Source organism: Aythya marila, assembly GCF_965140915.1.
Source record: "Aythya marila genome assembly, chromosome: 6".
Lineage (NCBI taxonomy): Eukaryota > Metazoa > Chordata > Aves > Anseriformes > Anatidae > Aythya > Aythya marila.
Window position 1 is genome coordinate 3,601,332 of NC_139047.1, and position 107,837 is coordinate 3,709,168.

At 43.1% G+C, this 107,837-nt stretch overlaps 2 protein-coding genes across 5 annotated transcripts; one reads left to right on the forward strand and one right to left on the reverse strand.

Moving 5' to 3' along the window:
• Positions 1-1,521: 1,521 nt before the first annotated feature.
• On the forward strand, positions 1,522-2,355 carry TSSK6 (testis specific serine kinase 6; the record flags this gene model as incomplete). Its single annotated transcript, XM_082763918.1, has 1 exon — positions 1,522-2,355. The coding sequence occupies one exon, from the start codon at positions 1,522-1,524 to the stop codon at positions 2,353-2,355; it is 834 nt and encodes a 277-aa protein (XP_082620044.1).
• A 12,667-nt stretch (positions 2,356-15,022) lies between these two features.
• On the reverse strand, positions 15,023-107,157 carry MYO1B (myosin IB). 4 transcript variants are annotated; one of them, XM_082763404.1, is made up of 31 exons: positions 107,082-107,157; positions 98,233-98,373; positions 86,970-87,085; positions 74,301-74,395; positions 70,982-71,086; positions 68,375-68,421; positions 66,107-66,170; positions 58,086-58,184; positions 57,627-57,730; positions 56,899-57,046; positions 56,076-56,194; positions 55,222-55,308; positions 54,832-54,897; positions 44,269-44,373; positions 43,329-43,391; positions 42,365-42,565; positions 40,211-40,437; positions 39,856-40,056; positions 38,491-38,584; positions 37,861-38,010; positions 35,944-36,012; positions 34,792-34,878; positions 34,419-34,505; positions 31,899-31,985; positions 28,639-28,713; positions 28,086-28,220; positions 27,126-27,232; positions 24,000-24,132; positions 22,160-22,312; positions 21,170-21,297; positions 15,023-18,021 (listed from the first exon to the last, which is right to left on the reverse strand). In XM_082763404.1, exons 2-31 carry the CDS (start codon positions 98,365-98,367, stop codon positions 17,898-17,900), a joined length of 3,411 nt encoding a protein of 1,136 aa, XP_082619530.1. In that variant the 5' UTR covers positions 98,368-98,373; positions 107,082-107,157; the 3' UTR covers positions 15,023-17,897. The 4 variants fall into 4 exon arrangements, with proteins under 4 accessions (XP_082619530.1, XP_082619531.1, XP_082619528.1 ...); XM_082763405.1 differs by lacking the exon at positions 107,082-107,157 and adding an exon at positions 102,010-102,028; XM_082763402.1 differs by lacking the exons at positions 34,419-34,505; positions 107,082-107,157.
• Between the last annotated feature and the right edge of the window lie 680 nt (positions 107,158-107,837).

A 107,837-nucleotide genomic window follows, 5' to 3' on the forward strand; every position in this document is an offset into this window, starting at 1 on the left:
TTCCTTCTCAGGCACCCGTCTGAAACACACCAGTGTGACCCGGGTACCACGGGCAGCAGGACCTGCTGTGGAGGGATTGGAAGGAAAAGAGATTTTTATATTTTTCTACCAATAAACGTTGAGCCAACAGCTAACAAGGCAAAAATCCACTTCCCAGCAACCTACGCACAGCACAGCACAAGGAGCCCAGGTGTCTTTCCTCCTCCTCTGCCCGGCAGCATCCTGCAGACACGAAACCCCTCCTGCGGCTGCCTTTCCCTGGAGCTCCTTCCCAAAAGTCCCCTGCCGTGCTGCGAGCTGCGGAGCCGGCTGAGCAGAGGGACGGGCAGCAACGCCTGCATGGCTGCAAACCAGCCCAGCTCCTCTCGGCTTAGCCCGCAGCGTACAGGAGGGGGAGCGTTTGCTGCAGTATTTGCTGCAGTACTTGCTGCTTCCCCGTGCCCACCTGGGCTCGCTCTCCCGTCCCCCTGTTAGGGGAGGACTCCTTGAATCATTTCTGAGCCTATATGTGTCTCCCTCAGCCAAGCTCGGCCACAAAATTACCCCTTCCCCTTTCAGCATCACTCGTTGCTCTTCAGTTTTCCCACCCCGCTTTAGACAACGTCTCCTGTTATTACAGGGGGCTTCAAAGAGGTTTCCTGTAAACAAGGATTTGATCTACAAGCTTTGGGGACACGCACATGGTTTGAACTCCATCTCCTGTTTCAGGAGCCACACCAAGCATCAGCCAAACCCCTGTAGCTACACACACGTCCTCCTGGCCAGCAGATCACGGGCAGCTGAATTTTCCTGAGATGTTCTGGTAGTAAGAAGGGAAGGAAGGCCCAGTGTAAGCATTTTCCCTTATAAAAATATCCAGTTTCATTCATTCAGTTATATATTCAGCAGATAACACTCAGCATCGTGATCGCTGCCCCCGGGAGCCAGGGCAAAGCAGCCCCACAGCACGTGTGGAGCTGTGTGTGCGCGGCTCCACTGCTTTCATTTCAAGTGACCTCGCAAGGCTGACAAGCTGGGCTCACGAGAGGCCTTTTCTCAGCCTTTGGTTGAGTCTCACCCCTCGTTAGAACCCATTTAAGCAAAATATATATTCAAAACTTAAAAACAGCATCCGGGACCGCGGATGTTTTGTGGTCCTGGGCTCCTTTTTCTAGCCAGAAAGGCAACGTTGCAGCTCATCGTCGGCTAATTCTCTTGAAAACGCAAATGAAGAGGAGAAAAATGGTTTAAAAAACGCCTATGTAAATAAATATATAAAATAATACGTATTTGGCAGCGAGAGTTCTCCCCGTGTGTGTACGGACGTGCCCAGGACAGCCGTGGTGGGCAGCAGCGGACACCCCCCGTCTCACAAAGGCTCTGCCCCATCACAATGCCCGGGTGAGCCCTGAGGCCCGCGGTGGCAGCTGTGGGGCCATGGGGGGAGAGTGAAGGCCGCCGAGTGCCACGCACCATGCGTTGAAGTTCCCGAGCCCTGGAGCAGAAGGCCCGCTGTGGTGAGGCCCGCCGGGATCGCTCGACATGCCGAAAACCGACGCGGGCGAGAGGCTGCTCTGCGCGCTGGGCTACAAGCTGGGCCAGACCCTGGGCGAGGGCAGCTTCTCCAAGGTGAAAGAGGCCACCTCCAGCAAGTACAAGGTCCCCTTGGCCGTCAAGGTGGTGGACCGGCGCCGAGCCCCCCCGGCCTTCGTCTACAAGTTTCTGCCGCGGGAGCTCTCCATCCTGCGCCGGATCCGGCACCCCAACATCGTGCGCATCTTCGAGCTGATCGAGGTGTGCAACGGCAAGCTCTACATCGTGATGGAGGCGGCGGCCACCGACCTGCTGGAGCTGGTGCAGCGGCGGGGGAAGCTGCCCTGCGTCCCCGAGGCCCGCGACATCTTCGCCCAGGTGGTGGGGGCCGTGCGCTACCTGCACGACCGCAACCTGGTGCACCGGGACCTCAAGTGCGAGAACGTGCTGCTGGCCGCCGACGGCCGCCGGGCCAAGCTGACCGATTTCGGATTCAGCAAGGAGGCCGGCACCTTCCCGGACCTGAGCACCACCTTCTGCGGGTCGGCAGCCTACGCGTCCCCCGAGGTGCTGCTGGGCATCCCCTATGACGCCAAGAAGTACGACGTGTGGAGCCTGGGGGTGATGCTCTTCGTGATGGTGACCGGCTACATGCCCTTCAACGACACGCGCATCCGCAGCATGCCCCAGCAGCAGAAGAAGGGGGTGCTGTACCCGGAGGGGCTGCCCCCGCTGCCGGAGCCCTGCCGAGCCCTCATCGCCCAGCTGCTGCGCTTCAGCCCGGCCGCGCGGCCCGGCGTGGGGCAGGTGGCCAAGAACAGCTGGCTGAAGGGGGACATCTGAGGGAGGAGAGCCGGGGAGGGCGCTCACACCTTGGCGCAATCAATGCTGTAGAGGAAAAAAATAGGTGTTAATTGATCGTTTCCAGCTGCGGGCTGTGGGCGGGAGTGAGCTCCACGCGTTGGTGAGGCCATGTGGTGGTTCAGGTGGTGGTGGTGGTGTCAAGAAGGCGGCCGTGCCCCTTCACAAGGGGGACAAATGAGCCCACTGCACATTAGGCTTCAAGCCACGCTGACCGTGGTGAGCAAGGGCTAAGAGCAAACCCTCAGAGAACCCTTTTAAAGAAGTAGCGAGGCTGTGCAGGGACAAAATTAGGAAGGCCAAAGCTCATCTGGAGCTCAATCTGGCTACTGCCGTTAAAGATAACAAAAAACGTTTCTATAAATACATCAACACAAAAAGGAGGACTAAGGAGAATCTCCATCCTTTACTGGATGCGGGGGGAAACTTAGTTACAAGAGATGAGGAAAAGGCGGAGGTGCTCAATGCCTTCTTTGCCTCAGTCTTTAGCGGCAATACCGGTTGTTCTCTGGATACTCAGTACCCTGAGCTGGTGGAAGGGGATGAGGAGCAGGAAGTGGCCCTCATTATCCATGAAGAACTGGTTGGTGACCTGCTACGGCACTTAGATGTGCACAAGTCGATGGGGCCGGATGGGATCCACCCAAGGGTACTGAGGGAACTCGCAGAGGAGCTGGCCAAGCCACTGTCCATCATTTATCAACAGTCCTGGCTATCGGGGGAGGTCCCAATCGACTGGCGGCTAGCAAACGTGACGCCCATCTACAAGAAGGGCCGGAGGGCAGACCCGGGAAACTACAGGCCTGTCAGTTTGACCTCAGTGCCAGGGAAGCTCATGGAGCAGATCCTCCTGAGAGTCATCATGCAGCACTTGCAGGGCAAGCAGGCGATCAGGCCCAGTCAGCATGGCTTTATGAAAGGCAGGTCATGCCTGACGAACCTGATCTCCTTCTATGACAGAGTGACGCGCTGGGTGGATGAGGGAAAGGCTGTGGATGTGGTCTACCTTGACTTCAGCAAGGCTTTTGACACCGTCTCCCACAGCATTCTCCTCAAGAAACTGGCTGCTCTTGGCTTGGACTGGCGCACGCTTCGTTGGGTTAGAAACTGGCTGGATAGCCGGGCCCAAAGAGTCGTGGTGAATGGAGCCAAGTCCAGTTGGAGGCCAGTCACTAGTGGCGTCCCCCAGGGCTCGGTGCTGGGGCCGGTCCTCTTTAATATCTTCATCGATGATCTGGACGAGGGCATCGAGTGCACCCTCAGTAAGTTTGCAGATGACACCAAGTTAGGTGCGTGTGTCGATCTGCTTGAGGGTAGGAAAGCTCTGCAGGAGGATCTGGATAGGCTGCACCGATGGGCTGAGGTCAACTGCATGAAGTTCAACAAGGCCAAGTGCCGGGTCCTGCACCTGGGGCGCAATAACCCCAAGCAGAGCTACAGGCTGGGAGAGGAATGGTTGGAAAGCTGCCAGGCAGAGAAGGACCTGGGAGTGATGGTGGACAGTCGGCTGAATATGAGCCAGCAGTGTGCTCAGGTGGCCAAGAAGGCCAACGGCATCCTGGCTTGTATCAGGAACAGCGTGACCAGCAGGGCTAGGGAGGTGATCGTCCCCCTGTACTCAGCTCTGGTGAGGCCGCACCTCGAGTACTGTGTTCAGTTTTGGGCCCCTCGCTACAAGAAGGACATCGAGGTGCTTGAGCGGGTGCAGAGAAGGGCGACGAAGCTGGTGAGGGGCCTGGAGAACAAGTCCTACGAGGAGCGGCTGAGGGAGCTGGGCTTGTTCAGCCTGGAGAAGAGGAGGCTCAGGGGTGACCTTATCGCTCTTTTTAGGTACCTCAAGGGAGGCTGTAGCGAGGTGGGGGTTGGCCTGTTCTCCCACGTGCCTGGTGACAGGACGAGGGGGAATGGGTTTAAGTTGAGCCAGGGGAGTTTTAGGCTAGATGTTAGGAAGAACTTCTTCACTGAAAGGGTTGTGAGGCACTGGAACAGGCTGCCCAGGGAAGTGGTGGAGTCACCATCCCTGGAAGTCTTCAAAAGACGTTTAGATGTAGAGCTTAGGGATATGGTTTAGTGGAGGGCTGTTAGCGTTAGGTTGAAGGTTGGACTCGATGACCTTGAGGTCTCTTCCAACCTAGAAATTCTGTGATTCTGTGATTCTGTGATTCTCAGGATGCTCACCCCAGAGCACCTTTAGGGGCCAGGTCTGAGCTCTCCCAGCGAGCCAGCCTTGTTTGCCACCAAAATGGGTTGAGATGAGGTGGGGGAGAAGTGGTGGTCCCGTAAATCACTACTGCAGAGACAACGTCCTTTCTATTCTTTATATACTGCCCTTTAGATCTCACGGGGATATTACAAAACACAGATCCACAGCAGAATCCCTGCAGGCAACCCAACAGCATCACAGAGCCACAACTTTTACTGCGGCTTCGAGATCCGTGCCTTAACTTCAACCAGATCTTGCAGATGCTGGTTCTTGCCAGCATCTGGCATCTCTGCCAAGAGATACCGGGTGAGAAAGAAATGCCACTGGCCGTGGAGAAGGCTGAAATGGGACAGAAGGAAAGATGTAAGGTAAAGGAGCACTGCCCTGCTCACACCAGCTTCCCCGCTCCCACACAAAGGTACCAGTTACTCTGCAACCCCCCGAATCCTTGATGTACGCCAGCTGCCAAGCCCCACGTTCAGCCAGGTATTTAAAGGCAGGAGCTGGCATCTGAGATGTGCTTTCATGAGGAGTTTCAAATCCCCTTTAAATGAGTTCCAGCCGAGCTTCCACAGAAATGAAAGTCCAAGAGAAAATGTCCAGCTGGGTGGTCTGCTCGTCCCGGTGTCGCTGGTGCCCCGTGAGCTCACACAACGCAGCCTTGGCAGCGGCTCCCCCAGCGAGGGTACGTCTGAAACGAGCAGACGAGCCCACACGGTCCTGCTGGAGGAGAAGGAAACGTCTTTCGTAACACAAACATTTTGGGTCTATTAAAAGCGGCAGCTTAAGTAGAACAAGATGTGGCAGCAGAGCCAGCCCAAGGCTTTTCAGCACATGGGCTACGGCAAATTTTTGCCACCCCCGGAATGAAGATTTACTTTGCTCTCAAGCCTTGCAGCTGCAAAATAAATCTTCACAGCAGCAGAGTCCAAAGCGGACAGAGAAAGGGATGGGAAGGGTGTCCTGGGGCCATCCGTGGCTGGGGAAACAGGCTTAGGAAGGATCAGGGGGCCGCTAGGGATGGAAAAGACCAGAGAAGCTGAAAGGGTGTGGGAAGAAAATGCAGGGTGGCCAGAGTTGCAGCAAGGCTCTTCTACGGACTGCAGTGTCTGGGGGAAGGTGGCTGGTGGGCTGGGGGCAGGCAGTTCCAGTTCAGTCACCAGCTGCAGGAATCGGTGATCCTCTAAAAGGGAAATGCTCCCATCCGAAAAAACCCCGCACGTCCGTAGAGGACATGGATCAGTTCAACGGGCTCCTGTTTGTGGTGTTTGAGCTTGGAATCCACGGTTGTCATTAAAAAACAAAATAATCGCTTGCTCTCTAGACCGAGCAGTAATTTCCATCCTGTCAGGCTACTGCCAAATGGTTAAGAGTCAGCCTGACTTTGCTTGCACAGCCTTCGAGACCGTGAGCCTTTTATTAGGGGAAGTCACAGGACTTGGGAAAACGTGGCCATGCAGCACATACTCACATTGGGATTAGACCCAATGGATGCCCTGTGTTTGTCCTTCCAGCTGGTCAGGAACAAATATTTTCCGTCCGTGTGAGAGCACTGCCAAGAATCAGTTCTGTGTGTAGTGCTGGTGAATCCCAGGCGCGAGTACGGCGGGTACAGGTAGGTAACCCCTGAGCGTAAAGCCTGTACAGCAACACAGAATCATAAACAGGAGCTTTTGCTGATTTGCTTTAGGCTATAAAGCTTGCATTTATAAACAACAAATAATGTCTCTAGGCATGAGACATCCTCAAGGGCTTTCACGTGTTTCCACAAGGTGGGCTCAGAGCTCTTCGGCCACACACCTCGAAACGTTCAAGATCCAGACTTCACCCAGGAGCCTTCCTCGCTCCAAAGCGCTCTCAGGTCGTGCTCCGGGGCTCTCCTCTGAGCTCTGCCAGCCCTGGTGGGATTGTGCGGCCTCTTCTTTTGCTTTCTGCTAATTCTCCTTCGCCAAAGACAAAGCGAAGACAAAACGAGTTGTTCTAAATCCCAGGACCTGATCTCCCCCCACACACCACATTCTCCCACACTACTGCATCGGCTGAGACGGGACGGTCCCGTGCCATCGCCCCGTCACTACTGTCACCTCTCAGTCCTTCAGGCTGTTATATCCGTGCCTTGGAACCATTTGGAGTGCCTCTCACACATCCTGAAGCAATCTTAGCCCCCGGGGCCATACTCCCAGCCGCAGCAGCGCCGTGCTGCCTGGCCTGCAGCCCGTGACCCGCTTCAGCCGTCCTCGGCCCGGCCAGCGCGGGCAGGTGTGGTGCGAGGCGTGCCGGGGTGACCCTGCCGTGTTCAACAGGCAATTTAGCAAATAAATGTACCTCGCTCTGCTCGCATGCATTCACCTTCCCATAATTGCAGCCTTCAGTCCTTGCAGCCTTTTATCCAGCTCCCTTGTGCCCTCGTCTTCCTCTCCGAGCCCCATGCTGCCCGAAGCGATGGGTCCCCGTGCGTCGTCAGTCGTCTTCACTTTACGGACTCATTTATTTGCTTTTCCTACCCCGTGTGGGTCTCCACGCTTGCTTGCCTGTTGGAAGAGCGGAAAGGAGGCCACCGCTTTCATATCTTGATCCACTCAGTTATATTAAGCGTAACAATAAAAAACAACAAGGCTCGCACCAAAGGACAGGAGCCAGAGGCTCCCCAAGCGCACAACTTTCCTTGCAGACGAGAGGTTTTCCATGAATCATATTTTCATTTTCACAGCACCTACCAAACATTAATCCTCACGCTAGCACCAGGTGGCAAATATTATTCTCCCTGTGTTACGGTGAGCAGGCTAAGTGGCTTACCTCAAGCCAAGGGGATTGCATTTTACATTACGGTGTAAAACGTCCCCGGCCTCCAGACTTCAGAGCCATGAGCTGAGCAGTCTTGAAACACTTAACAAATTCAGCGCTATCTGATGGCCTGGAAAGACAACTGAATTCCCTCTGCAACTGCTCCCAAATCAATCTCATTTTATCTCATGAGTGAGTAAGAGAGAATGTGCTACAAAAGCAGGTCCCGGCTCTGAATAAAGGATCCAAGTTTCTCCTGGAGTGCCAAGGGCTGTGTAAGGGGGGGATTCTGTGCCACTCCTTCCTGCCCACCTTATCACCAGCCACAGGAGCAACCAGCAGGTTCCCCAGAAGACACACACTGCATCCTTCCTTTCCCCAGCTGCTGACCATCCCTGCCCCAGAAGGTGGCCCGTGTTCAGTGAGCGAGGCCTGGGGCACAGCAGAGGACCTTCAGCTCAGGGTGCTGGCCCTGCTGAGCTGTTGCTGTCCTCGCAGACAACCTTGCTCGGGGGCCGCCAGACAGCGCTCTCATTAGCTACAAGCAGAAAACAAAGCGTGCGTTACTGCCTCAGATATAATGATAACCCTTGGCTCCGTGTTGGCATGTTCAGCAGCTCGTTAATGGGCTGCCTTGGAACACGTACAACGCCCCGCCACGCACACACGCGCCTGCTCATTTATTGTATCAGGAGCTGCCCCTCTTTCTGTCTGACGTACTTCTCCCGCGTCCAGAAAATGGTGCAAACCGCCCCACGCAGAGCAAACCATGATTGATGAATGAATCCTGGGGAAAGCAGTTTTGCTCTCTGTGCGCTCTACAGCCAATTAACTTTTTTGACACCGAGAGCCACGTTCAGGTACTACCAACAGGTCCAGAGAAGTGCTGGAGGAAGGACCCATGGAGGGTTGGACCTACCAGAAGCCCACAAAAAAACACATTTATTTACATCATTCCTACTGCGAGTGAGGGACAGTACTTTGCCTTCCTCCTGTTCCAGAACCTGGAAGGAAGCTGAGGCCATGAACACAAAAAGAGAGGCAGGGTTTGCTGCTGCTCTGCTTCTTGTCCTTTCCCTTGAGAAAATCCAGCAGAGGCGACCATAGCCATTCCCACCACGTACTTCATTTCATCTTCACAGAAGAAGAAGAAACTTCTGCTCGCTATCGTTTATTAGCTGCTATTTCAGGCAGTGCTTGGCAGGAGCCTGGAGACAACTGTGCTGGTGGTTTTGGGATGGAGAGTCCGCCTGTCAGCAGATTGAATCTATTACAAATGCTATTCTCAAGACGTCATGCGGGATCTAAACTTCAAACCTGCAACTCAGCACAAACTTCATTTCATTGTGAAACCAGAGACTTTTCAATTGCATCTGCAACACTTACAGAATATCCACGTTCTCCATTGTACCCTGCTCCATCTCTCTGGTTTTACTCTACCCCTAAATTTGCTGTGTGCCTCAGCTTTTTACAGGGGCAAGCAACAGCTGCACGTCAGATGCTTAGCAAGCAAAGCTCCAGCAGTGGGTGAAAACACAGAAATGCACATCAGCTGATGACCTGCCTGGCCGCAGAGGAGCAACAGTGGTTTCGGTGCGTGCTTCAGTGTGTATGTGGGGTTTTGCATCCAGCAGAAAGAATCGGGTGAGACTTTGGTGTGCAGGACCAGGACCAGTGTGCAACCGAAGGCATGCGTTAAAATGCTGGCTGCTTCAATCATCAACTCTGCTGAAGGTTTCAGTATCCCCAGTCTCCAAAAAGAATTCACTATATTGACAATTCACTATATTGAGTTGGGGTTGAAATCATCACCCGCAAGAAGATTATCCCAACGCACTACTTCAGCTGAGCTCCTGTCTCCAGGGTTTTCTCCTAAATTTACCAGCAAGAACATTTTAAATCAGTATACAGAGCTGCGAAGCTGCAATTTCATGCCAGAATCAGACAGGACCTGTAGCTAACTCCAACACGAGAGAAATACAAAATAAAAGCACACAGGAGGGCAGTTTTTGTAAAGGGGACATTTTCTCCAGTAGTAGACAGACTGAATCCGTCTTGATTTTATTGCTATGTATCTTGAGAGCTTGCTTTCCTCACAGTTAAAAGAAAATCTCTTCTACCAAGACAAACTCACAACAGTCAGCAGCACCAGGAACAAACTGTTGGGCCCAAGAAGTGGAGGAGAGTGTTTTTCACACCGATGACTAGGGCGTTCATCTACAGTTTGAGGCCGGAAATGTGGTTCTTGGAGCTGGTATAAGAAGTATAGACCATCAGAAAAGAAAAAAAAAAAAAAGAGAGAGAGAGCCATGGAAGGTTGAAGAACAAAAAATGAGCACATTGTGTCCAAAGAAAGTTCAACAATTTTCCCAGCTCATTGAATTGTGGGAACTTTGCTTTTCCAGGGAATAACTATGCTATTTTTAGCGTTTTTATTATACAATTTGTCACAAGCTGTCTCAGGAGACTATCAACAATCAGTTTCAAACAGCATTTGACCACAAACACTTCTCCACATGTGATTTAGAACATCTGGACCCAAGGAGTCAGCTTTCAAAGCATGCCAGCACCGTGCTGGCTCCCCGCATTTCTTCTTGCTTCCATCTTCACGTCCATTGTCAGAACACGTGTAGAAACCAGGCTCCCAAACTCCAAAGCTCCAACAATGCATCCACGCTCCATACTTACACCGAAGTGCTGGGAGAGGAGGCACCGTGCTCTCGGGAGAGGAGGGCAGCCGGGGATTGCTGGTAGCACATTCCAGGCATTGCCGAGCTGCCGTGATTTATACGTCATGCTCCCTAAAGATAGGGGATGAGATGCTTGGCCTGGAGCCTCGCCAGCCTGTTCGCACTGTCACATCTGCAGATCTGGAAAGGAGGTGCCCGCTCCTCTGCTGCGTTCCAGCTGTAGGCACTGCCTCTGTATGTGGCCCGCGGAAGGCTCTGGCCACCAAGGGAAACCTTCTCACCAGAAAGTTTGGGTAGGTAGAGTGCAAATCCACAAAGCAGCTCTTCAGTGAATCTGAGACGGGGATGGGAAGATATGAAAAAGGAATGCAAGCAAATAGCAGAGGAAATGACATTATGATCCCAGCTGGAAACGCTGTAATGATCTGCTTGGTGTCTGTGTAGAAACCTGCATGAGAATGGAGAGATTCAGGCCCCTGCAGAGCCAATGAGTATTTTATCATCAGCTGGAGGGGGATGAAGGTTTCACGCAGCCATTAATTTTGTGTTCGCCTGTATTTTCTCTCATAATCCACACATATGTGGTGCGATCGTACAGCAATCTACATTTCCACTACCTTCTGTCATGCAAGCCTGGCCTCCCCACAGTCTACCAAAGCCATATTCATTAGGACATATGCTGTGGTGCTAACAAAGCTCCCAGACCAAACCCCACACAAATACTGCTTCGTAACAGTTCAGTCAGCACAGGGGAGAGGGAAATACTGAGCTGCGCTTTGGGAAGACTTGGGAGCGACATTATGGGGGTTTCTACTTCTTGTTCAACCCTGTGTGCTCTCAAAGAACAGCCGGTTAAATTCCGGCACGTTTCTCTTTCTGAACTTAAAACAACTGGGATTTTGGTACACGGTGTCTGTTGGGAGAGCTCACCAAGCCTTGGAGGCCTGTCAGGAGCAGAGCACGCAGGCCGGGCGGCCCAGCGCGCGGTTCGAGCAGGCCCGGCAGAGTAGCACAGCCGCCATTTTGACCAAAGCTTGGGGCTTGGAGCTCAGGTTTTCAGGAGCAGAGTTAGGGGACTTTGGTCCAGCAGTTGCTGACAAATCCCTCATCCCCTGCAAATCACACACACAAGCCGCTGTCCAGTATCACCCGCTCGTGGGGCGCACGCCTGCCACCACTCAGGGACAGCATTCAGAGGTCACACACGGGGGACACCACCCTGGCTCTCTGGTTTACAGCCAGGCATCTGAGTGCCAGTAAAACAGAAGAAAGAAAACTGTGGTTTCTATAAAACCTGAGTTTCTGCTAGATTCTTTTCTGCTCCTGAAGCAGACGGCAAGCACTGAGCACTGGGTACAAGATGCCTGTATTTCCTCCTGTACCTCACGCCTCCTTTCTAGTCTCACCTGCGTTCCCCCTTTCGTCCATCCCTCTTCAGCAGGAGGTGGTTCTCAGCACCTGGTGGCTCCTTTGCTGCCACTGCTCCTCGTTTCTCACCTGACTGCTCCAGCGTGGGCTCCTCCACAGGCTGCAGCCCTGTCAGGGTTGTACCCGCTCCTCTGGCCACTCCTGGTCCCTGCCCAGGCGGCTCCTGGCCTCCAGCCCTCCTCAGGCTGTGCTTTTGCTTTGGCATTTCTCCCCTCCTGTTTTGCTCAGGCTGCCTCATTTTTCTCAGCATTTGCTACCATTTCTTAAGCACGCCTTTGCAGAGACACCGCACGGCTCTGCTCCGACTACCAAGGGGCAGCCTCTGGCCACCTCACACCGCTCCCCGTGCTGCCCCCCGCGACAAGCCCTGCAGCTGGGACACGGGGAGAGCAGCTCACGGCCCTCGTTTTTGTTCCTGGTTAGCTCCATTCCCTTTTCAAACCCATTTTTTTGTTTATTGATGCCCTACTTCAAAACAAATTCACTGAGCCTTAGCAGAGAGATCGCACACACTGGGGTGACGTGGGAGAAGGGAACATCTGGCAGTGCAAAACCAAGCGACGGGAGAAAGCCACACCAAGGGAAGCCTCCAACTAATGCTACAGGCCAGGATTAGCACAGTGCGAGTCATCTAGAGCACAGAAACAAAAATAGAGCAAATCTACAAAGGCTTTGCTCTTCCACCCTGACTAAAGAAAGCCATAGGTCCCCACCCATGGCAGCCGGGGGTCTGGCAGCTGAATAAGACACGCTGCTGTCTTTGGAAAGGGTTTCCTTGCCCTGATTCTACAGAAAAGCCTGGAGATGTGGCTGAAGCTGAACCCTGCAGAGCAATTTTAGCTCTCCTCTTGAATTGAGGTTTTCTTTGGTGCTTTGGGCAGGGGATTGGACCCCCCAGCTACGTGCCCTGTAGCCTGTCAGCTGGTCCCGCACAGCATCCTTTGGGCAGGTGCTGGCAGTGAGAGGAGGCATCACTCCTGCCCCATCCCACCCAGATGGATGGACGTGGTCCTCTTCATTCACAGACTGACATTTAACAGCTCACAGTCCTCCTTTCCTTTCTATTTTTAGTCTACCCTGAGAAATCCTACCTCTGCCTCAAGAGGAGGGAGAAAACCACCCAGGTAGGATCCAGAACCACATCCCAGAACCACACACACAGTGCTTGGGAGCCCAGCATGTGATAGATACCACACGATGCCAACACAGCACCGCTTCCTAAATGCAAAAGCTTTCAAACAGGGGAAATGGGGAGAATGTGTTCATGCCAGTAATGGGCTGACTGTGAGCTTCGAAGTTATATATTTATGTCACAGTGAGTTTCTGGTGTTGGTTTAAAGCCAATTTTTCCTATACCAGAAATAGCTGATTTTTTATTTTTTGCATTATTCCCATAACAGTTAATGAAAACTCAGGGAACTGCCATCAATATCTCACAATCTTTGTATAATATTAAGTTTGGGATGCAATCAACAATTAGGATCTTCCATTGCACTTAAAAGCTCATCCACAGCTTTTGGACTTCATGAATAAAAATGAAATTTTAATTAATAGGTTATGGTTATTTTGGATCAGGCAGCATTGCTTTGAACGCCTGCAGTTGGATCCTTCATGGTTAAACGTATGCCAAGGTCTCTTTCCATAGCTATGGCAGCAGGAAGGCAAGCAAAGCCAAGGTATTTGCAGCTATTTAATGCTCCTCTGCGTCTGAATATAAATGAGTTCCCTCCTTTTGGCACCTGGGCTTGAAATTACCATTTTGTATTCTGACGGATTCCTTTTTTAAGGCTACAAGAAGCAACCTTGAAAACTGCGTGCAGTGAATCAAGGCAGCAGGGACTTCATCACAGCATAGCTTCAAGTGGATTTCTCTTCTAACAGGAGGAGACAGAGCAGTGAGAGTGAGCACACAGCAACAGAAGCTTTTCATGTTTCAGGCTTCGCTTTTGCTTTTTGTCAGAGTTTTGGGAAGCACTGGTGATACTGATACAGCTAGCAAATGAGCTTGAAAGGGAACAAAGCATCTCTTAACAAAAACAGCTCTTAGTTAGAAGGGGAATAAAATATTTCCTATACACTCAGCTGAAACCAAGGTGCCAGGATGCAGAGGTAGATAATGGAAGAAAATAATCTGAAAGGAAAAAAAAACGGTGTTTTACTCTTGAGACATTCCTTCCTCCCTTTGTCACTGCAGAGTCCATCAAAGCAGGAGGGAATGAGGACTGGAGGAAACCAGAACTTGATGAGAGACAGAGTGGGAAACAGCACCTGATACCTCTGAGACCATCCAGCATCAAGATACTGGTAGGCCTGTAAAAATCACTATTTAACGTGGCAAAAAGCATAATCTCCCACTTTCCCTCGGGGGCCAGGGATGAACAGCCTAAAAGGCACAAGCTCCTGGCCACACTTACACTCCACCGCTCAGTCGCAAAGCCCAGAGACTCAGATGCCACGCATGTGGGAGGAAGCCAAAAACACCCTTAATGCTAAAAAGCCTGTGGTCAGTACCAAAGATCAGAGTGATTGCAAACACAAAGGCGGCTCACCAGCCTCTACTGACACGAGGCTGCTGTTAAACACCGTGCTCAGCAGAGAAGAAACAAGTTTCTGAGGTGATGGGCAAGGGAGCTGGGGCACAGGCAGCGTGCTCATTGGCACACCACCCATGGGCAAGGGCTCTGGCAGAAGCAGGAATGACGTTTAACTCATAGTTTGGCCACTCATCCTGAACACTATACAGCAGAGCCTTACCTTAGGGTAAGTGCAGTTAAGTAAGAAATGAGTTGAATTAAGAAGAGAGATTCAGATTCTTCAGATTTTCTTTACTCTAAGAGGCTTTTGTGTTTCATACTTGTAAATTTTGCTTAGCCAGTGGAAGTCAGATGCCAATGTCTTAAAAGCTTAGGCTAAAAGAGAATCTGTTTCTAAAAATCTTTAAAAAATCTAATTAATTTTAAGTTAAAGCTTGAATACTCAACTCTTCTCTGCGTGCAAGGGAACAGGAGTAGAGTTGGTGCTAGCTGATAGCAAGTTGGGACTAAGTTTGATATTCTTCTCCCAACCCCAAGTCTTCGATAGCCCTAGCTTACCTTAGACAGGTGCAGCATGAAAGAGTGATCTGTTTCCTAAAAAAACAAATAAAAATAAATTTAAAAAAATCATAGTAGCACACTTATTTCTCTTTGCCTTCTAGCTAACATTTTGAGATTGGCCAATTAAAATCTGCCCCAATCTACATAAATACATTTTTACAAGAATTATTAACGGCAACTGTAGATTCACCATAATCCTTTATACTCTGTATGCTCCACTCAAAAAGTACAGAACTGATGGAATCAGTGCTGCTGAATGAGCAAGTACTTCAGTCAATGCTATCCTGCTAGGAAAAACAGGACCTTTCCATACAGTGAATGCATTAGCAAGGAATCACACACATTTCTTGTCTCTCCAAGTCACACTGTTGTGTGTATGCAACCTAAAATCCCACCTGCCTGTGCTTTTTAGATTTGAAAGCAGTAAGGAAGGTACAGATAGAGAGAAAGCATAGGTCTAGGAACAGAATTTTTATTTGATTCTGGAAAATTGCAAGAAACAATTTTTTTTTAAATGATCCTTGCCCCGCTTTCAGACGACAAATGAAAATTTACAAGTAAAAGGATGCATAAGGTTAGCACCATAGGAGTAGTTGTTTTCTCTTTACAATTTTGTTTGATAGAAGGTTATAAAAGAATACAGAGGAAAAGAAAAAACTAGCTGACCACGCATTTTTATTTGCAACATCCTAGATACTTAGATCTAAACATCAAAACACCATGACTCAACTAGCATATCTAAATAATTCATGTTCAGCAAAACTCACTCTGTACATTACGAACTGCGTAGGTGTCAGCCGGTAGCTATCACAACGTATGAACTAATATGCAAGGCAAAAATGGTAATGTTCCAGAAAAAGAAGTGAAACAACAGACATCAAAGTGAGGAATTTGCCATTCTTCCAGTGTTATGCTAGTATGGCTACCGCCGCTTGCTGCAAAGACCAACAAAATAAAAGGGATGTGTACTGGGTCTGGCTGTGACGGGGTTAATTTCATGGGTCAAATATCCTAATATTACCCTGAAATATCCTAAAGTTCATTGGACAAACATTCAAATGTACTTAATCTCTCATTTCCTACCTGCAAACAACTACAGGATTACATCAGCCATCATTCAAATGTTTACTTTCCTCTACTTGCATTCATTTTTAAAACGTGCTCCACGTGGTTCTTATTGTAAGGTTTTCAAGATACCAAACAAACCCTCCAGTCCTTACCAGGAAGGAATGCTAACACACAGGTTTTAGGGAGTTTTAAATTTAAGATTTATGTGTTGTCTTCTTAAGGCAATGGAATAATTACTTTGAGGTATCCTAATTTTGCATTATACATTGATACTAAGATTTCCTTTGTAAGCATTACAAAACATCTAAAATGCTTTATATTTTACTAAACTATTAATCTGACTTAGTTATTAATAAAAAAGGGGGGGGGGGGTTAAACTTGGATCATAATGAAGTAACTTTTTGTCATAGTTTGGTTACTCCCACCTTTCAAGGTCATGTGCATGGACTTCTAACAGCAGCATTAAGCAACCAGTTAAAGCAATTGTTTTGTATCCAAATCATAGCAAAACCATCTACTTTAATCCCAAAGTAAGACCCAATATTACCCAAAACAGCTCCTTTTTTTCTTTTTCTTTTTCCAGATTGATAAGGAGGCTACCACTAGCATTAGAACATCAGCTTCTGTACACACAGTTTTAACCTGGAGAGCCAACATTAACGGTGAACTACCCAGAGGAGCCTTCACAGGCATCAGTACTACATAACTTCACCACCGGAAGAGTAACGAGACTCTGAACTTTTCTTTATCTTTTCTTTATTTATGCTTGGACTTCCAGCACTGCACATCAAGTACCCAGGGTCTTCATCTGTCCTATATCAGACTGCAAAAACACAACGGTTTCTCAGCTGTCCTTGCATCAACAAAGCAAACACATTCAGCAACCCCTTCACATGAGTAGTTACTTCTATCTTAAAAATGCAGCTCCTCTTAAGGATTTCAACTAATGCTTCTGGTTTATAAAAGCTTAAGTGCAATCAGTTACGCTGAAAGTTTATAATGCAGCTCTTGGATTGTATTTTCTGTGCACACATTTACATCAGGCACACGAGTTATATAAAATAGTTTGGAGTACAAAAATATGGTTATAACATAGGAGTACCAAACAGCACAGAATTAAAACAGTTTTATTACCATAATACCAATTTATATACAGACCCTCAAATTCAGGAATTTTTAATTTGAAGTATTCTTCCCAAATTGACAACTGTAGTGTACACTCTAAAAAACTGCAAATTAACAACACAAATCTATTTCGACCCCTACGCTGTCTATGCAGGCTGCACCAATCCTCTCTCTTGCACACAAAAATGTATTATAAATAATTTTTCACAAAATGTCATGTATGTCTTATTGCACATTGTACATGCCAATATCTAAAAGAAAGGCTCAAACCCTTCGCTTGATAACTAATGGTTTAAATAACTAGCAGTTACTTGTGCTATGAATACTACTGCGTTTTTCAGGCTCTAATCATAACTGATAATTTAAAAGAAAAAGCAGAACAGAAAATATGCTTTAAACTGTATATCTTTTGTGAATGAAATAAGCTTCTTTAAATTTATTCTTATTTCTACTTTATAAAGTTATTAAAAATATCTGACCCAATTAAAAATCATGTTTCAAAATTTCCACTTTTTTTTTTTTCCATTAAAAATTTATCCATACAACTGCTTGTATAATCATACGTTCCTTCTGTTTTGCAGAATTCGGTGTTCCCCTGCTGTATTTACTAAAGGATCAAGTTATGTATGTCCTAGAGTTAACTACAATGATTAGTGTCTCAGTCTCAGCTCTGCCAGGCTCTCCAGAAAGGGAGGAGCGCGTCAGAGCACCAGAGCAGGTAGGTTGGCATAAAAAGCCACAGGGCACAAGTTGCCACTAAGCATCAAGGTCACGTATAGTTTCTGTTAAGTGGATCTCTAGACTAAGGAATATGAGTAATTTACCGTTAATATGTGGGTTTATGGTATGCTGCAGTAAAATATGGCCACTAAACAAAGAGAATGATTCATGTATGACAGAAAACTTGCCAACTGGTAAAAATGCCCCACTGGGTAAAAATCTGCGTGTTGAAGGTTAAAACTATGGCACAAAGGAAAAAGTTAAAAAGTTAACTGATCAAATGTTTTGCCATGGGTTTCCAAAGCTATTAGCCGTCAACAGCTCTAGAAAGGGGTAAAACCAGCAAAACCAAACTAAAATTGCACTATTACAAAGAAACAAGTCCATGAAAGGGAGAGGCACCAGCTGCAGTTATGGGACAGCCACTTCAAGAAGCCGATTGTTTTTTCGTTTGCAAGTTGGGATGTTGCCATTTTTCTGGCTGCCTTGTATGAACTTCACACACACTTTGTCTTGTCTGAACTGGACCAGAAACCTAGGGGAGGGAATAAGAGCGGTGTTAGTTGAAGGTGGAAAATGCATGATCAAATTTTTTTGAAGTCTTCTTGAAGTCTTTCTGAAGGCCTTTCTTCCATTCACGGCTATAGCTACAAAAAGACACCTGATCCTGCTTCTCCAGGAATAGTTTATAAACAGGGTAATAAAATTAGAGAGAAAGCTGAAAGCATCATTAACAGTATTTTTGGTCATTTATTTGTACTCTGTTTTCAACCATCTACAATGCATCAGTGAGCTAAGTACCTTTTAAAACCAGATTCTGCAGACTAGTCGTCAAAGAAAAACATTTAACATGGTTGTTGGGTTTTCTTTTCATAAAATAATATATATAAAGCCAGCAAAGCAACAATACTGATACTACTTTTTGTCCATAGAGAATTTTACTTTCTTACCATACCATACAGAAATTAGTCATACCAACAGATTCTTTGTCAGGGAAATAAGCTTTTCTCCCACTTAAAAGTGGATAAACGAATATATATACATATTAGTACTCCAGCCACCTTGAGTAAATGCCAGACATCTATCAATTCCCTCCAACACCATTACCCCTGTGACTTAGAAAAAGTTCAGCAGAGGGCAGCTGAAGCCACAACTCATAAAGCGAGGGCTTAGGTTGGTACAAAACCCACGAACGCTCAGTCGAGGAGGACGACTGCTCTGTCTGAGCAGCATTTCAAAAGCTCAGCAGAAATCGGGGTGAATGTTGAATCCTTAGGCCAGGAGTGAACTTGTAGTGTGTAAGTGTTTCTGAATATCTCAGTAGACAGGGAAAATACTGGTAAATCTATTTTATAGCTGAGACTTCCAGGTCCACAGAGTGCCTTCCTGCTGGCACATCAGAAATGTGCTGCAAAATAAACTCATTGTCTTCTGGATTACACTTACTTAGCATATCTAGCATTTTAACAACTCTCTTATTTCTAATACTTAGTTAGCCTTTACAGCTCCCTGCTCAGCAATTAGGAAACTTCATTTCCTCCTCAGCAATCTCCAGATTTAGATACTTCCTACAGTTCAAGGTAAATTCATCTGGATTTGACCCTTCATTTTATACTGGGTGAGAAATTTCAATGACTTTGAAGAGTTGCTTTAAAAAAAAAGAAATAAAAAAAAAACCACATGCTCATTCAGAGCATCAAACTTCTCACCAATCTGGACAGCAAGATTAAAAGCAATAAGCAGGGCAGTGCTGCTTTTTGGCTCAAATGCAGCTGACCTAAAAAGTCCTTTGTAACCCAGCAGATTTTCCCTTTTAGCATCCTTAAAAAGTCTTCCAGCAGAGGCCAAAAACTTCAAAGAATTCATCCTCCAGCCGGAAACCACAAATCAAGCTGACGGCATGGCTCAGGGGAGGAAGTGGCTGTGCCGTGCCGCGCAGCCCCGCTTTCCTGCTGAACAGCACAGGCGCTCCCAGATTAACTTGTTCAGCGCTCCCCGCCAGGCGGGCATCTGGAAAACGTGAGTTAGTCACAGAGCCATCATCTCCTGTCACCAACACAGCATTTTCCTAGACCTTTCCTAAGTCTTCAAGCCTTGCCTACGAGTGTGCTGGCAACCTAGGCAGGCAACGTGCGTCTTTGGAGTAGAGCTGGTCCTGCTCCTGGGCCATTGCTCCAACATAACATATATCCTATAGCATTTCTCTGACTAGACATAGTCCTGGACCACAAGCGTTTTTGCTTTTAGAACTTCTCTTCCCCAAAAGTAGTGTACAGTAGTCAAAACGAGGTCAAATTTTCTCCTCAATTCCTGGTCATGCCTGTATCTAAACTCTGGCATGGAGACGAGAGTAAAGCTTCACCGTGAACAGAGATGGGGCTGCTCAAAAAGAAGCAAACAAAACTTAAAATTATTTAGTCTGGATAAACTCAAGAGCAATACACGCTTGAATGGTTTTAGTCTCCAAAGCAAGAAACAAAAACACATCCCAAAATGCAAGGCTCCCAGAAAGCAGGCTGTTGGCCAGACATAAGGCAGGCTGGCAGGCCAGACAAGTGCAACGTATGCTTAAATTTTGTTTCAGTGCTTTATTCCTCTGTAGCAATCACTAAACAAGAAACTTACTGGGTACAGCCACAACTCTCCTAGAGGCTAAAAAACACACGCTTCAGCAAAAGCGAACTAAATCACATCTGGCAATGGATGGAACAAAGGAAAATGGCAGATGTAATTTTCAAGGAAATAGCAAAATCAGCCTTTATATAAACCCTCAAATCTGAACAGATACAAACTGTAATCACCATCAGGACTCTAGAATACAATCAGTGCCGTGCAGCCAGATAAAAGGTTCAATTTTTGCCTGCAAAAACTTTGCTTCACTAACATTAAAGGCTTCCAAATGTTGTTCTTTATTCAAAGTGAATAAATCCACCAAATCAACACTACTGAAATCAAGGGGTACTTTGCACAACAAACTGAATGCATAAAAACAGTGGACTAAGTGATGGAGCCCTATTCAACAGACTTCATGAATTCACACAAAAATATTTTTATTCCATGACTGCAAACACTGCAAATTCAGTCCTTACTTAAGGAAACATGAAACTGAACCAAACTATGAAGCAAACAAACAAAAACCACAGTAACAAAACACCAACAACTGGTGGCTGAAGCACCATAAGCAGGAACTTTACGAATATATTTTTCACCATCACAAAAAAAAAAAAAAGGTAGAGCTTTAAGAGCTTTATAGACATGCATTTAGTGAGGTGCTTTTCACTCTGCTTTTGTTGTTTTCACTGGAACTTGACACCTGGTGTCCACTCTGCCTAACTGATACACATCTCAGAGGAACACGTGAAGTTTTCAGTTCACACGTGAAAGGATTTCTTCCTATGCATTGTCTCTTAACTGTATCTCATGCAGTATTTCTGCTTCACAGCTCTATTTGGAACTACGTTAAGAAAAGGACATTTTCTCTTACGATTTTTGAGGGAATAAAAGCCAAAAGGAATACTAGAAATGAGTTCTCATTGAATACTGGAAACTTATATACAAGTACTCTGTCAAGAGAAAAGAAGCATTAGTTACACAGTAATGTTTTGTTTCTCTAGCATTAGATACTCGATTTTTTAGCACATTGCATTGAAGGAAATGCACTTTTAAGCAAACAAAAGACATACTCATCAGAAATCTCAATGTTGAGCTTCTGCTTGGTTTGGCTGAGAGTAGTGCGGTAAAGTTTAGTGGCCATTTCGATAAGGTGATCGCTGCTCAACAGAAAATCCCCTTTAACAGCTGCTCCTGAACCCTGCAACAGGAAGAAAAGTAGTTAAGCTATTAGTCCTCTGTCTTGTAAAATAAATAGGGATGCAGTGCAGTGATCAGGCTCAAAATACAGTTGACTCTTAAATAAACTGCAAAGCTGTTGAGAATTAATAACCCCCCTTTCTGAGCCGAAAGGAAGGTCACCACCTGTCCTACATTGTGGTGTTTCTGTCTCCCTCTCTTGGCCATGCCCCAAGGAACTTTTATTTCTTTTTCAGAAGGGAACAGAAACCAATTAACACCACAACATTTGGACGAAGGGGGTCAGTGTGAAAAGCCACTATATATAGCATTCTTCAAATCCAGTTAAGCCAGAAGACAAATGCCAGCATAATGATTTTAACAGAGCAATGCTGACAGTGCAGCAAAGTAAATATAGCACCAAACCAAGTTCTTTGGAGCTGAGTAACCAAATGAGCTGTGCCATAACATGGATTTATTGGAATCACAAAAAGGGGAGAGAAATATTCTACTGGAGTGGCAGAAAGAATTATACAGGGAGCTAGAAAGGAAAACACAGTCACAAGGTATACGAAGCAGATTAAAGGCTCATTTTACTAATGGAAAACGCTAATCCTGAAGAGGCTACAGTGAAAAATGAACTCTGATGTTCACAAGTAAATTATCATTCAGGATGTTATAACCGTTTATCATTCTGAATGCAGCAACTGTTCTCATTTGGCTCCAACACTTTTAAATCAAAGTTTTTTGCAGATGTGGTAACTTTTAAAACCAATGCTCTAAACCTACAAGTTTACCACTTTGAATGCTACAAAACAATAAAGCATTTGGATATTGTGGCATGCCAAACAGTCACATTACTGGAATATAAAGTTGTAACCAACCTCCTTGAGGTGAACTGCAAAGAAGCCATCATTTTGGGAGCTCATGGACACTTTGGTAACATCTCCCAGTGGAACCTCTGACTTGATATTCCCAGACTTCTGATCCGCAAGGAGAACGTTATTTTTGGTTAATAAGAAAATCCTGGATGTAGCCTGTGAAAATACAAAATTGCAAACTATTATCTACACAAAGAGAGAATTGGGCTTTACTGAGCACCTTCTAGGAGTACAAATAGTTCATAGCGTTAATAAGCTTGGCCCACATAAGTAAATACAAACATTTGATGTTCAGTAAAAGCTTCAGATCAGTTAAAATTAGGTCAAATTTATTTGTGTCTAATTATAGATTGAGCTCTGTATGAGCTTAGCTCATTTTGGCACATACGCTTAGATATAAACAGTTTCTTTAATTACTAGCTTACAGTTATAAAATCCAGAAACTGGAAGTCAGAACTATGCAAATCGGGATAACCTCATTTCTCATGCTCTACCAATCCCCAGGAAAACCAGCATTCCTTTTCAGTGACAGCCATTTCAGGACTAAGCCTCGCTTAATTTACCGTTATTGACCTAAACTGTGTCACAACAAATTACATAGGTATTTTTTCCATGCTATGTTATCCTCCCTAGATCTATCAGAATTTTTCTTTAGGAGGATGTACGTTCATGCTTTCAAGCTACAAATATTTCTAAAGCATGAACATATGTTCTTAAGTTAATATTGGAAAATAGTAAGAAACCTATATTTGAAATGAGAGCTTTATCTACATAAACAACCTTCTGAACATGTAAGAAATGAATCCTTATTAAATGATCATTAAGGTCCCTTTCAACCCAAAACATTCTACGATTCTATGAAAAGTGTATTTAAAATTGAAATTCCAAATAGCACAACTTATGTTTGGTGTAAATCTATTCTGAAATGTAATGATAATGAATTATATAGCTTCTTCTCCCATCAAATTTTAAAGAAAAAAATCTTAGCCATTACAGTTAAGATGTGGCTGTCTAAAGCACATAGAACCATAACTCATTATTATTATTATTATTGTATTTTTTCTTTTGTTTTGTTTTTTAAACTTTGAGACTCCTATCCCGTGCGAGTATAAGAAAGATATTGTCTTCATTTAATTAGTTCCTTCCAAACTGAAAAATTCATTTGGCATCAATAGCACACAACCTGATTTCACTCCTACAAATGCATAAATGACATATACATCTAAGAAGTTGAGATCTACCAGTAGCAATATTTAGACAGATACGGTGACAACAATTACATTTAGTAAGGGAGGATAATGCTTTCTGTTTTAATAAGTATAATTTAAATGCAAACTAAGTTCTGTGTTGGCAGGAAAAAAAAAAAGTACCCCGCATATTTAACTGCTTTAGTTAAATGATACAAGAAACTTGCCTCTTAATTCCAAAAAGCTTTTAATATCAATCAGAAGGCAGGCACAGCTAGCAAAGTATGCCACTCACAATTTAAAAATGTAATTACATGTGATAATCAGGAACTTGAATGACATAAGTTAAGGTTTCCAAATATTTGAACAAGAACAATATTTTCTAAGTATTTATTTTCTTCAATTGGCAAACAAATGATCTACGTTTAGTACAAAGACTGCATTTAGTTGTGAATCAATACAGCCTGTTACCAGTTGATGAGATGCCACTTTTACTTGCAAAAGTCACTGAAAAATTCAAACCCAAACAAGATTTTAGAAATCTTTATGTAAATTTACAATGGGTGTTTAGAACCACAAATTTACATAAATCTAACATTTCCAGTCTTGCTGTTAAGAAATCTACCCTTCTGGATAAAGCAATGCCATTTTGTTACCTTCCCGTTAGCTCTATTGATCTTGTTCACAACTTCAGCAATAATGATCTTCTCATCCACAGCATCCTTAAGTTTTTTGTACTTGGGGTTCTTGCTGATCTCCAGGTAAGCCCCTTGAAATGGTTGCCCAACACTACCGAGCAAAAAACACAGGAGAAACAGAGTTAAACAATGAATCTCACAAAAAAAAAACGGGCACTGCTCCAGGCTTTGTGGAGTCAGGAGGTGCACCAAATTTCACCACTTTCAACAGCTCTACGCTGACGGAAGCTTCCTTAATCTTGGATACACCTCCTGCCAAGGAAAGTCATTTGCTGCTTCATTTTTAGCAAAAGACCCAGACCCAAACAACCCAGAAACCTCTGCTCACAATTTGTGTCTATTTTCAACAGCAGCAAGGCGAAATGATATCCTCTTGTGTAACAGAATAATTAGAGCCACTGAACGCAAACAAGACTCGTATCGTGGTGTTTGCTTATGCAATGTAATTTGTCCTTGCTCCTGCTGTAGAGCTGGAAACTGCAGCTCTGCCCAAGACACCTGGGGTTGGTACCAGGCTGGTACACTTGGGGCATTCAGTGCAGCGCTGTTAGCGTTAAATCTGGGCCATGCGGGCATGACACATCTGTTGGGATCCACTTGGGAAGTTGTACAGAGTAGCGTGGATGTATCTATCCCCCAGCACGTTATCCCCATGAAAGGAGAGAAGGGTACAAAACGGAATGCATTTTAGACACGGTCACCTTTACATATTAGCAGCACAGTACTGCTGAAGGAAGAGAAACTCAGCACTGAAGGCAGTAATAGGATATTTCTTTTCCTGCTCTGGAAACATTTTCCAATTAAATGGCTCAAATTGTTATGGATATCAGGCACATGTACATCCCTGTACAAGCAATCAATTTTGATGCAAAATCACCCGGTTTGTGAAAACGGAGGAAATCCACCTTCAGAAAGAAAAGCGCCTCTGTTTCTGTGCGGTATTTCAGAGAGACAAGAACTTGCCTTGAAGATTTGCTTGTTGTTAAATGCGCAGCAGGTCTTTGCCCAGACTCCCTGTACTTGCAACCCACCCCATCCTTACCTTAGGGCTGTGTAACAACAGCTCCCCTATCAGTAACTGCTTGTTTTGTTTAGAAGTCACTTTAACTAATCACTTTGATTAAGTTACACTCCAATTACAAAGTACTTTGCCAAGACAAGAGCCCAAAAGGAACCACTATGTTATGTGCAAGACCACTACCTTTCTAATTGTGTCTCCAGCACACAGGAAGAGAAAAGGAAGGGCACTGGTATTTTAGTAATCACCCGAAGTCCCTCTCTGCTCTTAAATAAGGATATTACACGCAGAAAATTAGCCACATCCTTCAAATCATTATCAAACTAACTAATCAGAAACTTTATACAATAATTTCCTCCACCCATTAAAAGAAGAAGAAGAAAAAAAACACAACAGGAGCTAATCAGCTCTGAATACAGTTTACAAGGGAAAAAGAGATGAAAATGTTTCTAAATTAGCGAGGGGTGGGGAGCGCATTCTAACTTTCCACTAAGTTGCAGCTCTTTTGCTTTTGTTTTTATTAATTAGCATTATGAAACCATAGTCACCACAACCATAGGTTCCCTCTGGATTTTGTCCCTGATCAAATGACAGGGATTTACGAACTAAAAGTGGGACAAATTAACAGTTGCTTTCTACCACATTTACCACTTAAGGATGTTTTGGATAGAAATCGCTCATCTCTACACTGCGTGATATTGCATCGTTCAGCCTTGGTCTTTTCCCTGTGTCCAAGTTACCTAACCAGGGAGACAAAATTCCTTCCTGCCCTCAGAGCTCTGCACTGATCAGATGTATACCGACTCAAATAAAACTGCTTGCTCCTGGAGAAATTCAGGGGCGCCATCTTTCTCTTTTCCCAACAGCATAAAAAGAGACCACAAAGCAAGTACGGAGCAAATCACAAGCTGACATACACAGCCATTAAGTTAGTGATCTGCTGAAGGGAAGAAACAGAAACACGGACAGAGCGCATTACAGGAAAAAGGGAAATGTCTCAGTAAAAAATGAAACCAAACCAAACCAATAAAATGCACAAACACCCAAGCAGTGCTTTTCCACGCATGGAAATGGCCCCATCAACTGTTGCCAGATCCTGGTCCTGTCTTGTTTAACAATGCCTTGTTCCTGCTCAGCGTTCAAACTCTGGTGTATAAAATAAATCTCTCCTGAGATGGATGAAGCCTTTGTTTCCAAGAAAAATACTATTTCTCAGTTCATATTCACTTAGAAAGCACAATTTAACTTCTTTCAAAGACACCAGATCTCTATTTTGCCAGTTTTATTGAATACAAAAAATGCATGCATTGCTTAAATAAAATCAGCTACTACTGCACTTCTGTAAGCAATATTAGCTCCACAGATAGCAATGAACAGAATTTGTCAGGTTTTAGTAACTCATAATCTGAGAACTCATGTAGAGATGTTGCACATTTTTGAAAGTCTCTAATTAAAAAATGAATTTTTGAAATGGAAATAAATGAGCACTTTTTTTTAAAAAAAATCTTCCTTTCAAAAAAGTATTAAATTTGCCAATGCATGTAACTTAAATTACCCAGACTTCACCTTAGAGCATTACACTCAATGTACTAATTTTGAAGATAAGAGCAATCCCTGGCATGCCTGATCTGGGAGTGTCATTGTCACTTACAGCCGTTCAGAGCAAACTCTGAGTTTGGGGTTGCAGGAACCAGCGTGATGGAAACTAGGGAAAAGGACAAGAGTTATTCCCTTCTACAAGTTCTCCACATTTTCACTACGCAAACAGGTCACAAGAGGTTAGAACAACAAAACGTCATGGTTTGGGGACAGAAGTGCTCAGTAACACAGGATAAGAAGCCTACAGCAACATCTCATTTAGAGGCAAACTGAGGTCAGTAAAGCAAATGATGGGCCCACAAGTGCTCAGCAATGCCTACAGTAAAGTATTCCCAGGTGTTACGAATTGTTAAACTAGGAAATGCACTTTCCTGCCTAAGATAAAAAGCAAAATCTTGCATAGTTTCCTAATCTCTGAAAGGATATTGAATTTATCATACACTAAAAGCAGCAGAGTAGGCAATTACCTGGCTGGATATAAAGCCTTCTTGTCCTTGAAAAGTTCACTTGCTTCCAGTTTTTCTTCATATATCAGCTTCTGTTGATCGGTGAACTGGTCTCTGTACTTCTTACACTACAAAATATGGTATGTTAAAACACAACAAAAATTATCCTCCCAGTCCTGATCTGAAGCAGCAGCACCACAGCCTGATGTTTGTTTATTGCTCAAGATACACATTCTTTGTATGCTTCTGAGATGACTCAGCTCGACCCTACGTGCCACTCTAGGGAGTAACAAGCCATGGAGGTGTTTTCCTCCTCACCCATTCTATGTACTTCTGAATTACACCAAAAACAACATCTAAAAGATCTCATTTAAGCAAAACTGGTCTGAATACAGTGCTAAAAAAGGTTCAGCAAAACATACAAGTTCCACGCTTGGGTAAGTTTACATAAGCAGCCATAAAGGACAAAACATAGCTGAGAGGACGAATTTGCAGCTCAGAAATGAAAACTGTTCTTGACAATTCACAGAAAACATTGCCCACAAGCTCAGTAAAATGTCTCATCAGCACTTAAACTGATTCTCACCATTCCCTCCATACGAAGCTCCAAAACAAATTACAGCTGACCACAGCTCCTAAGTAAAAAATTCCACCGAGTACTTCCAACACTGGGCCGAGAGCTGCTCCCAGCCCTGGCCGTGGACACAAGTACTATAAGCTACCAATTAACACGCAGCAGGCATGTGGCTTTAATATCAAGTTAAAAGCTGATGGCAGGAAGCGATCCTGTCTCTAGCCCCAAAAAGAAACAGACAGGATAGTTATACCCCTTGCAGGCCAAAGGCAATGATCTTCCAAAGAAATACAGTCATCCTGTCTGGAATGGGAAGAAATGCTTCCTAAAAATAGGCTCTTCAGGAAGGAAACAATCTACTGAAAATCATGTGATAACTTTCTGTATAGGACCAGAATGTGCCCTACCCTCCACAAATGGAAAATCCTCTTTAGTTCCTTGTGAGTTGAATCCAAGAAAAGGTAAGGTCTCGCTGGCCAGTTTTTATCTATTGGTGATAAAGAAGGCATCTTATTCTTCATTTCCAAGAAGTATTTCTGCATCTGTGATAAAATTGAAGCAAGATGTTTTATTCATGTTCAAATACCAGAGGTACTGAAATAAGCACAGCAAAGCAGATGCTGTGTGATTAAAAGCACAGTTACCAAACTGCTGCTCTCAGCTTTATTAAACCTGACCGTAGATTTAAAAGAGCTGGGCACACTGAAAAATGCACATTTAGATATCCTCAGTGTGTGAGCTTAGTTAGTGCTACTCCCACACCTTCAAAACACTATTATATTTTCTTTACCACATCAGAACACCGTTATCAATTTTCCATTTGGAAAATGGACGTTTCCTTACAAAGACTATCAAGGCCACAAAACAGCTGTTATCTTTACAAGAAAACGAAACAAAACAAAAAAGCCAACAAATTAAGCACAGATAATGTAAATACACTTCGTACGGATATATACATACAAGTCTCTGAAGGGTGAATTCATAAATTTTTCTTCCAGCATTGGCTCTGAAGAATTTCCTGTACTCTCTACGGACCTGAAAAGTTAAACAAACCCCTCAAAGTGAATACGAAGAATGAATGTGTTTCCTCTGGTACTCTTATAAATCTTTATGGCAGAAAATACTAAGAAAGAGTAAGAACATGCAAAGTGTCCCCATAAATATGAGCAGTAAATGGGTACACTTCAAATATATGAACCAGACCGTGGACCAAGAGTTCAGAAAATTACCTCAGATGACCTCAGTACCGTCAACTGCACACTGACAGAGAACTTTATACATTTTCCTTTGAAAAGGCAAGATATTCCAATACTGTTGAATTCGTAGCATTCTGAATCTGTTTTCATGGGCTTTTGCTAAAAAGTAAGGTACCACTGGTGGTACATATCGCATCGTGCCTGAAGTGATACTGAACTCACATTAATTACGTAGTTAACTGATGAACTGTTTCTTTATGATTTCTCTCCTTCAAAATTCTTAAAACATAAAGTTTACTATAATAAAAGCAAGACTTTTTTTTTTTTAGAGGAGACATATATGACAAAGTCTTCTCACACAAATAGTCTTCATTCCAAAAATAAAATATGATTTTGGAATCATATATCAAATAAAATATAATTTTGGTGATTTTGGTGTTAAGAGCTTAATGAACAGGTTGCTTAATGAAAGCAAGCTTGATATTTGCTACTAAAATGTATTCAAAAATCAAAAAAAGTAATCATTGAGGAGCTCTTTTACAGGTGATACTACGGTTTTATATATCCTTCTAAATGTAATCTTTCAGAGTATTGCTTTTGCCCTTTGTATTTCTCTTAGCATTAATTAGCACAGTATCTAAATTCCTCTCTTAAGAAAACCCCAAACCCCATCTGAAAGAGAGCACAACTGCTCTGGAATTCTGTGGGAAGCCCAGGCTCATGTCAAGTTAGCTGAAGCATCCACCAACTTTCCCAAACTTTGGCACAGCCTGGAACACACCTGCTACAAATTTTGAGCAAAAACCAGGGAAAACATCGTGGCTTCGCATAATTCACCCCAGAGCAAATTTAGTGGTTTTTAGCTAACTTGCTACGTGCTGCTGAATTCACTGTAACCAAAAAACAAAGCAAAATCCATAAAGGAAAAAAAACATATCAGCTTGTAAGAAAAGGAAAAGCTCATTTGGCTTATTCTAGCATATCTTCTACTGCATACTTTGTGTGATGCATTTTAAGATAAGCCAGCATTCTGAAAGCAAGAATCTGTCACCAGTCTGGTGTTAAAAACAAAATAAAAAAGCACAGATAAATGGGCTTTTGCTTAATTGCACAATAAGATTCATCAACAAAACTGAGTGTTCAGCTGTCTTCACTCTGTGCAAATAATGCACATAATTTTGCCCTTCTTGTTTCATAAGAAAAAAATATTAGAGTTCTTATTCAATGATTTTCTGTAAGGTTTAATGATCTATAATTGTTATATACCCCATATTTATTATCCAGTGCCAGAAATTAGCACACCCAAAGCTACTCGAGCTGCAGCAATCCCAAATCTCAACATGTTCTCACAGACTTTCCTTAATGACAGCGCTTTATGTTCTCCTTCCTGAGCTGCACAGTGTGCAAATTAATTTGGATCAAGGGGGTTAAAGCACACCCACAGAGTCCATTTGTGCCGCAGGGAGGCTGTGGAGAAAGCACTGAGAAATGCAAGCACTTCCAGCAAAGCCTACCTCTGGACAGCAGCATGAATGCTATTAAAATCTACTTATCATATAACCCAAAAAAGGGACAAGAATTACTGGCTTAATCTCAACCACTTGCATTGACTTTAAATCTTCACCTCCGTATGTTTTGGGTGAAAATTCGTCGCCGTCAGACAGATGAGAACTGCCTGTGGTAACAGTGGTGGACTGGAACTGCAGACTGGGACCCTGATCAGAAAAATCTGCATGTTTCAGGTGAGGCAGAAGTGCCACTTACACTCCTTTAAAAATATTTTGGAAAACCACACCACAGACGGGCAGAAACATGTTCCAGCTGTAATGTGCCTTAAAGGTTTTGGATTCACCAGTTTTCATTTAAATGCTGCTGTTTGATATACAACAGCCTCCGAGTTCTCAGGAGGGACATATTCTTGTTTGAAAATCATAAAAACAGACCCACTTTGGCAGTAGTACCTAAAGCATGATTCTGATCTGCAGAATGACTTCTTAAAATGGCTCCTTTGTATTTCCAGCTCTGCTTTCCATGTATACATTGTAATGTAATTTTTATATGCATAGCATGCCTATGTTATATATGATTATATACATTTCATACGTATTAACCCCCTTTCATCCTTGCGAGAATAAGTATCAGAATATGGGAGCTGGACTTTTCATTATCAAGTTGTTCCCCTTCATCCTTTTGTAGTGTCCAGCATCCCCGTTAGCCAAAGTGGCACCCAAGCCAGACAAAACTGATTTGGATTTCTGCAGTTCTTCTGGACCATAACCATAAAACCACATTTGAAGAACCATGAGCACAACTCTATCACTTAAATCACATGGGTACAGACCTAAAAACACCCCAAGTTGCCATTTTCATAGTCTATTCACAGAGCAGAACTACACTTTTTCCAGATTACAAATGCGTTTTCTTTTGCCAACCAGTCCCTGAAAGCAATGGCCAAAAAAACAGAGCCCGTTGAGCATCGTAGCTCTTCTGGGCACTGGCAGCTGCCACCAGCCGTGGACACCTGCTTGCAGTGCCATGCCCTCCCAAGGCTCGATGGAAGCGCCAGCACGTTGCCATCAGCTGGGCACCGTGCCCTGATGCTGGGCACGGGGCTCTGACATGAGTCAGGCGGCTCTGCCCTGCCTCCCATTCAAACAAGCAGAGGTCACAGTAAGAAAATACATACTTGTAATCTTTCCAGATAGGACCTTTGCCAACGTAGGTCAGGTTTTTAAGTCAGCAGCCAGAATAGAGTCCCTTTAATCTATCATTTGTCTTGCACATGAAAACTGAAATTCCTGATATGACAAAAAAAAAAAAACCCTAGCACCTAAATATTGCATTAAACGAGGCACATTCAGCTTTCATATTCTGCTGGAAAGTCCGTGACAAAAGCAAGCAACAGAATTTTGTGTAAAATCATCCTTACTAGCGATTCCCCACACCTGCTCATTTATGAAGTGTTAGTAAGGTGCCACGCTGTATTGAGTTCACGTAGACAGAAGGGAGTGTTTAAGAAAGTACCTTCAGTCCAAGCCAGTAAGCCCAAATGACTGCAACAGCATGCTTACGCCTAGCCTCTTCCTTCAAGCGTTTCAATTCCCTTCGAGCCTAAAAGGTTTAGATAGTGAACAAAAGAGACAGCCCGATGCAGACAGCACAATGACCAGGAAAAGGCTTCTCCCAAACAGAACAGCCAACTTAAAATCAAGGTACAGAGAGACAGAAGAACGGTGTTTAACCTTCAAAACCCGACGTGTCAGTGTGAATTGGTGTTAAGCCACATATGAGGTCAAACAAGCCTCAATTTGCAATTTTTATTTATTTATTTAACGTAAGAGAATTTTGTCTACCTTCTCATTTGCTGCTAGTGTTTCCGTCTCATCAGGCGTGCACACCTTGCCATCAGCAGTAAGTACCACATGATCCAAATGATGTGCATGAATCAAGACTCACTAAAATCTCACTGTCTTGTCAATCCTTCCACGGGCAAGAGCTGGTGCATAACAGAATCAACTCTAAAACTGTGTGTGCAAGGATAATTACTGGCCCTGCACCGAGGGCTTTTATGCTCGAGGTGATTTTGATATTTATGTGTGTTTTGATTTTTTTTTTAAAGTACAATCTCTGGACTGGTAAATTATCCCTTTCTCTATGGAATGAAGAGGCAAGGCCCCCAGACACAGTGCCTTCCGTGGCTGCACCAACTTCCATGTCATCAATAATTCCCACTTTAGGAAAGCAATTTGTAAAGCAAAATCTAAATATAAAGGCACTATATGGGTATCTGAACCGAATCTCACAACTTAGAAGATACCTGGACAGTTGTTACTCTGTTATTTGATTATAAAAGTCAAGTGGAATTAAAAGCATGTTTTTCGCTCATTTAAATGGAACTAAAGCTCCTCCCATACTGCATTGGACAGACAAGCATTCTGCAAAGTTAAGTATTTGTCTGCCTTGTGACAAGGAAGGAAAATGAATACTTGAGGTCTCTGGCTTTTCTTTAAAAGCGACTGATCTCTAGGGTAACTTAGAGAAACTTTTGTTTTAAATGTTCCCTTGGGAAAATATAAAATATCAAACCGATAGCAGGGTTATCTTTTATTAGATACTGTATGTCTTCTAATCTTAATTCAATTTAGATTACAATTACATGTATGTTTACATTTAAGGAGTAAGGAGTCCATTTTTCATGAAATTCCAGTGAGCCAACAGATAAAGCTAACAACTAAAATATGTTAAAAATTATCCAAATCTTCTAAATATTGAACTCATGAGCTCTAACGCAATTAATACTATTGCATTAATTTCTGGTCTTGACCTTTTTAATTCTAAAGAACATCTTAAACTCAGGAAAGTACATATCTGTTCTGCAGCACTGGCCAGTTTTATTGGTGAAAGGTGTCAAATTGATGCATTGCATTTAAACAAATGTAGAGGAAACGGTGTCTCTGTCAACTTTCACAGCTACCTAAATAACCAAGCTAAATGAACAGGTTCTCTAGGGTGAGGGAAATTCTGTACATGTTTGTTTGATTCCCAGGGCTGCCATTTCATTCCATATCTAATAGCCTTATATAAAAATAGCAAAGTTCAAACTCAGCATTATACTTCAGATGTTATCTGAGCACATTTCTTCATCTTGTTTGCAAGGTGTTCGGACAAGACTCCCCGACCTAAATAATAACTGGAAGATGGTTTAAACTTAATGAACTTACAGAATGATATTTTCAACTAAGGTAAGAATTTATTAATTGAAACCAATAACATGTTGACCTCCAGTGAACAGCATTTCAAATGTTCACAAAACCCACAAATGCAGGCCGGGGATTAGCAAGAATCTTTCAGTGGGACTTTGCTTCTGAAAACAAACAGCTGATGCTGAAATTCCTGGGATTTTTCTAGGGCTGTAAGTTTAGAATTGCAAACTAACATCATTTTCTCCTCAGGTCATAAAGCCATGCTTTCATTGTAGTTACTCAAATTTTCTTACTGGTTTAAATCGCAACCAGAGAATCAATTAAACCAATTAAAACTACAATGTAGTAAAATGAATAGCATTGGTTTGGACTTGTAAATGAAGACGGCTCAGGGTACAGAATATACAGCCTGATGAAAATCTCAATTAGATCTCTAGGACAGTGTCACTGAAAGCACTTGGGGGAGGGGGAGGGAAGCACCAACAAACCACAACCTTCTCTCCCCACCACAAACCATGCTTTGCATATTTACATGTAGTTAAATGCATTTCCTCATTTGAGAATACTGGAGTCTAGTCATTTTTAATCTAGTCTAATGGCTTGTTAGTGCAAACCACTACTTGGCTGCCATGCAAGGGATTTCCTACTCTACAAAAAACTGACATACAGAATGCTGGCAGATTTATTACATGTGGCATGAATGGAGATGGAGGCAATCAATGATCATGCTCTATTATTTTTAAGTCAATCGTATTAGTCATTAATTCTCGCTATTTACTACTGATTAATTGTTGATATTGTTGGGTAATGAAGGGAGGCATGTGACATGTGCATGAAGTACCTTATATCCAAGCCAGTAAGCCCAAATAACAGCAATAGAATGTTTATTTCTAGCCTCCTCCTTCAGTCGTCTCAGTTCCCTTCGTGCCTGCGATGTGTTTGAAAATGGGATATAGAAAAGCTTAGGGAAGAAAAGGTTACTGCAAGTTCCCAACGGTGGAAGAAAGAAAAAGAAACCAGTCACTACAAACAGCAAATACTAAAGCGTGTCCCAGCTTCCCAGATTGCACCAGCTAAAACATGTTAGCAGCAAAGAGAAACAAAAAATCAGCAGTTTAAGCCATTGAAGATATTCCCAGGTAGCTTTATGCGCAAGGGCATTCTTCATTCTATGCAGAGACAAACAAGTGCAGGATCTGTTGCCACTTTCTTACCTGGGTCCCATGCCAGTAAGCGGCAATTATTGTGGCAGCCTCATTACAACGCTTCTGATGCTTAAGCTCCCGAAGAAGTTTCCGAGCCTGTAAACAATTAAAAATAACATATTCGACATAATCCAAGATCTCTAACTATCTGTATTATGGCAGTGAGACTTTTCTTCTACACAGTGTATGCCTTATCCCTTTAGTCTGCAATAAGCAATAAAACACAAGAAAATTGCAAGGTTGTAGGTCACGCTTAACGCTGCTGTCAGACCAGGCTCTTATCCACAGCACCGGTACCACAAAAAATATGTTCTCCCTTGAGAGAACATAAAAAAAAAATAATAGCTTGAGATGATGCTTTTACCCAGTTTTCTTTGAATAACACCCACGGGAAAGGACAGAACATCAACAGTTAGACTGCCAGAATATTTTTAATTCATTAAAAAAAAAAAAAAAGACAACAAAGTTAAAACTCAAGACAAATAATAAAACCAAATGATGCTAGTTTATTGCTGACAGAGCTTAAAGTCTGCTGGGCAGAAGAGGGCTGTTGACACCCAGGTAGTAACTGCAGTCCTTTCCCTGACCGATAGGAAGGGAACTGACTCCAGAGTTAAACACAGTTTTCTCTTCCCTAAATAGAAGAGGAAGTCACAGCTAGTGGGGTGGAGAAAGGTTAACAAGAAAACAGAGGAGCCCAGGGGCATTTTTGTACTGAGGCTGCACAACAGTTCTTGCTTTAAGCATTGCGGCTGTTTCATGTGGCTGTTACCCTCGCTTTTACCTCTTATTACAGCATCACTCCTTAAGTCTCTCCTATGGCCACAGGATTCTCTGTTCATGAAGAACAAACCTCTCGGAGAAGAAGCAAAGTTGTTGCAAATTGAGGCAGAGGACAAGCAAGCAATGTCGAGGCATTTGCTCACAGTGAGTATAGCACACTTCTGCCCCTCTACTTAGCACACAGAAGAGAACTAAAGACTTACCCCAAGTAACATACTGCCTGGGTGACCTAAACTGTTTATTTTAGGCCTGCTTTCACTGACCCAAACTCATGCCAGGAAGACATGAAAGGTAGGAGTCTTGGTGCACTTGGAATGTGTTTCCTTACCTACTCCTTAACTCACCATGCAGGCAGAGCTGTAGCAAGAGGGAACTCACCTTCCACCCCCGGATGTAAGATTGTACTATAATAGCTGAACTCTTTATCTTCTGATACTTCTTTTGTTGCTGCATTGGAAATAAATATATGATGCTTACAATATGGCGACTGTGGGATATTGTATAACAAAACATTCTTTACTAACACCTGAAAATATAATTACGGGTAGAAGCCATAAATGTAAAACACAAACAGTTTCTAACAAGCAGATCAGAGCACAGACTGCGTGTTCAACTTAAGAGGAAACAAAGCCCATCCAACAATGCCACGGGGACAATGCCACTCGCTGTTTACAGAAACAGTTCATGGTTAGCAGCACAAGCGTTACACGGATTAAATGCTAACAGTAACAGCTTTATCTGTCTTTCCCAACAGGGTAGCATGCAAACTGTCACAAATGCTCTAGTTTGTTGGCTATGCTTTTCATCGCCTTTTCACGAGATTTGTGCTGGTCCTATTACCTGCAGCCACTTTATAACACCAAATACTGATGATAACATAGGAATAGGAAAAAAAAAAAACAAAAACAAAAACAAATACACCATGAATTTCTGAATAACATGTTGGAATATTATCCCAGTACACTGGTTTGAACAATAAATTTTCAGCACAGGCAAGCATTTTCTATCTAAAAAGCGCAGTTCTCCAGTAGGCTAGTGGTTAGTATCATACTAAAAATGTAACAGTTGGCAAACTTTGCAATAATGCTTCTGGGCTTCACACTCAGCCTGCTCAATCACAGTGAACATCTCTGTGAGTGAGCCAGAAGGACTGAAGACTCAGTAAGGGTCTACAGCTAAGAAATCAACAGTGATGTGAACTCGGTCATGTATTTGTTTTCATTTCGTTATATTAAAAGATGTGTCAACAGAGTTGTGGCAACCCCGTTTTCAATTCATTAAGATCATGAGATCATAAAGTAGATGTAGAGGCACTGTGTGATCCAGCTCTGATACTGCTGAGCATTCAATCACAGCAGTTCAGAGAGAGGAGTTCTACAGTGTAAAAGCATTTCTTCTCAGATATAAATAACCACGCTTTATCCTAATCAGCCATACTTTGCTCTCATTATCCAAGATAACTGAACCACATGCTAAAGGCCTTCAAGATGACAAATGGAAGTGCTCATCAACTGAAAATGAGTGATTGTGCGCTCTGCAACTTCCAATTTAAGAAGATGCTTTCTCTCCATTTCACACGCTATTTTATCAGGCTTTCTGGTATGTACACAAGGTTGTCTCAGGAAATGCACCTGAGACACTTGAGAATTTAAAACCTGAAAACAGTAAATCTTGAGTGTCATGTAAGCCCACATTATTCAGTAACTAAAGAAAAAAGTCATCTAACAGCACTGCTCAGCTCATAATAGAACAGAAGATCCAACCTACAAAGAGGTCTGAAACTTTGAGAACTGCATCAGTAAAAACTACTGAACTATGATTCTTAAGAGCTATAATTAAAATGAATCCTTGGGCTCCTCCCAGGCAGCATTCTTGAGCCTCAAATGCAAAGGTTCCAAATAAGGCAAAAATACAAAAAGCTTTAGGAATGACTGAATTCCACAGAACTGCACACGTAATATTACCAAACATTTTTACGCATTAACCATGTTTTGAGAGCACTGTAAGTACACAGCATTTGGTCCAGCTTAATGGAAAAGGCTCTCCCCAGCTGGGCCACAAAATCCTGCTCTCCCAGAGCTAAAGGACTCTAGGGAGCTTTTTAATTATTTAAGCAAAGGCACAAAGTAAACACTTAGCAATTTTCTTCTATGGACATTTTTTAGTGTTTAAATACTAATATAAAATTGAATTCTTTCAACCCTTCTCCATATAAATTGAGGAAGAATGTGAAAACCCATATTAAATAATAAAATTCTTCTCCCCACCACTGAGCTAGAAAGGACAGTATCTTACTGCGTATCGCCTGTACCAGGCAGCAATCACAATCTGGCTTTTTTTCATTAACAAGAAGCGTGTGCGACACTTCCAACCTCTGTAAATCTTCTCGATGAGAGTAGCCAGGTCCTCCAGTCGCTGCTTTCTCAAATCTTCTAGTTTGAAGAGCTGTGTGTATTTTTTTTAAGGTTTTTGTTTGATGTTGGAAGAAAAACAGCAGGGAAGAAAAGAAAAAAAAAACCCTAAGTATAGTTATAAGAGAAATCTCTCCTTCATTCAAGTCCCCATCCCCTCAGACACCTTTTGGTTTATTTACCTCGAGAGCAATGGACAGATACATCAACAAGGTTTATGGAAGATATACTGCCACAAGTCAGTGCATGAAAGTTACATTAAACTCAGGCTCACAGTTATTGTAGCGTTGTATTGATTTTTCCTCAGTCTTCATAAATGTTCAATGTTCATTCATACCAATTTTAATGGGTCTAACATTAAACAGCATTTTTTAATGGTATATTCCCTACCACTATCTCAAAGCCTGGTATCTAGAAAAAGCTGTAATAACAAGCTAGCAAATTATGCAGTTCATAGCAGGCTATCCTCATGAAAGATGGCTCGATTTTGCAGGGAAAGACATTTTTCACTTACCGTTCTTGGGTTGCGGATGAATATCTTTGATCTACCAAATGAAAATTCTTCTTCAGGGATTTCCAATTCGTTAAACAATACCTCTACACCAGCCCTAATAACAAGTAAATGAGCTTAGCAAACATGACCTCCAGCTCTCAAACTTCTCGGTTTACATATTCATAGATTAATTTATGGAAAGTATACGAAAGCGCATTTTCAATTCTTAAATAGTGCTTGACATAAGCAGATTGAAAACCTAACTCATTTACTCACTGTTTGTTTAGCTGAAGGCAAGAATAATCACTGTAAAGATTCAGAATAATTTGATGAAAAAGGAGCAATTTTCATTTAACAGCATCAGCACTGGCCTATTTTTTCCTCTTACTTCTATGATTTTATTTGGGAAAAAAAAAAAAAAGAAAAAAGAAAGGGCTCTCACACTATCATAAAAATGTAAAACAAACACTGACAAGCTAATGTTCCACACTACCAACAGCTCTTCATAAATGCCAACAAAAAGAAGGGACAAATCTTTGTAAGAACTTTAACACAGTATAATACTGTAATTAAAACTGTATTATTATCAATACAGTGCTCCTAGCGCTATCCTGATAACTTAAAAATTTGAATTGTAGCTAAAGATAGTCATCTGCTATGAAAGAAATCATAAATCTGATTTAAATCATGTTATTGATGGCCACATGCAAAAAGAATTAAAAGAAGTACATTTGCCTACCCAGGAAGTTATTTGTCAAGGCATATGTGAATATTATGCAATTTAAAATTATATAGTCCATCCAATTGATTTGCAAGAGGTATTATCTCATTGTTTAGCAATCATTATGTAAAATTATTCTTGAAAGGACGGGAAAATTGCATGACTGCCTTCATAGAAATGGATGTTCCAATACTTTGAAAGTTGGTTATTAAAGATAAGTGTCCTTCTGATCATTCCAGTCATTTTCATTCCACTCCCATCTCTCTCTGAGACCCAAATCAGTAAAAGCTGTCATATACTTAAAAAAACGAGGTGATGTCCTTGCTCACATGCAAAAATCTTTTCCATCAGTAGATTAGTTCATCACTAAAACCAACTCCTTTGCCACGGAACTGTATTTTTTAGACAATTGAAAAGAGTAGGTTTTGTAGAACCAACCCTTTTCCCAATGAAAAAACTCATCCAAAGTCCAGAACAATGGTAAGAGAATGAAATGCAAGTAAAACACTTGAGCTACATTGGCCTACTTGTCAAATTATCTTTAAATTACCTTATTTAAATTTTCATTAAATAAGAAAAAAAAGGAAAAAAAAAAATCAGAATGTATGGAAGATAATCATGTTAGTCATTGAAACGGGAGAGGTGAGAATAAGAGGGTTTCCTACCTGGCTGGCCCTCTCCAGTGGGGCCAAGTCTGCTTGCAGAGCATTTTGTACCTTTCCAGGCACGGCTCATATGCCTGCCTGAATGCATAACCTGCCCTCCTGACCCGGACGTTCTCCAGAAGACCGAGGTAGCGGATCTGGTGGCACACCAGGGCATCATTGAAAATGTGGGCAGCCTTCTTGTCATTGGGTTTGATGCACCTGCAAAGGGAAACGAACAAGGACGCTTGGTTGCAGCACTGCAAGTCAACAGCTATTATCGTAAATTAAAACCTTAGATTTCTCTTGACCTGTCCTCGGATATCAAGATATTATTTCACTTAGCCTAATATAAATTTACCATGGAGTAATTTACCTAATGTAGTTTGGATTTTTTGTCTGAAGATTCTTCATCAAGGTAGCTACTGACGCCTTGAACTGTGACCCTGCCGTCGGTGGTCTCTTTAGATTGATCTTGGCGGGGTTACCTTCGGGGAACAACGCTTTGATAAGAGAGTGACTGGCCTTCCACATGGCCTGGGAGAGGTCACGGTACAGAAGATCATTATTTTTGTCAACAAATCCTTCCACCTGGTACATAACCTGAACAATACAGAAAAGTCTCATCAGAGCATGTTTTGGACTACATAACACAGGTTAGTTCTAGGCTGCACCAAGACATTGATTTCCTTTTCCTCCTCAGCATTCAAAACAAATGAAAGATGGTCTTCCATAATAACTGATATACCACTGCTTGCAAATACCCCCCAAAGATCTTTTTTTTTTGGTTGATAAAACATTTTCTCCCTCTGTTTTAAATCACAAGAGTAAAAATGTCCTTCTTCAAAGTGCTAAGGTTTACTTTGTTTGCCTAACTAAACAAGATATGAAACATTACCTGTGACACTGTTGAGAGCTCAGTAGCAAGTTGTTATCCATGCAGTCCTTAGGGGACTGTTACTTACAAGGACTCTTACCAGGAAAACAGTCCAATGACAACATCCATAATCGCAGCTGGAGACCCAGGAGGCATCCAGAGGCACGTCATGTAGATCTCAGAGCACTGCTGGCTTTTTTAATTTAGTTTGATTAATGATGACAAGTTACCAGGCTGATAATACGGACTCTTCAGTTTCATGATTTCACAGATAGTTCTGTGTAGATGTGTACTGTGTATGCAAAAATACCAAACTAATACTGACGTGGCCATATTCCACACAGCAGTAAGTGACTATGAACTTCAGTGATGTTTTTCTTTAGTGTACACCTTTCTGGTTTCTGATAGGTGTGACAAATGCCACGAGTGACAATACTGTTGACATGTGCTTGCTTAGATTTCACAACAGAAGAGTCAAACCTTTGTTGTCCAGTGACCAGATCAAAATGTTCTCAGATGAGGATGGAAAAACAATCCCAAAATAGTTGGAATTTACTGACCGCTCTGTTGTGCAAGTGAATGTCAGTAACAACTGAAGACCCTCACTGGCTGCAAAGCCACAGTCTGCTTGCTTTTTTTTTTGCAAAGCATCAGGGTATTTACAATTTACCTTGAATTATGACAACCAAAAAATATCTAAGCGTTAATCCTTGACAGGCAATTACAAGATCTCCTTAGCAAATACGCAATGTGTAACAGCTGCCTCAGAGGCTGGAAGTATTGTGTTTCCAGCGCTACTTTGAAAGGACAGGTTATCAAGTTACACAAAAATTTAAGATTGAGAAAACATTAAAATCTAGTAAAGAATTAAACACAACTAGGCAAATTAAATGCTTTCCAAATACTCTTTACTCTGTGAAAATAATAGTTCCGCAGACTGAAACACATGGTGTAGTTTCAACCCCAACTTTGCTTCAAGAACATAAGTAATCTGTCTCCATTTTTACAATGGTTTTGCTTTTCATTAAGTTATGCTGAACTATACATCGAAACCTATCAGTCTTGTATTTATTCATAGTGCTCATGTTGTAAAAAGCAAAATACATTTGCAAGCCCTCTGTGTAATTTTCTCTTCCATGTTTCAACACACAGACTTTCAAAACAAGCTCAGTTCCTTCAAACATACAAAAATTCCACTTTCTTATCACCCTAACTATTTCTCATCACCATAACCAAGGACTTCACCTAGTTCAATGACAAAGAACGTGCTTCCCAAAATATCTTGCCTTCAGCTGCGTGTGAGTTTTTGTCTTTCTAAGCAGTATTTTTGTTTTCAGAGATCCAGCAGCACAAACATTCTACCACTGAAGCACCTGGGACACCAAGCCCCTGTGCTGAAGGGTTTGTGCCTTTGGTTTTGGCTACAGCAGCACGATCTCTGAAAATCTTCCAGCCAAAAATCACTATCTTAGGTTTAAGTGTGAAAAGACTAAGGCAGGTTTGGATTTTCACATCGACCACTTACTCGGGCAGTCCTCCACCATTACTGTAACATCATTTGATGGATGAGGAGCCTCCCCGTTGCCCCAAACCCACACTCCACACAGAAGCACCACTCTCCAAACACCGCATGCTCCCAGCATCAGTAGGTACCTTGCCAGCATAATGCTGAATCCTGAAGCAGCTGTGAGGCAACGAGGTGTCATTGAGGAACCGGGAGCACTTGCTCATCCTGCTCTCAAAATGCTGGTGAGTGGCACAGACTTGGTTCAGCTTTTCTAAGAAGGTGTCATCGGTAACAGTCCCCGGTCTCAGGCACTCCTCGTCTAGCATGGCCAGGATTCCAGTTTGGTTCTGCAGTTTCAAGACAGGAGTTTTAGTGTCTGCTTTCATCATGTGTACATACGCATACAAGGGAGACTGCTCTTTTCTGTGGGACTTCCACAACCCAAAAAAATGTCCCCCAAAGGATCTCAAGGTATGGCCAGTTCTCCTTTACTCATCCCCAATCCCAACAGATTTTTATATCTCCATTTTTAAAAGGCTTTTCAGAGACTGGAATCTTCTAACTTCCTTTTACTTGGGAATTTCACGTCATTTACTTAGACCACAGAAACGCCAACTTAAATGAAAGTAGCCAGTTTATGAGTAAAACCAGCAGACATTTTATATTAATTGTTAAAAACCTTTATTTTCTGATTGTTAAGGAATTTGCCTTGCTAAGTCCATAGGAACTGCTCTTATTAGATACAAGTATTTGTTGTAGTTAAAGCACTCAGTAACGAATCACTGAATTTTCTGGTTTCCATAGAGAAAAAAAAACACATTATTTATAATATCACATGTGATATCTTTTAATGAAAACACCACTAAATGTAAACATTTCAGTTTCCTTTTTTCTTGCGTAGGCGCTGCTGACCATTTCTAATGCAGAAAAACATAATATTATGAAAAAACTGTTAATAAAACAAATGCTTGCCATTCAAAAATAGATGATTAATACGAACAGGGGGTTGGTTCTATAAAAGCGAAGTATACGGAGGATGTGTAGAGATTTTATAGTTAAATTCAATACATGCATTATCAATTATTCATGGTGATTGTTAATATAACTTACGTTTTCTATTAGGTCACAAATTATAGCGTTGTTGAAATACTCAATATGAGTCCACTCAATTCCCTACAGGAAAAAAAAAAAAAAAAGTTTGAACAGGAAAACAACTGATGGAGCTTTTCCCCCCAGGCAATTTAAATTATATTCCGGTTAACTATTTTTGCATTTAGTTCTATATGCTTACCAACATCTTATTTATTAAAAAAAAAAAAAACACCATGGAATCATCTCCTGCTAACATTATCTGCGCAAAACGACTGCCCTTGAGCAGCTGCCAAACCCACTCTCCATTCCTTTCCCCCATCAGTGTCAGCTTCCCATGCACTCCTCTGGAGCTGGGCCAGCTGCCTCCTGCCCAGCCCGGGTCAGCACAGCTCTCTGCACGCTCACACTGATTAGAAGGGAAAAAGCCCATTTCAGTGCAAGCATCTGAGATCAAAATTTCTAAGCTCTAAGGGTCCTTTTTTTTTTTTTTTTTGGTTTTGTTTTGTTTCCTTTTTTTTTAATGGGTGGAAGAAAAAAGGCTAAATTTAGATGACATCTGAAAAATCCAGTCTGTCATTCAGATATTCTGATTTTTTTCAACTATCAGCAATAACGTTTCCAGGATGAGATGCTAATGCATATGGAGGTACAAGCAGGGTAAAGGATTGGAAAAAAAAATCATTCAGAATTTGCATTCTGAAGTGACATCGTAGACTGGAAAACAGTTTATGTTTTCCAGAGTGTTCAAAATACCACTCGAGAAGCAAATTGCAGTAATTACGTTTCATGAGTTTCCCCATTATACACAAAAAAAAAGAAAAAAAAAGGCATGTCAAAGCTTCATATTATATCCTCGGGATTATACAGCAGGAACTTGACTCAATTTTCAAAAATGTTTGCACAGCAGAATGGTTTCACCCAATGTGAGCATGGACAGCACATGCCAGTATCTACATACCTCTCGGATGTACTCCTCCTGCTCTTCTTTGAGGGTAAGTTCAATGAAGATCTGCTGCAGCTTCTCATTACAGTAGTTGATAATGAATTGCTCAAAGCTGTTGTCCTGTCAGATAAAACATTTGCATTTGGCTGTTGTGGAAACACACTGGAGCTGAGCTGGAGTAGGTTACTGCAGCAGTTGCAAGCCCGTGAGCTGCTTTATTAACTACTCCTCCTAGTTTTGTGATGTGATGGTTTGAGCCATATTTTATGGAGAGTGAGATTAGTTTGGGAAATTTAGCCCTAACCCTTCCCTGAGGCTTCCTCCACTGCAGAGAGCAGAAACTGTTGGTTTATATTCGTGATGCCTCTGTACCAACAACTTGGGACGAGTCATACGGACACCTGCGGTGTCAGGGAATGCACAGCTCAGAGAATTAGGAGAGGAGCCCCCAGGGACCCCTCTCGCACACCGGTGCAGCTGAGGCTCTACTCCTGACATCGCCAGGGCCGGGACTGCAGGATAAAAGCAGCGCTTCCTCTTCATCTCCAGGATGTTAAATGAGTGCAGTTTGGAGGCCAGACGCCCATTCTGAGGGCCACTTTCAAAGAAAAAGGGAACATCAGCAGCTTCTTTTTTTTTTTTTTCCTAACCAGTGCTTTTAAGAGCCATTAATACTGTAAGAATTGTATACATATGTCTGCAGCAATAACTGCAATCAGGAGTAATTTGGGATATCTACCGCTGGTCTTCTCGTCTGGGCTCTGTGGTTCCTCCACCCACCCCAACTTCTTTTTTTTTTTCTCTATTCTATTCCTCAAGAGCACATTGCTAAATAGGGAAGGCTGCATATTTGCATAATAAACCACTTTACCTTCTTCCACTAAGAAATAAGTGTGCTCTACAATACCTGTGAATCTCAAGTTATGATAATAGATTTTTTATTTTTTTTTATTATTACTATAGGCAACTGCAATCATTTAAATGCTTAAATTAAGGATCTGGTCACTATGATTAAGAACACACAAGCAGATTAGAAAATATTGAGGCAGCACAGATTACTTTGATCAATTTAGTTTTAGGGAGAGCAAAATCACAGCTGATCAGCAAACTTTCTCAGCCGCATCAAATTCTGCCCCTCACACCAATTGCAATTATCAATCAGAGACTGCAAAACTCGCACAGCTCTAGATGAGAAAGTTAAAATTTGGCATGCATCAAAACCGGCACTGCAAACAAGTCATACTTACTGCATTCTGTTGCAAAAAGAAATTACATAAACTGCAGTCAGTATTTATACCACTTCCACAGAAACACAGAACAAAAACATCGATTAGCATTTATTTGGTGTACCAAGAAGAACAGTCTTCTTTATCATGTTTATATTCCACTGAAAATGTCAACTAGTGCACAGATGATATATATTGCACATGTGGAGATGAGTGTGTGTTTAGGTACGGCCCGAAGATGACTGAACAAGCTGAGGGATTGAATCACATCGCAGTGTAGCACAGAACAGCACTCCTGTACAGTCGCACCTCTAAATCAGCACATATCTTTCGTCTCTAAAAGCCACACGTATAACCTTTGGGAGATAAATCTCAGTAAAGTGAAGGAGGGGGAGGTAGGAGAGAGCACGTGAGGAATGAGTAAAAGCTGATTTGACACATGCAGATAAAGCCTTCACTTCAGATATATTTAGTGGGAAGTGAAAGGATCCCAACTGACATCACCTTGGCAAGAGGTAGGGTCAAACACGCTTCCCATCCTCCTGCCAGGTACACGCCACCAACGCAGCAAGGCTGCTCCTCCAAAAGCCCATGTTATTCGGGCTGCAAGGACGGCAGGGCTCATATCTTCCACATTACACACAGCCCTCAAAAGGGGAGAGAAAACCAACTGCAAATCCAGATCTAAAGGGTCATTAACAGTACATTAAAGTAACTGCTAGATGCCTTCCTGATTTGCTACGTACCTGTGATATTTACGTTTTGACAAAGAAAATAAAAGCAAAATCCACAGCGCTCTTTGGAAATCACTTATTTTAACCGAGAAAATTGTACTTGACATTGCCAAGCCATTGAAAATTGCCATTCCGGGAAAGAGGCATTGAAGTTCAGCAGTGATTTTGGCATTTATGTGCAATACAGAGCAAAAAGCTAGCAGTTGATTACAGCACAAAGTGAGGGAATATGTTTGGGATTAATGAAATTCTCAAAACACTTAACTCTGAACAAATCAGTAGGCATTCAGTACGTCAAATGTTCTTCGGAAAGAGGCATTTCCTTTCACAGGTTGTAAGAAACACTATGTGAAAAACTGATTGCAGTGCTTGTTTCTGGGTAAAACTGAATAAAGTAACAAAGATCCTGCGAATTTATTCACTCTTACTGGAAAGCTGTAACTTTTAATTATGCCAGGGCTTCACAAACCAGAGACCCATGCACACAATATTTTAATGATGTCTCCTTGAAATTAATGCGACAGAGATAGGATGGGATCTAAAGGATGTCTGGCATTAGTTTTTTAGAAGACAATGGGGAGTGATTAGTGCCACTGACAGCACACCACAAACCCATGCAGGAGAAATGGGCTGGGAGGACCCAGCAGCCGGAGACCGTGTGTGCTCCTTGTGCTGAGCGTCCTCACTAAGTGACAGAAGGGGCTTTGCTAAGCACAGAAACAGCACAGACACCAAAATTGGAAGCGTTAGTAAATTTAAATATTCTTAGAAAAATTTAGGAAAGAAAAAAAATTAGGCTAGCACTTCTCAAACACCAAAGAGCGCCTGTTTCTCTTCCAGGCCATAAATCTGCTACTTGAATGTTGTAAGCATCACTTCAATCAGTGCATCTTTATAGCAGCATTTCAACTATCCCTTTGAAGCCACTACGGAATACAAAATATAACCTTTGGGGAAGAAAAAAAAAAAAAAAAAGCTCAGTCTCTCAAATTAAATTAAAGGTGCTGGGAAACAGAATGTCACCTGAAGTAGACTTGAAGTCACATTAAATTTATAGATCCAGATCAAGCAACCACCCTTAGCTTATCCTATCCATCTATTATTGGGTGCAACAATAAATTTAGACAATTAGAAAAATGCACTGACAAAAATCAAAGCCTGCTTCACCATGCTTTTCACTTCACAAATTATGGTGTCTTGGACATACAGTTTTATTCTTTATCAGCCTTCAGACTACTGGGCATCAGGTTGACTGCTTGGCAAGTAGCAAGTTTTTGATCTCCAAAAAAAAAAATCTGCTCCATGCAGAAATATAATGCTTATATAAGCAAGCAGATCATAATGTTGTACTCACTGAGGTGTACAAGTCACCCATGGAAAGACAGAAGTTCAAGTTTGGAACCACTGATATTACATGAATTACAGACAGGTGGCTTTAAAGCCTACAGAAAATATTTTTTGTTCCTTAATATTTTACCTCATTTCTTCTTTGGAAGATTCCAGTCATGCAAATCATGGAAGTATATGAAAAAACACGTATGGATGTTCCTGACCTTATGCATTGTTGTACCAGCAAAACATCAATAACAAATTAAAAATAAAAAAATATTTTTTGTCAATAATAATAGGGCTAAATGTCTCTTACTAGCCTCAGGCATAAATGTCTCAATATGCTGGTGCTAAGAGTCACCTCTTGCATTAGATTTAAGTGTTCCATTTTCTTGTGTCCTTTCCACTTCAGTGTCTTCCACAAACAAAGCGTATTCAGTTCACCCAAACCTACAGCCTCAGCTATGTCATCAGTATCACACATATTCATGATGTTTCTCAGGATTTCCTCTTCCTTCTTAATCTTTCACCCTACCAGTTCTTGCTGAGAGCCAATTCAAAAATCTATGCACTGCTGAGTCTATGCCCACACTGACAAAGAGGTGTCCAGCACGCACCTCTTCGAATGTCTTATCTGAACACATACAACAGAAAAATACACGAGAAGCATTTAAATGAAAAGCACCATTTAAAACAAAACTCAGATATCTCAAGTTATGAGATGGAATCAACAGACCTAATGCCATTACAAAGAACTTTTTGATCAATACTGGGGAGAAAAACACATACAGAGACTGACATTTTTGGTCTAACACATGAAGCCACAGAAACTAACTTTCAGCGAACGTAGCCACTGGCATCAAAGTCCCTGACCTCCTTCTACCCTGGGCAGGTGAGCCCAAGGGGTTCTGTCAGGCCTCTACACAACTGCTGAGGCCCCCTATAAAAAAGCCAGATGGCACAGGTAATGATGAAAATAGACCAACAAGCTTGCTTTGCTGAGTGGTGGAATGAATGGTGAACTGAGCCAGCAAGTTTCATTTACACCCTACTGTGATGTCTGGGGATAGCGATCTTTATGTATGACCACAGAAGGATGTACAACAGTACATATAAAGAAAATGAAAAAAGGAAAAAACCACCACGCTTTTTTTTTATCTTAGAAAGCAATAGGATACATGGGACCCACTGGACTTTTTTTTTTTTTTTTTTCCCCGTAAACTTTCACAAAGTTCATGAAGATCTGTTATGAATATTTATCCCTTACTGAGGAGTTACTGTGACTGCCTGGATAGTTCTGAAACAACAGGACTCACAAAGCAGCAAGAACCTGCTACATCACCTTACCCATTCCTCTGCTAAGCCATGACAGCTGCTCTAGGACCAAGAGTTATTTCCACAGCCTCTAGGAGAGCATTTGTGTGCATTTGCTCCAGCATTTCTATTTCCTCTGCTGAAAGCAGACAGCCAATGGGATTTACTTCATAAACTTGCCTTTTGCAAAATAAGCCTCTCTAAATACTTAAATTATAATGTGATTAATCAAATGGTGATTAACTTCCTGAGATGAACCTCTGCTTCTGAATGCTAGCACATAAGGGGAAACAATTGCTGCAGATCCATTCAGAAGTCTCCCTAGCACCTAGGAATCCAACCAAGGGTCACTCCGCAGAGCTGCCTGCTCTCACAACACTTGCCAGCAGACGTGGTTGATCAATTCCAGATTAAAAACTCAGTTCTCCTCTTGCACACTAGCCGGGGCTTTATCCTATGCGATCAGATTGAGCAGAGGGCTGGGTACGTGCATCTTGGCACCACTGCTTGCCAGCATACAATGAGCTGCTTGGCATCAGAAGAGGGTCGAACAATTTCTAAAAGGAAATCTGCTGCAAGGTATAGTGACTAGAACAAATTACATTAAGGACAACAGATAACCACAGCTGAGTTAGAGCTGAAGTCGAGACATGGAGAAAGGGGCCCCAGAGCCTAAAAAGATGAAGATAACAGAAGAACCTGATAAGCCCATTTGCTCCATATGCTTTTTTCTCTATTAAGTCTTCTTTCTAGGTATTTGACGTTTCTCCAGCAAAATCATCCTTAGGGAAAAGAAGTCTTGGGGCCAGCAGCAATCTCTCAGAGCTCAGCATGGTCTGCGACTGCCATTTCCTTCATTTAATGAACAGGCGAGAAGCAGGGAAAGCAACTGGGCCAAGCCGCTACGCAGGTTTATGGTAAAAGGGGAAACACCTCCTCAGTTTCATCATGCCTCAGACATCTCAGAAATGTCTTTTCAGTGTTTACGCTCTCCTTACTCGGTTGCCTTTCTCTAAACAAGAGATAATTATCAGAACTGTGAATATGTTAACATAATGAAATGGCATTCTTCATATTTCCAATGGCATTTCCTCAATGAAGACACTGCACTTTATCAATGTCCAGCCGACAGCTCAGACACAGCTGTACATGCAACATGACCAAGCTTCTTTCAAGGGGCTTCTGTACAAAAGCAAGAAGCTAACTGTGCCTGCAATAAGCAGAAGTGCTAGCACAGAGCAACACTGACTGAGAAAAGGACCTGGTTTTACCGCTGGGCAGCTTGTTTGGTTCTTTTTTCTTGGAGGCGTTTTTATTTACTGCTGATTTTTACGCAGAACACGGCTGATGCTCTTGTGAGCTTGGATCAAAACGAGCTGAACAGATGCTGTCCCAGGAACTTCTCCTGAAACTATCGATTCAGCCGGGGAATTTGGGGAGATGTTTAAAGCCCTTCCACACAGCGGATGGCACTTCTCCCAGCCAGAGGCAGGGCTGCCCACGCCAGCCCTGACGCTGCACAGGGGAGGCAGAGCCTGAATATCTGACAGCCTGGAGCACACCACATGGGGATCCATCAGTACCCCTCAACCACGTTATCCAAGACGTTCACCACCCAAGAAGCGAGATGAGGCGCACCTAACACCTCGGAGCAACCCTCAGCACATGTCCGAGGGCCGGCAGAAGGCCTCGGGCCTTCTTTGGCCTCCGCTTTGGCAGCTCCATCCCTGGCAAGGCCCCACTTCTCGCTCAGCTCAAAACCAGGCACAAGGTGCTGTGCCAGGGGACCCAGCAGAGTTTTTGTGCTCTCAAGCTGTCTCCTCTGGCAAGAATAAACCTTGTTTGGCAGCCCCAGCTTTTTGCTGTGGGCTGCCAGGCCCCAGCCACCTGCAGCCCTCGCCCTGCTCTTCCTCCTCACAACCCCACCATTTTGCAGGGATGTGGAAACCACGTCTACCCCCAAACACCACATGGAGCACGGCGGCCAGCAGCCCAGCCGCCTCTGGATTTCCACTAACCGTAATCCCTGCCCCAGCCCAAATCACAGCCCGGACTGCAGCCCAGCAGCACGTTTGGCTGCTCCAACATTCAGATAAATTTGGGTAGGGTCAGGCTTCAACTCACTGCCCGAGCTCCGGCAACATTACACGACCGGCCTGGTTCTGCAGCCTGCCTTTTTGCATTTAATCCTAGTCCCTAATCCTTGCCCACAGACAATTTGCACAGAGATGCCCAAAATTTCAGCATTCAGCTCGCAAAACTCTCGGTCCCAAAATACATCTTACCACAAAGGGCATGGCAGAAATCGAAACCAAACACAGCTTTACAGCACCTGTTTTGGGGCTGGTTAGCTCAGCTTTCTGTCGAGATCTGCCAAACCCACAGAGACTGAGGATTATCAATAGATTTAAATTGCCTAATCTGAGTTTTTGGACAGCCCAGTCCTTAAATCTGCGTTCTTGGATAGCTTTGGGGTTTGTCTGAAAAACGCTTTTTGTGCTTGATAAAAACACCAATAGAAACCGAATACAAAGCATGTAAGGCAGTATTGCCATCACACCATTCATTATCTTCCCTTTGCTAAGCTTCAAGAACTTTCCAGTTACTTTGTAAGCAAACTTCACCTTAAATTGCAGAAAATCTCAGAAAAAAAAAAAAAACACAAAAACAAAACAGCAGCCAGTAAGCAGTCATCTTTCAAAACCAGCTGAAAGAAATCTCATTTACATAAACTTTAATTTGTTTATAATAAATCATCATCAAAAGGTCAAATGTAGGATTTTTCAGAATGGTAGATCCTGTGGTTTTTTTGTTTGTTTGTTTGTTTGTTTTATATATATATATTATTATTTATTTATTTTTATTCTTCTTATAGGAGGAATTGTAAGATGATTTAAGGAATCATTCTCAACAGGAATAAGGCCTGGCTGGAACTTATTAAAAAAAAATCCAGTTTTTGCAGTGGAAGCAGATTACTCTTTAATGTATTCCAATAACTTTTAAGTGAGAACCTCAGAGCAAAACAGCTAACTAGAATATCATTAGTTTACTCTTATAGTGAACCTGATGGGCAAGTGTAACATTAAAGGCAAAAAAATAAACGTTAAAAAAATCAGTAAGCAGGTATCCTGCCACTTATTGCAACAGTGTTAATCTTCCCATGTAAATATTTAGCATATATATGAAAAACTCCTGCTAGCCCTGCTATGATTTTTTTTTGCGTATTCTGTCTCCATTCATGATCATAACTAGACAGAAACAGATGGGGAATTAGATGATCTTTAAGGTCATTTAATGATAGATCTAGATGCTTCCTGAGTAGAAACATGTTTAAAGCAGGTCTTTTTATCTTCAGCATATCAAACAGTTTACAAACTTAAAACTCAGACCTTTTTTTAACAAGTGATGAAGTCTTTCAAATTTATTTTAGCAAAAAAAAATTCTTTGTGATCACGTTAATTCTAACCTTTAAGAACAAACATAATGAAAATATGACTTAAGAATTAGATTCAAAAGGGAACTGCACATTTTTAGTTAGTGGTTGTAAGTGATTTTTCATTAGATGGATAATAGTCACTGCCATCAGCTACACTTCAGCTAATATTTGAATGTTTAGTAATCATATTTCCAAAGGCACTACACAGCAAAGCACTTCAAATTTTACTACATTTTTAATGCTAAAAATCTTAAGACATTATTGACTTTTCATCAAGTTTCCTTTATTGACCGTCATTGAAATTTCATTCACTTATTGCTTGGTTTAATATAATTAATATTAACACTACATATTTTCTGCGAAGCAGTTACTTGAGTTCTCAACAATAACTGTTGAGACACTGTGTTTTCTCAAAATCTTTAATAATTTTTGTGAGGCTTGATCATTTGTTTTAAGACTCAACATAAAAGTATTTGTCTGGCATCCTCTCAGTTGATGTTACTATATATACATTCATTCAACTGACCACAAGAACAACCACGCTTTGTCTCTGCAGACTTATTTTACTCCATTTAAGGATTATGACATTACATCATCTTTTATTCCAACAAGAGCTGCATAGAAAATGAATTTTCTTTTGCTTTGAAAAGAGTGTCTTTGATTCATCAAGAGATTCTTTGCCTTTGAGAATAAATCAGCAGTTTCTGATGATAAAATTAGCCCGTCTGGAAACACAGGGATGGCTAAATGGGAAATACACCTGATGCAGGATTTTCTGAGGGATTCTTTTGCTATCAACACCCTTTAAATTACAGTACTGCCATGCAGTCCCAATACTGACAGCTGTACTCTGTAGCAAATCCAGAAAGCTAATTTAATCGAGTTGCTTATTCAAACATCTTCAAATAAAAATTTGGTATAATACCAGCCACATGTGTTTCTCGCATGCTGTCTGAATCCCATTTTGGATGTTCAGAAAAAATTCCACTTATTTCAGTGATGCTGAACCAGGATGCTTGGGTGGAGCCCTCACCAGACCTTAGCGCGTGAGAGAAACAATCCCATCTTGCATGAATGTATTTCTGAATTGCCTTTCCCACCTCTTCCAGTAGAAGCAGTGCTCATCATTTAAAGAACTGAAAAACAACTGCCCATATTATTCTAAAGTTTTTTGTCTGAATTGGAAAGTTGCCTTGTAATTCAGTTTGCAAGATAAGGGAGAAAAGCCTTGTTTTTCTCTTTTCCTTTTGCAAACCTGCATCACCTGTACTCGGCTACTTACTTATAACCTTCTCAAATGTTGAACTCCTACAAAAAAACAAAATGACATGGGAGAAACAAGCTTTATTTAGCCTGTTTCTACAACACCATCCCACAAACACCATTACACAGTTGGCTTACGCGCTTCTGCAAGCTTCCAGTTTCCACCTCCCCCTAGAGACTTACCATTAAATCAAACAGAACAGAAAGGTAATGAAAACAAGGGTCCTGCCCCGAGATGTCAGTACTACCTTTGCACTGCCCAGCTTGCTAAGGGTACACACCAAGGACCAGCACCAGAGATCTTGTGCTGAAACCTGAATTCAGCCACATGACTGCTTGCAATGTATTTTCATAAATACTCTCTTATGTTTAATACAAACAATATAAACCTAGCTGAGTAAACCCTTGAAGCAAGTATCAGCTTTGTTTTTCCTCTTCGCAGAGGTATTTTGATTTGCACATACTTTGATGTTATGCTTCTGAAATAAAGCTTACACCACCCTCCCACATGTAATTACTCTTCTCTAGATTGTTCCCATCTTCTACAGTCTAAACATCCCCGGATTTTCAAGAATGATGTAGGGAAGTGGGTAAGGTTTGAATGTTTTCTACTCGTGTTTCTCCCCAGTTGAGTTTCTAGTTCAAATAGTATTCTAATATTTCCAACCAAGACCTATAAATCTCTTAAAATAAACTGTCAGACTAAGATTTATGAAGACGCTCTCCCCCTGATGTTCTTTAACCCAATTAAAAATTCCTCATTTATTGTTTTTGTTTTAGAATATCTCCAGTCTAAAAATACTACCGTAAACAAACAGCAGTGAGCCACAGATCATCAGCTGGAATCAGTACAGAGTATTTATCTAAGTGAACCAAAATTAAATTGAATATAATTCCTTGTCTGATTTTGACAGGAAAAAATGTATAGTTTCTGGTTCGATTTTTAAAGGAAGCAAACCTTGTTCAAAGACACCCACAAAACGCTTGGGTTTCTCTTATGTTCAGAATGTATGTCACAACAAAAAGCCTTGAAGTTTATTGTCATAAATATTTATTTACCTATGGCGTAAAAACACAAGTTTGTCTTCCAAGAATTTTTGTTTCAGTTGCCATACACACCAAGACATTCTTTCTCTGGCTTACTTTTCTACATTTTTTTTTTTTGTCAGTATGACACACTTAATCAAATTACATGTATTGTGCTTACATATTCATAAACTACTCTATTAGGTTTAATATCTCTCACATTAAATGTTTACTATTATAAAGGTCTTACCTCAAAAATTTCAAAGCCATAGATGTCCAGCACGCCCATTACCTTCTTTCTCACTTTAGTTTGTGCCTTTAAAAAATATTAATAATAATAATGAGTTATTCGTCTGTACTTTTCAGACTGGACAGTCAAGAAAACTAATGTGTTTCTTAATTAGGCTGTCAGGTCGTGTAAACTAAGAGGTTAAGTGTGGCTTCTCAAAGTAAGTTAATGTGAACGTTTTCATGAGCTTACAACAGAGCAGACAGCAATTTTTTGAGCTGTGATACAGTTATTCACCTGTACCTTAACAGCATACAACCAGGAAAAATGAAATTGGCAAACGCAGTTTTACCATCCAGTTTAATTTAATTCACTTCTATCGATTTTCTTACAGGCACAAAACAGCAATACCTTAATGCTCTCATTGATTCTGGTAACAAGCCAAGAAAAGAGCCGACTGTATAAATTCTTAGCCAGAGCATCACGGGCGTAATAAGCCTAAACAGAAGAAAGAAGAAAAACATTATAAATGCTGGGCTAAACCCAAGTTTTTTTTATATTACCACAATATTTTAAAGGTTCTGTGGACTGAGTGTGCATGCCTCAGGTGGCAGTGCCTCTGCCTAAGCAGACTCCTGAGGCAAAGCAGAGTGCCAGGGCATCTCAGCAGTGCAGGCAGCTTGCTGGTGCATCCCTCCATCCAGCAGCTGCAGCCAGGGCACTTGTTCTGCCTTCCTGCTTGTCTGGAAATCCTCTCAAGACTCACATCCCCCATCCTGATCCTAAGCAAAGGATATGGTCAACTGCAGTTAGAGAAACTGCCTTCCTGCTAGCCCGAGCTGATGAGACATGGGTAGCAATCAACTTTGCAGCATGGCAGAAAGATAAGTTCATACTGGCAGCAGTTTTTCAGCTGCCCAGGGCATACAACTCACATGAAATTACTCCAGCTGCTCTAAACAAAACCAGGCTGCTACACCACAATACTTTCAACATGCGTTCTGTGCAGAACTCCCTTAGCTTTTCATCCGCTGCAACATTTTCCTATCCCTTGTTTGCTTGACATAATTAACGCATGAAAACAAAACACTCAGCATATTTGAACACTTCGAAACTGTTGAATAAAAACACACTTATGATAGTGATATGTTTTACTCAGTTCAGCCTCTTAGTTGTGGTCTTACTGTGGGAGTTGTGGATTAGTTATGTAGAATAAGATGCCGTTTAAAACAATTCTTTCTGTTACAATCAGGACGTCGTTTTACCTGAGCCACATTCAGTGTTGTTGAAACTTTTTCTTGCTTGGCCTCAACTGTCCGGAAGCTGAAAGCTCTCTCCAGTACCGACTGGTCTATACCTGTCAACTCGCAGATTTCCTTGAGCTCTAACATGAAAAAGGAGGGTGGAAATATAATGAGCCCTTTCATCCCACTGTTCTTATTCCCCAAAACTATTAGCTTTAAAATAGGTCAGTGTTTTCCCAAAACAGGTTTTCTTCAACAGAAATGTCTCTCAACCATGCTCCCTCCCCCTCCACTGCCAAGCAAAGCTTTATTTTATTTTTTTTTAAAGGCACAGCATGAGGAAGCAGGATCCAGTGAGTTATTAGCCTGAAAGCACTTTCTATTTGGATATTTCTGCAAAGAAATTTTTCTTCCATTTGTCACAGACTACTTTTCTTGATGAAAGGCTTTCAAATGAAAATAATTCAACTTTCAGAATGTATCAACTGCAAAAACATGCCATCAAATCGCCAAATAAATCTGAAACTACAGACAGAAATAGGCTACTACTACTACAAAAAAAATCAAAACGCCTTCACTGCAGAATAATCAAGCAGTTACAGAAATGCAAAGTACCAATCAACATTTCAGAAGAAAGCGTTAATGAAGTGAAAAAAAAAAATCAGTTTTAGAATTTCAAACACAGAGCGATTGAAATTGCACAAAATTCAACCCCTATTTGCCTGTGGGTGAGTTTTGGAAACCATCTAATTTAATTAATCTAGGTATGTGTACAGAAATGACAAAATCCATAGTGACTTCAGACAAATTAATGCTTTCCCTCCCATCACTAATCTCATCTTACCGTTTTTATCTTTGATTTTACTTTCATCTAAGCCATTGACGCGGGATTCAGGCTTAAATTCAATATTTCCCAATTTTAAAACTGCTGCCACCACTTCAAAAACAGACTGAGTTTCATGATCCATAAAACCAACAATCTGCATGGCATTCTGGAAAGGAGAGAGACAAAATCATAAGATAAAAGAATCTAAATTCAAACAACCCTACCTGCAAAATTCACCATTTATACATATTAGCATGCATTAGAAATGTTTCATAAACACTTATGTTACAAAAACAAAACAAAACCAATATAATTGCTAGGCTTAGATAACAGATAAGTACATTTTTGAACGTAAAAGGTGACAGAGGATCTGTTAATCGAGCTAGCATATCAGTCCAATCCACTTTCAAGATTCACATCAGACTTCTGACAAGAGCTGAAGGGCTTTTTAAAAAGCATATTTTTTTTAGCCACTTAAGTTTATAACCCAGCCACATTAACCATAGTCAAATGAAGGTCTGCTGTCTTCTCAGTCCACTCTGTTGCTCTAAAAGCAGTAACTTTTAGAATCTAGATTTGTACACACTGGATAACAGGGTCCCATTCTTCTCGACCCTGAGTACAGTTTAAGCAAAAGCATCACGGAAAATCAGCTTAAGAACCATCTCCCAACCTTGCTTTTCTTTCACCTCCATCAGCAAAGCCCAGCTACTGCCACCACCTACCCAGTCCCTGATATTTCTTACCCTCACTGTTCTGAAGTTTGCAGCATCGTCCACCCCATTCACTCTGGCAGAGTCAAGGCCCAGGTAGTTGTATCTGCTGAAGTCCCGCTCCAGCTTGAGTTTGCCTAATAAATCAAATAAAAATACCATTGTAACAGCATGCTTATTAGCAGCTCTTTTACCCCCAGAACCAGTATTGTCAATAGCTATTTTTATTAATAGGATTAAATTGTCTTTAAGGACCTTTCAAATTCAAGCATTTTGGATAAGAACAAGCTTTCTTCTTTGTCTGTAACACTTTGCAAAGCCATTTCTGACCCAGGTATCTGGTAATATCAAGCCATACATTTACTCCAGGTACCACCACCACCAATTTGAAAAATGAAACAGCATTGCATTTCCCTCAAAAGAAGGTGGTCCACAGGTGGAAGAGTCCATAAAAGAAGGTCTGTTTCCAAAAACAGCACATCTCATACTTACAGAGGAAGTCTTCTGATGCACCAGACAGGATCTGATAGAAAATATGAAAGTTTCTTTCACCTCTTGGCTGCTTAACAACCCGGGACTTCTCTAGCAGATCTAAACAAAAGAAACCCCACAGGTCAGGGAAAGACTAAGCAAAGCACTTTAATGTGAATGTACTGCCCCATCTTTTCACACCTTATTGCTTTATCACCAGCAAGCCAGAAGACAATAAATGGTAGGCATGAACAGTATCACAAATTATCACGTTAGGATGTATTTCTCAACTAAGTTCTCTGAGCAAGGCCCAATGCACCTCTAAATGCTGCAGCCTACGAGCAGAACTCAGGTCACAGGAGGAGATGTGCTCAAAAGACATCAACCCATGTAAGTAAAGCCACAAAACCGAGATTTGGTAAGAATTCTTATATTAAAATAAATAAATAAATAAATAAAATATTATAAAATAAATATTATGAGATAAATATTATAAAATAAATGAATGAATGAATGAATGAATGAATACCGAAAGGCTATGCACGTGAAAGGAAGACTTGTGGGCTTGCTCAGTACTTCCCCTGCATGGCTTCCACAATATCCCACGCGTATTATAGCATCCCTTTCCTCACATTCCCATTTGTGCTGAAACTGCTCCTGTTCAGTGCTCCTGCTCCCTGCTGCAGCCCCCAGGGAAGAGCAGCTGGGGAGCTGCTGCATGTGGGAGCCCAGCTCTGGGAGGGGACACCTGCCCCGAGGAGCAGCAAGGAGAGCAAAGCAGCATCTGTTTGTCCCCGCTGCAAGCACCTTCTGATGGAATAGGCACCAACGACAGGGCTTCACCCCACAAAACTCACAAAACTACGCAAGCCTTAGGAGGCTTTGCAAATAAACTACAGCAAGACAGGTTCAAAAATGAATTCCTGCTCTAATAATTAACCAGTGACAGCAGGAACAAAAGTAGGGCAGGATTATTAAACTTCTAGTTGGCTCATATTAAGGCAGCCCCCAATATCAGCTCGGCTGCTTCATTCCATAAAGCCACAATTGCCTGAGAGAAGCGTTTCAGGTGCCACGGCAGGTGGCGGTGAAGGCAGCTCCCACCCCACAGCACATCTGACAGGGTGAAGGCTGTACAAAGATGAACCTCCCGGCACCACCAACTGCGCCGGGTGACCAAGAACTTTAGACTTTTTTGAATAAACATTTGTGGTTTTGTAACTCAGTAATCCTACAGTTACTTTCCATGGCCAATGATAAAGGTACACCCGAAGTGGCTGCCCCACACTGCCAGCAGGTCATCTTTACAGCAGGATGGGGCAGGCTACAGGTTTGCACTTTTGCTTTTCCATTTGATTTTTCTCTTTATTTAACAGATAACCAACACTGCAGCCTGGAGTACCAGTTCGCCTCCGACTTCTCCTGAGGTTGGAGCTCTCTTCTCCTGGATCTGCGGTTGAAACTCATAGCCATCCACGAATAACCCGACCCTCTCTCATTTTTCAGCTCTGTCTCATGAATTAAAAGCCTCTCAAAGGGAGAAGCTAGCTCACCACCCAAGTGTTAGCACGGGGCCGAGAGAGGAAAGGCGAAGGTGAGGCAGCTCGGAGTCACGCTGGCTGTACAAGATCTTGAGCTAAGTGTCGGAGCGGATGGCTGCCAACTGTAATCTCAGAGAAATAAACAACTTCAGCTCCCGCGGTGGCTACACACACTTCAGGAAACGGCTGTATTTTCAGAGGATATTGAAGAAAGGCAGTTTGCAAAGTGGTTTGGCTTAGCTGGCTTGGAAAACATTCTATATATAAATTGACTCAAACGCTGTCATAAAAGCCTAGCTACACATCCTGGCAAAATATTACATGTAAGTCTTCTAATTACATGCATGCCTTCAGCAGATTTAACAAACAGTTTTCTTGAGCGTATGCCTAATTTAACATCTTATGTTATAGGAATAGCTGTCTCGGATTTTTCGCCACAGTTTATTTTATATCTATGATATATTTTTAGAAGGTTAGGTAATTAACAGCCAGCCTTCCAAAGTCCCGATATGTCACATTCTGTCTGCCTTCGTAATTGAGGTTAAAAGCTCCAGAAAGCAGAAAGTTGGGTATTTTACCTTACCAAAGCAACTGCTAGCCAGCTCTTTTTGAGGCTGTATTCTTTCTCTCCTTTTTTTTCTCTTCTCTTCACACGAAGACTGAAATCAGACTGGAAGCAAGGATGCAAACCATCTGAACTACTCTTAGGAAACTTTTTCCCTTTGTTTGCTCTATTAGCATTTTAATAAATCAAACACATTTTCTTTAAAGCTAGGATTGCACAACCCGTGAGTTTGGTATTAACTCTCGTGTGACTACAAATTGCTTGCATTAAACAACCAAAAGAGAAGGTGCAAAGAGGCACGTCAGATTTCTGCACGCCGACACTCGGTGATTCCAGCAGTTCGCAGGGGCACGTGTAGACAGATGGTGCTTATCTATACGAAAACACACACTAACAAAACAAAATCTCTACACACATTGCATTTGTATATGAATTATGAAAAGGGACATGGTATAAATATGGTATATTTATGGGTTAGGTATTCCCTCTGCGTTATACAGCAATGCTTCTGCTTGAACAGAAACATCTAGCCTGTTTTGTGTATCAAAGCTACGGTGAAAATTAAATTGTCTGGGAAAGATCCACCTTGGAAACACAATTTATGTTCAAATTGCTGATCCTCCTCAAATAATGCTGTTTGGATAGCCATTTACTTGGATACCTCAAAATCCAGCTACAGCCCTCCAGTCATGAAGATCATTTGTTACTCCTAGATAACACTGGTGTAAAAGCAAGATATCTGTGCAAGCATCCTGCCAAACTGAACTCAACATAAAAAGAACAGGGACTGATGCCAAATACTTCTGCAAACTATAACGTACAAATTTATGTTATTTCTTTTTGGTCACTTGCCCAATGCAGAAATATTTAGGATATGTAATATTTCCTCTGAATATACCAGAAATCAAATCAACATTCACGAAAGGAAGGAGTAAACACCACAAGCAAAAAAAAAAAAAAAAAAAAAAAATTTTTTTAAATACACCACCTTGGCACATTCTGAATAATCTAGAAAAAGTTTCTTTTGGTCATCTCCTCTTCAGCTGGCCATTACCAAGACCCCTGCTAGCTATGGAACCAAAGTTACAGAACATTTTCTAGGCGTGGAAGCTCATCTCTACAACCACATTACGTTAACTCATGTTCTGTTCTCCCACCTAGATTCTTCAGCTGTTGACAAAAAAAAGTTACCGATGAAAAATAAAATACAATAGTGGCTTCTCGGGAACTTTTTCATATTATTCCTACCAAGTTTGTAATCACATTCTCTTGGAAGAAGTGACCAATATTGGATCAGACAAAAACTACTGCACAGATAGTATATGCAGTGAAAGAAATTAAAATAATAATAATTAACTAATCCAAACATTTAGGGTTTTCTTCCAAGTGCTTCTTAATTTAAGCAAGACAGTTCACAGAATCACAGAATTTCTAGGTTGGAAGAGACCTCAAGATCATCGAGTCCAACCTCTGACCTAACGCTAGCAGTCCCCACTAAACCATATCCCTAAGCTATCCCAGTTACCTAAAAGGTGACAACTGTGCTCACTGAGATGCCAAGGGAGACATTGGGACAAGCTAAGATTATTTAAAATGCAAAAATAATAATAATAATTAAAAAACAACAACAACAAACACCAGAATAAATCTCTCTCTCCAAAACGTCTACTTGTAAAATGCCTGTGTAATATTTCCCTGAGCAAAGGAACTAAGAGCAATCACATAACAAGAATCAGCAGCCCAAGCTGTTGATTTCTCAGCAAAAGGGTAATTACTTTCATCTTTTATACTGAACAAACAAGTTGGAAAGAAGAACAAGTTGTAACATTATCACTCTCACTTGGCTAATTTGAAAAGTTGTTCGTTTAGCAACACATCCTAGGCTTCTTTCACACTGCTTTTGGAACAGATGGGCAAACAGGGTCCTTTTTTCATCCCCTATTGTTTGGGCTTTAAGTACACTGTGCTGGTTAAAAATGGCTTTTCAAAAGCAGGCATCACCTATACTGTACTTCATATGCACCACTGTTATCTGCTGGTTAATCATTAAATCACAGAAGGGCTTAGGTGGATTAGGAAAGATGACCTCATGCTAAAAAGCTAGGTATCTTTCAGCAGGAAATCCCAGGTGAAATGAGAAAACCTAAGGCTTGCTTAATTATTCTGGGGAAGATATTGGAAGATCCCTGCCTTTGAAAAGGTCTGAGCAACTGCCGGCGCGAAACATTTCGGACTGCACCGTGAAAAATTATTTCAACCATGAAATTTGATGTACCCAAAAATGCACAAAACAAACCAAGTGCACCCTGTGCTAGGCACTGTGCAGATGTGGCACTAAGGCGAAGCCATGGGACTCGGTAAGGCTGGGTGATGGTTGGACTTGTTGATCTTCAAGGGTTTTTCCAACCTTGATTATCCTATGAGCGTACACACACAAACATCATCTTGAGTACAAGACAGGCAGCATTTCTGGAGAAAGTCGTGTTTCACAGCTAGATAAACTATTGCAATTAACACCTCGTATTTTGCAAACAAACACGCCCATCTTCAGTTGCGAGAGGAGTTATTCTGTTATTACACGAGAAAAAAAAGCTATTGTTCTCCTGCTCCCACCCCCACTAACACAGCAGTTTTAATAAAAGGAAAACCAGGAGGAGTACTGAGGGTTTCTGTAATTTATTGCCACAATATCATACCCAGGTGAAAGCAAGTTAATTACGAAACCCTCCAACTGCCTTTCCCTATAAGAGCTTTAGAAAAAGGCTTTGAGCACAGGAGTGAGCTCATGTGCTCAGAGCAGGAAGGGAAGTCCCGTTTGCTTCATGGAGACCAAATGTAAATGCTGTTTGCCTTGTTGCAAATGCTGGGGCCTTCACAGAAAACTAACAAAAAGGGAAGACTCGGGCTTAAATACTACAGCTTACTTCACCCTCATGCTTCAATTATGGCATTTGTAGGGTCAAACAAGTGCAACATGCTACCTGAAGTTGTTTTTCCTTTGTAGTCTAAGGGGAAAAAAGTCTTGGCTGAAGTAATAAAAGATTGCATAAATCACATTCATCTCAGGTTTTCCACTGTTGGCTTCTTTTTTTCGGATTGTACATCATTCAAATGCCTTACAAGTCAGAGCACTCAGAAGCTGCGAGCGGCTGTGTAATGCTCATGTAGTGAGTCCATGTGTATTTTATGCTGTTCAAACACTAAATTATTGTTAGTTTGGGGACATACCGGTCCTAACTTCATAGGCATTACAAAACTCGTCCATTACAGCCCCCTCCATTTTGTTATTTGCATTCTCACTTTACCAAAAAGGTTCACCCCTCCATTTAGGGCACATCAATGTTTCAGGTCTACCAGCTCCTATTAAAGCTGGTGGACATTTCCATTCACATCTCCAGACAGGACCCACATGCAGAGAGCATTGTCGTGGTAATTTTGCCCTCTAGCTCCTTCCCCCGAGAGGATCACTTGTAGGTGAACCCTTGTCATTAAGGAGCAAGAGCTCATTGAGGGACACCACAAGAATCGCTCACGGGAAGGTCACGATAGCATCAGTTATGGTGTGAAGAGCAGATTGCCTGGTCTCTCACAGAGGCTCAGAGCATTTCAGGCTAGGACAGACCTTTCAGACAAGCCCTGATGGGTCTCTGTTGATCTCTAACAGCCTGATAAAATTTGTGGTGTGTTTTCATTAGCCTTCTTGCCACCGAAACACACCAGCTGTTCAACACGTCTGCTTCCAGTCCCTCACCACACGAAACGCGGCTCAGTGACAAGCTCCGTGACCCAGAAAGCCCACTGACTTCACTGGTGTTTGGAAACCACGTTCATCAGATTCAACTAATAAAGTTTAATCAAAATATTATGGTATCATCTTCCCATGATGTTAACACCGAACCAACAGATGGTCCGAAAGCGAAGAATATTTATTAACAAACTAATCACGCTTTCCCTTTTAAGGGTAGGAAACTTCAGCACTGCTAAACTCCCTACTTTATGAAGTAAGATGGCAAATCCTAAATTTGAGCACAGCCAGAGTAAATTCTAAATGTTGTAGAAGAATTTAAGCTCCCACTAACCCCAGAATGGCGATTCACTAGAAACATTTCTCATCCACATCAACGCAACGCTGCAGGCTCCACAAGCATGGAAAAAGCTAAGGTGAGACAAGACACTTGCTTTAAATTGTACAGAATCCAAACCAAGTCTTTAGAGATGGATGGACTATCAAGTTCTGTGAACATTAAATCAAAGATTGTATATATTAACACCCAGCTACAGGAGCTCAGCATTTACCTGAGACTTGCCCTATTAGTATAGAGTATTTCATGGTTCAGATAGTATCATTTTTCCACAACAGGGTTTACACATAAGGTCTCTTTAAATTTAATATTCATCTTCTTGCTCTTAGATGCTTATTAAACATGAGAAGACAGGGGGAATGCTTAAAATAAACATCTTTTAGGAAGATTGAAAAATATGCCTGCCTTTGATTACCATCACGTCATTATAATTACATGCGATGTTATAATTACAATATGCTAGGATTTATAAGGCAGATAAACTACAGAGTAACGCTTTGGATTGCCTTTTGATATGACAGTATGTTAATTACATGACTCAGCACATTATATTCAAAGACAAACTGCTGAATGTCCATTCTGCAAAGCAGAGTTCACTTTTATGTCTCTCTTCTGAATGAGTACAAAAAAAAACAAACAACAACCAAACAAAAACAAGACAGCCTGCTGAAACCTTTCTGTCCAAAATTAATTATTGATGAATACACTTTGTCCCGATTTAATTATTGATGAATACACTGAGTGTATTTAGCTTCTAATTTTATTGACTGCTGAATGTCAAAGTTAATGGATAGCCATAAACACTTAAAGAATGACTGCTCTGGGTATCAAGATCTACTCCATCACAAAAACAAGGCTCTTTCAGGCCTGTCTGCAAAAGGCAATCTGGGGAAAAAAAAGAAAAAAAAAAAAAGAAAAAAAAAAAAGAAAACCTTCACCTGGAAAGATTAATTATTTCACAACCAGTAAAATGGCAAAAGAAGCCAATCTTTAAGAACAGTGCTGAATTTGGCTGAGTAGGAAGAGGTCGAAGGCAGGTCACTGACACCTAGTATAGTCACTCACTGCCCTCCTCCACCCCTCCCCTTTTTAAAAATAAGGAAAAACAAACAAGCATGGCTTTATATAGCACAAAAGAACAATTTCTTTAAAAAGCTGCACTTAAGCTGTAGAAAGAAAAGCAAATCCAGGCATCCTGAACTGGCACTCGCTCCTTAGTATTGTTCTTTCCAACTGGTTGGAGAGCTGGCTGAAGTGTCTGCATTGCTATGGACTTCCCAGCAGCAGCCTTACTTCCAGCAAGATATTCTGAGGCCACCTTCCCCGCCCTAAACTCAGCAGTTTTTTATGCTCTCATGCTGAGCCTTTTCCTGTACTGCGAGGTGCCTTAAAATGAGCACAGAACGCTTTGATTCCCAGTAAGCACAGCTACTCCGTGCTGATCTCCGGCATGCTTGGTGTGACTTACTAATTACAAAGCAGCACATCTCCAACATCATCTGCCATCCCTACACAGCCCATCAAACCAAGTAACATGCCTGAGCCCGGGGATTCAAGTATAAAAAAGCCTTGTATACCCTTAATCCTTCTGCTACCAGCTTCAGAGGCAACACACAGACCCGTGCATCTTACTCATTCCCTGTTAAAACAATACATTGATCGTTCATACTTCAAGGTGCTTTTCACTTACTCTCCTATACTCTACTCAGAACCAAAACAAAATTCAAAAGCAGAATTTATCACGTAATGGGGACTGATTCAATTAGACAAATGCAGCTATTTTCTTCAATAGTTGAAGCAACTTCTTTTTAGGACAAAACATGTTAATATGCTGACAGCAGGAACAATACTCACAGTTACTTATAACTCCTCCGAGTGGATCACCCTTGAAATCAAACTCAATATCCATGTATTTGCCCTGTGAAAGCAGCACAGTTTAACACTGTAAGTTCTGTTTAAGAAAAGCTCTCTGAGACATTTTTAACAGTTATTTGGTAATTTTTCCCGGCTAAAAGAGCAATGTGGCAACCTCTTGTGCACGCTATCAGATTTTGAAAAACAGAAAATGATTTGAGGCTTCTAATTTCACTATCACAGATGGAGATTTTCATGACAACTGCTTTGTTCAGGTCTACAACGCAACCCAGTAATTTGCTCACTTGCTAAGCAAGACACTTTTGTTGGTTGTATCAAGAAAACATAAATTACACAGCCTTTCACCCGAACACTAACACCACCAAACAGTGTTTGTGGCCGCGTAGGCATTGCCACGCTTATTAACGGAGGAATGCAGGAAGAAATTATGTCCTAGCAGACTTATTTTCTCAATGCAAAATCTTCCTGGAGCGTGAATCAGAGCACTTAGAGGCTCGCCACTCGGTCTGCCTCGCAGGACCGGCTGGCAGCGATTACAGCTGGTAATTGTGGGGTGTCTGTCCATCGGTGCGTGCCTGCCCTCTGAAAGCCATAGATTTTTCCCACTGAACTCTCCGCCTCGTAACTCAGGAGACCGGAGGCAACAATTAGCAGGCTGTCACCACAAGAGCCACTCCGCTGTAGGGCCGCCGTGCATTTCCTTGTGCGACTTTTTCCGCATCACGCTGCTCTTTGCATCGTTTTAATCGACAGAGCGGACAGATCCACGCTGGGAGCGCAGCTCACACTGGCAAGGAAGTTTAGAAAGATAAAAAGTGCTGGTAGGAATTCAAACCAATTCCCCTAGCCACGCACAGAAATGATCTCACCATCCTCTGGTGCTTACTTAACAGAGAACAAAAACAAGCTATTGAAAGAAGCGTTGTGTTTATCCTTCCTTAGTGTATTTAGGAAGAGATTTCTTCTTTCTTTCTTTCTTTTTTTGATTTTAATTGCAGAACATGAAAATCAAGCACTTTACACTGACTGCCTTGAAGGTATTTTTTTAATTTACTGTGTATTTTGTCAGGACTGGCATATTGAGCTCCAAGTTAAACTCCAGTCTTCTCCTGCTGGCAGCTGAAGCAGACGAGACAGGACAATACTTGTGCTTTCATGTTTGAAGTTCATTCTGAGCTGATTCAAATTTTCGAGATAAAGAATTAAATCAGATAATTAAATCTTAATTTCCCAAGGACTGGGCCAGCTGGCTGTTTCCAGAAGTATTTTTAGCTTTGCGTTTATAAGCAAGGACTTGAAACGCGAAATACGAGTTGGTTGCACTTTGTCCTGGAAAGACTCCTGCTTGCACATGCCACCTCTCCTCCTCTTTGCTGTCTCCTCCTCCTTTCCACAGGACGTCATCTCTGACAGCTGAGCGTTTTCTGTCTCTTTCTGTCCAGCATTGCAGGGGAAGGGGCAGGGAAGTCTCCCTTTTTGAAAAAAATAAGCCATTCTTCAGTGTAGTCATGTCCCAGGCTCTTATCCATGTGCTTTTTCTTCCAATGCTCTTTTTCGTCCACGTATCTCACTCCCTCTGACTTCACTCAAGTGAGCAAATTACAAAGGTGCATTGAGTCGTCTGATTTTAGCAGCAGAAATAAATTGTGAATACACACTTCTGAGTCTCCCAACTCTGGCTTCTCCCCCCCTCCAATTGTCAGTTCCTGTAATTTCACATTCAGTTTCATGCTAAAACACCCTCAATTCAACCAGTTGATCATAAAGAGTGTAAGCAAAAAGGCAACATTACAAATACTTATATACCAAGAAAAGGTGCAAACACAGGTTGAAACACCAAAGAGGTAAAATTAGAACCCCAATTAGGAATTTTAATGAAAAAACGTACGCATTTAGTTGGAAAATGAGATCACACAAAGATCAAACTTCTAAACAGGCCACTTATGAGGCACACGGTCACTGACACGAAGGCCACCAGCACCAGAAAATTAAAGAACCCAGCTGTGCTGTATTTATGTTTTCATCTGGTCACAGATTTTTTTATTTTATTTTTTCTCCTTGGACAACTACAAGAATGTTCTCTCGCCAAATTATTCATTCACTCTGTGATGGCTGATACAAGTTAAAATAGAAACAGCGAACAACTTAACGTGTTCTCCTCTATTATTATATATTATATATTCCTCTATATAATATTATATATTCCTCTATAAGGAGTTGAGATTCAGCTTTAGAGAAAATACTTACAAATCTAGAGGAGTTGTCATTCCTCACTGTTTTGGCATTTCCAAAAGCTGGCAAAAGAGAAGAACAATTAAGACCAAATCTACCAGTAAAAAAAATAAAAAATAAAATAAAAAGCAATAACATTTATGACTTTTTATACAATTAAAAAAAAATCATAAACTTCTGAGATACAATACCCCATTCATTGCAGAGATATGAGTCACTGCAGATAGACTAAGCGTGACATTATCTCCATCAGGAAAACACCTATGGAAGTCCAAAGCAGCTTTGTGCTGACACTTCATTAACAAAAGCGAAAGAAAAACATAAAAAGTGAAATTGTTCCAAGACAAAACTGCACCTGCATTTACCGCATATCCTCAAGTCTGAATCATCACATTTATAATTAATGATTCAAAACGCTCGGACGGGCGGCCACCAGCTCAACTTACACAGGACAGGAGGACAACTCAAGCTCTTAAGATCACGTATTGTCAAAGCTCAGTAAGTCAGACAGGAGCGTGTCCCCTGCATTAATAATTAGAGCGCTCCTACTGCAACAGGAGAGTTGATTTATGGCCAGTATTTATTTATATAGCATATATATTTTCAAAGATCAAGTCAATGTTTTTTGGATAGAAATAAATACATGCTTTTAGGCTTCAACAAACTTGCATGAGTAGACTTATTCTTGATCAAAGAACTGGAGCCAAAAGGAAAAGTTTCTTGCTCCTGAAGGCCAAGGATAAGTGAAAGAATTGTTTTTAAAATCTTTATGCCCTGCAATAAATCATCTTTTCAACAACCAAATCTCAGGGCTGCATTTTCTTAAATGCAGTGCTGAACAGTGGAGTCATTTATAACCGCACCGAACCAGACACAAACGTTCCATTATAGCGCGTGAGACACGTTCCTCAGTTTTCCCTGAAGTTCATTGTTTCTGAAAGTTAATTTACAGTAGCCACCGTAGTTAAAAGAGAAATAAAGAATTCCCATAAGATAAATGCTGCATATGTAACATTTATGCCATTTCCTTGCACTGCAGCTTGACTGAAGCAGAACTACGTAACCAAAGGAAAACAAATCTAACCACAAATGCTTAATTCCTGTCTAAAATATATATAAGCGGCCAGGCTTGCTCAGCAGCCTCCTGGAATAATCCAGGGTCCAATAAGCTGTCATAAGCACCAAGTAGAACAAATAATACCTTAAAATCATAAGGTACCTTTCTGTGAGCTTTCAGTATTCCTCTTGCATTAAAACAAAGATTCATAAACTAACAAGAAATCCAATGAATCTGGCATTTGAGGAGAGCAACCTCACTTTAGCAAACAAAGCTTCCACAGTCCCCCTACTATTTCTGTCTCTATCTGAAGCCTGCCTTCCAAAACCGGGATAAGAGCAGCACAGCCCTTCTCTGGGAACCCAAAACCACAGAGGGCTGCAGCCCCCCATTCAGTCTTAAGGGGAACATCAAGATCACCAAGAAAGGCCTATCCTGCATTTTTAGCAGTCTTTAAATTTTAATATTTCGTCCTTTGCTGTAATCGCTTGCTCACAGCTTGTGTTTTGTGTACAGCCCATGAACATATTTTACGCAGCCGTTCATCGCTGCTCTCAGCTTACTTTGGCTTTACCCTTCCCTCTTTTTTTTTCTCTTGCTCCCACTCATTTAATGAGTGCTTGATATGTGTAAACTCCAAATCCTTACACATATATACAGATAGCTAAACAATAAATAAAATGTTGACCATCAACAGTCTGACAAGCACCATGTATCTTCTGACCCTAGTGACATATCTTTGTACAGCAGTTATGAGAATATGGCTGGGTAGCTCAAAGAATTGTGGAAAAAACCACGCCAAGGATCAACACAACAGACCTAGATAAGTCAGCACTAACCAAGGCTCTTCTGAAGGCAATTATTAGACAATGGGAGAAAACTGCAAGCTTTGAGGACCTTACAGCCTATCTCCAGGAAAAATGCAGATCCTGTTTCTGGCAGCCAACCACTTCAAATTGACTAATTAAAAAGCAAAAATCCAGACAATCATGAAGTCCTTGATGGGAGAGCAGGAAAGGCAGTTGTCAGGAAGACAGGCTGACAGAGACACCAGACACAGGGAACAATAAGTACTAGGGAATAGCAGGCATCCATATGGATCGGGTTAGTTTTTACTAAGATCCATTTCTTCACTTTTTTTTTTTTCTAAAAGAAAAATAATGTTTTACAGAGATTGATTGTTTACTAGGGACTATAATAATATAATTTGGAAGGAAATGAATCAGAGGGATTGAACTGAAGTTAAATCTCTTGACAACAGCAGGCATCTTCAAGCCAGGCTTAAGAAAGGGTACACCCTAAGAGAGAAGCAGGAGGAGGCTGGGAGATATGACCTAACTTCCTAAGCTCTCATTTAGGAAGTGAGGAAAACGATTTTGTTTTTAAGATGACCTCTCTGTAACTGAATAACTTGTGTCTGTCTTCACAGACAGCATTTTCCATGGTTCCAGACACCAAGTACGTACAAAACAACAGCAGATCCGTTTTTCAAAGCCAGCTCATGGGAGAAGCTGATACATGCAGAGGTAACACAGTCAGTCGCACACGCTCCAAGAGAAGCTTACCTTCAAGAACTGGATTTGACTGCAGAAGTTGTTCTTTTACCTGGTTAACCTCTGCCCCCTTGCCACACACTGCAGCTACATATGACATGACAAGTTTGCTTGCCTCTGTGGGGGGAGAGCAAAACAAAACAGCAGTAAGTATTGACAACTGGTCATAAGGGGAATTGGAGACTTGATCTCCATCATGTTTGCATCACACCAGACAGGAATCATCAGCACATTTCAAGTTGGATTTCTTCTCCGTTGCTGGACCACCTGGAAATGGTGAAAGAGCTCATCCTGCCACGAGAGCCCTGCCATTACACCGGTTGACTTAAATACCTGGAGTCCACCCAAGCTAAAGAGGCAGCCAGGATATGGCACACTACACCTACCTCTTAATTTAGCCTCCCTAGTTAGGAAGGAAAATAATCTGTAGCTAACACACCTGAATGTTTGATCTGAAGGTTTCAGCCTGAAAAACTAAGCCTGAGCAGTTTCAAGATACAAAATTCAATCAGTTTACATCTGCAGATACACAACAGCACAAGTGTAAGCACACAACATACAATGCTATAGACATGCCATCACAACTCAGAGTAAATGACAAGTAAATAAATAATGGCAATTCAACACTGCATAACATTACGCAGCCTGTTTCAAAGTATAAACTTTAGAGTCAGTAGAGACTTCATTGAAACAACGAAACTGTGTTCAAAGTTTATACCTTCAAATAGATCTGGAACAATTTTTGGACTCCAGGCTGTGTTCACATGGATGTCGATCACCCAAACAGGAATGAAAATTTCTGATGGAAAAATCCATCCAACCCTTATGTTTTTGCTGGTTAGGACAAAGAGCAGCTGAGAAAGGATTCTGTTTATAAACAGAGTCTGTGAAGTTCATGTGACACAAGACAGTGAGATTTGAGGCATTATCAGCTGATGTACAGTGTAATGACTAGCAGCTGGAATCCCTATCAGCTCAACACAATGGTCATAAAAAAAACATTACTTGCTATTCAGAGACCTGTTCCAAATTTGAGGGTTTCATTTTAGGAAAGAACTGATAAACGAGTTATCCCTTGGATTTTGATTCTTTCCTATTTAATCAAATTCGTTTGCCAGTATTCAATTACTATCCTATATTGCAAGGAATACAGAGCAAACCTGCAACACAGCAAGCAAGCAAGCACAACTCCAGGGGTGTTCATGTGGCTTCCCATCTCCCTTAACCAAGTAATTCCTCGAGCCCAGCTCTCATTTCTAAAAAACCCTTCCCTTCAGAGCTTGGAATTACCAAACTGCTTGATTTGAAACATTTGCTAAATTCTCTAAGGAGAGCTACTCAATCAAAGAGATGAGAAAGCACTGAAGCAGCAAATAAGCCATTATAAAATAATATGCAATAGGAATATATACAATGGCCTCAAGATAGGCTTTGAACATCACTGAGAGAGAGAATAAAGGCCCTTTCTTTTATTAGGAACTCCGCTTCATTGACTAAAGCCACCAGGAAGTGAATCACTGCCTTAACATCTAAAAACATCTAAACACAATGCTCATTCTGTTAACGTACCGTGTTTTCTTGCACAATGTTCCTGTTACTATCAATTATCAATATAAACAAGCTGCAAAACAAGTTAAAAAAAATTAAAGAAAAAGAAAGGGAAGTGAAATAAAGAAAACAATTGGAGAGGGTTCAGATTCAATTCTCCCAGCCCAAGCATATCAAATGTTCTGGCTACCAGAAAACATATTTTGAAACAGAGTTTTATTGGACCTGTACTACCAAGTTTCTTCAGCTTCAGGAATTTCCTTTACTGTCTTCCTTTCTCTTTACAATGGAAACCTATTTTCAGCTAATAGCCCCACTTCAGCAACTATGGTTACGTCAAATATTAAGGAGAGAGTATTACAATTTCTGAGTCCATTACTGTCTTGAATTTCAAACCATGCTCTTATTCTACTCTGCACTTACCTTTACAAAGAAGGAATAATTCAAATCATGGCCCATAGAGCTACAAGGTTCAGTAATTTTATATACAAATCTGAACCTACCAGAATCCTTTTTACAGAGAGCTTCAGAAACTCAACCACTCCTAAACCCTTCAGCTGAATAAATACATTAATAAAGATGCACTTCAGCTGCATGATAACTCACTGTTCCTGAGGAAATCAAAAACAAAAGAGTTTTGGTACTGAACTCCTTTCTAATGTCTGAACTCCTAGACAGAGTCCATAATAATCATATTAATAAGAACTCAATTATTTAATATATACTTTTACTGAACACACATGTATTTGCATGTTATTGAACTGGAAAAAATGATTAAATTACAATAATTTGAGACCTCTCAACTGGATGCCACCAATCAAAAAAGGAAAACATGGAAAAAGGAAGCCAAAAGCATTTATCTCAGCACTCTAAAGATGGAGTTCATGCTCCAGATTTCCACTAAAAGCTTGTAAAACAACTTTCTGTTACACATCTCAGTCTTGTTGAGCATAAACAAAGCTTCACATTTTCTCAGATTCAAAGAAATCTCTTAAATGACATGAAAACAGATACATGCATTCCTACCCACCTTTTGTAAGTCAACTCAGTTTTAAGCTGTTGTTTCAGAAATAACTGTTGTTTTTTTTTTGTTGTTTGTTTTTTTTTTGTTTTTGTTTTTGTTTTTTTTTACTTTTTTAAGGTAATTCTAAAGTATTCTGCAATTATGCAATCCTCACCTGATTTCCACCATTCCAGTTTTAAAATTAGCAGTAATTTTCAAGGTAATTTCAGTTTTGCCTTAGAAACACAGTGTTCTGGTACACCAGCCAACCTTCGAGTTGTAGCTCAGCATAGCACGGAAAAGACTGATGAAATTTCCAAAGTAATCAGCTACTGCTATTTATTTTCCTTGGGTAAATGGTATAATCCAGCTTAAAGGTAGACATTTACTAAAAGACATGCAAAAGCTTCAAAGGACTGCCTTACAGTCTAGAAGAGCAAGAGCGTTCAGTTCGCACTGTCTTCAGTGTTTTTCATGGGGAGAGCCTAAAAGTTTTCAGGCCCTTGCAATACTCTTTCACAAACTTGTAGCATGTCTTTGCATAATGATAGCAATAACGTATCAAAACGTGACAGGACTACATCATGGCAACAATGTGAAAAATCGTGAGTTTATGGAAGATCACCCAGACTGCAACATACATGACGGCCTTCATTTTCTGCAATGGCCAGACACAAAAACACACCAGTATCTCTCAACTCTTACAGCCCCTAGTATCACTTTGCAAAAGAGTCTGAATAACTCTGAATGCTTTTGAATGAGATCAAAGCTGTTTATTACCTGTTTTACCAGCTCCGCTCTCTCCTGTAATAAGAATACACTGGTCTTTGTCCTGGTCCCTTAAAGATCTGTATGCTTCATCTGACAGAGCAAAGCTGCAAATTAAGAAAGAGACAATTAAGAATTAGATAGCACAAGTAGCAGCAATAACACAAAATAACAAAAAAAAAATAATTAAAAAAAAACAAGCACGTAGTGTTCTGTAAGTGCTGAAGCTTTCAGTTTTCAGAATACGAAGACCCATGGAAGCAAATTATATACTTTGGCTCAGTGGTTTATTCAGACTTTTCTCCAGGAACAAACAAGCAAAATCTATCTTGTAAGTTTTCATACAGATATCAAATTCAAAATTGGGAGGGGGGGTGGAAGGGGGGTGTATTTAGGTAGCATTCTTCAATGGACAAACTCTCTTTTTTTCTTCAGTTGTCATTTTGAGCCAGAGACTGAGTACTATTGATTTTGATTCACCAGCATTTTTTCCAGTTAATGAAATAAGGCACTAGGACAGCACTAGGACCCCTTGCAAAAGCTTGAGCACTACCTGAGAAAGGACTAAAAAGCATAATCCGCATAAAAGGGCACACTTGCATTAACCACCTTCAGGAGATAAATCTGCTCTTAAAACATGGCATATTTTTACATGAAATGAACGTCCACTCAGCACAGCAAGAGCTTTGTTAGATTACTGCACCTAGTAAAATACTGGGTGTTTGTGTACATATAGAAGTGTTTATTATTTACAGTAAATAAACCATGGTTGACAAATATAAATGAACTCTCAGGTCAACACAAAACACATCATGGTTGCAGATCCGACGCATCTTTTAGAAACTTGATTATTCTGTAACAGCTCAGGAGCTTTGCCTTCATCTGACAGCTGCAAATACATCAGCGTAGCCACATGGAGTTTTCACAGGGAACCACAGCCCCCTGATAAGAAAAAAGCAAGCTCTGTGTCGTGAAACAAGCTGGGGTTTGCATGGGCAAATCAATGTAAGTAGTGACCCACGCTGAGCTTCTTTCGGAGGCTCTACTGCTGGAGCTTGAAGCTCCACACACTAAACCTGCATACGTCCAGGTCAGCTCATGCCTATTTCTTTTCACTGTCCCTTAGCTCGGGCGGTTGCTCTTCCTTCTGGCTTCTCTTCCCCAGTAACTTCATAAGAACACATCACGATGGCCCCAGTTGGTTGCCGTGTGCTCATCCTTCTTCTCTCCTGCACCCCGTCTGTCTGTCCGGTTGCATGAGCAGCCTGGGCTCCTCCAGGGCTTTCCTCCCAGCCTGCGCTGTGTCAGGCACTGAGCTGCAATCCCTCTCCGCACAGCTGGGCCAGCCATTTGACAACCACGACCAAAGGTCACCGCTCCTTTTGATACACTCACCGCTGAACCAGAATTAAGTCTGATCTCTCAAAGCTTATTAGTGCTATGGTGATTGAGGCGTTTCAACTCAGCAGTTCAAGCAGAGGTGAAAATGTGTTTACAAGAAAGCAGCAGGCTGTAATGCTTTTAGTGTTACGACAAATCCAGTTTGTGATGGGGCCAACATGCTAGAGAGCTAAAACTAGAGAAGAAAAAACACAAAAACAGAAAAACTCTTCGGCTGCTGAGAGACCATGACACAATTTCTGGCATCTACTTTACTGTCCAGCATCCAAGCTGCAGTAGCAGTAACACTTTACCAGACTCTCTTACAGGACATATTGAGGAAATGAATAATGGATGCTGAATGCTGCTGCAGATAGCCTTGTAAACTGATGAGCACAATGCATGGCCTTATCCCAGCATGCTTATCCCAGCATGCGTTTAACTTCAGTCACTGTCCTTTCTGCAAGGAAAAAAAAAATAAAAAATAAAAAAATAAAAAGCAGTAAGACATAGAGGAAAGAAATAAAGCTACATGGGGCATTCATGGGCCACGCGAGAGACCTTTCATGCCAATGCCATGGCTTCCACGGCTGGACTCAGGAAAGCAGCTTCCAGCTGGGAGGCACGGCTCCAATGAAGTCAGCACCAAGCACAGAGGAGGTATTCTCTTTCTGTTGATATACTGAGTTATGAGTTAATCAGCCCCGTAACCATTCATCTTTCCTAAAACACCCAATTTCTAGTTTCCCAGCAGCCCGTCACAATATATTTTAGTGCTTGATGTATTAACTCTGCCTACACCACATAGTGAAAAAAAAACAAATCACATTCCTTCTCCGCCCTCAACAAAGAAATTGGAAGTTTAATGCTCCAAAGAGACCTGTGAAGTTGGAGGAGCGAGTGGGATCTCAGGCAGTTCTGCTGATAATACCCAACCCTGGCAGGGATGCTGGGCATACGTCCTCTGTTCCTCCAGTCTCCTACACAACCCAGCAAAGCAAAAGTTTCACAAGCATCAAGATTTAATATCAGCTATTATCTGCTAGAGACACAAGAAAAGAAGAAGCAAACTCCTTTTAGAAGTTTTGTATGCGTCCGTGTTAGAAGTTAGCCAGAAGCTGTCTAAAATTTACTTCTGACGTTTCAACCACTGCTCCAACAATCCAACTGGAGGAGGCACAGCCAAGAGCGTATTGAAATAACAGCGTTCCAGATTCGTCTCACTGGCATCGCAAACAGCGCTGGACACGTTTGCATCAGAGCCTGAACACAGATCTTTAGTTCAAAGGAAAAAGCGATCAATTCATCTGCCGTGTCAACTTTAATGCATGGCACTGCTCCACTGTCCTTCCCGTTCACCACCTTCTTCTGCCTTTGCATTGAAAAGCTTCGAGTCCTTTTGTTCAAACTCTGCTTGTTCCAAAAATAAAACTTCTTGCTATCCCCTATTTGTTACAAACATATAAACTGATTCCATTTAAGACCACTTTAGCTTAACATATTTTGACGATCTGTCGACTGCAAAGAACCCTTTTATCCTTTTCCTTTCGGCAGAGCTCTGGAAAGGCAAGGTTTACAGCTATGGCTTTAAACCACATGCTACTATCTGAGCTGCCTCACAATTACAGAGCCTAAGCACATTTTTTAAAATAGTTCATAATTTACAAGGCAGCTATACCCCATGTGTTTCAAATTAAATGGTGAGTGTGTCAGCAGTGTCATTGACCATACCTTGTAATAAACTGGCCTATGATTTTTAGGTTATCCTGGAAGACGACGACATTCTCCTACCACAACAAACAGAACTATTTGCTGGAGCTCTCTTATAGCTAAGATTTAAGTATAGGAGCGATTTGAAGTCACAGCACCACCCACACCTAGATCACTCTGCTTTTTTATAGTACCCGCTCCACCGGCCACGTGGATCCAGATGGCCAGACAGCTCTACAAAGAAACCCAAGTCCGACCCTAAAAACGCTAACACGAAGGGAAGCAGCAAACAGGCCTGCAGGGGGAGTTGCTGAAGGGCTCGGGCAGCTTCCAGCAGCACACCAGCCCCTTGAGACCAGAGCAAGGCTGGCAGCCACCCACCCCGTAACAGGGATGTTAGCACATCACCTGGGCGCTCAGGGCTGACCCCAGAGTAACAGTGGCAAAAAGCCTTAAACAACAGAACTCGAGCCCACGAGAGCCAGCTCTTCTCTTCCACCATCTTCCTGCCTTAAGCCAAAATCACCGGGATGAGCAGTCCTCAGCTGGCAGGACTTCTTCCCACCAGCGTTTTCGTGCTTCCTCTCCCTTCCTTCGGCGTCCTCAGGCATTGTCCCTGGGTGAAACGCACGGATGGCTTTCCCCAGGCATTCCTACATTCCCTTCAGCTCATCTTTCCTGGCTGTTGCTTTCGATTCTCAGTCTCTCGGTCCCCGTATTAAAACCTTTACTGGTAAATCTTGGCCTCCATCTGCCAACTCATTCGCTACTCCCAAAGGAAATGAAGAAAACCTCTCTCCTTGACCCCTCCAATTCCTCAGGAAGCAGAGCCCCAGCACCCCTTCACCTCATCCCATAACCACACGGGCAGGGTACATGCTATATATTCGGCAGTGCTTTAGCATTGAAAGGTGTGCACTGTGCTGCACTCAAAAGAGATACAACAAGATTTAAATTTGACATATCATGTAATGTAAAATGTGTGCAGTATTTAATGTATATTGATTCTTTCAAGTCTAATTAAAGAAGAACATTTAAGTTCCTTCCTTTTCTTTATGACTGCCCAGAACAGGATGACAACGAAGCTGTTTCTTCCTCTCACAGCATGCTGTGGGAGAACAGCAGAAGCACGGTTTGCTCTGGTATATATATATAAAAAAATGGTAATAATAATGGATGGGAAAAGTGGAAGCATATTTTATAAAGTGCTTTGGGGCTTTCTGTTGTAAATCATCACGATTAGTTATGTATGTTTTCCCCCACTCCACTGAAGCTCGGTGGAAAAATCACCATTCAGGAAAAACCACCAGAAGAGGTTATTTATGTTCTTAGCTCATAGTGCAGAATCATCTCATCTAATTGCCCTACGGGTAAGAAGCGTGCTCCCATTTCCCATAATTGCAAACCGGCTCGCGTTCGGCATTTTGACACACTCGAAAAGAAAAGGCTGATTAGCTTGCCACTGGTGTGAATGAAGCAGCAGCTGATGGAGCACGGGCTAGGACAGACCTTCACAGGCGAGCAGCTGCTCTTCGAAAAATGCCAATCAGGGGAAAAATTAATGAGTTTAAACACCGGGATAAAGAGGTGTGCTATGACAGATGGAAAGGCTTTTACCCCATTCAAAATACTCGTGCGTTTTCAAACCTATTTGGTTTTCCTGGTGAGCACAGAAACCTGTTTTATCAGCAATCCTGTGTGGCTAACATACACTGCAGCAGCACACCCCACTTTGTTATTCCTGCTCACATAACTTTATTTCACCTCCAGCTCACTTTTGGAAATAAAGCACCACTTGGGAAGCCCTGGGTACAGCAGGGACATCCCAGAGATCCTGTGCGCTCATTAGCTCAGGCACACCACCAAGCTAACGAGCCTGTCCAGCCCATAAACAGACATCTGCTCAAACTTATGCAGGGGATTTGGGGATATGTGTGTGCCCTTGCTGCTCTGCTACCCCTCGATACGGACGCCCACCACACACACCTCTTCTGTCCTGGGGTCGCAGCCTGGCTGAGAATCATCTCACAGCGACCGTGGTCAGCTCTAGCTTCAACTCCACAAGGCCTAGCATGTAAAAATCATTTCTGTAGCACACAGAAGGAAACTGTGTACACAAGAAAAATGCAGATTCGAACTAATTTACAGAAATGACCACAATTAAACTGTCTTTGTAGTTCCGAGCTTTATTTGTAAACCCCAGCCCCAGCTCTCTTATCTATCCAAAACATAAGGAAAAGATTATTCAGTGTGCTAGACAGTAAATATTAAGACTGCGTATTTCCTAATTCCTAACATGAAATAGTTTATCTTTAATAAACCAAACTACATTAACCACGATGTACTCGGAGTTGTAGAAATCAGAGCCTTTTGCACATAGTCACAGACAGAAGGAGACTGAATGGAAAAAGTGCCTCTGAAGGTGGTAAGAGAGCTGGATTTTAGCTGAAGTCTCAAGGCTTTAAACATTAGCTTTGTTTATGCTGTCCCTAACATCATGACAAAGGCTCCTAGCGCAGCAGATGGGCAGTTGCTGGTGTGTTTTAAGTTGCTTAAAAAAAAAAAAAAAAAAGGCACCATTAAGCACAATGAGACATTTCCCCAGAAAGAACGACAGCTGTTCTTAATTGCAATCTGAAATCCCTTTTCTTCAGAGTACCACGCTGCCACTGTAGGGAAGGCACAAGGAAAATTTTGATCCATGTACACACCGTGCATCAAATGGGATTTCTCTCGTTTCCAACAGGGCCTCTACCTGCCCTCACTTTTAAGTCTGGATCTCAAAACCAAAACACAGCACTGTCTCCTTTAAGTACTTCTCATTCTTTCCAGTGTGCAAAAAGTCCCAACATTTTAATGAAAATCCTTTCTCAAATATAATCCAGATCCTTTCTTTAAATATAGTTACACTGAAAGCTGCACGAGGTGTTTAAAATTGTTTTTGTTTCCAAGTTCGACCATCACATCAGTCAGTTTTCTAACCAGAAGAATTTCAATGTGTTCAGCAGCACCCAAAGGGCTGGTCTGATTTCTAGCCTAGATGTACAAGTGAAAAAGCTGCAAAGGGAACGGTTTGCAGCATCCAAAAGACACAAAGAGCAGCCGTGTATTGACAAATTTGGAGAAGTGCATTACAAAACTGAAAAATGACTGAGTTTCTCACTATTCCTCTTCCCTGTTTAACGAAGGGCCCGCTTCATTCACAACATTCAGCCGGTCGTGCTGAGAGGATTCCCAAGCCTTTGGTGAGCATTAGTGGGATTCGACTTTATGTGACAGTGTGAATTAATTAAAAGAAAACCTCAGCATTCTCTGTCCTAAAAATATCAACGGCATAATATGAGCTCTAGACACAAGTTTCAGTTCCAGGAAAATAAGAGAAATGGGATCTGGCAAAAAAGTTACCATGAGTTTAGGCTCCTGGAGCATTAACACACATCTCCAAATAGCCAACACATAGGACATTTTTTCTTTTTCTTTTTTTTTTTTTTTTTTTTTAATAATCTTGGCTTTAACAATCTAGCCAAAACGAAACGTTTTTATGCTTACAGATAAACACAGACTATCCCAAATGCACTCACATCACACAAAAAAAAAAGAAAAAAAAAAAAAAAAAGAAAGAAGAGAGAGATATTGTCACAGATAACTAAAAACATTTGACTCTTAATCCCCAACACGACTGAAGTGAAATGTGAAAGTATGCTGTGTACAGAGGTATGGGTAAATATTTGAAAACTGCACTGAAAACAAAGTGATTTTGCTTCGGCTCTACGCCAGCGGTTAATTCATGAAGGATCCCCCAAGATTATTTTCCTCCATGCACCACGATGACGATTCTGGAGTTACAGAAGCATCTGGAACTGATCTCCGGTTCAGCGTTTCCCTTACAAACCCGTTCTGCTTTCAAGGTACCAATTCTGGCTTTTTTTGGAGGCTTCTCCAGCAGCGCCCAGCTCCTTGTAGCCGGCGAGGACCACGCGTGGCAGCCGAGGGACAAGCGCACGCTACCGGCGTGAGGTGGGCTCTGCCCAGGGCGAGGGGCCTCGTGAGATGCTCGTGACAGCGCTGCCAGATGGAAAGGAAACCACCCATAAAACCCACAGATTTGGTGCTTCTGAATGGCTTTCTTGTGCCATAAACACTCCGGCAGCCCCATGCTCTGTGCCTACAAACAGCACCGTGCGTTTTCCTGGTGAAAATCCCCCGCGCCGAGCTCCCAGGCCCTTACACAGGAGGGACAGCACCGATGCCACAAACAAAAATGCAAAGGGCCTTTTCATTTCCTAGGTTAGACAAAGCTCCTTAGAGGGCAGACACAAAGGCTCGTTCCAGTGAACTTTGTAATCCAGTCTAAATGTCACGCCAGACCGTTTTAAACATTAAAATAAAGCCCAACATCCACCTGCGCGCTGCTTTCCAGGCTGTTTATACTCCCTGGGCCTTGGGCACGTTTTCTGAGCCTCCTTACAAGCCCGCGACCTGCTATAAACCAGTTCCTGTGTTATTAGGTATTATTACAAAATTTCATGCCATCTAGTAACAGCAGCACACAAGCAGCTACTGTTCAGGCTGATAAGGCTACGTTCACCTGGCAAGTGCTGGGGTCCGACGGCTGCATGACGTGCTACCCAAACCAGCCAAAACTGCCCAGATTTCAGGAAAATGCCTAACGTATTGCTGCCTGCAAGAAGAATCTTCCTTCACGTCCTCAGCTTCCAATCTCACAAATGTCTTCCCAAATGCTCTACAGAAAATCGGACGGCTGCTTCGAGATGGCCACATCACAGCTGCTTTCCTCAAACCTCTGCTTTCTCGGGGCTTCTGGGGGCTCCTGTCAAAAAATTCAGGACATCGTGCACCCACAGGAGGTGGGCCAGCAGCCTGCAACACAAGAGGCTCCATCCTCTCTGGCATGAAGTCCTGCAGACTCTTGAAGCAAGAGTGATGCTTCACCCTCTTGTCATCTGTATGCTTGAGGGATTTATCTTCATGGATCCACCATATCCAGTGCTGCCACTCTGTAGAGGTCAAGAGCCTTAAGCCTGCCTCCTTCCAAATTATTTTCTTTTTTTTTTTTTCCTTCCGCTTTCTTCTTTCAACTCATTCCTAGCACGGGTTTAAATATTACATACAGGCAGCCTTCCTTAATTGCTATTTATGATTTCTGTCAGCTGCAGGCCCGCCCGCCCTGCCCAGCGGTTAATTTTGCCAACTAACCTTTGAAGTGATCCAAGTGATTGTCTTCCCTGACTACAAATCTCTTCAGAAATAGGCACTCTGCTGAGCCACATGAATGAGTCCAAAGGGGGAATTTCTGGAGAAGCCAAGAATTACTAGGAATAGGAACCAAAGCCTTGTAAAAAGGGGGTACCGTGAGCTGAGAAAAACCTTTGGGGTGTGAGCAGAGTTCTCCAAATAAAGAAGAAAGGGAAAAAAAAGGCATGTGAAGATGAGGAAAGGACAAGATGAAAAGGAAGCGTTGGAATAAACATGCAGAGTCATTGAAGGACGCTAAGCTATAGCACAAGCTCTCACCCCACCAGCCCCTTCTACAGCAAAGAAAATGTCTTACTGTGTATCTTAAAACTGATGGCTATGGGGAACAGCTGAGTTTTACATATAGGCAACCACTATCCCTCACAGCTCAGACTGCACCACCCCTTCAGACAAAAATATTTGCTTTAAATCAATGAAAGGAAAAAAAAAAGTTTCCATAACCTTAGTGTTTCTGAAGACATGCCATCCTGGAAAACCAACAAAAAAAGCCAGAAGCAGGACTATAACTTCTATATTCACTGCTTACACTGACTCAAAACAGTCCTGACTTGAATAATTTACAGCCAGTTTTGCCTATTGACAATGTAACTGCAGGTATCAGTACGAGAATGATTTGTCCTGTGAATTATTAATATATTGACCACTGAAACGAGGGACACGTAATTAAGTTCCTCGTTGTAAGAGGCATCAGGCTGATATCTCTGTAGTTGCATTCTATGTAAAGGCAGGCCATTTTTCAGGACTTGCCTGCAAATCTCTATATATCTGAAAGCTTTTAGCACAAAACCATTGTCTATTCAGAAAATATTTGACTCCAAGATACGAATAACAAGTAAATAAAGTGTTCAGCAAAATTTCCCAAGTGGAATTCAATAGACTGGCAGATCAGCCACATTTCTAACACACTGCCTGATCTTACTGACGTCCCAGTTATGCGTCTTAAATATATCGGTGCATCTCTAAAAAAATAAAAAAGTGTGTTGACTACAAATTCTTACCGGCTTGCAACTTGTCGCTAGCAGCACAGTGACCGCTTTCTATTTTGTTCCTCGACTTCAAATAATTTGCAGTTCTGCAGTGAGAAGTTAAGGCATTTCAGACTGGGAAGTGGAGCAGAGAGCCACACGGCGTGTTACCTGCCAGAGGTGGAGAGCTACTGGCAGCTGCTGTTAAGATAGGAGATGCAATAAAGCACCTGCCCTGCAATCCCATAGAGCAAACCTGTTACTGGTACGAAAGCGATACAGCACCGCGGCTACAAATAAATGGTACAATGAAGTGTTTATCTCACAGTGCCTTCGCTTTGAAGATCCTTTGTCACCGGTGGAAGTCGATGTAAATCAGCCAGGTAGGCAGCTTGGTTGTCTCTCACGTCTAGGCTACCCACAAGGTGAGCAGAACAGCAATTACATCAGCTGAAAGGGGAACTGCATCAACTGAAAGAGCAGGACGCGAGCGCGAGGACTGCACAAATCAAGCAGCAAATTGTCTGAGCGCTGAAATGTCACCCTCTGCCCTGCCGAGGCAGAGACAAGGCTGATCCTGCCTCACAGATGAAGACAAAAACAGCAAGATTAACGAAACACTGGGGGAATAAATAAATAAATAAAAAACTGGGTAAACTTCCTGCTGCAGCTATGCAAATAGCCACAGAGCAGGAAAACAAGCATTCCAGAGGCCTAGAAGAGTAACACTTTTTACACAGCGCCACAACAACAGTGAATTTAGAGAAGAATGGACGATATAAATAAACACTCTTTGATCCAATTTTAATCGGTATAACGTTATCCAAAATCATCTGACCGGGAACTCCTTCTGCCAGGGATCCTGGCATTTAAAAAAATAAATAAATAAATAAAGCTTGAAACATGCAATTAAGTATTAATTAGTGTCACCAAAGCACTAGGCACTCTTGTAGATGCTGCTGAGGAAACACAGAGTAGACGAGAAGGTGATGACTCCCCTCGTCTTTCGGATTTGGGTTAAGAAAACACAAGAACAGATTTCCACTCACGTGGTTTTGTGTTTCCTTCAGTGACCATGTATGGAAAAAACGTCTCGAGGTATGGATTTCCTTCATGTCATTGTGCACTTCTCTCCTTCCCCTTCCCTTTTCATGTTCTCGCCCAGCCGATTTCCCCGGGACAGCTGGACTTCCCCCGCACACCCTCCCTGTCACACTCCCTCACACCCAGACGCTTGATGTACCCCAAGCCCAGACGCGAGGCCATGCGAAACTACTGGAAAATAACCAAAAAGTGCTTTAAGATCCTAATTTCCCAGAAACTCCCCCACAGAGCCCTAGGTCCGGAAATGTCCCTCAGCAGTCTGTTCCAGAGACGCCGATGTGTGAAGCCTGGCCACCCAGCCCAGGGGGATCTCTCTGAAGTGACCGACCTTGGAGAACGTGAGCCACGAGGTGACAACACCTTTACTTCAGGCAGAAGTGCCTCTGCAGAATAAACTGAAAGGAGCTATTCCATAATCCGGTATTTTTAAGTATATTTTGTCTAATGGGTGTTAGAAGACAAAATCCTCGTACAGAAGCAATACCAAATAAAGAAACCTGTGGAGAGATCACATCTGCCCCAGACAAATCAAGCTCATAACTTTCCACAACTTGGCACTGTAACTGAACTTGCGAGGGAAATTGCCTTACTAATACACTGTCAAGATTTCCTGACATAAGTTAACATTCAATATTTTCTCTCCCCAGCCTACTGAGTGGATTCCCAGTGCTTGGATTCCAGGCGGTCTCGTTCTGAGATGGCAGCCTGACCACACAATTCCTGTCGTTAGCAATGAATGACACCAATGAAACAATTTCCTACTCAGTTCAGGTTCTCCTTTCTTTTCCCTGAGCCTCTCGCTGTAAGCTTCTGACACCTGCCCTTACCACCCTGAAACTAATTTGCATTTTAATATTGAAAGGCAAACGTTTCTCTAGTCAAAGTAGGATGTATATTTGATTGGATTAAGCAACAAAAAAAATATGTACCGGAATCATTATTGACCATTTTTCATCTGGAAAACTCTCTCACAGGAGAGATGGAGAAGCAGAGATCAATATATTACTTTGCCCAACAGGTAACCAAGTACTTCGTGCTGACTTTCAGAATGGCAGACAAACTGTTACTCCCAGGTTTTATTTTTAAAATCCTCCATCATACGCCAGCATATTTTATGCAACTGAGCAAAGTTAGTCAAGCAGAAAGTTCTTTTAGCAAGCAACTGTGTTAATTCAGCAAGCAATTGTGCTTGCTAAACAAAGCTGTGAAGAAAATCTGAACATCGCGAAAGTTTGGATCCAAAAGGGCCGAGGAAAGGACCAGAAGCTCATTTGATCTGCTTAATTGGCTGCCTGCATTTCAGCCAATGTATTTGGAAGAGTTACAGGTGAAGTATGAAGGCAAAGAATTAATCAGAATAAAATAACTTCCAGATGTCCTTCCACACACAATTTCCTTCTAATCTAAAAGCTAACACCAGAGGAAGATGCCGAAGCTTACGGCCACGTGTGGTCATTTATGAGACCTCTGACCACTCCAGGCAGCCCCCTGAACGTGTAACTGCTGAGCGTGCTGACAGCCTCACAGGCCTTGAAGACAAGATGCCTCACGTCCAGCCACACCACCACAGCTCCATCCACGTCTCGTCCTGTTACAGACAGGGTTTCACCAGGGCTTCTCCAGGCCCTCTGGCTGTGCCCAAACAAGATGGGTCATGGCTGGGCCCGACAGCCACCTCCCAGTGCAGGGAAGGGCTGTGAGGCCGGCCTTACGATTTATATCACGTATTTATGGCACTTTGGCTGCCCTCTTGAATTGGCTCATTTCCACCCAGAACAGACCAGAGGAGACAGTTTTTGTTCTCCCACAGACACCATTCAGGTACGACCAGCCCGTTCCACACTCACCATGAGGGTTTTTTCATTTTTTGAACTGTGCAAAGAGAAATTAACAGTTTCAAATACCCACAGGAATACTACATTACTCAAACATATTTAACACTTGGAGGCTTTCACAAGGCAATCTGGACTTCACAAGAAATGGATTTCCTTGAAAACACACTACTTACAATGCAGTTACAGGAAAATGTTCTGAAATGCATGTACCAGCATCTAAATACATGAATCACAAAATGTAACTCAACTTCTATTTAAAATAAGGATGAACTTTTTTCTCTCTTTTTTTGGTTTGTGTGTGGGGGGGTATTATGTTTACTTTAATCAACATAGACGTTTTGATGAGAAAGACAGCTGGCAGCATCTGCTTCAGGACAGCATGAAAACTAAAGCTTCTTTGCCGTACTTACATGTGGGGGCTGAGCTCATAAAAGTTTCGGTTTCTGTATTCTTCAACTTTCTCTGGAGTATAAATGGGTAGAGGTCTGTAGGGGTTTATTGATATCACCACACTGCCGATGTACGTCTGTTGAAAGAAAAAAAATGCACAAAAAATCATTGTGGATTTTTCTTTTATATATCATTCTCCTATTTACTACTTTGCAAAAAGAACAACAGAAAAGCCCAGCTGTAACAATGAATAAATACGTACACACATTCTGAAATGCTTTGCAGATCTCCTCACCAAAGGATGTCGGATACCCGGTAGCTAATTCTACAGAATGGAATGCCTCCTAAGAATATTTTTAAAACAAACTCCAATCATACAAATACTTCTCTGACTAATTCAGCCAGGGAGAGAAAGAGAAAAGGACAGAGACGTTCATGAAGGAACATGCAAACACGGCACGAGCTTCGCTGCAGCCCTCGTGCCCTCACACAGAGCCGCACGGAAGCGATGCTGGAGTTCGAGTGTGGAAAGAAAAAAGATGTTTCACGGGAGCAGATGCTACACAAACTTGCCGTTACCCATGGCAAACAGTGTGGGCAGTGCACTGGTTCTCCTCAGCACCACGCTGAATGAAGCTGAATGAACCCGCGTGGCAAGAAATGCCACAATCCCTCCACGCCCTGCCTGCAGAAACTTATCAAACACAAAGTCAACCCCAAGTACCTGATATCTCTTTCCACAGCCAGGAAATGAATAAAAACACCTGGGAAAACACGTTTTTTCAGTAAGTGGGGGCTGCCCTGAGGTGTAAGGGCTGCACACAAAAGCCACAGCTTCCCGTTATTTGGGTTACAACTGCTAGTAAATGCTGAAGAAAACCCAGTGACACCTTAGCACCTCACAATCACTACTTGGACTTATCTCCACAGTTTTGCGCAGAGGGAAGTGCCATAATAAGCATTTTCTAACTGGGAACAGAGGTGCAAGGAGCCTGAGTTATTGCCCAGGGGTTCGGCAGAGCAGCAAGTCACAGACAATACTCAGCGCATGAACTCACCTGGCGTTTTCTGCCCGATTTCCAGCAGGGTCGAGCAAGCCAGACTGCAGCGACAAAGCAAGCAGCACGAGGCTGCCCGAGAGCCTCGCAGCTCTTTGCTAAACGTCTCCCCCCACGCAACCGAGCTGGAGCAGCCCAAGAGCCCTGGAAGCAAGCTGGCTCCATCGAGAGCCCGTGGAAAATGCGGCGAGGGGGAAGGAAACCTGCCCGTGAGGGGGGCGCCCCAAGGGCTACCGAGGCAGCTGGAAAACAGATTTGTGTCTTGCACAATTTGTAGATCTTTGCTGCTTTCAAAGACGCAGTCCTGTGTACTTTATGTACATTTTCTTCAAATGATAAATTGCTCTAGTTTGGTGGTCATCCTCCCCTCAACGTGGGAAGTGTTTTCTTTTTGTGCCTCTCTCTTGCACTGAACTATAAGGAAATCCAAAAATTCACTTTCCATAGCCAGTCTTTGCTCTGCTCTCTCTACAGCTCTGCCACTTTGCAGGCCTAGACTCTTAGCAAGGATAAGCAGCTTTCTAGTCTTCACAAGTGCATGGACACCCTCATTAGGGCTCCTTCCTATAAACCATTACTATGCTAACTCATTTCCTCATGAATCTTAAGAATTTGTGAATTCAGCCCATTTTGAAATCCATGTCGGAAAGTACCAGCCAAAGACAGAATCACAGAATCACAGAATTTTCTAGGTTGGAAGAGACCTCAAGATACGGGCCAGATCTTGACGTCTGTATTTAGAAACAGGAATCCTCTGCGACTCGAAGACCTGCCCTTTCCAGCTCTCCTGCTGCCATACACACAAAGTTTAACTGCTGAGTTCCTTGAAGCACCCAGAAATGCCAAGGCAAAGAAAGACGGGCGAGAGCAAAAAGCTTGATTTTTAATTTTGAATGCAGGCATTCAAATGAGATGTATTTAGAAACATCTCTTCGTAGCTAAGTACTGCCTAGACAACGTATTTTGGGAGTTGCAGTCAGCTGCCTGTTGTCAGACACGTACAAATAGGGAGCACTTCCTAAAATACCAATATTTCAAAAGGTCAAATGACTCCACAGAAACAAAGCCGTACACATGTCCATTTTAAACACCAACCCAACCCACGCCAAGAGATCACTGCTCTGGCTGCGAAGCTGCTTGGAGAGCTACCACACTGCCTCTTCTCCAAGTGCCGCTATCTCACAGCTGATACCTCACAGCTCCTTGCTCGTGGTGGTCTGTGAGATTCCACAGAGCTGGGATAAACAGATCCCGAGCAGAGCTTTCCCACGTAACATCTGCCTTCCCACCAGACCTCTACGATAAACAAACAAAATAAATGGCTCAGGCCCTTGAGCGAGCAACAAGCTCCGAAACATTCCAGCGCTGGAAGGAGAGCGCCGAGGAGTAGCAGGAGACCGTGGAGTGGCCCCCCGGGGACTGCAGAGAGCCTTTATTTTCCCTGTTTAAGGAAAAAGCAAAACCCCAGAGGAACGGCCTCATGATGAAAGCACCGAGCGCAGTCAGGAAATCTGATTTCTCTCTCGGCTTTGCCATGGTTTTGTTCTGCGAGTTTGGACAAGATCTGCTGTCTCCTCAGGTTTTGCTAATGAGAGACTCTTAATTACGCTCCTTCCTCTAGGTAGCTCCTTTATGGCAGCAAGTCACAAAGGCAAATTCTGCCTCCTTGGCGTGTTCACCCAGAGCAGAGCCTGGAACAAAAGGACTCTGGCCTGTGCTTAATCAGTGCATCAGCCACGCAGCACGGTGACACCGCCGGGCACCAACGCTGCGGAAAAGAGCGTTCAGATTTCCGTCAGGTCAACGGGCAGCACATCCTGCATTCTTCAGCACAGCCACACAGCCAGCTCGTGCCTGTGAAATTAAGGGCTTAAGGCCTTGAGCAAGTGAAGCCTGAAAACTTGAAATCACAATCCGACGGGAAACGGAGGCAATGTTTGTCACGCTGAGCCTCCGTCCTGTTGGAGATGCAGTTCCTGAGACCCTTTGATGCCTAATTTTTCCCTCCAGGAGTGAAAGCAAACCTAACGTGTTGCCTGGGGCAAGGTGCTACCACTGCTTCAGGCCTGTCTGTGCCTTTCTGGCCCAGCAGCTGTGAGACTGGGCTGAGAAGAGGCTCGAGGGACCAAGCCTGCAGGAGGCTCCCACCAGCAAGGCAGCGCAAGGCAGCTCGAGAAGAGCAGAAAACCACTGGCACAACTCACGGGAGAACACTTCACACCCTGGCATACAGCACATTAATAAAGCCATTTTCCCCGACAAAGTTACCCTTGCAATAGCCCAAGGGTACAGAAGATTTTCTTTTAAATGCTGCAGCACAGAAACAGAAAACAAACTCTAGTGAAATCAGATTGTTAGTGGGGGTATGGGCAATTCAATTTCTGCAGAGCGACTTTAATAGCCCAGATACGCACACTGCCCATTCCTCTAGTACTGCTGAGGCTCAGAAGTACTAGGTGGCTCTGATTTTGAACAGTTTCAGATCACTATAAAACAATTCACTGAAATTAAAGACATTAAAGATCAAAGAGAAGTGTGACTAGATTTTTTGGAAGGAACCCAGAACTAACGCTTGGGCAGCACTGACTTTTTTATATGCATGTATGTGACATCAGCAAGAATGTATTTCTAATATACTCATTTTAATTTACATTTTGCCTGAGCGGTTGTGGTTCTGGGTTTTGCCAACTCCTAAGCACATGTGCTGCTGCACGCTCAGAACAGCTGGGGCCAAGGAGCCAGCCTGTACTTACATGTTCTCAGCTTTCTGAACCGTCCCAAACGCAGACAGAACCTGTCAAATTTAACACTGCTCCATAATGAGGCTTCTCATTTTAATAAGTGTTAGCAGCTAGATCAGTACCACCTCAAAATATCATCCGCTATTTGAACAATCGCGGCGTGTGCTCAAATTTGTTTTTCGTTGCGGTTGGCCACAAAAAAGAAAAAAAAGTAGATAAATGCACTCTGCTTTTGGACCCTTGCGTTTTTCAGGTCTGGAACACCCGCAAAGTTGAGAGAAACTCAGTTTGGAAAGGAGGAAGGCTAAGAGCAAAAACACCTGAGAGGCTTGTTTCTGGGGCTTTTACTGCGCATCACAACGTAGGTGTCCAGCGTTGGTGGAGAGGGATGGGCTGGGTACCCGAACAGCACACAAACAAACAAGCTCCAATTTCATCCTACAATTTCCACCCGGGGGTTTTCCGGCACTGCTTGATGAAGGCACACAGACCATAAACTCCACCTGTGACCTGAGGCACGCTGCTGCACCCTTTGCCCGTGGGAGCACGGCCACGAGAAGAGCCCCCGGGCACCCTCTGCAAGCACAGAGCAAGGATCACGTGGAAAGACCAGAGCTAATAACATTTTACCTCCTCGATCAGGAGCTTCTATGAGGTTTTCCTAGAGAAAGCAAAAGAAACTCCTGTGCTTTGCGTCCCCGAACTGGCATTTCCTGGCATGCACAGCATCTCTCCGAAGCTCCCGCTCCGCTCTGAAATGGCTGCACTGATGGGGGAGATGTCACAGATAAGGCAGCCAGTTGCCACCCCCCTCACTGGAAGAGAAGCCAATGCTAAAAATGTACTTTTCCAAAGTCTAGCCTGTGGTAAACTGAAGGTACAATCCAGACTGTCATACTTAGTTTTACTCCCTCTCCATCGAGAGGGAAACCTCTTAAAATCTCCTTCTCCTTGAGACTCTTGAATACTTCTCACTCTTGTTTGGAGTCATTTCTAATGACGTTTGTATAAGTGAAGAAACCGAATACTGGATGTCTGAACAAACACAACTTATATCCCCCACGATGACTAAAGCAAGGCTGGAGACCACCCTCCTTCGGGACACTGCATTTTAGCCCCAGGAACACACTGGGCAAAGTTATGTTGGAATAGAGAAGGAAAAAAAACAATCCTGTTAAGATACCATGTGCATTTAATGCATTTATTAACCATGATTGGCAAAAAATAAAAATAAATCAGTAAAAGTACATAGAAGAGCACCGGATGACTTCCTGAACTTGGGAATTAAAAAAAAAAATCAAGCAAAAGAAGAAACTGCGTCAACAGTTGAAGTAAAATCATCGTACTGCTGGAGGAGAGAAACTTCACCACCAGGACATATCCCAAATATATTGGCACAAGCCAAACACGTCGATGGCTGATTGAACGACTCAAGACGCAACGCTCAGGCAGGTACCACGAAGGCAGAATTGCCTACCCATATCCCACAGCAAACAAGGCTGACACGGGCTGTCAAAAAGGACAGCAAACTGCTGCGATGCTGCGCTCAGGGCTTGATGCTGCAAGTCCCGGTGCAGACAGCAGCCTGCACCCACCGGGATCCAGCCCTTAATTGCACTGCAATCAGACTGAGAGCCCTGAAGCAACAACGGAGCCTCCTCCAGAGGCAGGCAGAGGAGCACGGGCAAGCTGAAGCAAGCACTTGAAGAGGATGCGTGTGCAGAGATTATCGGGTTTCTCTCCTGAGTTTCTGGAGGGCACAGACTTTTCTCTGCTGATCGCTGACTGCTCTGCTAACCTCACGATCACCACGACAGGCTCTGATGTTGTTAATAAGGAGGCAGATTAATCACCTCAGCCACCCAGCCCTCCGACTGCACTCGGATGTTTGTATGCAAATGCACAGAGCTCCGGCACGGGAGGCAATTACAGGCGGCATCTGGGAAGGAGGTGATGGCGCAGTCAGCACAAAGCAGGCTTGAGAAATTTTAAGGCAAGCGTTTAAATACCCTGGAAGGTCGATGTTCGCTAACTTTGGGAAAGATAAAGACTTGTTTTCATAAGCAAACAGCGACTGGAGATTGGATAGAGCCTGTGCCAAGAAACCTCCCGTCTCAGTGTGCACCAGAAACAATAGCAGAGAACATTACAGAGAGGACCGGGTCCAAAACATCCCATTATTTCCGTATGAATAAAAAGGGGGGAGGCACCATATTTTTACAGTACTTGGGCATTTTTGCTGCCATTTGCCAACCTTTCATTAATCTGCCTTTTGTGCTTCGTGTAACACGCACCGAGATCACCACCAAGTGCCCCAGAAGCCTTCCCCACCCCAGTGGAGGGAGCTGGGGGCACAGCCAGCTCCGTGGCACGCGGGGGCATTTCCCACACCACCCTCTCTCTTTTTTCAAAGCGCCTCATCAAAGAGCCAAGGAGGAGGAGTGGATAGGGAAGAAGACCTCTCTGCGCAGCCCACGATGCCCACACTATTTTCGGTGATCCTTACTGATGTGTCCTTACTTCTTTATGCAGGCAGTGCGTACAGCCCTTTGGATTTCTGACGCGATAACAAGCAAAGCAAGATGTATAGGGAGGCAGAATACTTATCAGACTGTGAGGTATCACTGTTAAAGACGTGCCTAGGGCACACAAACCCTTCTCTGCACCCCAAGCAGGCTTCAAGGCCCTCGCCGGTGGCAGCTGCAACAATATTATTGCTGCAAGCCAGCATCTTCCCTCCCGAGGGAAACTGGGGAGGCACCGCTGGGAAAATTGTTTAATCCGGCAGAGGCGTCCCCCGAGGGAGGAAGAGAAAGAGATCTGAGGAAGCTCGGGTCCCCTGGGCTACCAGCGGGGAGCAGCAAGTGCGGCAGCGAAGACAGCTGGGCTGAAAGCTGCTGGGCTCTGGCTATTAGACGCTCCTCAGCTCTGAGAAGGTTAGAGCACAGTCGAGGAAAGCCAAAAATGAGAAACAAAAAGGCTGCCCCAAAAACAGCCAAACAATGGAGGTCCCCGGGAAGCACCTCAGCCGGCGGCACAAGCACACCACAAGCCAAGCCACCAGAAGGCAGCCACAAGGATGCTACCTCAAGCAGCTACCACCGGGTTCTTAGGCTGGAATGCCAAATATTTAATAGCTCGGTGATAAAGCAACACGTGTTCAGCACCAGAAGACTGCTCTTGCCCAAAGCAGCCCACAAACGCCGCGTGCAGAAAATACAAATTAAACGCTGACATCAGAGAAAAATTCCGCTTTGTGAAGAGAGCAAAAAGCAAACAAACATCTTGTTGTCGTGAACAAAATGTTGACCTCTGCAGCTCTGGGAAGGCTTCAAGAAACAACATAACTGCAGGGAAAAATGTGCAGGGCAGCAGAACGGAGCGAGCTCTGGCCTCTGAAGGCTGCCTCCCACGTGCCCATGCAGCACTGTCCCCTCCAGACTGCTCACACCTCCCCCTGCCACCTCCCCGATCCCCCAAACCTTCAGGTAATCAACACAATGGTTTTTCTGCTCGCCCACGGCACGGCCCATGGACCACGCTTCACTCTGCCTTGAGGAAATTCACGCAGGCTTTTGTTACCGATACTTGCAGAACTGAACTTTTAAAGACAGGGATTTTATCAATGAAAAGTTTAAGAGTTGCAGAAATAACATCATAAACCATTACAGCTTTTTAACGGGATTTTTCTTGGTCAGACATACCCCAGGCATTTCCAGACATGACTAAACTCCAAGATTCCCATTCCCAATTAACGCACGCGTTCCCCCAAAGCCCCTCGGCGTGAGATTACTGCCCAACCCGATGGTCTTCAGGAGGGCGACTGGCCCTGCTCCAGCCCCACCAGCCTTCACCCTTATTTTTACAGGCACAGCTTCCAGCTTCGCGCTCCGGTATGCAACCTAACACCCAAGTCCATTAAACTTTCTATCAAATACACATAAAAATGAACAAGAGGCAATCAAGCTGTAGTCTGTCCTCTGACTGGTAGGAATACGCTTTTTTTTTTCCCTCTTCCCCCCGTTTGCACCATGGCACGTGAGAAATGTGAAACGTTGGCTCTCAGAGCATATCCACAAACGTGTCAGACCCATCCCAGAAATGGAAACTCAGCGAATTCTCCTGAAGGGCTTACAGGCAGTCATGCCCCAGGATGGCGAGAGGACCACCAGGGACCCAGACGAATGCTGGAAGCTCGTGCAAGGGGAATTCCTGGGGAGAAGACCTGGCATTTCACACGGATGAATGGAGATGGCACTAGGATCCCCATCGCTGAACATTCAGCATCAAACATAACTACTGTGAAAGAGACTAGAAAAGACAAAATTGATATATTTTTTTCTTTTACTGGAGCCTATTTATGTTGTCATCTTTGGCTACGAGGCAGATTTGACACCGTTCACTGACACACACCAACCTGCAAAGGCTGGGTACCACAATTGTGCAATGTCTGGCCAACTTTAAAGCATTTTCCAAACCATTCATGCTACAGGTCTCATTCCCCACAACAAGCCCCTTTGAAGGTTATCACTGCAAGCCCGTTTTAAAACTAACACATGCAGCACAGACACAGCTGTCAGCCTACAGAAAACTGCCTAAAACCTGATGCTGAATGAGCTGTGGTCAACTGCTGTAGAAACATTTCAGTCCGTTCATATGGCTTTAGTTTGACTTAAATTTTTAAGTGGAGACAGGATTTTTGGTAATGCCTACAACTGGGCACTGACACACAGGCTGAGCTTAAATCCCAAGCTGAACCACGGGAGGCTAAGCCCTCTGAAGGGATCCTGAGGGATCAACTTTTGTAGCTTGTTAGAGCTGCAGAAATCTGCAGCCTTTGTTAAGCACCAACAGGAGCTCTTCAATGGCCCAACTCACTTTCTCCAGGACAGCATGCAAACCACAGATTTTACATGGTAAAACAAACATTACTTCCAGATATAACAAAGGCTTCGTTGTGTTCGTCCAAGTCCAAAAACAGAAATGCAAAGTGTGCTTTCCACGAGTGAGGTGTGGGGAGAAGAAAGTGGGTGGCGGTAAGGGACAGGGAGAGAATAGTTTGTGCGTGAGGATTAATGCTCCCTCCCAACCACCTCATACTTCAGCAAACTTTCAGAGCAGTAATGAAGTTTGCAGGGCAGCACAATTCAACTGACATGAAAAGGAGGCATCCCCTGAGTGATCTGGTAATTAAAACCTTGCAGCATCACAAACTCAGTAACTTCTTGACTTGGTAGCAGCAGGTGGCAGGGACTTAAACAGCGATTCTTTCCACTGCTGCTGGACAAAATGTTTTAATACTTGCAAGGATCTGCAGCATTTTGACTTTACAGCGTGGATTCACAAACAGTACTTGTAAGACCTTTAAAAAAATCACATGGTCAAACAAAACTGGAGATCAAAAGGGCAAAAGATACTGCAACAAACTACAAGGGAATGATTCAGCTACCGAAAAAAAAAATCCTTTGTTTTTGGCAGCAGTTCAAGCTTCTCAGCAGAGCAATGTTTAAGTATTAGTCTTTCCCACCTGCAAGGCAAAGGATCCTGTGCTGCTAGAGAAAAGTGACACCTTGTATCACCTGCCAAAGCACATAATGCAGCTAATTACCCTGCACCTCAGCGCCAGGCCGGGCAGAACCAGGAACTCAGGGAAGTGCAGGTTTCGGTGTCAGTGCCTCAGAGAATCATGTGTTTGAACACCGTTGTCAGCTGGTATGTAATAGGTGATAAAAATAAAGCAGATTACCCATTTGTTGTTCAGACTGATTTCTCCCAGGAAAAAACTATCTGGGCTAAATTCCATAAAAACATGCATTAAATACATTAAATCCATAGTAGTTTACATAAGAAGTCCTGAGCAATCCACTTCTTTACATAAGAAGTCTATGGCAATTAAGAGCCTGCACACCTAGGGTGCCCTCACAGGACAGGTTTGTATCCTCAACACTTGGGATGAAACTTCCAGGTACGACCCACCTGCCTGTATCAGAGCCTAAGAGTTAGCAAAGGGAACAGGCTACATCTTCAGGGGACAGGAAGAAATTTAAGACACAATTTGTTGGAAATATAACTCTCAGAGGTATCGTGGAGATTTCTTTAACCCATTTTGAAAGGAATCTTTCTCTCCATAAACACAGACCTTTCTGGTTTCTTCTCTAACAAGGTTTTTATGGATCCCAAGAGTCCTCGTCTTACTTCAATTTTCTAGTTAAATTAAATTGTCAGTCCAAATATGAAGAGCAAGTAAATGGAAGTGATACCCGAGCACATCCACACAACTGTATTTTGCCAAGCTAGTATCTATAGAAAAGGGAACAGGCATGGTTGAGAAGGAAAATTACTCCGGAAGAAAGATGCAGCAGAGAATGAATTGCAGAGGTGCAAAAGCACAGCCTACAACGAAGTAAAAACAAAAAGGGAGAGAGGAAGCAAACAAAAATAACAGATCCTCCCCTACTGGAGGCTGGAAAGGAAAAAAGCATAATGAAACCATGAAGATCTGAATGCTTAGCAAGAAGGGAAAATATAGCCAACGCTAAAAATTAAAAGGGGGAAGGGTTATAATCAAATACAGAACACGTCTATTTGATTGTAATAAACTGCAGACAATTGCTTGCAGATCGTAGCTGTGCTTTGACTTAAACATTGCAGCTTTACTCTTGAAAGACTTATCTTTCTCTAGAGGTCCTGAAAAGCCTCTACAAATCATTAAGTTCCTACACCCGCAGCAGTGTAATAGACACAACGCTACGCACATTTTAACAAAAACAGAACAAAGAGAGATGAAGCAGGAAATGAAAGGCTTAAGTGGAATCACAATTTGCCTCTTCATTCCCAGCCTGTGCTTCAGCTGCCAGTTTACAACCTCTCTCCTATTGATCATCATTCAAAGATTAATATGCCTGAAGATTTTGATTGCTCCCACATATACCCAAGCTCATTGTTACTAGTTTAAAATCAAGCCATTCTAATGAACATAATTTTTTTTTTTTTTTTTTTGCATATCAAAGGCAACAGGCAACGTTTAAGGTAGCCCTAGCATATTCCAAACATACATCGTTTGTACATCAGCCCGCTCCAACATCCTGGAAATGCCTTCCCTGGAAGCTGCTTATTTGTAGCTGCTTTGCTCTCTAACAAAAGTAGGCTGAAAATCAATGCTATCATCAGTTTGGAACAGTTTCTTATGAAAATTGGAGGCCCGCTGTGTTGTGCAATGGAGAAGAACAAAAAGGAAAAACATCCCAGATGGAAAAGATCAAATGCAAATAATGTAGTACGGGAAGGTCCACAGCTTTTAAAAGAGATTTAAAAGGTGTTATATATATATCTATATATATAAAATCTTATTTTTTAAATAGAAAAATTAAAATATTCCTAGTGCAATAGTCTGTGTTCAGTCTATGTGCATCCTTGCAGATCCACACGTATTTCAGGAATGGCAACGCAGGTCCCATAGGAAGTTACTGTTGCTGTATACTCACATAGACTTCGCTGTGATCAAAGCGCTTCTTCAGGTTATTGATGAAGGAGTCTTCATTAAGTGGCTCCAAAAGAACCATATCTCCCACCCCTATCATGTCATCTAAAAGTGACGTCTTGACCTCCATTTTGGCCATTTTCTCCTGCAAAGAGAGAAAGGAAGAAAGAAAAAAAAGAGCAAAGTTAGCTCCAAATTATTCTAATTCTTCACAGGCATTAGCCACTGATACTACTTAGGATTCACAAGTAAAAACCCACCAAACGACACTTCTTTAAAACTGATTTTTCTAAAAGTCATTCTGTCTACCCAAGCGGTTTGCGCAATCCCAAAACCTTTAGCTCTGACTGAATAATGCCCTCCAGTTCGCAATACATTAAATATGAAATCTCAGGAAACAGCAGCGAAGAGCAGTGGGCGCCACATCCAGATTTGCTGAATGGCTTCAACGCAACGTGCTCGCACAAGCTCGAGTTTACCAAAAGCTCCATCAGCATCTGTAGTGCCTCAGATCAGGATATTGAGCAATCTAATACTCATCTGAATTTCTTTCTCCCCCTTTCCTGCGTTTCTCTAATCCGACCAACTTTTAAATGGAAACCAAGTGAACTCGCTCCGAGACAAAACCACGCTATTTTATCTGAATTGCATCACTATCGCACATTTTAAGTATTTTTTCAAAATGTCTTGTAATAGTTAGCACTTCATTCAATCAGCTTTAACTCGCCATTGCAGCTATCCACCCAACAGCTAATTTTAAACAAGTGAAGCCTTTTACCTCCTGCTGGTGTCCACAGCCACCGCGGGACTGTGTGCCATTCGATTTTTGAGTGGCGAGTGACATTTGAGGGACATTAGATCAAGACTTAAGTCGTGTTTGATGTTTTTCCAAACTCAACGAAGAGCAGCACAGCTCCCCAGGCAGCTAAGGGAAGCTCCACAACAGGATCCCCAACCTGAGCCAAGCCTGGGAATTACTAGAAATTCACATGGAAATGCAAAAACAGTGCTGAACTATGGTAACCAGCCCAAGCTGAGTCAACTCTGCTACACAAACAAGAGTTTGTTTTAAACACAAACATTGGACAACTCTATTTTTTAATTTTTAGAGAAAAGCTCTTTCGTTCTTCACAGTTCACCTCTACGAAGCACCAAAAAAAATATTTAAAACATTCACAAAATCCTCCCAGAGGTATCACTTCAATTGCTGCATCCCATTAAGAGAAATTCGTTAAACTCCCAGTCTTGTGTCAATGACCTAATTACTTCCCAAACAGCGATTCATGTTCACATCATTTCTGAAGGCTGGAAAAAAAAAAAAAAAAGTCCTCGAGTATGGAACTTATTAAATACTGGGTTTGTAGCCAAAAAGGAAAAAAAAAACTAATATAAAAATCCTAATATGGGCAATTGCAACCTAAAATTTTGATTCTAAATAGCATACCTCATCTACCATTGTGAAATTACATACCACCTACCACGCTTCATGCATCACTGCTTGGGAATTTGAAGACCCAGAGCTGCCAGACCCATCAGGAACACTCTGGCATCCCCAACCTCGGAGGCACATGTTGCAGGAGAGGTGCACAAAGGCACCACGTCTACAACTAGAAGCCAAATCAGAAAGTTGTCTGCGTGTATTAACTCATCTATATATTTAAGAAGTTAAATTTTATGGCCAAATGATTATTTGCAGCTTTTTTTTCCACAATAATTTAGAATCATATGATGGGAAAAATTTCCATCCACTTGAGTGCTAGAAAATATTACAAGCGCAGGGGATAGAAAGTGGACAGTATGCCCAGGCATCTTGTTTAAAGCTCAGTTGTCAAAATCATTTGCAAAAGATGCATTAAATCAGCCTCACACACTGGTACATCCCTGAGGAATATTCTGCCGCCACCTTGGTGGAAACCCAACCTAAACCCTGCTCTGGTTCAGCTAACAGCACAGGAGAACCTGGCAAGCTCCTGGGACAAGCCGGTTGCCTACCTGAAGTAATAAGCAGGGAGAAAAACCACTGTCAAGAAAAGCCAACAATGTTTAAACACACATTAAACAATTCGATTGAATTTAATAAATAATTTAACCTCCGTCCTGGTGAGCACGTTCAGCAGGGTTTGGAGAGCTGTAGATAAAAGCAACCAGCTCCTACCTCCGTCTGTACTCTGGCATCCTCCAAGAGGACCAAACTTCCTCAAGAACCATTTTCAAGAGCAAGGGCTACGAGAGGATGGGACCAAAACACGCGCACAGCAGCTTGGGGACCGGCAATGATTAAAACCACAGCTGTGCCGGTTAGACACCAGCAGGCAGGAAATTAGGTTAGAGGAAAGAAACAAAATGGGTTATGTCCTTTAATACAAGGGCATGTTGAATGTTTTCACACGAAGGCTGCTGAATGGGAGAAGATTTTGGAGGCTCTGTCTGAACTGTGCTGTAATTTCTAACGGGGAATTCAGCAGAAACAAATGAAAACCTACACAGGGTTCCCTTGATTTACCTAACGCATGGCTTTTATGACTGTAACATGCCATGTCGTTGATATTAAGCAAAACAGCAGTATTGTATAAAGATTACAGCTGTCAATTGTCCAAAATTTTAACATAGTAACCAATTAGCTCAGAAAAAAGGCAAAATTTTTCTAACACTTAGAGCCCGCAAATCAGATTCTTCCTCAAACGTTCCCTGAGCTCTCCCACACCCACTTACCACTTGAGTTTTCTTCCAAATTTCCCTTCCTTATCCCTAAAGCAAACACTGGCAGCATTTCAGAACATCTCTCTTTTCTCTAGTCCTTTGTCCAATCTCCTCCTCCCAGCACTGGGCTCACATCTAGACATTGACTCAATGAAGTGAGAGCACTTTCAACACGTTTCCGTGCTCAGAAATTTAAAAATAAATAAATAAATAAATGAAAAAATAAAAGGTTATTCAGCAATCCCTCACAGTTTGACCTATTTTCTGTCGGCCAGCTTTGTTGAAACACGGACGGCTCTACCTGCTGCTTGTCATGCCTGGGAGTGCCATGCCGAGCTCGTGGCCAGCTGAATCTGAAGCCTTCCTCTCCCTCTTGGCCACAAATTAAAAATTCCACTGTTCCAGAGCCGTAGCAGTCTTATCATCAGCCAACTTGAAACGAGAACTAATGACAGCTATAAATAGAGGAGGATACAGAGCACAGGCAAACCCTCCAGAAGCCTCGGACAATTCGGTGCGCGTTGTGCTGCGGGGGAAGTGAAGTCATTCCACATTTCTGGCTGAGCGTTACAGATCTGCCCAGGTTTTTCCACATCAGCCTCGAACAGGAACAGCCATCACCTGCATCCTGCAGCCACGCGGAGCTCAGCGCTGGGCACGTTTGCTGGGCTGGAGCTGCCACTGGCAGCAGAGGTGGCTCGTGTGGCACTGCAGGCGGGTACATGATAACTACAGCAACAGCAGCAAAAGCTCTAAAAAAAAGAAGTAAAATGCATCTGCTGACTCTCCCTCCTTCCTTTCTTTTCCTCTGGCCGGGGTCTGAGTACGGCGTGAGCTCATTTCTGTCCGTGCCGCAGCCCCACCGAACAGATCAGCACTTGCCAGGCTGAGAAATTCGGAGTTTGGGGCTTTGAATTAGACAACGTTTGCACCAAGGCACCTAGCAAGCCAGGCCTGGTATTTGAAAGCCTTGTGCAACTTCTCTTTGCTTTCCCGAGGCACCGAGCAGGACGCATGCAGGCCGCACCCCCCGAGCAGCTAACAGCAAACAGCCCCAGTAAATTGCACCAGTAAAACCTACGGCTGCGGGTCCCTTTGTACGGAGAGGGCAGGGATGTTTGCGTCAGGCATCAGCTCCCGGGGAAAGGCTCTTTAGCAACACCAGGTCACCGCAGGGCTGTGCTCCAGTGCCTGCGGTTTAGAGGACCGAAGATTTGCCCAGAAGAATCCCGTAGGAGAACCGAGTCCTGCTGCAGCCTGGGCAATTCCCAAGGAAGAAACGGGGCCCCTCCAGTGCTGCTGGGTTTGCATCTCTTGCAAATGTCTTGTTAGAGACAGCGGGGTACGGCTTGTCTGCTATTTCTACTCCATTCTCCCAGCACTGCAGGTTTCCAAACGACTTCTAATGATCGTTCTGCAACCACACCGCAATAACCATCAGCACTAATTACACCCGGGGGCCGATCCATCCCCCAAGTCAACCTGCAGCCCCGCGGTCACACGAGCTTTTGGGAAAGCAGTTTTGTTCCTGCAGCGCTGCTAGGGCAGCCTCCCCCAGCACCTGCTGAAACAGCAGCCTTAAAATAATCCGAAGATGCTTGGAGCTCCATTTTAGCTCTGCAGAAGGTCCTTTGCATTTAGGATTATACTGGCAGGTTACAAAGATGATAGGTGCGTAGTAGCCTTTTCTGGCTACTCTGGAGCCTGGAAACCCTTTATTTATTTATTTTTTCCTCCTTTAGGTTCCTTCTGCTTTACAGCGAGAACACCGTTAGCGTTTTCTGTGCATCTGGAAGTTAGGTCTTCACCAACAAAGCCGTTTTGCTGTCCAAACTTCTGGTCAAATTCCCACTGACTTCAGCAGAAACAGGATCCACGGTGGTTTCTTGCATTTAGGCTTCTCTTAGTCACTGCCTAACCACACAGTTTCATAATCATTCCAGGTCCGCTGCCACAGAAAAGGATGAAATATTCAGGAGGAAAGGGGAATCTCTTTTTTTGTTTGTACCTTGCTATGATTGCCTTAAATCTTTTTCAAAACAAGGGGCAAAACATGAATGTAAACCCAAGGGTTGTCAGGGCTCCTGCCTTCTTCCCCTACAGGCTGCATTTGGAACCGACGGTGCTCTTCGTAGAAGCACATCTTTAACTCAGTTGCCAGCACAGGACATAAACACAAAGAAAACTGCCTCATTCTTTAAAATTAGTTAATTAATTAATTTTAAAAGCACTTTTAGTACTGGTTGAGCAGGGGATGGCCTTTTGAACTGATTATCCTTACTTTTCAACCTACCGCTGGAAACGTTCTGCCCATTTTTGGGATGCTGCCCAATCCAAAGGTTAGGTTTGCATAGCCGTTGCAGAGCAGGGCCGCGAAAAGCAGGGCAGCACTTATTTATTTTGGGGGATTGTCTTTGTTTGCTGTGTGTGACACGGCAGAAGCTTGTTACCACACCAGAGCTTCAAATGGGTTTTCGCGAGGCAGCCCAGCACAAGAGAAGGACCTGCAGGAACGCAGACTCAGCGGGTCCCATCGCTCCCAGGACCAGCTGCTATGGGGCCAGGACAGGGCAAGTTTCCACCCTACAGCTCGCCACACCACTGCCCCTCCTGCTCATCACTTCCTCCACAGCAAAACCCTGGGGTTTTACGGACAAGCAGTGGGGAAGGAGATCAAGAGACCTGGATACACGCGTTGCAGGAACAGGAAGCAATATTTGCCCTACCCAATATTTGCTCGTCCCAATGCTCCTGGTGCTTTGTTTTGAAATGTAAACGTGTTTTCTCTCTCCTTAACGTTTCCTTTCCCACACCACAGGGAACTATTTAGAGAGGGCCTTCTCCCAGTCCTCGCTTTGGATGAAGCACACCCAGGATTTCTTCTCCGTGCCCCAGCCCACCACAGCTGCCTTTTTCTGCTCCCTCTCTTACCTGAGCCCATCTTGGCTGAACGGGGTTAACCAGAGAAGACTCCCAGTACATCGTGGCAGCAATATTTCCTCACCGTGACCAGGAATACTCCCTCCAAGGAACAGGGATTATTTTCCATAAGGACTGGGATTATTTTCCACTTCCTTTTCCTTCTCCAAAGCTTCGCCTTGCCCAGCACTACCCTGATTTACCCTGTATGACAAAAGCCAGCTGCTCCACGGCACAGACCCACTGGCACACAAAAGCTGGGAGGCTTCTTCGGACTCTCAGTAACCAGAACTACTCCCAAACATAGGGCTAAGTGCAGCTTCCTTTGCCTCTGCTTTCCCATAGCTAAGCTTCCTATAAGAGAGCAGAAACATTTCAGGATGCCATTGCTCCGTGCCTGGTCTTCTTCCACTGGAGCACCTCCTGCAGTTTAATTTTTCCTGTTCCTAATTCTTAGTACCCTCGGCAGCACTTCAGAACATACCATGAAAATCGTGGAAAACTACAGAGAAAGAAGCAGGGAAAGAAAAGCAAGAGAACTTGCATACAGAGCATACTTGTGGGCCCAGGAAACTTGTACCACTGCTGACCAGGCTGTGGTCACAAACTTTTAAAAATTGTTTTCTGCTGACAGTGGGGAAAAACAAGCCTCTCCCTCAATGCCTGTATTTGGGGAATAAAGAAGCCTACAGCAAGTAATGCCCACAGTATTCCACCAAACCTTGGGTTACTCAGCATTTATTCCTCTTAATTATCCCCTCTTCCTATACGCTTTTTCCCGCTAGGGCTTGCAGCGGAGAAGGGGACTGGGTCAGTTGTCTTCAGCTGTGAAACTCAATTTGGAAACTTCACTCTCTGCTGGTGAAACAGAACTGAAACGTACCAAGGAACGGACAGGAGTGTGCTTGCCAATGCCATACGGGAAATCTCACAGTAATGAGGAGTTGGGAGAGCGAAGTGCTACCCCTGTCTGCCTGGTTTTCTCTAAGAGCCGTACATGCAAAAAGACAACCCGGGTCAGCCTGGCCCAGCCCTTGGATGATACATTAGTCAAAAATGCCATGTCTGCAGACAACCCCAAAGACCCTACTGTTACTTAAAATCAAGATAAGTAAACAGCAAGATAAACAGCGTGGTTTTATAATAGGGTTCTTCAAACCCGGAGCAAAGCACCAAGACCAGCAGGACTCCCTGAAAACGGCCAGGCGTGCCATAAAGCACATTCCAGCTCTACTCACAGAAGAGCCTGTCCCTGAGGAGCAAGCCACACGTTTCCCAGCCCACCAGAGATGGCATGGGACTGCGAACGCATGAGATGCCAGTGTCCCCAGGACGTGTGCGTGTGTATATGTGCGAAAGCACGTGGAAAAGTTTTGAGAACTTCACCTTTCTCTTCTCTTCCCACTCTCTCCCAGGATGGGGACCAAGTCCAAAAGCAAAATGGAGAGACCCTGGCCTCCGCAATTGGTTCAGACACTGAAGTCTGGAGCCATGCAAAGCGTAAGAGCAAAGCTTTTACAACCTCCACGCCAACTGGGACACAGCTGTACCGGGTGAATGCTTTGCGACTGATGCTCAGACCCACCAGGAAAAAGACTCACAAACTTGCACAGTTCTGGTACACTCTGCCACAGATCTGGCACCGCACACAACAAAGAGCTGCAGCTCCTTCCAGTACCCCATCAACACAAAAGAAAATCCTTTTTCTTTTTTTTTTTTTTTTTTTTTTTCGCCCTAGGAACTGCAAAACAAATGAAAGTTAATGTTATTTTTTTACCACTTCTTTCTGACAAAGCGTGCCTTGATGTTAGTTTATACACCAGAAATCAAGCTCTGGCTTCCCTGGTTCTGGAGGATGTGATGGGGAGGTTACATAAGGGTGTAATAGGAGCTGTTACTTCCTTTCCCAGTTGAAGAGAAAAAGCTGTGGATCAGGTTACACACTCAAGGGCTGGTCATCACTGCTGCAAGCCTTCCCAAATTTTGCTAATAATCCTCCAACAAACAAGAGAAGCTGCTTAGATACCTCTGATTTCAACGTACAAAGGCTCTCAGAATTTAAAAGACTACTTATATAGCTACTAGGGAAAGAAGAAGGGAAAATTATTTTTGCATTTCATCAATCTCAGGAAACTCCCCAAGCTTGAAGCGTGCAGTCACCCAAGTCGCCGCTTCACATTTCAGTTTGCTCCTCATTAGCACAACAAAAAGGATGAATGAAACAGAAGGCCAGATTTACAGGGCAGCCTGGCACCGCACTGACCAGATGGAGCACACCTCCAGAGGGTTTTTAGGCCGCTACGTTCACGCTTGTCCCAGCTCCGGCCGCACTGAGCACGCAGAGGGTGGCCCAGGCCAGCACGAAGCTGTTCCCCAAACTGCTCCGCTCGCTCTCTCCTCACCTTCCTCCCTGGTTCCCAAGCCACTGCTACGACGGCTGCCGAAGGGAGATGAGCTCAGGACCCAGCACGAGGAATTTCTGTTCCCACACAGCTCCCAGAAACCGGATGACCTCAGAGGATCATGTGAAGAAAGACCACGGCACTTCCACCAGGCAGGACGCCTTCAGTGCGTTGCCAGCAGTGGGAAAAATTAATGGCTTGGGCTTATGTTTCCAATTTCCCTCTCCCACTTCCTCCTCTCGTTTGCCAGGCTTCATCCTCCCTTCCCCCAGAAGCGATGGCAGGCTGGCCATCCACATCTGCCCTTCTAAAGGCAGCGCACACAAGGTTTGGAGGGGCTAACACATGGAGCTAACGCAAACTCCCAAGCCCTGCTGTTGGTTTCTTGCTAATTTCCTCCCTATGGATGGGATGGGACGGGATGGGATGGGACGGGACGGGACGGGATGGGATGGGACGGGATGGACGATGCTTTACTGAGTTCTTTCGCCCTCGCCTTGTGCTCGGCGCACCCCGATGGTCCTGCGGTGCCACAAGCAGCGATGCCACGACCACGACACCTCAACGCAGCACGGCGAGGCGCTGCATTAAAGATGCCCAAAGCCAGCTCCGGAGCCGGGAGCACGCCACGGACGGGCACTGCTAACTTCACGGTGTTTGCCACCCGCCGGGTCCGGCTCCCTTTCCCCAACACCGCCCTTGCGGGACGAGCCCGGCTTTGCTCCCGGGACTTGTCCCCGCCGGCAGCCATTTTACCGCCCCCCGGCCCCTCACGGAGGCTCCCAGCCGCCTCCCCCCCCCCCCCCCCGCTCCCTGCCCGCAGCCCCGGTACCTCCACAGCCAGCGGCTCCCCGGCGCCTCCCGCCCAGCCGCCGGCGGTCGCGGCCCCGCAGCAGCCGCGGGGAGCGGCTCCGCCCCGGCCCGGCCCCAGCCCCAGCCCCGGCCCCGGCCCCGGCCCCAGCCCCGGCCCGGGAGGGGAGGGGAGGGGAGGAGGCGCCGCCACCGCCCCGAGCTCGCAGCGCCGCCCGGCGGCCTCGGCACGGGCAGGGGCTGCGGGGCCGCCTCGGCCTCGCCCTCTCCTTCCACCCTTTTATTTTTTTAAATCCCTTTTCCTCCAAGCATCAGTGAAAGTTACCTCAGGATTCCCGTTTCTGCGAGCTGCTGCTGTACCAGCGCAGCGCCAGGGACTGCACGCGTCTCACCGAGGTGCCTCGGTTAAAACCATCACCTCACGGTTAAAAGCATCACCAGTTGCTGCGTTGAAAAGGAAAATTTCTGCCTCGGTTGTGAACTTTCTCCACTCACTTCACCCAAAGGAGAGGAAAGCTCATCGCTGCTGTCCGTACAGGCTCCTAGCGCTGCGCCTCAGCAGGGTTAGCGCTGGCCACAGCGTGTGCTTCGAGCCTGTTCGACACTGAGAGTCCTGTAAATAATTGTCCGTCTGTAACAGCTGCTGCTTGGCAGCATTTGTAACGCAGCCTGTATTAAACATCCTTGGGAGGCTGCTTGTCCTCCAGGCGATGAACCCCAAGTATCCCCCATTGCCCTCTTCCAGCACTCCATCCCTGCCTTGCTCCAGCTCTGCGTG

Bases quoted from the DNA above. Each gene is read 5' to 3' on its own strand.
- MYO1B (XM_082763404.1), bottom strand. From the start codon at position 98,367: ATGGCCAAAATGGAGGTCAAGACGTCACTTTTAGATGACATGATAGGG. The intron at 74,396-86,969 runs GTAAGTACGGCA...CTTAATTTGCAG, and splicing joins TATGAGCTCAGCCCCCACAT to CTTTGCTCTGTCAGATGAAG. The intron at 24,133-27,125 runs GTAATTGCCTAC...TTTGCTCGGTAG, and splicing joins AAGGCTTTATATCCAGCCAG to TGTTGGGCAACCATTTCAAG.